The following is a 124448-nucleotide window of genomic DNA, read 5'->3' as shown; positions in this document are numbered from 1 at the left end:
CTATTTCTGAAATAAGAGTGTAGTACTTATCATGTGTGTGAGTGTGATTTAGATTCTTAATGTAGCTTTAAGAATGTTTAAGTCATATTGCTATGATGTTTGCAGTGTGGCAGTTTATAGTGATGTTTAACACTGGGGCATCATCCTGCAGACATGTAGCATCATGTCCCACCCAGTCACATTATCCTGACACCAGGCCGACCAGTCCTAACACTAACCTCTTAATGCTGAGTGCCAAGCAAGGCAGCTGTTAGTACCATTTTTAAAAGTCTTTGGTATAACTTGGCATCTCTTCCTCAAGTTTCATGATTCTAATCAGAACAGTATGCATGCTGCATGCCAAAGAAAAGACACTTTCATAACCTAGATTCAAAAAGCCAGTAAAAGATGGAACACAAGTCATTCAGCTTTTGTTGCCAGAGTGTGAATCTAGCAAGAATATGGTATAAAAGATGAAGCACACAATATCGGCCATAATTTACACACTTTAGAAATGATGGAATGATAGTGCAACAAGTTTCATAATTCAGGGGAAGATAGTGTGTACCATGTGAAATACAGGCCACAAAGGTGACCAACCTTTCTTGTAAAGGCAAGGCAATAATAGAGATCATGCAGTCATCTAGATTAATGATACTAGCATAACAGTGTTGAGGTTCTGCTCCACAGTTATTGCATACTTTTGAAAGAGGGCAAATAAAATGTGAGGTTGTATGCATCTGCAACAGTCAAAAATGGAGAAAATGTTTGCATGCCTCTTTGTTACTTTTTCATGTATTGCTCAATTGATGTAAGGAAAATTAATTTTGACAGACTAGACAATTCTAACTTCTGAAGTGTAATAAGTGAAGTAAAAAATATTTAAAAAATTAAAAAAGTTATCAGCTATTCTTTTTCTTCAAATGACCTATTAAGTCCAGTTTGTGAAAATGACAGTGGAGCTAGCCACTGCTGCTTGCTCGATGCACAAAACAAAGTAAGGCCAATCTGTATACTCTATAACCCAAATTACACCCATCATTCATACACCAAAATAAAGAAATTAAACATTATTTTAACTATGCTGAATATATATAACATAATTTTTAAATAACGAGGATAAACAGCAAAGAAAACCTGGGCAGTTCTTTTCTTTAAAACTCAAGCTCTGTGCAAAGTATAAAACTGTAGAGTGGAGCCTTAACACTTATCTGAACCTTATCACTTATCTGAACCTTAATGCTTATCTGAACCTTAACACTTATCTGAACACTTATCTTAACATTAACACTTATCTGAACCTTAACGCTTATCTGAACACTTATCTGAATGTTAACACTTATCTGAACCTTAACACTTACCTGAACCTTAACACTTATCTGAACCTTAACACTTATCTCAAAACGTTAACACTTATCTGAACGTTAACACTTATCTGAACCTTAACGCTTATCTAAACACTTATCTGAACCTTAACACTTATCTGAATGTTAACACTTATCTGAACCTTAACACTTATCTAAACCTTAACACTTATCTGAATGTTAACACTTATCTGAATGTTAATGCTTATCTGAACACTTATCTGAACCTTAACACTTATCTGAATGTTAAAACTTATCTGAACCTTAACACTTATCTGAACCTTAACACTTATCTGAACCTTAATACTTATCTGAACCTTAACACTTATCTGAACCTTAATACTTATCTGAATGTTAACACTTATCTGAACCTTAACACTTATCTGAACCTTAATACTTATCTGAATGTTAACACTTATCTGAACCTTAACACTTATCTGAACCTTAATACTTATCTGAATGTTAACACTTATCTGAACCTTAACACTTATCTGAACCTTAACACTTATCTAAACCTTAACACTTATCTGAATGTTAACACTTATCTGAACGTTAATGCTTATCTGAACACTTATCTGAACCTTAACACTTATCTGAATGTTAAAACTTATCTGAACCTTAATACTTATCTGAATGTTAACACTTATCTGAACCTTAACACTTATCTGAACCTTAACACTTATCTAAACCTTAACACTTATCTGAATGTTAACACTTATCTGAACGTTAATGCTTATCTGAACACTTATCTGAACCTTAACACTTATCTGAACCTTAATACTTATCTGAATGTTAACACTTATCTGAACCTTAACACTTATCTGAATGTTAACACTTATCTGAACCTTAACACTTATCTGAATGTTAACACTTATCTGAACCTTAACACTTATCTGAACCTTAATACTTATCTGAATGTTAACACTTATCTGAACCTTAACACTTATCTGAACCTTAACACTTATCTGAACCTTAATACTTATCTGAATATTTAAGCGATTGTTTTTCTCTTTTTCATGTCAACATGTATGATTTTCTCAGTGAAATTTAACACTAATTTTATGTGCAAAAGTAAGCAGCTTATGCTGATTATACTCTTGCTTATACAATATGCTCTGTGGAAATTAAAAGTCTTAAAACACTTAAGTAAAATCAAATTAAAATTAAAACTTGTATTCAGTGAAAGAACATTTTAAAATGTTAATTTCATTAATTTATAATAAAATTAAGAAAAATGTTGATAAAAAAGATTCACGTGCTTCAGTATAGTAGTGTCAGAAGAATTAACAAACTTTTTACCCTCTGACCTCTGTGGACCTGGTCTGTTTCACCCTGTTCAAACTGTAAAATTTATCAGTGCCATATCATTAAAAACTGTATTAATTTTCATATTCCTGTCTTTTAGCATAACACTGTTTACACTGCTGAAAAAATGCAATGTGCATTTTAAAAATAGCTTACTTTTCATTACTGTATTGCATTGGATGTGCTTGCATGAGACTTTGATACTAACAAAACTATGTTCTGCGGAAGAAATACATGATAATTATTCAAAAGGACTGTTTATACGCTTACAATTTATAATATGTCAGCCATACAGCCAAAATTAAATCATGTAGTAACAACACCTGTACAGTTATTATGTACCTCTAAAAGAGGGACAGGTGTATGGTAAAATTGTGTCCATTTGTAACAATGACAGTTGAGAGAACATATCTATGATACTTTCATGCACTGTAACTGAAATGTCTTGATATGTGGCATTAGGGAAACAAAGCGGTTATTAGAGCAAACAGCCGACTGAAATGGCTACTCCCATATGGTTAAGAAATGAATTTAAACTGGTTAAAAATACTCCAACTTGATCAGTTTATAACACAAGGAAAATTAATTATGCCTGAGCACAAAATACTATCTTCCGAAAATGCAAGAAATGATTAATATTTAAAAAAGTTATATTGGTGTTTTTCCAATTTACCTCTTAAGTCCAGGAAGTAAAAGTGATCGAGCAGAGCTAGCAGTCTTCTGAGTGATGCTTACCTGATGTTAGGCCAAGCAGTATACTCTATAACCCAAATTATACCATCAATCATATACCAAACTAAAGGGAATTAAAAGTTATTTTAACAACACCTAAAGTAAACAAAGTATATTTTAAATAAGGTAATGAGGTAAGGTAACATTTTAATGAGGTAAGGTAACCTGGGAATTTCATTTCTTTAAAAATCTAACCCAGTGCAAGTATGAAATTGTAGAGTGGGACCAAAACAAATAAATTTAAAAGATAATTTAACCAAAGTCAATAAAGTATGAAACATTGGTTACAATGACCTACTATGTCATGTGGGTGTTGTACTCATCAATATGCATCCACTCTCACAGATAAAACTGCACATACAGTAATATACGAAAAATTGCCAATAGCTGAAAGAACATCAAAAATATTTAGGAAATCAGATATATTTCAAATTTATACAAGCACAAGACAGATTATAATGTAAAAGTCAAAGGTCAGGCCATGTGTTTAACAACTTGTACAACTCTTTATACATGCATACACACACATGAAAAGGTCACAACAATATAAACAAAATTTTACTACATCTGTCTAGTAGAAAGAAAAAAAAATTGAAAAATAAGATGAAGCTGATTAAGAAACATTCAGTTGATAATACATGTATATATATATATATATATATATATATATATATATATATAGAAGCAATGCTCTTTCAAACTCAATTTTCTAACCTGAATTTGAAGAATCTTTTTGCCCAACAGGTCTACCCTGTAATTTCTCATCTGGACTTGGTCCATATTTTTCTGGACATGCAGCACCTAAAATTAATTATCTCTCATAAAAATGTTGACATTGTAAAGCTGAGTATGTTCATTTTTTTAAAAACTAGCTTTAACTTTTCCAAACTGAATCTGCTTTGAAAATGTGCAAATACGAGTATCAGAACAAGAGGGTAACATCTAGCCGTCATCAACGACACACCCCAACTGCTCACAGAGAGTGCCGTCAGATCTGGATACTGAGCATTATTACCCAACTTTCTTGAGTTTTTTCAAAGGCTTACTTGAACTCATGTGATTGGCTTTAAATTCAAAGAAAACACACTGACGTGATGACAATATATGTTTTGCCTTACTGAAATAAAGCCAAGTGTAATGCTTCATACAACTTTATATTCACTGAAATACCAGACAGTGTCAAATTGTTTCAATACATTATTTAGTGCAAAAACAATTTTGTGGCATCACATACAAATTAATGCTATAACAAGGTAATATGATGAATTATAACAAATAGCATGATGTTGTGTTATCCATCTAACAAGCCTCTCATAACAATCATAAACCACATCATGTTGTGCTACCCATCTAAAAAGTATCTCCTAAGGATCATAACAAACCACATGATATTGTGTTATCCATCTAACAAGCCTCTCATAAGAATTATAATAAACTACTAAACCACATAATGTTGTGTTATCCATCTAACAAGCCTCTCATAAGAATCATAAACCACATGATATTCTGTTATCTAACAAGTCTCTCATATGGATCATAACAAACCACATCATGTTGTGTTATCCATCTAACAAGCCTCTCATATCAATCATAAACCACATGATGGTGTGTTATCCATCTAACAAGCCTGTCACAAGAATCATAACAAACCACGTGATGTTGTGTTATCCATCTAACAAGCCTCTCATAAGAATTATAATAAACTACTAAACCACATAATGTTGTGTTATCCATCTAACAAGCCTCTCATAAGAATCATAAAACTACATGATATTGTATTATCTAACAAGCCTCTCATATGAATCATAACAAACCACATCATGTTGTGTTATCCATCTAACAAGCCTCTCATATCAATCATAAACAACATGATGGTGTGTTATCCATCTAACAAGCCTGTCACAAGAATCATAACAAACCATGTGATGTTGTGTTATCCATCTAACAAGCCTCTCATAAGAATCATAACAAACCACATGAAGCTGTGTTACCCATCTAGTAAGTCTCTCATATAAATTATTGCAAACCACATTATTTTGTGTTACCTATCTAGTAAGTGTCTCCTAAGAATCATAACAAACCACATGATGTTGTGTTATCCATCTAGCAAGTCTCTCATAAGAATCTTAACAAACCACTTCATGTTGTGTTACCCATCTAGTAAGTCTCTCATAAGAATCAATAATAAATTCAAATATTGCATAACTTTAGTACAAATGTTATAGTAGCAACCTAACTTTTTTATATTTGTTACAGCAGTATAAAATGATAATAAAAAAAAATCATGATAACTGGAATAGTTAGTACTGAAGGATTTCATCATCCACTCTACAGAGCTCGAGATAATAATTTAACTTGATTTGGATATTTTACTCCTTGATTTGCACATTTTACTCCTTGATTTGGATATTTTACTCCTTGATTTGCACATTTTACTCCTTGATTTGGATATTTTACTCCTTGATTTGGATATTTTACTCCTTGACTTGCACATTTTACACCTTGATTTGGATATTTTATTCCTTGATTTGCACATTTTATACCTTGATTTTGATATTTTACTCCTTGATTTGCACATTTTACTCCTTGATTTGGATATTTTACTCTTTGACTTGCACATTTTACACCTTGATTTGGATATTTTACTCCTTGATTTGCACATTTTATACCTTGATTTTGATATTTTACTCCTTGACTTGCACATTTTACACCTTGATCTGGATATTTTACTCCTTGACTTGCACATTTTACACCTTGATTTGGATATTTTACTCCTTGATTTGCACATTTTATACCTTGATTTTGATATTTTACTCCCTGATCTGGATCTTTTACTACTTATTTACATATTTTACTCCTCGATTTGCATATTTTACTATTTGATTGGGATATTTTTCTCCTTGATTTGGATATTTTAATCTCTGATTTGGATATTTTACTTCTTGATTGGTATATGTTACTCCTTGATTTGGATATTTTTCTCCTTGACTGGCATAAGTTACTCCTTGATTTGGATATTTTTCTCCCTGACTGGGATATTTTACTCCTTGATTGGCATATTTTACTCCTTGATTTGCATATTCCACTCCTTGATTGGGATATTTTACTCCTTGATTGGCATATGTTACTCCTTGCTTTGCATATTTTACTCCTTGCTTTGCATATTCCACTCCTTGATTGGGATATTTTACTCTTGATTTGCATATTCCACTCTTTGATTGGGATATTTTACTCCTTGATTGGCATATGTTACTCCTTGATTTGGATATTTTTCTCCTTGATTTGCATATTTTACTCCTCGATTTGCATATTCCTCTTCTTGATTAGGATATTTTACTCACTGATTTGGACAATTTACTCCTTGATTTGCATATTTTACTCCTTGATTTGGAACTAATTGCATTTATAAAATAAGATGGTGTTGTGTTGTGAAAACTGTAAAACACATACTTACACTACTAGACTGAGTCTTAATAATTAAGGATATTATCATGCTTTCCATATGCATCATATACCTTTGTGCCCAAGACTCATTTTGGGTGCATTTGATTATTTGGCTCTATTTGACCGAATGTTCTCACAAAGATCATATACATATATTTTATTATTTTTGTTGTTGTTTCAAACATGCATGAACATATGGAATTGGAACTCGCTGCATCATACAATACTCCCTTAATAACTTGCACCCTGATGACTCATAAACCAGCTTATAATGTGGGGTCAGGTGTGGACCCCATTTTTTAAACTAGAAAATATAAAAAATATTAGCCCTATATGTTGAACTTGAAGAAAATTGCAATCAGAATTGGTAAATGAAACATGATGTATCGCTCAATTTATTGTTGTAACAGTAGAGTGGACCTGGAAATTTTAATTAACATTATGAAAGTATCAACTTTTAACAAGAACTTATATATTTTGTTACATGTTCTTTCCAAACAACCTTCTTAGTACACCGTAAATAACGATATTCAATGAAATTTTGATCAATGAAAATGCCACTAATGCCTGCTGGAGGAATTACTTTAATAAATAAATATAAATTAAATAAATTTTTATCAAGAAAAATTTGTGCTTTAGTTCTATATAAATTTATTGTTCAATTTAAGTGTAATCATCATAAATGCAATGTACCCTCTTGTATTCAAACATAAAATGTGTCAATCGACCATAGCTATGTCTGTGAGGGTTTCGCTGAGAACTTAATTAAGTGCCAACCATGTTTGATATCTGACTTGTGGAAGTATTTGTTGTATGGTTGCAGTGAACTGAAAGCTGACTTCCTTTGTATTATCACGTTAATTGCATCTTTTGTATCAAATAAAGGTCTGAAGTTGAATAAAAGAAAAGTTAAAAGGCATGCAAATCCTACAGGTGCAAGATCAAGCGGCCTAGGTCATAAATCAATTGAACTCATTCCAACTGATCAATTGAACACAGTTATCAATATTATTGTGTACTCAATATAATTAAACTACCTTAAATTAACCTACTCACTCATAAATGTGATCAAATATAGCAAGGCCACCAAGTGAAATGAATATTTTGTCAAATAATGAGCCTTGTTTCAGACAGGATCATTGTGAAGAAGTGAGTTTCAGACAATTCCTAAACTGGCACTGAGATATCCTCAAGGATGAGGAGAAGAATCACTAATATTTGCAATGAAATGATGACATCAATATTTTACTATGTTGCTAGTATTTGGAATAAGGAATCTTGTTTCATGGTGTATCAACAGTTAGTCTGGTGCTTATTTCAGAGATTCCCTGCTTCAAACTTCACAGCCATTTATGAAGCAGGAAACCAGACTATACAACAACAACAAAAAGCAATGACATAATGCACAAATGTTCTCAAGTTCACATGTGAATTCTTTATGAAACCGGTTGGAATAATGTTAACGATCTTTCAGATGTTTGGCATCTTTGAAAATAAATGTAATTTATACAGAATAACAAACAACTTCATTAGAAAAAGCACTTTATTGACAAGTATTCTTGATGCAATAATAAAACAAGTTAATACCCATTAAACAGTACATTTACCCACCTAACCCCCCAGTCCCAGTTTGCTCGATATCCAGCAGGGATGGATCACTTATTTTTTTAGGTGCCTCTGTAACTTGCACCCTCGTTTATACTGCAGTCCAAGTTTTTGGACCCCATTGTGCGCTGGTTATCAAGGGAGAGGTGTCTTGATCAAACATACCATTATATAATATGGACTGTACTTATGGCAGGTGCAACATGCTAACAACTTTTGATTAAATAATGTCCTGAGGCAATTTTAGTAAATTTTGTCTGTATAAAGAAAACACATGCCGTTTTTCTAAAGCTCCGACTCTACTTGTTTTTTTGATGTAAAAAAATCTTCATTTTAGTTATTCATGTATTTTAACTAGCATTTAATTTATTGCCTCATCTGCAACAAAATAAAATATCTCAGTTTCTTCTCATAAACAAATAAGTAAAGTGAATATTAGTGTAAAGTCTGGATATAAGCACATATTTATAGAGAAAGCACACAGACCTTTGAATATTTTTCAGGGCTCCTACATATTTATAGAGAAAACACACAGACCTTTGAATATTTTTCAGGGCTCCTACATATTTATAGAGAAAGCACACAGACCTTTGAGTACTTTTTCAGGGATCATAAATATTTAGAGAAAGGACAGCAGACCTTTGAGTATTTTTTCAGGGCTCATACATATTTACAGAGAAAACACACAGATCTTTGAGTACTTTTCAGGGCTCATAAATATTTACTGAGAAAACAGACCTTTGGGTACTTTTTCAAGGCTCATAGATATTTACAGAGAAAACAGACATTCAAGTAATTTTTGGGGGCTCATACATATTTACAGAGAAAATACATAGACCTTTAAGTACTTTTTAGGGCACATAAATATCTTGTTGTGTGCAAATGTTTGTCAGAGCACACAGAAAGTGACCGATGGTACGCAGTTCTTTCCCATATGCCCTAACAAATATTTATCAACAGGAAAGATGGATGACTTATATCATCAGTTATTACACACCATACTTGCTTATCAGTCTGACTACAACCATCCATCGCATAATGCTCTAACACATCTGGGTCGATATTGTTTGTTCTACTGCACAGACCCATATCTGCTGGTACATTATGTAATGGCAGATCTAGGTCTGTAGTTTATAGTTGTGAGTATAGGATTAGTGTTAAATCCTGATTTGGAGCTCATAAAACTCTCAGCATGAGCTTTTTTTACTCAGTTACCATAGTTACCCATTTATAAGTCCAGTTGCAAACTGCACACACCCAGATCTGCCATCTCATAATGCACACTAAAAATAAGAGCACATAACCATCACTAATTTATTTAATGTTACTAATGGAAACCTTTGGTCATTATTAATTTTAAATGCTTTCATGCTATGTTGGCCTGCACAAAGTATGTGGTTAAGTCATTAATGTCAATTTTCAATTCAGAAAGAATTTTGTTGTTGTTTTGTTAAATGTTGCTCAGGAGAATGGTGGACTGGCATCATTTATATATTCTCAAGGATGAAATACCCGAGTGCTTCAATTATACTGGTGTGTGTGTGTGTGTGTCTGTTGGATTTTTAACATAGCTTTAACAATTTTTCAGTCATATCGCTACGATGTCTGCAGTGTGGCAGTTTATAGTAATGTCAAGCACTGGGGCATCATGCCACAGACATGTAGCATGATGTCCCACCCAGTCACATTATTTTGACACCAGGCTGACCAGTCCTAACACTAACCTCTTAATGCTGAGAGCCAAGCAAGGCAGCTGCTAGTACCATTGTTATAAGTCTTTGGTATGACTTAGCCGGGGTTCAAACCCATGACCTCCCACATCCGAGGCAGACGCTCTAACCACTAGGCCATCGGAGCGGTATCTTCTATTATACTGGTCCAAACTAGTAACAATACTGTAAAAAGAAATTATTAAAAGTTGTTTTTCAAATTTTTCTACTGACATCAATAATGATTGAAGAATGGCATCATTTGTAAAATCTGTTAAGTTCTTGATGCCATTAAATTGCAGTGGACCACATACCTTCAACAAGGGCAAATATCCTCTTAATCAATTGGACTATGATCAAAGAGCATGCATTCTGTGTCATGAGATTCTGAAAGACATGCAACTTGTTAGGAGTAATCAGTAGAAACAACAACAAAGACCTGAATCTTTATCCTTACAACTTAATGGCATACATCAACAACAACTTTAAAAAAAATCATTTCTTGCCTCTCTTTGGTGATCCTGATGTCATTCCCAAGCCACCCAATCCCTTGCCTCTCTCTGGTGAGCGTGATCTCATTCCCAAGCCACCCAATCCCTTGCCTCTCTCTGGTGAGTGTGATGTCATTCTCAAGCCACCCAAATGATCTGCCAGAGTTGAAACTTTCTGATGTGTGTCTGTAAATAAAGCCAGCATGGATCTGTATTGAATCTGTTTGACACCAATGTTCCTAATGCCATGATTCTCACTGTCAATTTACTTGTTATTCTATTTCTTAAGTTACCAAATTTTCTTGGATTTAGAGGGATAGTGTGATTGGTCTAAACTATTTACTATTTTTTTTACTCCTGAGTGTTGAAACAATCAGGTGGCCATATTGGATCTTAGATTGGCAACATTTTCACTTCAAACCAACAAGACATCATAAAAGTCTTGTGGTGAAAACCCTGATGTCCAATCATAAGACCTCCTCAGTAAGGCATTAATTATTCTTTTTAATAAGACCTCCTCAATAAGGCATTAATTATTCTTTTTAATAAGACCTCCTCAGTAAGGCATTAATTATTCTTTTTCCATAAGTTAGACCAATTTTCAGTAAAGTGAAATGAAATATCATGTGGTGATACTTGTTGTCTTGGAAATAATGCATTTAAAATGTCCAGACATGTGACCTGATGCAGCTAAGGCAAAACTCAAATGTTAATAAAGTACCCAGTGACCTCCAGTTCAGTTTCAGAAACTGCAGTTCAAAGCCCAACAAAGCTCAAAGGTTTTTGGCTAAATTTCTGAACTTACATAATCTTTGTATTTAATTTCACTTCCCAACATACGACATACTCAAATCAACAAAAAATGATGTCCAATATGTGTAAATGTTGCCTTTTATGCTTCCAATATGAATATTCATTTTTATACTTTTGCATTGACTGTTTAAACTTTTTTTACAGTCAGATTATCCAATCTGCATTCGGTGTGTATTCATTTACTGAACAACATGTCAAGATAATACAAACAAGAAAAATTTTTATCATTTCACATGAAAACCATAGGCAGATTTAAGCTGGAGTACCCTGTAATGTTAGCCTTGTTCCCTGACCAACTCCACTATAAAAAAAATCTGGACCTGGACCAAATCCAGACAAGCTAAAATCTGGAATTGACTGCTACGATCATATTTTCACATTTTTTAACTTGAAAGTAGTATTACTCTGTGTACAAATTATAAGTCTTGTTTCTGATATTGTATGATGAAATATTTAATGTCACATTAAACAATGAAAATTTCCACTTAAGAATTGTTCAGAAGCACTTATGATTGCAACTGAATCACTTATTACCTTGACTGACCTAAAGACATATATAACCAACTATTTTAATTTCTTGCCTCTCTCTGGTGGCCTTGTTCTCATTTCCATGTTGTCTAAGTCCCATTCCTGCGCAGAAACTTTAAGATTTGTGTCTGAAAATAAAGCAAGCCCAAAAGCATACAGTTTTTACTGAACCTGTTTAATCAAAATTACATGTGCATTTCAAGTATACACAAACACCATGCAAAGGTCCTACAACTTTATGTAATGAAAACAAGAATCCTATTGTTGTCAAAAGGACAATTTATATGCGACATTTTCTTTACATGTTTATGTTACAGCTCTGTAAACAACTAAATAACAGAAAAGTACGAAATCCAACAAGTTTTGCAAAATTCAACAAATAATTTATTTCCACAGAATGCAAAGTGAAAATTTAAAATGAACAAACAGTATTGTGAATTAAGTTCCAAATAGTCCTAAAAGTTCCATCACAAGTCCAAATGTATGAAGTTCAGCTGAATTCCATTGGTATTCAAAATAAATTCCAATATTGAATGTTTTGATCTGCCTGATGTCACAACCATGCCAATGTGACAACTGCCTGGAATGTGGTGATTTGGTGATGTATTAACAGTCGTTTGATGAATCATAATTATATAATCCAAAATGTCCTTGTCTGAATTCACTATAATTCCAAATTATTGTTCAAATCCAAGAATATTATTGAGCACTTTGAAGTTCCAGTGAATAATCAATAAGTAATTCCACCCGAATTAAAAACTGAACACAAGAATAAGACTGATTCTGCTTAAGACCAGAATGAGTTATTTTTCAAGTAAATAACATTATATAAAAAGCTAAAATACAACAATAGTTCAAGGATATATGTCAGTTTCCTTCCTAAAATATTCAAAATTGTCAACAAGTTTAGGAATTTCAAATTGTGTGTGTGTTGGATTTTTAATGTAGCTTTAAACAAAATTCAGTCATATCACTATGATGTCTGCAGTGTGGTAGTTTACAGTAATGTCTAGCACTGGGGCATCATGCCGCAGACATGTGGCATGATGTCCAACCCAGTCACATTATCCTGACACCAGGCCAACCAGTCCTAACACAAACCTCTGATCTGAGTGCCGAGTGGGGCAGCTGTTAGTACCATTTTTATAAGTCTTTCGTATGACTCGGTCAAGGTCGCGGGTTTGAAATGTAATCCGGCATACTTCTGCACATTTTTAAGCAACCATTCACAACTTATCTCTCTCCTTGTTGTGACTTGTGCCTATGGTTTATTTTGCTAAATACCATGATATGCAATGTGGGGTTTCTCCAGTGACGTTACATGGGAGTCACAGAAATGACAAAGCTGTAAATGACCTTGCGGGTAACATTCTGACATGTACATTAAGACTCAAATATTTTGCTAACTATTGATTGCATTACATCAAACTTTTTAGATATCGGACAAATCACCATACTGAACAATTCTCTCAGGTCAAATATTTATAGTACTGATGCAACTTAAGCAAATAATTTGCATACATGAGAGAGCCATTAGTCCTCCTGGATACTAAAATACTGATGTTAAGTTCATGGCCTGCTTCAAAGCTGAATTTTACTAAATACAAGTACTATCAAACTGACCTTCAGCAATGTCTTCTGGCCATCCATCCATAAGCCATCTGTCATCTCTTGGCACTATAAAGCCTGTTTCTTTCAAACTAATAAGTGCACGTTGTACTCTGTCTTTATCCACGTTTAAGTGGGAAGCCAGCTCAGATACTGTAGAAGGCTTTCCGAGTTCCAGGAGAGCCTCACCGACTCTATTACACATCATTTCTGAAACAACATTTAAATGTCTAATCAAATATTTTGCATGTACCATATATACACACCTATAAGTGAAGTGCAACTGCAAACAACATAGACTCTGATCTTTTGTTGCATAATGCACCTGCCCTTGCAGATTTGGATCTATACTGTTTTTTCTATCGATTACTCCTACCAAATGGCACAACCCCAGATAATATAAACATTGTGTATTCTTTTGGTACTGAATTAACTATTCTTTTCAATAAATACTTTAGTGATTATTGCAACAAATTAGGAACAAGATATTTCTTTGTTTGATTGTTAAAATGCTATGTATTCACAGGTGCTATAAACTATGGGTATGTGAGAAATGCATAGCAACGGGTGCTATAAATTATGGGTATGTGAGAAATGCATAGCAATGGGTGCTATAAACTATGGGTATGTGAGAAATGCATAGCAATGGGTGCTATAAACTATGGGTATGTGAGAAATGCATAGCAATGGGTGCTATAAACTATGGGTATGTGAGAAATGCATAGCAATGGGTGCTATAAACTATGGGTATGTGAGAAATGCATAGCAACTTCAAAGACAATGGTTGTCACATTACAATTATTTTATCTGTCTAGTAATAATTTACCAACTGTATCCAAAAGTCTATTTAATATGAAACTTGTGCTGACATCTAAACATTACGTTCATCAGAAAAGAAGAAGAAAAAAATACTGCAAAAAAGTATGTAAATGCATGCTGCCTGTTTTATTAAGGGTCATCATGAGCTGATCTTTTGAATTCTGCAAGCTTAATGTCTCATTAGTGACAACCTACCAGTGAAGACTGGTGTTGGTATATTCATTGGAAATCAAGTAATGTATTATGCAATAGTTTACACTCAACTTAGTCTGATCACAGTGACCTTGACCTTCAATCCTTACATGTCAAATGAATCAGCAGGCTTCTTGGCAACATCAAAGGCAGTATATCCAAGTTTTAGTGAAGGTGTATTTAGGAGACTATTTCCCTTTCTCCATTCATGATAACTTTAACTTTTGACTCCATGACTCCAACCCACAAATCAAACTTTCCTGACAACCTAAAGGGTAAAGTATTTGCAATATTTGGTGAAGGTACATCAAGCTAAACTCAATTGAGTTATTACATGATGCAATTGTCAGAAAGTGAACCTGAAATTGTGCTTTATGACACCCCCCAATCAAAAGAATTCTTTTTTTCTTATAAGGCAACCTACCTGCAAAGTTGTGATGCTATGTAAAGCAGAAATCAAGCTAAAGCATATTTAAAGCTGGATGGAAATGACCACAACAAAATACAATCTATTTTAACATGAATACACTAAAAGCTGGTCATTTAGCCTCTGAATTCAGTCATTGTCAATATCAGTACATTTTCCCACCACTCAGCCGCTTGCCGCCAAGCTATTGGGTCATGTTCTTCTGATATACTCTTACAATGACAACTTGTACATATGGGGGATTTTAGCCACTGAATTCTGTCATTGTAAGTATCAGCACAGCTAAAATGACCAAATCAACATTTTCCCTCTCTGCAGGTAGAAGCATGTCTGGCAAGCCCTTGAATTTGCCATCCAGCAATTGTGTGCGGATGGAGGACTCCTGCATAAGTAATTTTCTGCGTCCCAGACAAAAAAAAGTTGCATCCAAATATGCATGATTAAGCATTTCCAAGACCTCTATATGACCACAACAAAATACACTCTATCATAACATAAGTACACTAAAAACTAGATGGATATGACCACAACACAATCTACCATAACATGAGTACACTAAAAGCTAGATGGAAATGACCACAACACAATACACTCAACCTTAACATGAGTACACTAAAAGCTAGATGGAAATGACCACAACACAATACACTCAACCTTAACATGAGTACACTAAAAGCTAGATGGAAATGACCACAACACAATACACTCAACCTTAACATGAGTACACTAAAAGCTAGATGGATATGACCACAACACAATACACTCAACCTTAACATGAGTACACTAAAAGCTAGACTGATATGACCACAACACAATATACTCTACCTTAACATGAGTACACTAAAAGCTAGATGGATATGACCACAACACAATACACTCAACCTTAACATGAGTACACTAAAAGCTAGATGGATATGACCACAACACAATACACTCAACCTTAACATGAGTACACTAAAAGCTAGACTGATATGACCACAACACAATATACTCAACCTTAACATGAGTACACTAAAAGCTAGACTGATATGACCACAACACAATACACTAAACCTTAACATGAGTACACTAAAAGCTAGATGGATATGACCACAACACAATACACTCAACCTTAACATGAGTACACTAAAAGCTAGATGGATATGACCACAACACAATATACTCTACCTTAACATGAGTACACTAAAAGCTAGATGGATATGACCACAACACAATACACTCAACCTTAACATGAGTACACTAAAAGCTAGATGGATATGACCACAACACAATACACTCAACCTTAACATGAGTACACTAAAAGCTAGATGGATATGACCACAACACAATACACTCAACCTTAACATGAGTACACTAAAAGCTAGATGGATATGACCACAACACAATACACTCAACCTTAACATGAGTACACTAAAAGCTAGATGGATATGACCACAACACAATACACTCAACCTTAACATGAGTACACTAAAAGCTAGACTGATATGACCACAACACAATACACTCAACCTTAACATGAGTACACTAAAAGCTAGATGGATATGACCACAACACAATACACTCAACCTTAACATGAGTACACTAAAAGCTAGATGGATATGACCACAACACAATACACTCAACCTTAACATGAGTACACTAAAAGCTAGACTGGTATGACCACAACACAATATACTCAACCTTAACATGAGTACACTAAAAGCTAGATGGATATGACCACAACACAATACACTCAACCTTAACATGAGTACACTAAAAGCTAGACTGATATGACCACAACACAATATACTCAACCTTAACATGAGTACACTAAAAGCTAGATGGATATGACCACAAGACAATACACTCAACCTTAACATGAGTACACTAAAAGCTAGACTGATATGACCACAACACAATATACTCAACCTTAACATGAGTACACTAAAAGCTAGATGGATATGACCACAACACAATACACTCAACCTTAACATGAGTACACTAAAAGCTAGACTGATATGACCACAACACAATACACTCAACCTTAACATGAGTACACTAAAAGCTAGACTGATATGACCACAACACAATACACTCAACCTTAACATGAGTACACTAAAAGCTAGACTGATATGACCACAACACAATACACTCAACCTTAACATGAGTACACTAAAAGCTGGATGGAAATGACCACAACACAATACACTCAACCTTAACATGAGTACACTAAAAGCTAGATGGATATGACCACAACACAATACACTCAACCTTAACATGAGTACACTAAAAGCTAGACTGATATGACCACAACACAATATACTCAACCTTAACATGAGTACACTAAAAGCTAGATGGATATGACCACAACACAATACACTCAACCTTAACATGAGTACACTAAAAGCTAGATGGATATGACCACAACACAATACACTCAACCTTAACATGAGTACACTAAAAGCTAGACTGATATGACCACAACACAATACACTCAACCTTAACATGAGTACACTAAAAGCTGGATGGATATGACCACAACACAATACACTCAACCTTAACATGAGTACACTAAAAGCTAGATGGATATGACCACAACACAATACACTCAACCTTAACATGAGTACACTAAAAGCTAGATGGATATGACCACAACACAACACAATATACCATAACATGAGTACACTAAAAGCTAGATGGATATGACCACAACACAATACACTCAACCTTAACATGAGTACACTAAAAGCTAGACTGATATGACCACAACACAATATACTCAACCTTAACATGAGTACACTAAAAGCTAGATGGATATGACCACAACACAATACACTCAACCTTAACATGAGTACACTAAAAGCTAGATGGATATGACCACAACACAATACACTCAACCTTAACATGAGTACACTAAAAGCTAGATGGATATGACCACAACACAACACAATCTACCATAACATGAGTACACTAAAAGCTAGATGGATATGACCACAACACAATACACTCAACCTTAACATGAGTACACTAAAAGCTAGACTGATATGACCACAACACAATACACTCAACCTTAATATGAGTACACTAAAAGCTAGATGGATATGACCACAACACAATACACTCAACCTTAACATGAGTACACTAAAAGCTAGATGGATATGACCACAACACAATACACTCAACCTTAACATGAGTACACTAAAAGCTAGACTGATATGACCACAACACAATATACTCAACCTTAACATGAGTACACTAAAAGCTAGATGGATATGACCACAACACAATACACTCAACCTTAACATGAGTACACTAAAAGCTAGACTGATATGACCACAACACAATATACTCAACCTTAACATGAGTACACTAAAAGCTAGATGGATATGACCACAAGACAATACACTCAACCTTAACATGAGTACACTAAAAGCTAGACTGATATGACCACAACACAATATACTCAACCTTAACATGAGTACACTAAAAGCTAGATGGATATGACCACAACACAATACACTCAACCTTAACATGAGTACACTAAAAGCTAGACTGATATGACCACAACACAATACACTCAACCTTAACATGAGTACACTAAAAGCTAGACTGATATGACCACAACACAATACACTCAACCTTAACATGAGTACACTAAAAGCTAGATGGATATGACCACAACACAATACACTCAACCTTAACATGAGTACACTAAAAGCTGGATGGAAATGACCACAACACCATACACTCAACCTTAACATGAGTACACTAAAAGCTAGATGGATATGACCACAACACAATACACTCAACCTTAACATGAGTACACTAAAAGCTAGACTGATATGACCACAACACAATATACTCAACCTTAACATGAGTACACTAAAAGCTAGATGGATATGACCACAACACAATACACTCAACCTTAACATGAGTACACTAAAAGCTAGATGGATATGACCACAACACAATACACTCAACCTTAACATGAGTACACTAAAAGCTAGACTGATATGACCACAACACAATACACTCAACCTTAACATGAGTACACTAAAAGCTGGATGGAAATGACCACAACACAATACACTCAACCTTAACATGAGTACACTAAAAGCTAGATGGATATGACCACAACACAATACACTCAACCTTAACATGAGTACACTAAAAGCTAGACTGATATGACCACAACACAATATACTCTACCTTAACATGAGTACACTAAAAGCTAGATGGATATGACCACAACATAATACACTCAACCTTAACATGAGTACACTAAAAGCTAGACTGATATGACCACAACACAATACACTCAACCTTAACATGAGTACACTAAAAGCTAGATGGATATGACCACAACACAATACACTCAACCTTAACATGAGTACACTAAAAGCTAGATGGATATGACCACAACACAATACACTCAACCTTAACATGAGTACACTAAAAGCTAGATGGATATGACCACAACACAATACACTCAACCTTAACATGAGTACACTAAAAGCTAGATGGATATGACCACAACACAATATACTCAACCTTAACATGAGTACACTAAAAGCTAGACTGATATGACCACAACACAATACACTCAACCTTAACATGAGTACACTAAAAGCTGCATGGAAATGACCACAACACAATACACTCAACCTTAACATGAGTACACTAAAAGCTAGATGGATATGACCACAACACAATACACTCAACCTTAACATGAGTACACTAAAAGCTAGACTGATATGACCACAACACAATATACTCTACCTTAACATGAGTACACTAAAAGCTAGATGGATATGACCACAACATAATACACTCAACCTTAACATGAGTACACTAAAAGCTAGACTGATATGACCACAACACAATACACTCAACCTTAACATGAGTACACTAAAAGCTAGATGGATATGACCACAACATAATACACTCAACCTTAACATGAGTACACTAAAAGCTAGATGGATATGACCACAACACAATACACTCAACCTTAACATGAGTACACTAAAAGCTAGATGGAAATGACCACAACACAATACACTCAACCTTAACATGAGTACACTAAAAGCTAGATGGAAATGACCACAACACAATACACTCAACCTTAACATGAGTACACTAAAAGCTAGATGGATATGACCACAACACAATACACTCAACCTTAACATGAGTACACTAAAAGCTAGACTGATATGACCACAACACAATATACTCTACCTTAACATGAGTACACTAAAAGCTAGATGGATATGACCACAACACAATACACTCAACCTTAACATGAGTACACTAAAAGCTAGATGGATATGACCACAACACAATACACTCAACCTTAACATGAGTACACTAAAAGCTAGACTGATATGACCACAACACAATATACTCAACCTTAACATGAGTACACTAAAAGCTAGACTGATATGACCACAACACAATACACTCAACCTTAACATGAGTACACTAAAAGCTAGATGGATATGACCACAACACAATACACTCAACCTTAACATGAGTACACTAAAAGCTAGATGGATATGACCACAACACAATATACTCTACCTTAACATGAGTACACTAAAAGCTAGATGGATATGACCACAACACAATACACTCAACCTTAACATGAGTACACTAAAAGCTAGATGGATATGACCACAACACAATACACTCAACCTTAACATGAGTACACTAAAAGCTAGATGGATATGACCACAACACAATACACTCAACCTTAACATGAGTACACTAAAAGCTAGATGGATATGACCACAACACAATACACTCAACCTTAACATGAGTACACTAAAAGCTAGACTGATATGACCACAACACAATACACTCAACCTTAACATGAGTACACTAAAAGCTAGATGGATATGACCACAACACAATACACTCAACCTTAACATGAGTACACTAAAAGCTAGATGGATATGACCACAACACAATACACTCAACCTTAACATGAGTACACTAAAAGCTAGACTGGTATGACCACAACACAATATACTCAACCTTAACATGAGTACACTAAAAGCTAGATGGATATGACCACAACACAATACACTCAACCTTAACATGAGTACACTAAAAGCTAGACTGATATGACCACAACACAATATACTCAACCTTAACATGAGTACACTAAAAGCTAGATGGATATGACCACAAGACAATACACTCAACCTTAACATGAGTACACTAAAAGCTAGACTGATATGACCACAACACAATATACTCAACCTTAACATGAGTACACTAAAAGCTAGATGGATATGACCACAACACAATACACTCAACCTTAACATGAGTACACTAAAAGCTAGACTGATATGACCACAACACAATACACTCAACCTTAACATGAGTACACTAAAAGCTAGACTGATATGACCACAACACAATACACTCAACCTTAACATGAGTACACTAAAAGCTAGATGGATATGACCACAACACAATACACTCAACCTTAACATGAGTACACTAAAAGCTGGATGGAAATGACCACAACACAATACACTCAACCTTAACATGAGTACACTAAAAGCTAGATGGATATGACCACAACACAATACACTCAACCTTAACATGAGTACACTAAAAGCTAGACTGATATGACCACAACACAATATACTCAACCTTAACATGAGTACACTAAAAGCTAGATGGATATGACCACAACACAATACACTCAACCTTAACATGAGTACACTAAAAGCTAGATGGATATGACCACAACACAATACACTCAACCTTAACATGAGTACACTAAAAGCTAGACTGATATGACCACAACACAATACACTCAACCTTAACATGAGTACACTAAAAGCTGGATGGATATGACCACAACACAATACACTCAACCTTAACATGAGTACACTAAAAGCTAGATGGATATGACCACAACACAATACACTCAACCTTAACATGAGTACACTAAAAGCTAGATGGATATGACCACAACACAATACACTCAACCTTAACATGAGTACACTAAAAGCTAGATGGATATGACCACAACACAACACAATATACCATAACATGAGTACACTAAAAGCTAGATGGATATGACCACAACACAATACACTCAACCTTAACATGAGTACACTAAAAGCTAGACTGATATGACCACAACACAATATACTCAACCTTAACATGAGTACACTAAAAGCTAGATGGATATGACCACAACACAATACACTCAACCTTAACATGAGTACACTAAAAGCTAGATGGATATGACCACAACACAATACACTCAACCTTAACATGAGTACACTAAAAGCTAGATGGATATGACCACAACACAACACAATCTACCATAACATGAGTACACTAAAAGCTAGATGGATATGACCACAACACAATACACTCAACCTTAACATGAGTACACTAAAAGCTAGACTGATATGACCACAACACAATACACTCAACCTTAACATGAGTACACTAAAAGCTAGATGGATATGACCACAACACAATACACTCAACCTTAACATGAGTACACTAAAAGCTAGATGGATATGACCACAACACAATACACTCAACCTTAACATGAGTACACTAAAAGCTAGACTGATATGACCACAACACAATATACTCAACCTTAACATGAGTACACTAAAAGCTAGATGGATATGACCACAACACAATACACTCAACCTTAACATGAGTACACTAAAAGCTAGACTGATATGACCACAACACAATATACTCAACCTTAACATGAGTACACTAAAAGCTAGATGGATATGACCACAACACAATACACTCAACCTTAACATGAGTACACTAAAAGCTAGACTGATATGACCACAACACAATATACTCAACCTTAACATGAGTACACTAAAAGCTAGATGGATATGACCACAACACAATACACTCAACCTTAACATGAGTACACTAAAAGCTAGACTGATATGACCACAACACAATACACTCAACCTTAACATGAGTACACTAAAAGCTAGACTGATATGACCACAACACAATACACTCAACCTTAACATGAGTACACTAAAAGCTAGATGGATATGACCACAACACAATACACTCAACCTTAACATGAGTACACTAAAAGCTGGATGGAAATGACCACAACACAATACACTCAACCTTAACATGAGTACACTAAAAGCTAGATGGATATGACCACAACACAATACACTCAACCTTAACATGAGTACACTAAAAGCTAGACTGATATGACCACAACACAATATACTCAACCTTAACATGAGTACACTAAAAGCTAGATGGATATGACCACAACACAATACACTCAACCTTAACATGAGTACACTAAAAGCTAGATGGATATGACCACAACACAATACACTCAACCTTAACATGAGTACACTAAAAGCTAGACTGATATGACCACAACACAATACACTCAACCTTAACATGAGTACACTAAAAGCTGGATGGAAATGACCACAACACAATACACTCAACCTTAACATGAGTACACTAAAAGCTAGATGGATATGACCACAACACAATACACTCAACCTTAACATGAGTACACTAAAAGCTAGACTGATATGACCACAACACAATATACTCTACCTTAACATGAGTACACTAAAAGCTAGATGGATATGACCACAACATAATACACTCAACCTTAACATGAGTACACTAAAAGCTAGACTGATATGACCACAACACAATACACTCAACCTTAACATGAGTACACTAAAAGCTAGATGGATATGACCACAACACAATACACTCAACCTTAACATGAGTACACTAAAAGCTAGATGGATATGACCACAACACAATACACTCAACCTTAACATGAGTACACTAAAAGCTAGATGGATATGACCACAACACAATACACTCAACCTTAACATGAGTACACTAAAAGCTAGATGGATATGACCACAACACAATACACTCAACCTTAACATGAGTACACTAAAAGCTAGACTGATATGACCACAACACAATATACTCTACCTTAACATGAGTACACTAAAAGCTAGATGGATATGACCACAACATAATACACTCAACCTTAACATGAGTACACTAAAAGCTAGACTGATATGACCACAACACAATACACTCAACCTTAACATGAGTACACTAAAAGCTAGATGGATATGACCACAACATAATACACTCAACCTTAACATGAGTACACTAAAAGCTAGATGGATATGACCACAACACAATACACTCAACCTTAACATGAGTACACTAAAAGCTAGATGGATATGACCACAACACAATACACTCAACCTTAACATGAGTACACTAAAAGCTAGATGGATATGACCACAACACAATATACTCAACCTTAACATGAGTACACTAAAAGCTAGATGGATATGACCACAACACAATACACTCAACCTTAACATGAGTACACTAAAAGCTAGATGGATATGACCACAACATAATATACTCAACCTTAACATGAGTACACTAAAAGCTAGATGGATATGACCACAACACAATACACTCAACCTTAACATGAGTACACTAAAAGCTAGATGGATATGACCACAACACAATACACTCAACCTTAACATGAGTACGCTAAAAGCTAGATGGATATGACCACAACACAATACACTCAACCTTAACATGAGTACACTAAAAGCTAGATGGATATGACCACAACACAATATACTCAACCTTAACATGAGTACACTAAAAGCTAGATGGATATGACCACAACACAATACACTCAACCTTAACATGAGTACACTAAAAGCTAGATGGATATGACCACAACACAATACACTCTACTTTAACATGAGTACACTAAAAGCTAGATGGATATGACCACAACACAATACACTCAACCTTAACATGAGTACACTAAAAGCTAGATGGATATGACCACAACACAATACACTCAACCTTAACATGAGTACGCTAAAAGCTAGATGGATATGACCACAACACAATACACTCAACCTTAACATGAGTACACTAAAAGCTAGATGGATATGACCACAACACAATACACTCTACTTTAACATGAGTACACTAAAAGCTAGATGGATATGACCACAACATAATACACTCTACCTTAACATGAGTACGCTAAAAGCTAGATGGATATGACCACAACATAATACACTCTACCATAACATGAGTACGCTAAAAGCTAGATGGATATGACCACAACACAATACACTCTACCTTAACATGAGCACATTACCGGAGTTTTCCTGACTTCTTCTCCACCAGTTACACGGGCTGCCATGTATATCCTATCTTGCACTGAGAAATGGTGTAATAGAATTAGAGACAAGGTTTCAATATGTTCACTGTGGCAGCCATAGTTGAGGTTTGATCAGAACTATTTTAATTCAGAACCAACTAATCAGATCATTATTCTTCTGGCCCCTGTTCAGATGAACTTTGTTCTGGCCCATGTTCAGATGAACTTTGTTCTGGCCCGTGTTCAAATGAACCATGTTCTGTCTCGTGTTCAAATGAACCATGTTATGTCTTGTGTTCAGATTAACCATGTTCTGGAATGGTGTTCAGATGAAATGTGTTCTGGCCCATGTTCAGATGAACCATGTTCTGGCACGTGTTCAGATGAACCATGTTCTGGCTCATGTTCAGATGAACTGTGTTCTGGCCCGTGTTCAGATGAACCGTGTTCTGGCCCATGTTCAGGTGAACCGTGTTCTTGCTTGTGTTCAGATGAACTATGTTCTTGCCCATGTTCAGATGAACCACGTTCTGGCCCATGTTCAGATGAACCGTGTTCTGGCCCATGTTCAGATGAACAGTGTTCTGACCTGTGTTCAGATGAACCATGTTCTTGTCCGTGTTCAGATGAACCATGTTCTGGCCCATGTTCAGATGAACCATGTTCTTGCCCGTGTTCAGATGAACTGTGTTCTGGCCCATGTTCAGATAAACTGTGTTCTGGCTCATGTTCAGATGAACTGTGTTCTGGCCCGTGTTCCAATTTAAGAGTAGCAATAAAAAGATTTTTAAGATAACTGCCATATTGGCTACAGTGGATGCCAGATCAGAACATTTTCATTTAATACCAAGTAGATATCAACAGAAGTTTCCCAGTGAAAAACAAATGTTGATATGACCTTCCATCTAGGCAGAGTAGCGGTAAGGTTTTCAATATGGCTATCGTGGAAGCCATTGCTGATATCAAAATTTACTAAAGATCAACCGGACATCATACGAAGTCTTCTTGTCAAAATCCCATGCTGATATGACTTTCAATTCAGGAAAAGTAGCAGTAACAAGATTTCTACAAGAGCTGCTGTGGTGTCCATACTAAATGTCAGATCAGTGCCATTTTTATTTATAACCAATTGGATAATATAACGAATGTTTAAGTACAAACTCCATGTTGATATAGCCAGACATTCAGGTGGAGGAGCAACAATAAGTTTATCCACCTTGGTGGCCATATTTAATGTTCAGGTGGAACAATTTTCATTTAAGACCTACTAGACATTATAGGATGTCTTTCAGTCAAATCCAGTATCGTCAATAAGACCTTCCATTCTGAAGAAGTAACAATAACAAGATTTTAAAGATGGCTGCAATGGCAGACATACTTTTGGAACCAACTACACATCATAAAAAGTCTTTTGTTAAAACCCTATGTTGATATGACGATCCATTTAGGAGAGGTAGCCATAACAAGAGTTTCAAGACTGCCACTGTGGTGACCGTACTGGATGTCAGAGTGGAACCATTTTCCTTTAGGACCAGCCAGACAACACTTCTGGTAAAATCACCATGCCAATATGACTTTTCATTCATTAGGAAAAACAATAACAAGCTTTAAAGATGGCTACCAGGCAAGACTGGACATCAGGTCAGCACTATTTTCATTAGGGCCAACTCGACATTAGGTCTTCTAATGAAAACCCCATGCTGACATGGCCATCCATTCTGAAGAAGTAGTAAATATATGATTTCAAGACAGATGCTGTGGTGGCCATACTCTCTGTCTGAGCACCACCATTTTTAAGGGCTAACAAGACCTTGAGCTAAATGTGTTTCATGGCAATCCTCCAAGTAGTTTAGAGGAGTAACACTAAAGGATAGTCAAGTTTCATGGAATCCTCCAAGTAGTTTAGAGGAGTAACACTAAAGGATAGTCAAGTTTCATGGAATCCTCCAAGTAGTTTAGAGGAGTAACACTAAAGGATAGTCAAGTTTCATGGAATCCTCCAAGTAGTTTAGAGGAGTAACACTAAAGGATAGTCAAGTTTCATGGCAATCCTCCAAGTAGTTTAGAGGAGTAACACTAAAGGATAGTCTGTCATCAGATGATGAAAAACACACAACACACAATACCATAAGCTGTTCTGGTCAATGACCAACAGAACTAGAAAATAAGGGCTCTCTTTAGGAATTTAAAACGGAAGTCCAAATCGAAAAAGAAAAATACAACAAGGACAGTACACATAGAAAACTGAAAAGTAACTGAGTGTTAGGCAAAACAAATATGTGTTTCCATTTAACCAACTGTCCCTGTTATCTTCACTAACATTAGCACTTTTCACCCCAAGGGTGAAAAACAAAATATAATTTTTGTTTTAATTTCAAAAACAAATTCCCAAAATTGATTTGTTAATCTAATTGAGCCAGTTTTGCACTTGAAATGATTATTAGATTCCATATATACGTTTGTCTTTTTAAAATCTACCTGTCTACCCTAATTTTAAAACCAGTGCAAAAGGAAACAAAATTGGGGGCAGGAGGTCCTTATGGTCTTGTTTTTTGGACAGAAGGTGTGAACAATAATTTCCTGTTATGCTGAGTATAAAGTAAACAACAATAATTTCCTGTAATGCTGAGTATAAAGTAAACAACAATAATTTCCTGTTATGCTGAGTATAAAGTAAACAACAATAATTTCCTGTTATGCTGAATATAAAGTAAACAACAATAATTTCCTGTTATGCTGAGTATAAAGTAAACAACAATAATTTCCTGTTATGCTGAGCATAAAGTAAACAACAATAATCTCCTGTTATGCTGAGTATAAAGAAAACAACAATAATCTCCTGTAATGCTGAGTATAAAGTAAACAACAATATTTTCCTGTTATGCTGAGTATAAAGTAAACAACAATAATCTCCTGTAATGCTGAGTATAAAGTAAACAACAATATTTTCCTGTTATGCTGAGTATAAAGTAAACACTCATCAGTATGAACCATGAGCTCCTTTGTTTTGTTCGAGAACAAAGCATGCAATTATCAGCATGTCACATATCCAGTCTGGAAGAACATTTTTTAAGTATCTGTTTCATCATAGTAAATAAATCAACAGATTCAGTTACTGCAGTAAGAATCTTTGAATCTTAACTTCTGAGATTGAAAAATGACATCTATTATAAAAACTAAATCTTCTGACAGATTGAAAAATGACATCCATTATAAAAATTAAAAACATTTTCAAACTAATGAGTCTTTAGCATTTGTTCAAAAAAAGACTTATGGACATAAAATGTGAATGCTTTTAAAATGTAAAAGGGATTCCTTTATTTACAGTCAAACATGTCTTAAAGTGTAACTGTTCATTAAGAAATCTATACTATACTAAAGAATAAGACAAATATGATGGTCTGATGTTTTATGGGATAAAATCTGATAATACAAAACATGACCAATATCACAAAATATGGCGACAAGTCATTTAAGTTAACTGGGTTGGTTTATTATTGTAAAGTTTTGGCTACTTTACCCTGTATCTTGTTAGAAGTATATGTTTCAATGGCCATGAATTTTCCGATGTACCATTAAACCACACAAACATACACACACAGTCATAAGGGGCAAGTGATATGGATGAGTACCTGGGGCATCAAACCTGGGTGGGTGCAGGAAGCAGAGGGGGGTCACTATTTTGCAGTGTTTGTGGTGGTGAGGGGTTATGAGTAGGGAGTGCCAAAGGCAACACTCACCCAGGGCACCTTTGCATCCAGTGCAAACTTGTGATGGCCCTGAGTACACAGATGTACACCTGACATCACCCTTTACACAGTCTTTGCCCATTAGTACAAACAATAATGTATTTATGACAGTCAGTCTGTAACAGTTAAATATTATTACCATAGAAAAGTTTATCCTGTTTTTGAAAACAACGTGAAGACTGGAGTTATTTCAATCATTTGCAAAAAAAAGTTTTCTCAATGTCTCTTAAACAAACATACAAACCAAACGATGATTAATAGTAAATGCCCTAAAATGTTTGGGGTTTGGGAAGGTAGGGGAACTGAAAATTAGGAGTCTCTTGATTGGAATGACTGACAAAGATTTTTTTTTTAATACCTGAAATGTAATGTAGTAGTGTATGATATTATCAACACCATGAACACAACATATTCTATCTTACTAATTTAATAATTAGTTTCATTTTCTTTATCGATGCAATCAAAATACCCTCTCACTCTCCAATCCAATATTTCATTTGACCTAGCACAACATTTGTACGGGCTCGGCCAATGTGGATATGTGAGAAAGCTTGCCGGTAGCTTCTCGTGGGTCGGTGGTTCTTTCCGGGGGTTTCCCGGGTTCTTCCTCCACCATTAATACTGGCCGCCATGTATAGCCTGTCTTGTGCTGGAAAATGGTGTTAAATCCTAAAATAACAACAACAACAACAACAACATTTGTACAACACTCTGGTACTATTTACATTCTGAAGTTTAATTTTATTTTTTCCTTATGTTTCTTTAAAAGCAACATTAGTGACACCAGTTCACAAATAAAATGTTAGACGATATTACTTTCCATATAGGACACCATTCAAACTTGCTGGTGGTGGCCCGGTTACAGAGTGTGACACTGTACCATCTTTTCTGACAACTCTTTAAAGAAAAGCCTGCCTAGTAAAGATACTATTTAATTTTTGTGGAATATTCTGTAAAACTAGTAGACTGCTGATCAGATCCTTTAAAAGGCTGCATATATTTCAATGAACAAAACATTTGGGTTTTAAAAAGATGGGACATTAGTGTGCTATCCACAAGAAAATATATAAAAGAGATTAACAAACTATACCTTCACCTTCAGTATCCATTTTGTTTGGCTTAACTGGACCTGTAAATCAACAGAAAAGAATCGGGTTATCTAATGACATTGTGAATAGTACATTAAAAAATACATGAAATTCCACAATTCCATATTCATTCAGTGAAGTAATGCAATATTTGCCCACCTCAGACCCAAGCATACTTTTAGCAGAAGTTTTATTCCAAAACAACATAGCTACAAGTTTGGTACCTGTCTACATTTTACATGGAAATTCCTTTCACTGGTCTATTGATTTATCTTTTTTTATTATATATATATATATATATATATATATATATATATATATATATATATATATATATATAACTCTTACAACTAGGGTCTAATGGGGCATACGATTGTTCAATACATGTCATAACTATCAATACAAACTGTCACCAACCCTGTTAATTATTAAGCCACCAATCTTGTTAATTATTAGGCCTAGCATTTAAATAGTTTCAAATACGTCTATATGCTCTGTACTAAACTTGTGATCTGGGTCATTATAACTTAAAATCTGGGTAACTTTAAACTTTAAACAGATTAATTTGCTCTGAAACAAGCAAAATTAAAAGTCACATTAAGACTAAGCTAATACTGCCTGTATACTAAACATGAAGTTATTTAGTGGGTTTTTTTATATATGTTATGACCTATGTACAAAAGATTTTTTTCAAAATGCCACGGTCTTAATTATTTGTTATCGTCTTCTGGCAACTGTAGTCCTACCACGTAAGACCTCGGCCTTGATACTTATGTTTTGGGCGTCAAACTTAAATAGCTTGCACACTTACCACAAGCCAATGGAATCCAAAAAACAAAACTAAAACCACAAAAAACTCCAAAAGCTTGATGTTTCTTTTCTGGAACGAACGTTAGCTTTTCAGTCTAAAATGAGTCGAAGATCTGCTATTGTACTAAAATTTGTTGTTTCGTTGATAAAGCCATTGGTGAAAACATTAACAAACGAAAATGCTGTTCAAATTTTTAAAGATCGTTCCAGAAAATTATTCTAAACAAATTGGTCTTCTCACTTTTCACGAGGATATATACACGGCAGCAGTTAATTTAGCCATATTCTATTTACAAGGCGAACTTTTAAGAACCTATACTTTCGGTTTCTCTTCGTTTATTTAGAATGAAACTTCAAGAGTAGTCTGGTTCCCTGCTTAGTATGCTTCCTGCGTTGCCCTCCGCTATACTATACTATAGTACAGCGGAGGGCAACGCAGGGAGCATACTAAGCAGGGAACTATACTATAGTATAGCGGAGGGCAACGCAGGGAGCATACTAAGCAGGGAACCAGACTACTTAAAGAGTAGGAAGCAGGTCTCATTTGGGCCACCTCGGCTATTTATGCCAAAAAAAAAGAACAGTAGGATTGACCTCCACTAAACTCTGGCAATTTACTATCCAATTTTGGATCTTATCCCTACGCCAAGCAACTCTGAGGCCACGTCTATATATATAAAGAGCAGCAACTTAGTTTCAAACACATGACCAAACTAACTTTCATGACTTAATGAAGCCATTCTAATACTTTAATTTCAACCAAGCACAATTCTTCCAAAAAGAGGGTTCTAAGATTTACTTTCGTTGTCATATCTTCATTTTCGTACGTGCGTAGTTTTTCACGATGTAAAGCTCTTCAATTTCGAAGGTAAGTAAATCTTGCTTGTAGTTCGCAATCCCATAATGAGTGATACGTTTCGAAAAACACCGGAACTTGTTAAGTTGGGGTTGGAACTAAGACGCTGATATCGCAATGGGACCCTAAGACCTGCAGTGATTTTTGTTGTTGAAGGTTTTATAAGGCTCTAACATTGGTTCAAGTATAAAATAAGAAAAATAATAAAACTATATGCATTCTGGCCAAAAGTGATTTACTGTGTAGGTCAATTTTTTTTCTCTTATGAGCATTTTTAAAATATAAATACCAAATGTTGTGATATTAAAATGCACTTTTCTTACATTATTTTCACATATATCAAAAACATATATACATGTTGCCAGTATCTTATAAAATGGTCAACTTTTTACTTTCTTTTTCATGAATGAAAAGTTTGTGTGATATTAAAATTCTGAGACTATTATAAATTTTGGTACAAATATTATACTTATTATAAGAAAGTAGTTCTGACATCAATGACGTGCATTCCTTGATTGCACAATCCATAAACTACATTACTTGATTGAAGTCTTTAAATTGTATTGCCTTATTGCAGCATCTTCACATTGTATTACTTACCCATTTAATCTTATGTGTTCAATATAACTGTTCAATATATATTTCCATATCACACACCCAGATTCAAACTACTTTTGATGTCTTCTTGATGTCCATGCATTCATATTTTTAGATTAAGTGAATCAAACTTGTATAAATGCAGTTTCTTTGAGAATTTTCTTCATACAATAAAGCTTCAACTATTTAGAAAATGTAAGAAAGGGAGTATGTAATCATACAAAACTGCATTCATGCAAAGTACTAAGTCAGGGGAAATATCTCATTTGATACATTGTTTTACCTTATTACACCATCTATATAATGTATTTACCTTTTTGCACCATCCATACATTGTATTACCTTATTGGACCATCAGTACATTGTATTACCTTATTATACCATCTATACATTGTATTACCCTTTAGCACCATCCATACATTGTATTACCTGATTGCACCATCTATACAATGTATTATCTTCTTTCACCATCAATACATTGTATTACCTTATTGCACCATCAATACATTGTATTACCTTATTGCACCATCAATACATTGTATTACCTTATTGCACCATCAATACATTGTATTACCTTATTGCACCATCAATACATTGTATTACCTTATTACACCATCTATACATTGTATTACCTTATTACACCATATATACATTGTGTTACCTTATTACACCACATATACATTGTGTTACCTTATTACACCATCTATACACTGTGTTACCTTATTACACCATCTATACATTGTATTACCTTTTTCCACCATCCATACATTGTATTACCTTATTACACCATCTATACATTGTGTTACCTTATTACACCATATATACATTGTGTTACCTTATTACACCATCTATACATTGTATTACCTTATTACACCATCTATACATTGTGTTACCTTATTACACCATCTATAAATTGTGTTACCTTATTACACCATATATACATTGTATTACCTTTTTGCACCATCCATACATTGTATTACCTTATTACACCATCTATACATTGTGTTACCTTATTACACCATATATACATTGTATTACCTTTTCGCACCATCCATACATTGTATTACCTTATTGCACCATGAATGCATTGTATTACCTTATTACACCATCCATACACTATATTACCTTACTGCACCATCCATACATTGTATTACCTTATGGCACCATCTATACATTGTGTTACCTTATTACACCATATATACATTGTATTACCTTTTTGCACCATCCATACATTGTATTACCTTATTACACCATCTATACATTGTTACCTTATTACACCATATATACATTGTATTACCTTTTTGCACCATCCATACATTGTATTACCTTATTGCACCATCAATGCATTGTATTACCTTATTACACCATCCATACACTATATTACCTTACTGCACCATCCATACATTGTATTACCTTATTACACCATATATACATTGTATTACCTTACTGCACCATCCATACATTGTATTACCTTACTGCACCATCCATATACTGTATTACCTTATTGCACCATCAATGCATTGTATTACCTTATTACACCATCCATACATTGTATTACCTTATTACACCATCAATACATTGTATTACCTTATTACACCATCTATACATTGTGTTACCTTATTACACCATATATACATTGTATTACCTTTTTGCACCATCCATACATTGTATTACCTTATTGCACCATCAATGCACTGTATTACCTTATTACACCATCCATACACTATATTACCTTACTGCACCATCCATACATTGTATTACCTTATTACACCATCTATACATTGTATTGCCTTACTGCACCATCCATACACTATATTACCTTACTGCACCATCCATACATTGTATTACCTTATTACACCATATATACATTGTATTACCTTTTTGCACCATCCATACATTGTATTACCTTACTGCACCATCCATACATTGTATTACGTTATTGCACTATCCATACATTGTATTACCTTACTGCACCATCCATACATTGTATTACCTTTTTGCACCATCCATACATTGTATTACCTTACTGCACCATCCATACATTGTATTACCTTATTGCACCATCCATACATTGTATTACCTTATTGCACCATCTATACATTGTATTACCTTACTGCACCATCCATACATTTTATTACCTTATTACACCATATATACATTGTATTACCTTACTGCACCATCCATACACTATATTACCTTACTGCACCATCCATACATTGTATTACCTTATTACACCATATATACATTGTATTACCTTTTTGCACCATCCATACATTGTATTACCTTACTGCACCATCCATACATTGTATTACCTTATTACACCATCTATACATTGTATTACCTTACTGCACCATCCATACACTATATTACCTTACTGCACCATCCATACATTGTATTACCTTATGGCACCATATATGCATTGTGTTACCTTATTACACCATCTATACATTGTATTACCTTTTTGCACCATCCATACATTGTATTACCTTATTGTACCATCAATGCATTGTATTACCTTATTACACCATCCATACATTGTATTACCTTACTGCATCATCCATACTTTGTATTACCTTATTACACCATCTATACATTGTATTACCTTACTGCACCATCAATACAATGTATTACCTTACTGCACCATCCATACATTGTATTACCTTATTGCACCATCCATACATTGTATTACCTTATTGCACCATCTATATATTGTATTACCTTATTGCACCATCCATACATTGTATTACCTTATTGCATCATCAATACAATGTATTACCTTATTGCACCATCTATATATTGTATTACCTTATTGCACCATCTATATATTGTATTACCTTATTGCACCATCCATACATTGTATTACCTTATTGCATCATCAATACAATGTATTACCTTATTGCACCATCCATACATTGTATTACCTTATTGCACCATCTATATATTGTATTACCTTATTGCACCATCCATATTCTGTATTACCGTATTGCACCATCAATACAATGTATTACCTTTTTGCATCATCCATAAATTGTATTACCTTATTGCACCATCCATACATTGTATTTCCTTATTGCACCATCTATATATTGTATTACCTTATTGCACCATCCATACATTGTATTACCTTATTGCATCATCAACACAATGTATTACCTTATTGCACCATCTATATATTGTATTACCTTATTGCACCATCCATACATTGTATTACCTTATTTCACCATCAATACAATGTATTTACCTTATTACACCATCCATATAATGTATTTACCTTATTGCACCATGTATACAATGTATTTACCTTATTACACCATCCATATAATGTATTTACCTTATTGCACCATCTATACATTGTATTTACCTTATTGCACCATCCATACATTGTATTACCTTATTGCACCATCTATGCATTGTATTACCTTATAACACCATCTATACATTGTATTACCTTCTTTCACCATCAATACAATGTATTACCTTATTGCACCATCTATGCATTGTATTACCTTATTACACCATCTATACATTGTATTACCTTCTTTCACCATCCATACATTGCATTACCTTATTGCACCATCTATGCATTGTGTTACCTTATTACACCATATATACATTGTATTACCTTAAGCAGCAGAGAGGGTGAACAGACCATAGAATTCCGACAGAACAAATAAAACAAACAAATAAAATCATCTCGTAGAAAGGTCAAGATTTTACAAATGAACTTTTCCTTGAGATGTTTTATTTCTGTAATGACCGATTGTACTAATAAAACCTCAGTTCGAAATAGTAGCTGAACAAATAAAGTACTCTACGTGTTTATTTATTTCTTGTTTATTTTTTTGACGACCAACGTTGGTAGGTACCCTCTCTGCTGCTATTAATTTACCACCATACCAAGTTTGATGAATATTTTTCAACTCGTTCTCGCTGTCCTTTCTCCTCATCTGTTTCATCTTCATCTGTTTCATCTTTATTTGTTCTATGTTTCAAGTAATATTCAAGTTCTGATAGTGGTTTTTCTATTTTGGATTTATGTTCTTTCTGTGTTTATAATATATCATCAAACTTCTGTATCGATCTCCACCGCAATTTTTGCAAATCTGATATAATCCTCTAACGCCGTTGTTTTCAACACAACTTCGTGGACCAGCATGAGGGTTTTTCTTTATAAGATAATTATGTTTCTTGCAATATTCTCCACGGCATTTTTTATTACAATTGTTAGTGGTTCCTTGACGCAGCCACGCACAGTTGTTCATTATCTGTTTAATTAAATTTAATTTTATCATCACCCCTGCTACCCAAATATTTTATCAAGACCCACACGATATCTTGTTCTTGGATCATGTAAATTTATTGTTCTAAATCCATGTGGGGTAGCTTGCGCTCGTGAGAAGAAATTTTTGAATTTAATTATATCCATGTCACCACCACACCAAGTTTGATGAATATTTCGCAACGTGTGTGTGTCTACGCCATTAAACACAACTAAAATGTTGCAGTTGTCTCTGATCACCTTCGGAATTTGTGTATATCGTTGAGTAACATAGATCACGTCTGTATTTTTATGTCTCCCTCGGGAAAATATTCTGGCTGGATTTGATTGTTTATCTAGCATCACATCGTCGTATACAACTAAATTATTAATAAATCCGTCTATGGAATCTACGGATGGTGCTTCATCAATATCGGTTATAAACTCTATAACATCATTATCTTCATCCAGTAATCGCGCGTTTTCATTGAAATCTTTAAGTACATCATAACATCGTTGATCATCAACGGATGGTGCTACCAAATATAATTTATCCCATTTCAACCATCTCATTATCAGATTAAGTAATAATTGCGTCTTACCCGATCCAGATGGTCCTATGATAATCATTCTGATGGAGTTCGGTAGCGCAGGATGATGCTTAACTGGCTCTCGCTGCCGAGTTGCTGAGAAATCAATTATATCCATATATATTATAACATGAATCTATATTGTTTACGCTGTAGAGTTAAAACTCCAACCACTGATTTAGCTACAGTTATAACAAAAAATAAAAAAATAGCGTACGGTGGAAAATGTTCTATATGCGGTAGAAAGAAATTTTCGTTTTTACCTAATAAGCGCGGTGGTGATATTGCTAATTTGATGTCAAAGTTTCCAGGTGCTCCATGGGCTAAATACAGCGGAGAAAAACATCTACCAGGATATAATTATTGCGGTCCTGGTACTCGACTCGATATCAGGCTCGATAATCAGGATCAACCAAAACCAGGCGAGGAACCAATAAACGCTATTGATCGAGCTTGTCATGCTCATGATGTAGCTTATAAAAGTCAAAATCTACAAGATAGGCATATTGCAGATGTAAAATTAATTCATTCATTAAATTCTATAAAAAATAAAAATATTAGAGAATCATTAGCTAATTGGTTAGTAAGATCCTCGATGAAAGGTAAATTAGCGATTGGGGCTGGTAATTAATAATGGAATCAATTTATTATTCACCGAGAGGATACTGGAGAGGCAAAGCAGCAATTGGTAAACTCGCTGATGCAGCGGCGGTTAAACATTCTACTGCTAAAGCGTGGTTGTCCAGGCAGGCAATATGGCAAATTTATCTACCACGTCCTAAACAAATTCAGTACGCGTATTTCGATGTCAGTGTTCCTAATGAAGTTCATCAAGCTGATATTCTGTTTTTACCGCATGATACTGTGCGTGGGAAAACGTACAAATACGCGTTAACCGTAGTTGATGTTGCAAGTAGATATAAAGAAGCAGAGCCGCTATCAGCGAAAATATCATCTGAAGTAGCCGATGCGTTTGAACGAATTTATCAACGAGGACTCGGACCACAAGGTGGTCTGCGATGGCCACAGCTACTACAGGTTGATCCTGGCAAGGAATTTCTTGGTCCAGTATCATCGTTGATGAAACAACATAATACCAAAATACGACGAGGGCATACTGCAATTCATCGTGATCAAGCAATTGTTGAGCGATTTAATCGAACACTCGCTGAGCGGTTATTTGGATATCAATACGCGAGGGAATTTATTCAGGATAAAAGATCTCGCGAATGGGTTGCAAGATTACCAGGCGTGATAGCTGCATTAAATAATGAGATCACACGAACAACCAACATGAAACCCATTAGCGCGGTCACAAAAAAAAAATATACCAACACAACGAAAAGATGTTGGAAAACAAAAAATATTAGGTGATGTCACAGTCAGATATTTATATGAGCCTGGTGAACTTGAAGGTGGTAAAGCGAGAGCGACTGATCCTATTTGGAGTGTTACCACATACAAAATATCTACCGTGACAAGATCCACTGGAAGAAATGTAGGCGTTTCCAGACCTGCAATCTACAGATTAGATTCGGCCGCTCCTCAACGTGGATTTACACGTGAACAACTACAAATAATTCCCGCGGATACACAACTACCACCAAAATCACTCCGGTGATTTCGATCACTTAACTAGCACCAAGGGTGCCAGCACCCAAGGCGCTAGCGCCTCTACGTCGATTACACTCAAGACAGGTTAACATGGTATTTTCTCGTGTATGACCGCGACTATTATCTTTTCTATCTACGGTAAATTGTCTTGAATCATTATTCGAATACCGCCATAACATTATACAATTACAACTCGCGCAATGATTATTCTGCTGCTGTTTTAACTCAATAATAAATTCAACATCAAGATCAAAGTCACGTTTATTTTTTTTATCAGATTGTTTGTATCCGATTAATTTTTTTCTTATTATATCATCATCGATGATGTTAAATTTATCAACGATTTCAGGAATTATAATTCTACGTAATTGAGATATATTTCTGACCCTCGATACCGCCAAATAAACTAAATTTGACCACTCGATGCGATCGTCTACAATCCAAACTCGTGTGTCAGAAATAGTTAATCCCTGAGACGAGTGGATTGTCATAGCGTATCCCAACACCCATGGAGATTTGTCAGCGTTTATTGCATCTTCGACCACACTGATATCAACAGCGACAATATCATTTAATACGAGATTCTGTTTCCTTGACTCTGTCAAGGGTCCTGGAATATCGACATTAATATTCTGTTTTCGTGTATCTGATGGTCTATAACACAACGGTACGGGTAATTCTGAGTATTTTTCTTTATGTAGTTGAAATAACTGTTGTTGTAAAGCGTCTCTGATTATTTTTCTACTTGCTACGATCAAATCGGTGGGTCTACATAATTTCAAAAAATCACTCATTGATGTCTCTGAGATCACTCCACGTATTATTTCACACTGAATTTTGTTTGATTGTAATCTGATTAATTTTTTAAACTCCTTTAAATTTGCATCAAGAGCTCTATGATCATCATCTATTTCTTCGTAATAATCAACGAAATTTTTTAACCAATCATGTGGAGATGGTCCAACAAAGGGCGGCGGTTGACCATGATCGCCACACATTATTATGGCGGTATTTTTCGTCAACAACCAATCAAGAAACATTTTTAATGTATCCAATGAGACCGTACATATCTCATCCCAAATAATTATTTTAGGTATATATTTTTCTCCCATCCGTTCAGGAGTCCATGTATCCCCGCGCCACCGAAAGAAACTATGATACGTACACGATTGTACTTGCCGCTGTTTCATCTCACGTGCGAGTCTATGTGTGGGTGTCAGCACGATTATATCTGAATTTCTAAAAACATTAATCGTTCGAGTTGTTTTGCGGCATCCACCAGGTCCATTGAGATATACTGTCTTATATCTAGTTATTGGATCACTCAACGATGGTGCTTTCGACATTTCTGATATTTTATTACTCTCGCGATAAAAATCTCTCATTGGAACATCTGCTGATTCTGTGTAATTGTGTAATAGTTCCTTTTTTATTCTCCACGAACCCCATCGTTCATCATTACTTGTAAATTTCATAACAAGTTCTAAATATTTACTTGAAATATAAAACGAATCCGTTGCGACTCTGACTGCGGTCTCAGGAAATCTATTAATCATCGATAATAAATTTATAGAAACATAAGCCAACATGGAAGATCTTAGATGAGTATATTGTGGGGATACGTCATTTATGTAACTAACGATCGTACCCAATTTTGTTCCGTCGGATAAATAAACACTTTCTCGATTTACAAATATATTTTTCGCTGTTGTATCAGCGATTATAAAATCGTACTCGGCATCATCCAGAATTAATCGTGCGTGATGTCTTTTATAATCATATGCACCACCTTGAGTAAATTTACCTATAATTTTTCTACCGAGATCTTTTGCGGTTTTGAGTTTATTAGGAATATCATCTTCGGAAACATCCTTAAACTCGCTAATAACTTCAGAATCTGACATGGGCAACCAAACTTTGGTCTGTGCATGATATGATATAATTGCCTCACTGACCACCAACGATGTCAGTATCATACAATCTAGCATATATCGCAACAAAACTATAGGTGCCCAACGTTTTTCACAAAAATGTCTACCAAACCAAACATAACAAATCTTGTGAAGATTTTCGTTAAACTCGAATGATTCAATACAGGCGAATCCAGTCAGATCAAAATCAGGTAATGGTCCATTAATTGCCACTCGCGTCATCTCGTTTGTAGGGTGACCAAATCTTTCAAAGTACACAGAACAATCTCCGTATCCCAGAAAACTTCCTGGATAACATACAACCATATCAACCGAAATAACATCATTGTAATTGTATTTGGTATTCCATAATCCGCCATGTCCATATTCGACGCAACTTGCGCGTACGTCCTCGAGTAAATCAAATCGTGTTGGTTTCCATGAATTTCTCTCTCTGGCGAAATGAGCCGCAACAGATGGAACGGTAAAACAATTAGTTAGTAATTTGTCAGTATTTTCCGCGTGCTTGCACTGTAAAAACGTCGCAAGATTTTTCATCTCGTCATGGAGGGATTCTGTGCGATATATTTCACCGTTTGGTTTGACAAACTGATCAAATTCACCTTCTTCATTACTTTTAAATAACCATACCGATACAGGATCGGTTTTACTTATTTCGTTGATAAAATCAAACATATCTGCCCCCATATCTGTGGGATAAAATCTAACAGTTCGATCACGTGGAAATATTGTTACCGCGTTAGTCCATGCGTGCGCGTTATGATCGATAATATTTATTGGAGCTCCTTTCGATTTATATTTCGACTGGTACAGTACTTCTCCCGTTATTGTCGCCACAGTTATTGGAAATTTTAATATTTTTCCTAACTCAGCAACATCTTTTATTGTAGCACCGGTATCCTTAACTGAATCAGCCCACGAGTTTATTTTTTCACGCCTTAAATCAGTTAATCCATTTCCACGCATCGCGTTTGTAAAGTGTTCTATTACTCGTTCAGCTACACAATTTAACCTTGAAAATTTCATCGGCGCTAGTTTATCAACGTTGGGTTTTTTATTTATCTCATAAATTCCATAAATAACCGCCGTTACAGGATACGCTCGTTCATAATACGGTTTGTCAATACCCGTCAGTAGACCCGGTCTGGAATTTTTACTTAATATGATAGTTTTATTATTGCCAAGGACAGGATCATATTTGTCACGGATAATCCAACTACCTGTTTCTGTTAATACAATAAATTTTACTCTGAAGAAATATTTTTGATTGCCCTCGTATTCAGCGATGTAGTTAATGATAGTTGCCGCTCGCTTGTCGTTCATTGTGGCGTCCGTGACTTTGTCGACACTGACTTTGCCAGTGTTGCGTATGATCTTGAACGTTGACCATGTATGAGATGCACCATCCGTGTAAAATTCTTTCTTGGCGTCGTGAATTTTCGAGATCAAACTTTTATTTTTCGGATCAACCAAATCTCGCACTGGCAAGTCAGAAGATAATCTGTCAAGGTTGAATTTATATTTAACAGGCCTAGTTTGGGATAATCTCTCAAACTCGTTCATATAATTAAAACAAATATTTAAATAAAGAAAATTATATATATATATATATATATATATATATATATATATATATATATATATATATATATATATATATATATACAATGTCTCAATGTAGATGGTTGATGATCGGCTCAGTAAATCGATGCAACAAATCCTGTAGAAAGGAATTTTGTTGGATACACTCACAAAACATACGACGAGGAAGTCTAGGACCAATACCATGTCTGAGGTGTGGTATTGGAGTGCGAGGAAAAACAGAATTATGTGGAAAGTGCGGCGGAAAACGGTTCAGAGAACTTAAAAGATATTATGACAAAAAAAATAATAGCGGTGAAAACGCTATAAAATCCGTGAGGGATTATATATCAAGATTTCAGACAAACAATGATTTAAACGTATAATATTATTATAATGGAGCAAAATATATTTGTCCCACATCCTGTTATAACAAACTATGAATCAAATATTAATGGTATCATCAGACACTGCAAGTTGAAGAGACAAGTTGGTTATATTAATAATTTTGGTTATCTAATGTTCACATGCGAGGGGGGAAAGAAACATTATCTATGTCATAGATTTACGTATGAATGTCATAATGGGATGATCAATGACGGTCTTGTTATTGATCATATTGACGGGGATACTCAAAACAATAATTTATCCAATTTACAAGCTATCTCTCACAGCGAGAATAATACACGTGGAAATACAGGAAGATGTAAGACAATCGGAAAGAGGGTAGTAATTTCCACAAACATAGAAACTGGCAAAGAAATTATATTTCAGTCTATGAACGCGGCTGCGAAATATTTTGATATTCACTCGCAATCAGTACAAAGAGCGGCAGAAAATATATATAAAACCACCTTCTCGAAAAAATATAAACAGAAAATTACATTTCAGTATCAATAACTATCATCACCACATTATTAACTATCATCACCACATTGAATTAATTTTTTTAATTTATGTCACAGTAGGTCCTCCATACACTACTGAATTTTTGATTATATAAAAGGGAGATTACTTTGTAATATATAGTTTTCTTCGTAGATTTTGATTTTTTATGATCGTAATTAGTCAGTTTAACTAATTACATCGTAATTAATTACTCGTAGAAGTATTATTTATGTTTTTTAAATATTTCCCCATCATACAACATTACGAGAAATCATGATAATGTTATTGATCCGCAGGAAGCTGTGTGTAGAACAGAAACCGTTGTCATGGTAATCGATCTGCAGGTGTGTTCATGCCACTGCTATTATTGATTCTCAGTCTGCTTAGGAAAAATGCTGTTATAAATACAGAAACTGTTATTATTCAGAAACTGTTATTATTCAGAAACTGTTGTTATAAATACAGAAACTGTTATTATTCAGAAACTGTTGTTATAAATACAGAAACTGTTATTATTCAGAAACTGTTGTTATAAATACAGAAACTGTTATTATTCAGAAACCGCTGTTTAGTGTAAATATTGGTTCCTTAGCTATATAGCTAACTATATATTAACTTCCAAAACATATGTTCGTAACAAGGTTTGATAGCTCAATCAGTATGGTATTGGACGGTGACGCTCGCCGTCCAGGATCAAACCCCCATGGCTGACAATTTGTCGGTGGTGTACGCATAATTGCGATTTTTATAATAGTGGGGGGAACCGCAAACCCCCCCCCCCCCCCCCGCTCAGCAAAATCCCAACCACAATATTGACTTGTGGTTGATACATATTTTCGTATCACCCACTGGATTAATTATTGTGGGTGGGATTTTGCTGAGCGTATATGTTTGTACTGTCCTTAGTTAGTTATATGTTTGTGCCGTCCAATGCATAATCTGAGCTCGCTAATACACTCGATAGGGGCTCTTCATTCATTGTATATAACCATTTCACTGTATATATCCATTTCCTTAGTTAGTTATATGTTTGTGCCGTCCAATTCATAATCTGAGCTCGCTAATACACTCGATAGGGGCTCTTCATTCATTGTATATAACCATTTCATTGTATATAACCATTTCATTGTATATATCCATTTCATTGTATATAACCATTTCATTGTATATAACCATTTCATTGTATATATCCATTTCATTGTATATAACCATTTCATTGTATATGTTGTGCTGTCCCTGAAACATCCCGACAAACTCGCTAAACACTCGATAGGTGTTCTAGGGATATTTTTTTTTATTTTAAAGATTTATATATTATATAATGAACCATGAAAATATCAATGATGTAATTGTTGCTATTAAAAAATTGAAAAAAGATGGAATTAATATATCTGATGAACTTAATCCTGAAAAAATAGTTTCTGACTTTGAGATTTTACAGGAACGTAAAACCCAGGGGACACACACACTATCATCTGAATACAGGCTCATGAAACGGATTCAGGCGGCAATGTTTCAGTCGCTAGCTACCGTAGAAGATGATCATGTGAAGGAGTTCGTTCCTCTCTCTGCCGCCGTAGAAAGAATTAAATCGTTATTATCCCACGAGTATGAGGCAAAGAAAACGATTAGTACCCGTATAAGACTATTAAGAAAAATTATGTTAGATCGTGAAACGATCCAGAGTAACTTCGTTACTGGTGAAACGATCCAGAGTAACTTCGTTACTGGTGAAACGATCCAGAGTAACTTCGTTACTGGTGAAACGATCCAGAGTAACTTCGTTACTGGTGATAATGAAAATGAAAGTTTTGGTAACTGGGGTCCATGTCAACGCTGACCACGTGTATTGGTAGTCAAAATCAAGAAAATTCTAACCTTGTCAAATTGTTCCTAATAAATTTTATTTATTATAAATTAATTTTATTTATTAATAATATTATTTTTACTGAGGATTTATTTTTTTTTACTAAAATCAAGAAAAATGCACGAATTACTTGATTCTGACGGGGTAGTTGGTAGTCAAAATCAAAGAAAAATGCACGAATTACTTGATTTCTGACGGGGTAGTTGGTAGTCAAAATCAGGAAAATTGAGCAATTTCGTTGTATTTTAGTAAAAAAAATAAAAATCTCAGTAAAAATAATATTATTAATAAATAAAATTAATTTATAATAAATAAAATTTATTAGGAACAATTTGACAAGGTTAGAATTTCTTATTTCTGACGGGGTAGTTGGTAGTCAAAATCAAGTAATTCGTACATTTTTATGTTTCTGAGGGGATAGTTGGTAGTCAAAATCAAGTAATTCGTACATTTTTATGTTTCTGAGGGGGTAGTTGGTAGTCAAAATCAAGTAATTCGTACAATTTCAGTAAAAATCAGGAAAATTAATAAATCTTATTTTTTTTGTGATAGAAATTTTAATTTTTACTTTCATCGACCAGCTTTTTTAGTTGCCTAGGCCGATTAATTTGTACCAAACACAAATTTGTGCCAGTAATAATAAAATATTTTTTTATTTATTTTTTTAAGTTGATCGAATTTGAGTCTGATCTCTGTTACAAATGTTCTTCTAACTGTTAAGAAATCCTCGTGTGTAAAAACCCTCCATTACATGAAGATCTACGATAAAAGTCCTTAGGACAGAAATCCTTAAGATTTCACATACAGATTTATCACAAGCTCTTCTTCACGTATGTCAATTAAGCGATTAAGGTGGTCTGTGAGTTTAAAATTGATTCGTGTTAACATATTATTGTGACACCGTAAATACACGGGATTAGTTGGTTCTTGCACGATTAAACTTCCAGGGGGAACTTGTGGTGTGAACGTGTACAGGATGTATCCTTGTTGAGCCTGATTTGATCTTCCGAGATCTGTTTGATAGCTGCCATCGATTACGTCACAAACCAGATTGACCGCGACCGTCGGTGTTATATTAACGATTCCCGGAGATACGTGTCTTCCGCCGCCGTGTGGATCATTATCATGTCTAAGAACAACTGCTGGTGGAATTAATTTTCTCCATGCATCGAGTATTTTAGGAAAAAACTCATCAATGACATCATTGACAGATTTTCTTAACTCGGTTACACTATACCCGGGAAATTTAAAATTTGGTACATCGGCTTCTGTTAATTTATACTTTTCTAACCATTCATCTGCACCAACTTTTTTAAATGATTCTAAACTAAGCATCGCTTGAACTATTCGGTTATTAATATATTCCATATCTGATATAAGCTGATTTAATATTTCCACACACGTGATGATTTTTTCACGCGATGACGCTGATATGTCAAAAATATGTTCGCTAAAATATTGATTTAGTTGATCTAGTTGTTTTTTACATTCTTGATTGATTTCCTGAAAATATTCAATAATCTCACTTCGACGAAGACCAGGAACATGTCCTACTTCCCCCGGATTTCTAAAAGTCCATGCCTCATCATAACTGAAAAAGATAAAATGGCTAAACATTGATTTACTTTTTATAATACGTAGTTTTTCCCCGTATGATGGATTAATTTCATGATATGATTGCCTATCCGTGACATAATCAGACTTTTTCGGCTCTGGTGGTATCGGTGTTATCGGTGGTGATATTTCAGGCCAACCTAGTACGGATCTTATCGTGGATTGATAAATATCAACGGCATAATCAGGCGAGTTTATTTCAATCGTCGAGGACAGGGTGGGTTCATGAACATTAATTGATATTTTTGATTCTTTTCCCGTTATTGATTTTATTCTACGCGCAAATTCCTCACTGATCTCTTCAATCTCGTAACTGCCAGTTGGTATTCCAACAACAACCCAGTCAGGTGTTCCATCGGGTTTGTTGTTGTTAGCAAATACGAGCGAATTATTTGCTGGTGTACCATTAAATGATTTTGATCTGATATTTGGCCAGCTGTAATATACTCGTAATTGTGCTAGTGCTATTTCTTTTACTGGAATTGCAGTGGGAAAATTAACACTAAATTCAGGATTAATTGAACTTACCGAGATCATCGTTATCTTTGGCGGAGTTGTGTTGGTCACGATCTGCTGGAGTAATTCTGTCATTATTGATACTTGTATCTTTAATACCTTCGTCGTATATTTTGGTTATCATTGAAAATTCGAAATCAGATATAATTCCATCACTGAGACTTGCTGATAACAACGAGGATAATTTCGAGTATGCTACCGTCGCTGTATGTAATTTTATTTTGTAATCGGATAATTTTTCGTTCGTACAAGTACATATTTTTTTTGTGATGATATTAAGCACACCTGCAATAGTTGTTGCTGCTGAAATACAAATAGTTACAGCTACTGGTGCCATCGTTGTCAACGCTGATAATATTACACCGGTTCCAGCAACAACAGCGGATACTGAATAAACAATCACATCAACGATAACCAATCGTCGTCGATATTTTTTTACTTTTACTGTATATTGATCGACTTGATCTTTCAGCGCCGTCTGCCATTCACGCGCTTGATTGTACCTGTATTGTGCACCGTCCATATATACTTTTATGCAGTAACCAATTGAGGTGTTTCAGCTACAAATTCCAAACACCACCAGAAGGATGTTGCGGTTAATTTCTTATCAGCTGCTTCCAGAATAAATATTTCTTCGGTTCCGCTATTTAATATAACAGATACAACCCCGGAAAACCTGTCTGTGGAATGACGCCATGGAAACGTTGTAAATATTTCAAATTTTGCAGCACTAAACACAGATAGCCTGTACACGCCAGTGCTTGTTGCGGTATATTTGATAGTATTATTTTGTTTTGACCATGTTGCAAATCCCGATGATACCGTGCATACGATGTTTGTAATATGCCCGGGAGTTATTTCAGCTGAAATTTTAATCAAATTTGTTTTGTTGATAATCTTAGGAATTCCCGCTTCGACGTCTTGCTGTGTTTGTTTGATCGTGTCTAGGTTACTTTTGATATCAACGAGTTTCATGTCAATGGCGCGTGGAGTACCGAAGAATTTATCTATGGATTCATCGGTTTTTTGAAAATTTCTTCGAAATCTTCCAAAAGCGCCCACGTGAACATCATATTCGGCCCGTAACGTGGATAATTTACCGTCTACGGTGCCATAGTTGACGTCGACGTATTTTTTTGTTGCTGCGTCTTCGTCAGATGTTGGATCTCTTAAAACTACTATTTTATTTCCGTTCATGCTGAGTTCACCCATCATTGTGTCACCGGTGTTTCTCACGCGATTAGCAACACTTTTTGCAATTTCATCTCTGATGGTTTTAAGTGACATACTTGAATCTCTGATTCTACCACCGTCAGTAAACACGGGAATATTATCCGTAACTGCACCGAGTACTCGCCGGACTATATCATTCCATTTGATATTGCTGGTTTTTAGTTTACCATATCGATCCTGAAAAATAACAACTTCATCTGGGTCAACTCCAGCCAGGTTCATGATATCAGCGAGGTCATCCTTAGTCACATACTTCGACAGATCAACGTCGCCGGGCTTTTTCTTAACGCGTGAAGAAGATCTTCCGTAAATATCAACCATTATAATAAGACCCGTTGTTTAAAATGCTTTACGCGCAACAAATCGGTTGCTTGTATAATCGTGCACGACTTTATGTGGCGGCCTGGATGATTTTGATATAGCGTCGAGTACATTAATTACTTCACGGCCACATATTGGCGGATCTGTCATTGTTTGTGTGGGTAGCGTTGAATACCAAACTTTGGAACCTCTGGTTGTTGCGTGGAGTGGTGCGACATACTTGATAAATTCAACAGGTGGAGCTAACCCGTACGAATCAAAATAAACAATTCCACGCGGATCAACCGCGTATGATACCCAATGAGTACCGGGTCCGGAACGTTCATCGAGATTAATAATACCTGTTTCGAGTTTGTTTGGTTGTTTCGGTAATTGATCTCGCATAAAAACACCTCTAAAGGCGGATATTTTTAATTTTTTAGCGGCATTAAGTAAATCAAAATTTGATGCTGGAACGTCTAACGAAATGACCCTGGAAGCCTTAGGCCTCTCCCCCAACGAGATCCTGGCAATCTTAAGCCGCGCCCCTTTTTTTGTATCCTTGTCCTGTTGCTTTCTTTAGAGCCATTCCAGCAGCTGTTCCAACAGCACCTAGCGCGGCTGCTTTTGCTACGGCTGGAGCAGCAGCAGCTATTAATGCCGGAATGGCCGCAAGTAGTGGGAATATACCACCCGTTTTAACCATTTCTTTGATGGCGCTCGGGGAGAGATGGAATTGAACTCCAGTTTTTGATTCTAGGGCTTTATTGAAATGTTTAATCTGATTATTTGTCAACGATAATTTGTTTGGACCACCACTAATATGATCTCGTTTTAGTGATATTTTAGTTCCGCATTTGTTGGCGGTTTTTGATTGAAGCTTTTTTACCTGACCGGGGGTCAGAGTAACATTAACATGACTATACGACATTTTTATATAAATAATATTTTTCTAAATAATTAAAGATTTTCCACCGGTGCATCAACGACCCTCATTCGACCACTACCACCTTCAAGTAACATGGCCTTGTCGCTAAGTATGACCGCGATTGCTCTGTAGGTGCCTCGAATAAGAGGTGGACCAGCTATATCAGGAGGAGGGTTAGTAACACGAGCTCGAAAGTGTATATCAACGACAGATTGCTTGGATAAATCAAGATGTTCCAACGAAAAGTAATAAATCGGATATGAAGTTCTGAAATCTAATTGTGATATTTGCAACCCAGTATCTATATTTTGATCACGTCCCATGAATGACATTAAACGATGATATGCACGCGCTACATGATTTTGACCAAAATTTAACAATATATCCTCAGCCGGTTCTTGATGTCCATTTATCCGTAAGGAAACTTCATTAACTCCAAGGTTATCAAATATCATATGTGAACGTTCTTGATTATTTATCCTAGCATTATCTTGTAGTGCAATAAAAATATGTCGTGGTGCAGAAACACCTTGCTGTGATGCTATATGCCATGTAAATAAACCATTAACATTACTTTGAATAGCATCTGTGGTTACTGTTAACCATGATAGCAATGATTTACCGCCTTGATCCATAAAAGAGAGTAATTTTTGTTCTTCAGTAATAGATGGAGTCATTACTGGCATCCACAATGAAAGCTTCGATATATTTACTTTACCAGCGTCATCAACAGCAGCACCTCGCCAGATTGCATCATTATCATCACCTTTTCTTACAAGCACAACTGTGTGTTTAGCTCCAAAGATGACCTTTCTAACATTTCTGCAAAATCCAAAGATGTGAGACAGTGGAATTGCACATGAAAAATTTGTATTATTTCCTAACAACGCTGTTCGGCGTGTTGAAAATCCCAAGTTGAAAGTCGTGCTATCATCTTTTACAATATCAAAATCAGCAGCTGGTCTGGCTGCGTATTCAGGACCATCATCAACTGGTTGTGGATTAACCGCAGTACCTACTGGTGTCAGTATTTTAGCATACCTGATATGATCAGCGTTGTCAGTAATATCCTTAGCAAACATCATTGTTGGACCGGCTGATCTTGTAAAGTCGTCAGAATATCTCGCCAGACCAATTATTGTTGTAGCAACATCAACATCCTTCTGAATTGATTCAATATTTTTTCCATCAATCATGTATGTGGCGCTATCAAACAGTGCCATAATCCCGTTGTTGACAAAACCAACACGCAGATTGGCACCATATGCCGTATTATCCCCCTTTACAAGTTCACCTTCTACTTCAATAAACGCCTCAGCGGGCAAGAAATATCTACTTGTATCATGAACCTGTAATTCGATTCTCCCCGCCTGATTTGGTAGTCTTGCGTCATAAGAATAAAATTGATAATCACGTACCGACTCGTACTTAAGGACAGGTGCCTCCATATCAAAAGCTGGGTCTGATTCGCGCCTGAACATTTTTATTATAGTTACCATTTTTCCAAATGATGATCATTGTCGATGAAGACCACTTCCTGCTATTAAATTTGCTGTTATATTTTTTTCTGCTTCTTCAGATATCGCCGCTAGTTTTTGATTTGCAGCCTGATTTATTATTTTACTTACGTCTGCGGGCATCACCTCAGTACTTGCCAGTTTCACCGGTGATTGTTGTTTTCGTCGCAATAATCGTGCTGATCTTTCTTTGATCGCCGAGAATGCCTTACCAGCAACATTGACAATTGCACCAGGAGCTTTATCACGAACAATATCAATAGCCTTCATCGATAATTGTTTTGCAACAGGTGCTACTTTTGGAGCTATCCTTGTAAATAATCCCTGAATAACATCACCAAGTCCATTTCCGTAAATAACACTATAGATTGGTAATCGTGAGTTTACCGCTCTAACCTGTGTGGGTTTACGATGATTATTATGCACAATCATCTTATTTTATTTACCATTTATCTAACAACTAGTCATCAACGAGCTCATCAATAAGTTCTCGGTAAACGCCGATATCCATGATACCACCTTGAAATAGTCGCCGACAAATATCAGCTGCTTCATTGGTTATTTCTGGTGAATTATTTCCGGCACGTTTTCCTCCTATGAGAACTTCTAACCGTGACACGTCATTGATGATATTATCAGGACATAAACCAGATCCTGTTCTAGGTTCATCTTGAGGTGTTTTAAATACTGGTGGTTGCATTACCGGAGTAAGTACTTCAGTGGTGGCCGGGGGTGATCCAGGTGGTGAATCTGTCGGTGTAAATGTCATTTTCGGTGCAGAAATTTTACGTAAAGGTGAAGGAATTTTCTTCGAGGAGTATGATTTAAGTGACTCTTTAGCCTTTTTAATTTCCGACTTCAACCTTTGCTGCTGCGAAGAAGATTGCTGTTGTTCTATTTGTTGCAGAGGTGGAGGAAGCTGATACTGGGAGGACTCTCCTTGTCCTAGTTGTTCCCGTCTCCCTCTAAGTCTTTCTACTTCTTCATTAAGTCTTTCAAATTCTGAACCTCTAGCTTGTTTTTTATTGTAATATACGCGATATATCCATTTAATGAAATCATCATCATTTGTTTTTCCATAAAAGGGTTTTAAAAAATTAGATTTATTAGATATATTATCTAATATCATCTTAGGTAAGTTCTCTCTTTCAGTTTTTCTAATTTCCTCAACAACTCCTTCGTTAAATCTTGCAATTAATTTTAAGTTCTCTCCTCCTGATTTGGATTTAGATGCAAGTTTTTCTCTCACATCGGCGACTTCAGTACGAAGTTCTCCAATACCCTCAAGTATTTCCTCACCAACAGGTGGAGGTTGAGCTGCAGCTATGTCAGTTGGAAGGTCTCGTAAAATCTTCTTTGCCTGTTTAGTTCTTCTTGCTATTTTTTCTGATACCGGAAGAAGATCTTCTTTGATGACAGTTGTAACTTGTTCAGTAGCTGCAGTGACGGGTTTAAATAGTTTTTTAGTTCCTTCTTCAAACTCAAATTTTGCTTCTTGCTGCGCTTGTAGATTTTTTTCTAAATGAGTCTTTGACAGGAAGAAATTTTTTAATTGCTTCTAATCGTTCTCGAGCTGTTCTTGCAGTATGAGATTCTGGATGTATCATTTTATTATAACATAATAATTTAATTAATATCAGCAGAAGAGGAGCAGCAGAGAGGGTACCTACCAACGTTGGTCGTCAAAAAAATAAACAAGAAATAAATAAACACGTAGAGTACTTTATTTTTTCAGCTACTATTTCGAACTGAGGTTTTATTAGTACAATCGGTCATTACAGAAATAAAACATCTCAAGGAAAAGTTCATTTGTAAAATCTTGACCTTTCTACGAGATGATTTTATTTGTTTGTTTTATTTGTTTTGTCGGAATTCTATGGTCTGTTCACCCTCTCTGCTGCTCCTTATTATACCATCTATACATTGTATTACCTTATTACACCATCTATACATTGTATTACCTTATTACACCATCTATGCATTGTGTTACCTTATTACACCATCTATACATTGTATTACCTTATTATACCATCCATACATTGTATTACCTTATTGCACCATCCATACATTGTATTACCTTATTGCACCATCCATACATTGTATTACCTTATTGCACCATCTATGCATTGTATTACCTTATTGCACCATCTATACATTGTATTACCTTATTATACCATCCATACATTGTATTACCTTATTGCACCATCTATGCATTGTATTACCTTATTGCACCATCTATACATTGTATTACCTTATTGCACCATCTATGCATTGTGTTACCTTATTACACCATCTATACATTGTATTACCTTATTATACCATCCATACATTGTATTACCTTATTGCACTATCTATGCATTGTGTTACCTTATTACACCATCTATACATTGTATTACCTTATTATACCATCTATACATTGTATTACCTTATTGCACCATCTATGCATTGTGTTACCTTATTACACCATCTATACATTGTATTACCTTATTGCACCATCTATACATTGTATTACCTTATTATACCATCCATACATTGTATTACCTTATTGCACCATCTATGCATTGTGTTACCTTATTGCACCATCTATGCATTGTATTACCTTATTGCACCATCTATACATTGTATTACCTTATTATACCATCCATACATTGTATTACCTTATTGCACCATCTATGCATTGTGTTACCTTATTACACCATCTATACATTGTATTACCTTATTATACCATCTATACATTGTATTACCTTATTACACTATCTATACATTGTATTACCTTATTACACCATCTATACATATTATTACCTTATAACACTATACATACATTGTATTACCTTATTACACCATCTATACATTGTATTACCTTATTACACTATACATACATTGTATTACCTTATTACACCATCTATACATTGTATTACCTTATTACACTATCTATACATTGTATTACCTTATTGCACCATCTATACATATTATTACCTTATTACACTATCTATACATTGTATTACCTTATTACACTATACATACATTGTATTACCTTATTACACCATCTATACATTGTATTACCTTATTACACCATCTATACATTGTATTACCTTATTACACTATCTATACATTATATTACCTTCTTTCACCATCAATACAATGTATTTACCTTATTGCACCATCTATACATTGTATTACCTTATTGCACCATCTATACATATTATTACCTTATTACACTATACATACATTGTATTACCTTATTACACCATCCATACACATTATTACCTTATTACACCATCTATACATTTTATTACCTTATTGCACCATCAAAATATTGTAATACCTTATTGCACCATGAACATATTGTATTACCTTCTTGCACCATCTATACATTTTATTACCTTATTGCACCATCCATACATTTTATTGCATCATCAAAATATTGTATTAACTTATTGTACCATCAATATATTTTATTGCCAGATTGCACCCTCCATAGGGGCCCTGAGTGGCCGAGTGGTCTCCGTTACAGATCACTGCCATCTCACCTCTGTCTGCGTGGGTTCGAGTCTTAGATTCAGCCAATGTGGGTATGTGAGAAAGCTTGCCAGTAGCTTCTCGTGGGTCGGTGGTTCTTTCCGGGGTTTTCCTGGGTTCTTCCTCCACCATTAATACTGGCCGCTATGTATAGCCTATCATGTGCTGAAAAATGGCATTAAACCCTACGACAACAACAACATCCATACATTTATTTAACTTATTGTACCAGTTATACATTTTATTGCCTTATTGCACCTTCTATAACATTGTATTGCCTTATTACACCTTCTATAACATTCTATTGCTTTATTGCACCTTCTATAACATTCTATTGCCTTACTGCATCATCAAAATATTGTATTAATTTATTGCTTCATCAAAACATTGTATTACCTTCTTGCACCTTCCATTAACATTTCATTGCCTTATGGCACCTTCTATAACATTTTATTGCCTTATTGCACCTTCTATAACATTGTATTGCCTTATTGCACCTTCTATAACATTCTATTGCTTTATTGCACCTTCTATAACATTCTATTGCCTTACTGCATCATCAAAATATTGTATTAATTTATTGCTTCATCAAAACATTGTATTACCTTCTTGCACCTTCCATTAACATTTCATTGCCTTATGGCACCTTCTATAACATTTTATTGCCTTATTACACCTTCTATAACATTTTATTGCCTTATTACACCTTCTATAACATTGTATTGCCTTATTGCACCTTCTATAGCATTTTATTGCCTTATTGCACCTTCCATAACATTGTATTGCCTTATTGCACCTTCTATAACATTTTATTGCCCAATTGCACCTTCTATAGCATTGTATTGCCTTATTGCATACAGCTGTTCAATCTGTAATTCAGTATCACACACCAAGATTTAAATTACTTTGACATACACATGTATATATTTTTAGGTTTCTTCTTTGATGCACGCATGCTTATATTTTTAGGTTTGTTCTTTGACGTATGCATTTAGATATTTTTAGGTATAGAGAATCAAACTGTTATAAATCCCAATTCGTTTTGACTGACATTCATCCCGTAAAGCTACAGATATTTTGAAAACGTGAAAGACAGGGTATTAATAGATACAACTCTGCATTCCTGTTTTGTTCTGAGTCAGGAAAAGAACTTGTTTAATAAGAAATAAATTAAATTGATGGCTTTAGATTTGTTATTTTGACTACAGGGGTTTAAAAGAGGCAAATACACAATAAAGTATATAATAGAATAGAGGGCTTCAAATAAATAAATAAATACACAATAAATGAAATAACAGATCCATAGAGGGCTTAAAAGAGACATATATGCAATAAATGAAATAACAGATCCATAAAAGGGTTTAAAAGAGACAAATACACAATAAATGAAATAACAGATCCAGAGGAGTTTAAAAGAGACAAATAAACAAGAACGGAAATAACTGAGTAGAAGAGTTTTACAAGAAACAAATATACATGAATGGAAATAATAGAATAGAGGGGCTGAAAGGAAACCAATACACAAGAAAGGAAATATTAGATCCATACAATATTGCAGAGGTGATGATAGCTATTTTTAGCCCATTATATACATCTGTTTTAATTCATTCAGAAACAAATTTAAACAACCACAATGTAAAGCGCCTCTTACACAAGTGTACGTGATTTGTTTACAAATCAAAAGTGCTAGCGTCTGCATCCATTGTTTGTTTACAAAAGAAAGTAGTTCCATTATGCACGTGAATGCTATATGTGTATTGGCGCACAAGTTCAGTATTGGGTAATACTAAACAATTCTGACAATGTAAAGTTAACGGAGAAAAAAATGAGAATATAATAATACAACATTGATCAAACTATAATTTATGTATGTGACTAACTGCACACACTCTCCCTTTTAATCATGTACACATATTAAGCCTTCTAATAACATTTAACCAGGGGAATATAAAATTATATATAATTATTAATAAAACTTACATATTTGAGTCTCCAACTTAAACAGTGAGAGTCCAAATGCCTTCAAAGAAAATTATATCTTGAAATAGAGGTTGAAACATTACCCTGTTGGCTTGACATGCATAATTGTGGAAAGAAATATCATGATGCGAATATGTTTGTTAAAAACAAATGTGTGCTGGTTGAAAAATGAAGTTCATTATTATGTAGTATACAAAACACCACTCCATCACCTCTAATATGTTCTACAAATTGTTTTCCTAAACTGAAAAATTGCCAAATCTTTAAAATTTGGAAGAACAATATTAAGAAATATAAATTTATTTCAAGAAGCAAGTATATGTACTGCTTTCTACAAACACACAGATATATATATAAATATAAATAAATAATATATATATATATATATATATATATATATATATATATATATATATATATATATATATATATATATATATATATAAACACTCACAAAACCACTATAATTAGAAAATAATTAAAAAAATAGTTAAGTTACAAAATACTACATCTTTATTTTTGTTTTTCTGATTCCAGTTGCATATGAAAAGGCAGCTGGTGATATCTGGCTGCTCTCCAAATTTTGCATTATATACAGACCCTGTCTGTGCATGTAACTGCTTCGATGTGACTATATAACTCCCATGTTACAAACAGTTCATCTGAATATGCAGAAGCCTCAATGTGTCTAGATATTCTACTTGTTACACACAGTTGATTGTATTACCTATATTCCCTGTCGGAGTACTTAACTGACTCTGTGTATCCCCACCATTAAAACAGTACCACATGTCACATAATTCCTTGCATGCCGAAATATGTCCCTATATCCTGTGTTACAGTCCCATATGTTACATAAATCACTGTCTGGGTATGCAGCTACCTCAATGTATCTACATATCCACAGTTTTACATAAGTACCTGTCTGACCATGTAACTCTGACTATGTAACAGTCTCATTGCATCTACATATTCTCCATGTTACATACAGTCCGGATCTGAGCATGTGATTACCTCACTGTGCCTAATATCCAGTGCTACATACAGTTTTGTCTGAGCATGTAATTGGCTCAGTGTGTGCGCATATTGACAGTGTTATATACAGTCGTTATTTGAGCATGTAATTGCCTCAGTGTCTGCACGTCCAGTGTTACATAGTCTCTTTCTGAGCATGTAATTGCCTCAGTGTGTCTACATATCCAGTGTTACATACAGACTGTTTCTGAGCATGTAATTGCCTCATTGTGTCTACATATTCAGTGTTATATCACAGTGTTATACACAGTCTCTTTCTGATAATATAACTACTTCACTGTGTTAACATATCGATCTAGCAATATTTTAGTCTTTCTGTATGCTGAAGTTGTTGGTATCCTTCCTCTCCTTATGTTTTTCAATTTACCAATTCATCTCATCTATATTTTGGGTTAAATTTGTCTTCATTTATACATTTTTGTTTCTACCTGTCTTCATTTATACATTTTTGTTTCTACCTGTCTTCATTTATACATTTTTATTTCTGCCTGTCTTCTCTATGCATGTCTTGCTATATATAGATCTGTAATAACGATACATCTTTCTTATTTGCCTCTCAGTCTGTGAGGATTCCAATGGTCAATAGGCAAAGTTCAAAGTTCATATTTTAATATAAAAGTTTTAAGCATGACATTATTTGTCCAATTATTCATCCAAAAATCTCAACAAAGCTGACAAATATTGTATGCATTTTAAGTGCATCAAACTAAAATATATATACACCATAAAACTAGATAAAGTTTACTAAGGGCAAATAGCTTTAAAAATATAGTGCAAACTTAATTTGATATTATTGGCTTAGTTATTTATTTATTCATCATTATTGTGATTCACAAGACATTAGATAATGAGTAACAGCACTATATATATATATATATATATATATATATATATATATATATATATATATATATATATATATTCTTTCTTTTCTTCTTTCTCTTATAATGTAAATCAATCTGGTGGCCTAGTGGTTAGAGCATCCACATTGGATGTGGGAGGTTGTGGATTCAAACTACAGCCAAGACTTATAAATATGGTAGTAAGAGCTGCCTTGTTATGCACTCAGTATTAAGAGGTTAGTGTTAAGACTAGTCAGCCTGGTGTCAGGATAATGTAACTGGGTGGGACATCATGCCAGGTGTCTGTGTCATGATACCCCAGTGCTAGACATCACTATAAACTTCCACACTGCAGACATTGTAAAAACACACACTGATAATATAAGATATCGAAGACAATACAACTTTGTTTTGAAGGTTTAGAAAAAAAACATATATATGTCTCTGACATGTACCATTAAATCATTAATCACAAATCTATGACTTGTATCATTAAGTCATTAATCACAAGTCTCTGACTTGTATCATAAAGCCAGTAATTACATGTCTCTGACTGGATCATTAAGCCATTGATTACATGTCTCTCACTTGTATGATGAAGCAGCAGAGGGGCTGTACAGACCGAAACTTTTTGCACAATAAACCCCTCCAGGAAACTATTCCTCGATAGAGGGCTTATTTCGACGAAATAAACCCTTCTATTCAGAATACAGGACAAAAAAAAATGTCCCCCGAAAACTCGAAGAGTTTCCAGGGACAAACTCGTTGAGTTTGCACTGACAACTTGGGTTACTTCAATAAATCTGAAACAGTTTCCGTGGCGGGGTCGTTATTGAAAAATCCATGGGTCGGGTCCATCCCCTCTGCTGCTCTGGGAAATGAGTTTCCAAGGAAAAACATTTTTATGTTAGCGGAATTAAATCATTGACAAATAAATAATGGCAAATATTGGAGAAGCACATACGACTAGATTAGCTCGAGAACGTCTCGAAGCAATTCAGAAATTTCTTCCTGTCCGTGATAGTGTCAGACAAAAATTACAACTAAGACAGCAAGCACGGGAAGGCTTTGCAGAGACTACGGAGGAATTATTTAAACCCGTGACCAAAGCTACTGAAAAATCCGCAGCTGTTACCAAAGAGGCTTTAATAGAGCAAAGGAAAATTTTACAGGATATTTCAGCTGGACTTAAACCCCCGCCTCCACCCGATGAAGTTGTTGTGTCAGTACCTGCTGGTAAGCGAGTAACAGGGAGAATTACTGACCCCGCCAAAAGATTTACGCCGGATTATATTGAACTTCTTAAAAATGTACCAGAAGAGAAATTACCTGAGACAATACTGTTAGGATTGATTAGAAGAGATGTGTCTTTAAACCCAGAACACGGTTCTATGACAGATGATAATTTTATCAAATATTCGTATCGTATACGTGAAAATAAAAAACAAATCAGCAGGGACGATACAAAATACGATAGACTTGTAGATGCTATACGTAAACTTGAAATTCCACCATCGCAACCTCAAGAAGAAAAATCACCGTTGCAACACACAGAACGACAACAATATCCTTCACGGCGAAGAGCAATAGATCCTGACCTAACTCCGTTAAGTGAATACGAGGCTGCATCTGAAGGAAGTCCGCGGGGCCAAAAATTCAAACAAACTAGGTCGCCGATAATTAGCTTAACAACATCTTCTGAAAGTTTGCCTCAAGACATTTTATCCCCAAGAATTGTACCATCAACAGGGGAGGGTTTAGGATCCGGTTTTATTGCCTGCCCTAATAATATCATCGATGATGTATCACGGTTGGAAGTTCTCATCGGAGGAAGACGTGCCGGAAACAATTCTCCGGAAATTATAAATGAAGCCGCAGATATCTGTCAGAGACTATTTCAGCGTGGCATCATGGATATCAGCATCTACCGGGGGCTCATTGATGAACTCGCAGACGGTTACCACAGCGACTAATAATTAAATTTGCTAGCAAATTCAGTTAGATAAACAATAATTAAATAAAATGATACTACACGATTCTTTTCGCAGACCAAGAAGTGTCAGAGTAGTAAACTCACGATTACCAGTATACGAGGTTGTTTACGGAGATGGAGTCGGTGATGTTGTTAGGGATTTAGTCACAAGAATCGCTCCGAAAGCTGGACCGTTAGCAAAACAATTCGCGATGAAAGCCGCTGATGTTGTCAAGGATAAAGCCATTGGCACTGTTGGTAGTCTTGCCGGGAAAGCATTTCAATCAATCAAGGATCGACTAGCACAGCTGATACGAAAAAAAAACCCAGTCGAGAGGTTGGTGCCAGTAAAACTACCATCCACTGAAGCTATGCCGGCAAATGTTAGTAGCGTAGTAAATAAGGCCGTAAATCAGAAATTAGCTGAGATCGCAACAGCAGGAATTACCTCCAAAGCGTTGCAAGATAGTGTAACTGCTAATTTGATAGCTGGTAGTGGTTTCCGGTGACGATAACATTTTAATTAGATCATCACAAATAATAATAATGTTTGCACGAAAATCCAATGACGCGTTTGATATGTCCAAACCAGTACTTAAAGATGATTCTGTACGTGATTTTCAATATTATTCTTATGAAGCACGTGATCCTAACCAACGCGGAAGAATTGAACTACAGGTCCAGGATACAAGTAGATACTTCTTGCCCGCTGAGGCCTTCATCGAAGTTGAAGGTAGGCTTTTAAAGAATGATAACACTAACTACGGAATCGGCGACCGAGTTGGATTTGTTAACAACGGCATCATGGCGTTATTTAAATCCGCTATTTACATGATAGATGGAAAAGAAATTGAAACAATTCATGATAACGTCGACGTTGCCACAACAATTCTCGGGTTGGCGAGATACTCGGATGATTACACCAGATCAGCCGGACCATCAATGATGTTTGCAAAGGATATAACCGACAGCCCCGAGAACAGGAATGTAACAATGAATAATGCCGGTGACGCAGTTGCATCGATGAACGAAAATTTTAATTTGGGTTTTGCAACACGTAGATCGATGTTAAGTGGAGATGAAGAGTTCTCAGGTGTGATTCCATTGTCTCACATCTTTGGATTCTGCAGAGATGTCCACAAGGTCATATTCGGTGCCAAACACACAGTTGTACTTGTGCGAAAACCTGATGATAATGACGCTATCTGGCGAGATGCTGCTGTTGCCCCTGGTCAGGTAATACTAACTAAACTGTGGTTGTGGATGCCAGTGTTGTCTCCGTCAATCACCGAAGAACAACGACTGTTGTCTTTCATGGACACGGGCGGTAAATCACTGCTATCCTGGAAAACAACAACCACAGACGTTATTCAGGGTGATAATGGTGGGTTGTTTACATGGCATATATCATCGCAACAAGGAGTATCAGCACCACGACATATTTTCATTGCATTTCAATACCGTGCTAGAACAGATAGCCAGGAAAGAAATCCAATGGTATTTGATACACTTGGAGTTTCTGAAGTTTCGTTGAGAATAAATGGGCATCAGGAGCCATCTGAGGATATATTAATAGATTTCGAACATCATCGTGTCGCACGCGCGTATCATCGTCTGATGTCATTTATGGGGCGCGACCTTAATGTAGACACTGGCCTGCAAATATCACAGCGAGACTTTATGAGTTTATATCCGATTTATTACTTTTCGCTGGAACATCTTGATCTGGTTAAACAATCTGTTGTCGACCTACATTTCCGAGCTCGTGTAGGTGTTCCTGCTGGTGGTTACAGAGCGATTGCTGTCATACTCTCCGATAAAGCAATGCTGCTTGAAGGTGTTGGCGGACGAATGAGGGTCATCGACGCTCCAATCGAGAATATGTAACGCAATTAAAATCAAACTTAGGATATAATGTCATACAGTCATGTTAATGTCACCTTGACTTCCGGTCAAACGAAGAAATTGCAATCAAAGAACGCAAGCACGTGCGGGACATCAATAACACTAAAACGAGATCAGATTACTGGTGGTCCAAACAAATTGTCGTTGACTAATACTCAGCTTAAACATTTTAATAAGGCACTAACAGCAAAAACCGGTGTCCGACTTGATTTCTCTGCTGCAGCTATCAAGGACATGACTAAAACCGGTGGAATATTTCCTCTTCTCGCAGCAATACCGGCGTTGATTGCCGCGGCAGCACCAGCCGTAGCAAAAGCCGCAGCACTCGGTGCAGTTGGAACTGCAGCTGGAATGGCACTAAAAAAGGCAACGGGAAAAGGATACAAGAAAAAAAAGGGACGCGGTCTAAGACTACCAGGAACTCCACCATCATGGTATCCAAAAAAATTCTAACGCCGTTGAGCAATTTTGATTTACTCGATGCTGTTAAAAAATTGCGTGTAAAACATTTCAGAGGCGTATTTATGCGAGATCAATTACCGCAACGACCGAATAATCCAGAAACTGGCATTATCAATCTCGACAACAAAGATGGTCCGGGAACTCACTGGGTTGCTTACGCGATCGATCCACGTGGAATTATCTATTTTGATTCGTACGGTTTAGCACCGCCAGTTGAGTTTCTCAAGTATGTCAGCAGATTTTCTAATGTTCCAGTGTGGCAGTCGACGTTACCAACACAAACATTAATTGATCCGCCCATTTGTGGGAGGGAGGTTTTAAATGTTCTTGATGCAATCTCAAGAAATCCAGCAACTCCTCCTCATAAAGTAGTGTATGAATATACCGCATCGAGAAATGCTAGCATTTGAAAAACAGCAATAAGAATAATGGTGGATATTTACGGAAGACCTTTCACACGAGGAGGTAAACCAAGCACAGATGCTGATCTCTCAAAATATGCGACCAAAGATGAAGTCGATAATCTTTTGAATATAGCTGGAGTTGACCCAGATGAAGTTGCTATTTTCCAAGACAGGCAAGGAAAACTAAGAACGAGCAACATTAAGTGGAATGATATAATTCGCAGAGTTCTTGGAGCTACCAAGGATAACTTCGTTGCATTTAGTGATGGCGGCCGGATCAAGGACTCGAATATATCAATCGCAAGCATCAAAGACAGTATTGATAAAGGTGTTGATAAATGTGTGAAAAAAGCCGGTGACACGATGACAGGCGAACTCAGCATGAGCGGCAACAAAATAACCGCGTTAGCGAATCCCGAATCCGACCAGGATGCGTCAAACAAACAATACGTGGACATCGTCAACGGTAAACTAAATACGCTGCGTGCAGAGCATGATGTTCACGTGGGCGCGTTTACAAGATTTCGAAGAAACTTCGTAAAAACTGATGAGGTCGTGGATAAGTTCTTTGGGACTCCTCCAGTCGTCGATGTAAAACTCGCTGATGTAAAGACCGACATTAACACGATCAAACAAACACAGCAGGATATCGTATCGGGTATTCCTGATATCGTTAACAAAACCAGTTTGATTAAAGTTCCCACTGGAGTTACTCCGGGGCATATCACCAACATCGTATTCACGGTATCATCGGGATTCGCAACATGGTCACGACAAAATAACACTATCAAATATACAGCAACAGCCACCGGTGTTTACAGGTTGTCTGTGTTTTCAGCCGCTAAATTTGAAATCTTCACAACATATCCTTGGAGACATTCCACCGATAAGTATTCCGGGGTTTGCACTGTAATACTAAACAGCGGAACCGAGGAAACATTTATGCTTGAAGCCGAGGACGATAGTTTAACAGCAACATCTTACTGGTTTTGTTTGGAATTCGTCGCTGCAACGCCTCAATTGGTTACCGCGTAATTGAATAATGTCAACGACGCCAGATGCTCAACAATATCGATACAATCAAGTCCGTGAGTGGCAATCTGAGTTAAAAACTGTCATCGAAGTAACTAGTCAAAAAGTAAAAAAATACAAGCGCCGCATAACAGTGCTGGATATTATGGTTTATTCAGTATCTGCCGTTGTTGCATCTGCCGGAGCAATACTATCAGCGGTCACTCCGGTAACTGCAGCAGTCGCCGCCACGATCTGTGTTTCCGCGGCCACAACAACAGCTGTAGTTTTCGGCATCATAGCAAAAAAAATATCATCATGTGCTAACACAAAATTACACGATTACACGACAAAATTAAATACAGCCACGACCGCATATCAGAAATTATCATCGCTGATATCATCATCGTTAGACGTGCAAAGTAGCGACGCTACGATATCAGATTCTGAATTCAAACTAATGTCAGATGCGTACAATGACTATTTGAAAACTAAACAAATAAATAATGTCAATAGAACTGCTTCAACAAATAGTCACAAACACAACACCGGTAAGGACCACAATGATCTCAGTGTCCTCGACGACACCAGAATTCGGTATTAATTTTCGAACTCCAATTCCAGTGAGTGAAATCGCGTTAGCAAAGCTCAGTGTGTATCACAGCTGGCCCAATGTTAGGTCGGCATCATTTGGTGGTCTGCAGCCAAATAATTCATTCGTGTTCGGGAAAAGCAAAGCCGACTCCGGCGAACAGGGTGAACTTGACTGGAATACAATTACACTTCCCACTGGGAGTTATCAGATCGAAGAAATCAATAATGAGATACAACGCCAAATAAAACGAATCACCGGCAAGGAAGCCAAAATATCTATAACAGCTCATGAACCAACGCTGTCTGCGGTCATTGAAATCTCAACGCCAGGATACGCCGTGGATATTTATAACAGCTCAATCCGAACATTATTAGGATGGCCAAAGGCCCCCGAGGTTAAACCTCGTCCACCAAAACCTGAAAAATCGGATTTTATGACCTATAAAGAAGCACTACACGACCTCGAGTACAATTATTATTTACTCCTTGCAGATCAATTACTAGCAAGAAAAAGTACTTTAATGCCCGATACTTGGAGTATAGAAGCTCCACGTGTTAAGGGGGGGCAGGAGCTCCGTGTTTACCGTCTAGATGATATAGAATCTGAATTATTTATTCCGATCAATCTAGTACATAAACAACAGCTACAACTCCTGCGAGTATATTTCCAAGATTATATTTCTGATTTAACAAGTCCGCGTGATAATATTATCACAACCATAGAAAAACTAAACAAACTCGCATCGGCCATGGAAACTATAAATCTAAGAATAATTCAGGCTTTACTGGATCTTAAAGACTATATCGATGATAATTATAGACAGATAGCCAGAGCAGATTTTGCAATTAAATATGGTATTCAAGTGAATGATATTTCAGATTTTAAATTTCCTGGATATAACGTGCCCGAGCTGAGAAAATCAGTCTCTGATCTCATCGATCAATCTTTCGAAGATATTCTTGCCGCGTACGAACGAATAAAACCACAACCTGTTATTCTCAAGCACGACAACAGTACAGCATCCGATGGCAGACACATCTCACCCGGGATCGTAAATATCACAGATGTTATTGCGGTCAATCTTGTATGTGACGTCATCGATGGCAGTTACAGCGCATCAGATACTACGACGGCACAACAGGGGTTTATCCTGTATACGTTCACACCAAGAGACCCCCCTGGTTTTCTGATTGTGCAAGAACCAATCAATCCGGTCTATCTACGGTGTCATAACCCGTGGTTGTCAACGATAAATTTCAAACTCACCGACCAGAGGGGGAATTTGTTGGACCTGCGTGACGAGACTGTTAGTATAAACTTACTGGTGAAGTCCTAAGTCAAGGGATCCATAATATTTATAATAGTTTTTTTTTTCTGCACTGATCCATTTTCGTCATTTTATCGTGCAAATACCCTATCAAAACCAGCATAAGTTATCGTTGAAAGTGCTAGCACGCATTTAAAAAAAAACGGTTGTGTATAATGTATCAACCCGAGTACATTCATGCACGAGTTCATATTCATGATAAGCAAATTCTTTACGAGGCAATAAAAACCGCATTTCAAATACAGACATTCCCAGAACAGTATTTCCCCGTTAAAATAGTTATTGACGTGTATGGTGACGAAGACTTCTTGTTAACTCCGTCACAATTAGGGGCCCCGAGTGGCCGAGTGGTCTAAAGCGCTCTTCGTTACGGATCACTGCCATCTCACCTCTGTCTGCGGCGGTTCGAGTCTAAGATTCAGCCAATATGGGCATGTGAGAAAGCTTGCCAGTAGCTTCTCGTGGGTCGGTGGTTCTTTCCGGGGTTTTCCGGGTTCTTCCTCCACCATTAATACTGGCCGCCATGTATAGCCTATCGTGCTGAAAAATGGCGTTAAACCCCACAACAACACAACACCGTCACAATTAACAGAGCTACAGCAAAATCATATGATCATAGTTTGGTGTCAACGAGAACAGATTATGAACTATTCTCATTCCTGTATTGATGTTGAAACGCTTAAGCAAATCCTGAAAATCTGAAAGCGCCCTTCACTTGAGAAACTCTTTGAGTTTCCAAGGGCAAAAAAAATAATACACTTTTTTTTTTACCCGTGGAAATGTGCTTTACACTCCAAGCGGGGGGGGGGCGCTAGCGTTCTCAGGTTCTACTTTCACTTTGTGCTGTGAGTCACACGCTATGCGGTTTATACTTCCTTGTCGGCCTCGTAGTCAGAAACACTAGTATTTTTGTCAGAAATGCAAGGCATTTCTGTGTCTAGATTCTTTATATAACCTTTTAACCGTCTCACCCTGGTGCTAATTAATTTTCGAGTCTCATACTCTTGTGACAATCCAAGACGAATCTTCTCAACTGCACGGCACAGTGGAATAAATTCAGATACCTGATTTTCAGTTATCCCGGCAAGTGATCTGTAAACACGATCTTGCAAACCCTTAATGAACCTATAACGAGCAGGGAGATTGTTCTTTCCCAAGCGTGATAGCTCATTCAAGGATTCAAAATCTGACATAATTGTTTCAGTGTCTAGTAAAATATTAAAACCTCGCTGTTGTAATTCTTTAATTTCAACAAGTATGGTATTTATATTTTCGTGATTCATATTATTATATATTTTTATATTTTTAATAGAAACACTTTGCATAAGAAACGCTAGCTTTCCAAAACAAAACGAGACAGTCGGAAACATTTATCCCCTGCAAGGGCCTAGATCGTCAAATAACGTTCTAGAACCCCACGAGGACTGCTTCCGACATGACAATACAACATGTAACACGAAACACTTTATTCCCTGCAAGAGCCTCTAGATCGTCAAATAATGTTCTATAGGCTCAAGAGGACGTGTTTAGTGAATTGACAAGGACAAACATATAACACGTAACTTATCCTAAGGACGGACCCCTCTGACTGCCAAGTGACTCAGAGGCACATTTATTTACAAGACGAGACAGCCCTGGCTTCTAGGATCGAGTTCTCTAGCAGGCCCGGCAAACATTTATTTGACAACACAAACAACCTTTACCTCTGATTCGAGTATCACAGCAAGCAAAGGTACAATGAACATGTAATCTTATCCTAAGAGACGGTACAGAACAGACAACCTTTACCTCTGATTCGAGTATCACAGCAAGCAAAGGTACAATGAACATGTAATCTTATCCTAAGAGACGGTACAGAACAGACAACCTTTAACCTCTGATTCGAGTATGACAGCAAGTAAAGGCACAATGAACATGTAATCTTATCCTAACTTATCCTAAGACCTTATCCTATGACGACACAAACATACACAGGTGGGTCATTTTCTACGGTCAGCAGCAGAGCAAAACCATCCATTGAATCGACCATTGGATGGTGCACAAAAGACACCCGCCATTGGCGGATTAAATTTATGGTTTTGCTTGCGCGTGCTGACTTTCGATCGACCCAAAGGTCTTAGGGAGCGATTTCGTATATAACCCAACTGTTACTTGCGAGTTGGAAATTCGCTCTAGCAGTGGGCGGGACTTGTTTAAAATATTTTAATTGTATGTTTTCTTAAGCGCGGTCATATAACAAGCACAGAAGAGCAAAACAGTCGGATATATTCAGTAAAACGAGGATATTGTTTGTAAAAAAATATATATTCTACGGTAAATAAATGATTACATGTTATGAACTCGATAAAATATTTTATCAAGGTGGCTTTCTTAGGGGGAGCAAATCCTCTGACCAGCAACGACAACTCTGCAAAGCGTTACACACTCTCGGAGGAGTTATCGTCGTTTGTGTCAACGATAAGAGTTATATAACAGAATGAAATCTTCTGTTTGAGCTTCTTTGAAAATGCTGTTTTGTAGATCCCATCTGCGACATGCTGTACAGAAGGTGGACAAATACCGAAATACCTACCGGCTGCGCTCATTGATTGAAATATTATTTCTTCACGAGTCTCAACATTCACAGATTTCACTGCTCTTCTTATAGCTGTTTTACATTTAACTCTTCCTCGTATGGTATTCTTGCTCTGAGTGATCGCTTGAAGGTTTTCAATACTGTTATCAAGTCTGTTCCCGTTAATATGATCAATGACAAGGCCTTTAGGGATCTCTCCGTTAAAAACCTCATAGACGAAACGATGACATAAATACCTCCCTTTCCTAACAGTAAATCTTAAATAACCAGCATTATCAACTGTACCAACTTGTTTCCTCAGCCTGTAGTTTCTCACTATGCCATCTCGGTTTGCCTCATAATTTGGAATAGTTGGATGTCGGACGAATTCTTGATTCATTATACTATAAGCAAATAATTGTCTAATTCATAATTTGTCTGAAAACTTATTTATGTAATCACGCTCGCATTTGAGAGCGTTATCACAGTCTGGATTTTTTTTATCATAATACCGTTTTAGTTCTCGATAGCGTTTTCCACCACACGCTGAACATAATTGCGTTTTTCCTCGTACTCCAATGCCGCATCTGATACACGGTATCGGTCCTAGACTCCCACCGCGGACCTGTTGAGCATGTTGTCCACAGTATTCGCCTCTGCAGGGTTTGCTACACGGCGCTGATGAATTTAGTTTGATCCACTTGCATTGGTTCATCATATAATATATTTGTCTATTTAAATATTTGTCTTAATTATAATAATGGGTTTTGAAAGACTATCCAGAATAAAACCCATATCAGGTTCTAGATTCGATCTTGACCGGTTAACCGCTGATCCACGACGAAGAGAGTTAGCAGAGGTAATTGGTGTTATCAAGAATGCCAAAGAAGAGTTTCGTCGTGATGGTGCCGCACACACGTGGTCTTCGTATAAAATTATCCTCGGAAACGCGAGCATTTCTCGTGACCGTATCATTGATGCTACCATGAACGATACAATCGCGCGTAACATAATTGGGTATCTCGACGATAGAAGATATTTCGTACAGATAAAATTTATTGTTGGAGTCGGCGAGGGAACGTGGATTATCAGAGACAAACTAGACCCTGTTCTTGATGCCAGAGGCGTTCGTGGAAAAACCGTTCTGTTAAGTAAAGACTCAAAACCGGGAGTACTTGTTGGGATTGATATACCATATTATGCCAGAGCGTATCCTGTGACCGCAGTTGTTTATGGAATTTATCCGATGAAGAAACCACGCGTTGATAAACTCAAACCGATGAAGGTGTCGGTGTTGAATTGTGTAGCTGAGCGAGTAATGGAACATTTTAAAAATGCAATGCGAGGAAACGGCCTAACACCGCTAAGACAAACTAAAATAACAGCGTGGGCGACACGAGTAGCGGATAAAGGAGCGTCAATAAATGATGTTTCTGAGCTAGAGCGATTACTAAAATTTCCTATAACGGTTTCATCGTTAACCGGTGAGGTATTGTATGAGTGTAAATACAATTCCCGTGGAACACCAATAACTATTATCGATCATAACAGTCACGCCTGGACTGACTCGGTTAGGATATTTCCGCAAGACCGTGTTGTGAAGTATTATCCGGAATTGCAAAGCAATTCTGGGAGCATGTTTGATTTTATTTATCAGATAAGTAAAACCGATCCAGTGTCTGTGTGGTTATTCAGAAGTAGCGAAGATGGAGAATATGATCAGTTTGTGAGACCCAACGGGGAAATATACAGAACAATGGCGTTACAGCAGGAAATGAAAAAATTCGCAGAAAAATATCATGCTGGCAACACTGATACGTTACTGACACACTGTTTTACTGTCCCGGGTGTTGTCGCGCATGTAGCCCGGGAACGAAATTCATGGAGACCAACTCCGAAAAGTTTTCTTGCTGATATCCAGCAGAGCTGTGTCGAATACGGACACGGCGGTTTGTGGAATACTCAGCATGATCACCGCGGTATGATATCCGTGGACATGACGGCGTGTTATCCAGGAAGTTTCCTTGGGCGTGGAGAATGCAGCGAATATTTTAAACGGTTTGGCCACGCTGGCAATACCATGACAAGAGTAGCTGTCAACGGTGTTTTACCCGATTTTGACTTGACCGGATTTGCTTGTGTGTCGTCGTTTAAATTCGCTAAGGATTTACATCCTGTGTGTTATGTTTGGGTTGGCAGACATTTCGTTGAGAAGCGATGGGCACCGATAGTGTTATTGCGATACATGCTTGACAGTCGAATACTGTTGTCGCTGACGGTCAGCGAAGCGATTATATGTTATTGTCGTCAAACCGAAGTTTGGTTGCCAACTCCAACGCCGGTTACGTTAGAAGAAGTCATCGAAGATTGGTCACGAGAATATCCAGAAACTTCTATCGACGCTATCATCAAGAAAGCTCCTGAAGTACTTAAAAGCAAACTCAGAAATGATGAAAGCACAGCAAAAGATCTAGGACGAAGAATAATAGGGAAATTCACTCAAGGTGGAGCGTATGATCATAAACAACATCACAGTCGATTAATCATGGACAAGACTGAATTGGATCTTATTGTCGCTGATGCAGCCACGAACAACATGTTCTGTAACCGCAAAGATGTGTTTCTGTCAAACGGGGAAAAACTAGGGACTGTTTTTAGTTATATTGACGGAGAATCATCTCAGTACATACATTTGAGATCTTCGATGCTGGCTTATGTATCCATAAATTTGTTGTCGATGATCAATAGATTCCCTGTTGCCGCAGTGAGAGTTGCAACGGATTCATTTTATATTGATAAAAAACACTCAGCGCTGTTGGATAATGTTATATCGGATGATCCATCGTGGGGCTCGTGGAGAATAAAGAATGAAATGTTACACGGATATTGTAAATCGGCTGATGTTGAAATCGAGGATGAGTATCGCAGCGCAGAAATATCTTCGATGGTTTCGTCGGGGGCAACTTCGTTGTTGCCGCCGGTGTACGATCCTGTTACAAGACACAAAACAGTTTATCTGAACGGTCCTGGTGGTTCTGGTAAAACAACTCGAGCGATTGAATTATTTAGAAACTCTGACATGATTGTGCTAACACCCACACACAGACTTGCCAGGGAGATGAGACAACGGGATGTTAACGCGTGCACGTATCACAGTTTTTTCAAATACAGCGGCGGCACGTGGACACCTGAACGAATGGGAACGAAATATATTCCCGAGAAAATCATCTGGGATGAGATAGACACTGTGCCGTTGGATACATTAAAACAGTTTCTGGATTGGCTGCTAAAGAAAAATACCGCAGTGGTGATGTGCGGCGATCATGGTCAACCACCCCCATTTACAGGTGAATCTCCACACGAGTGGCTGAAAACTTTTGTAGATTATTATGAGGAAATAACTAACGATGTTAGAGCACTCGATGAAACGCTGAAAGAGTTTAAGGCACTGATCAGGCTACAAACCAATAAAGTCCAGTGTGAGATAATGCGTGAAATAATTCCAGAGACTTCGCTGAGCGACTTTTGGGAAACGTGGAAACCAGGTGATTTAATTGTGGCAAGTAGAAAGATAGTCAGGGACACACTTCAGCAGCGGTTATTTCAGTTACATCAGAAGAAATTTCCCATGTTGCCAGTGCCGTTGTGTTATAGACCAGCTGATACGCGATTGCAGAATATTGATGTTGATATTCCAGGGCGCCTGACTGCGTCGGGTCCGGAGAAACAGAATTTAGTATTAAATGATATTGTCACAGTTGATGTTGATGCTGTTGAACAGGCACTGAAAATGAGCAAATCCCCGTGGACGCTAGGATACGCTATGACCATCCACAGTTCGCAGGGACTAACTATTTCAGATACAACAGTTTGGATTGTTGATGATCGCATCGAGTGGTCAAATTTAGTTTATTTAGCCGTGTCAAGAGTAAGAAGGATAGGTCAGTTACGAAGAATTGTATTAGATGATGTTGTCAACGACAGCTCAATCGCTGATGACACAATAAGAAAGAAATTAGCCGGTTACAAACAGAGCGACAAAAAAAATGGTAGAGAGTTTGATCCCAAACAAAGTTTGGATGTTGAATTTGTAATACAATTACAACAACAGCAGAATAATCACTGTGCGAGTTGTAATTGTTTATTGCTGTGGCAGTATTCGAAAAACGACCCAAGGCAATTCACCGTAGATAGAATAGATAGCAGTCGCGGTCATACACGTGAAAATGTGATGTTGACCTGTCTTGAGTGTAACCGACGCAGAGGTGTTGCTGCAGTTATTTAAATGATTGAATCACTTCAGTGCGGATCACTTTAGTGATCGGGGTGGTAATTGTGTATCCTCGGGAATCACCTGAAGTTGCTCGCGTTTAAATCCGCGTTGAGGAGCAGTCGAATCTAATCTGTAGATTGCGTTTCTCCCAGTTGATCTGGTTATGCTGGATATCTTATGTGTAGTAACACTCCATGTGGGATCGGTTGCTCTTTTTTTTCCTCCTTCTAGTTCGCCTGGTTCGTATAAATACCTAACGGTGACATTACCCAGCAGTGGGGACGCTAGCGTCCCTGGCTGCGTTGAAACATTTTGTTGCTGTTGTCCGCGTTCACTGACGCGGGGTATATATTTTTTTGTGATTGCATTTACAGGTCTCATGTTTGTTGTTCTGGTAATTTCATTATTCAGTGCGGCTATCACGTTTGGCAATCTTGCAACCCATTCACGAGATCTCGTATCGTAAATGAATTCCCTCGCGTACTGGTATCCGAATAATCTCTCAGCGAGTGTTCTATTAAATCGCTCAACAATTGCCTGATCCCGATGAATTTCAGTATGTCCTCGTCGTATGGTAACGTTATGCTGCTTTGTCAGTGATGACACCGCGCCCTGAAATTCCTTGCCAGGATCAACTTGTAATAATCGTGGCCAGTTTAGAGGTCCTCGTTGATAAATTCGTTTAAACGCAGAGGCGACTTCGGACGCTGTTTTAGTCGCTAACGGTTCTGCTTCTTTGTATCTACTGGCAACATCAACTACTGTTAGCGCGTATTTGTATATTTTTCTACGGACAGTATCATGAGGCAGGAATAGTATGTCAGCCTGATGAACTTCATTGGGCACACTAACATCAAAATGTGCAAAGTTGATTTGTCGAGGTGGTGGTAAGTAGATTTGCCATATTGCTTGTTTTGATAGCCAATTTTTGGCAACCTCGCGTGTTACTGATGCCGCGTTGGCGAGTTTATTAATTGCTGAGTTACCTCTCCAGTATCCGATTGGGGAATAATAAATCGCTTGCATTTTTATTTAATTATCCAGCGCCTAATACTAATTTAGATTTCATCGCTGATCTTACTAACCAATTAGCGAGTGACTCCTTAAATGATTTATTTTTTATGGCGCTTAGTGCATGAATTAATTTCACATCCGCGATATGCCTGTCTTGTAGATCTTTACTTCGATAAGCAACATCATGTATGTGACACGCTGCGTCGATAGCGTTTATCGGATACTCTCCCGGTTTTGGTTTAGATTGTTCATCAAGTCTGATATCTAGTCGGGTCCCTGGACCGCAGTAATTGTATCCTGGGAGATGTTTTTCTCCGGGATACTTTGCCCAGGGAGTTCCGGGGAGCTTTCCAAGTTTGGCTGCAATGTCACCTCCGCTAAATTCTCGCTTTTTTTTTGAAATCTAAATTTTTTTGTGCCACATCGCGTACACTTACCAGAAAGTGCTTGTCTGTTATTTTTTGTTGTAATGGTTGTTAGATCATTCGTAGGGGTTCGTGCCTTACACTTCACACAATATAGATCCATAATTATTATTCTTTATATACAAATGGAAATTACAGATTTTTCTGCGACAAAAAAGAAAGAGCCAGTTAAGCATAATTCAGTGCTACCAAACTCTATCCGCGCGATTATAATTGGGCCATCCGGTTCAGGTAAAACACAGCTGTTGCTGAACTTGATAATGAAGTGGATGAAATGGGATAAACTGTATTTGATAGCTCCATCTGTAGATGATCAACGATGCTATAACGTTATAAAAGATTTTAATGAGAGTGCAAGCGCGCTGAGTAAAGACGGTGAGGATGTTGTTGAATTTATCACTGATATCGAAGAAGCCCCCAGCGTCGAGGATCTTGATGAATCAATTAACAACCTAGTAGTGTATGATGATGTTATGTTGGACAAGCAAAAAAATCCCGCAAGAATATTTTCCCGGGGACGTCACAAAAACACTGATGTGATTTATGTTACTCAGCGTTATACACAAATTCCTAAAGTAATCAGGGATAATTGTAATCTTCTTGCGATATTCAATGGAGTTGATACACATACACTGAGAAATATTCATCAAACCTGGTGTGGTGGCGATATGGATTTAAATAAATTTAAAAATTTCTTCAGTCATGCTCAAAGAAAACCTCACGGATTTGTGACAATAAATTTACACGATCCCAGAACAAGATACCGTATTGGACTTGATACACTATTTGCAACATAAAAATGTTTTTCCTTGGAAACTCATTTCCCAGAGGAGCAGAGGGGATGGACCCGACCCATGGATTTTTCAATAACGACCCCGCCACGGAAACTGTTTCAGATTTATTGAAGTAACCCAAGTTGTCAGTGCAAACTCAACGAGTTTGTCCCTGGAAACTCTTCGAGTTTTCGGGGGACATTTTTTTTTGTCCTGTATTCTGAATAGAAGGGTTTATTTCGTCGAAATAAGCCCTCTATCGAGGAATAGTTTCCTGGAGGGGTTTATTGTGCAAAAAGTTTCGGTCTGTACAGCCCCTCTGCTGCTGATGAAGTCATTAATTACATGTCTCTGACTTCTTTAATTAAGCCATTAATTAAAAGTCTCTGACTTATATCATTAAGCCATTAATTACATGTCTCTGACTTGTATCATGAAGTCATTAATTACAAATCTCTGACTTGTATCATTAAGTCATTAATCAATCTACTTTTTTTATGGTGTAACTTTCCCATCAGACTTCATTGTGACAAATGAGGAAAATAAATGCATCTTATAACATGAAAAATCATTAGTGCAGAACACTACAATTATTTTCATCATTCAAAAGGACAGAACTAGAAAAAACAGGTCTTTAAGCATTATTTGAACATGTTCATATTCAAAATAATAATTATAATAATCACTAATAATAATCACTTGATAATACTATATTTTAATTTTTTATTTATTAGTCAACAAGCACCAGTCTGATGGAAACTATTCAAGGTTTTGAAAATTCACACCTTTCTTATCATTTACCAACATTTCTTTATTTAGACATTATCATTTTTTTTCCTTGCCTTAGTTCTTTCTTACTCGATGCCATTCTGGATCTTCGGACGTGAAATTCGATCTCAGTATTACATACGACCATTCACAATGTCGTTTATTTCTGTGCTTGTAATAAAAATAAGACTACGAAATACAAATGTGATACATGATACTTTACATTTTAATGATAATGTACATATCATTGTGCATATAGCATAAGGCAAATTACATACACGTCCGCCCTGTATATCGAATTCAAAATAAATATACCGTGAACATAGTTGTCAGCTAAGTACATAAGCAGATAGCCGTGTCTATAGCCAATACCAGAATGGTACACGTACAAGTTGATTTGTTAGAACCAGTCGCAACTATAAGAATGTCTCGAATTCGACCAATCAAAAGGTGCCTAGTTTTGTTCACCTTTGACCCTTTTCTGGAAGAAGATTTCAGCGGTACCAAGCGCCTGATATACTTGAATCGTCAAGCTGAACGTATTTTTGATGTCAGACTATTTTTTCTTAACAACATACTCAGATTAAAATGAATATTTTACCAAAGAAAAGGTATTATAGTCTTGAACATTTTACTTGCGTAGTTTTAAACTGTATTTGATTGATTCTTTGAGTGAAATTTGTGTTATTATTCTTTTAGTTACAGCTTTTATAAGTCGTCATCTATTTTCGAGGGTAAATTTTCAAGGACGTAATTTTCAATCTAGGTCTTCATTACTGTGGTAATCAGATTTATTTATGCTATATAGGATAATTAAAAGAGTTTTAACATGATTTAAAATAAGAAATATTTCATATACTTTGCGCTAGATATCCGAGTACAAAAAGATAGTCTGAGAGAGGCTTTGGCTTTCCACCAGACTCAATATTCACAAGCAACTCTTATGAAGCCGCTAAGAAGAATGGCACAAATATAGTCCATACAGCGAAATCAGCCCACTACACTACTAAGACCATGGAAAGTTCCAGCTGCAAAGAGCTGTTCGAGATTACTAACAAGCTAATGTCAAGGAACAAATCTACACCACCTCCAACTACCTTCTCTCCAGTCGACCTTCTGGACATGTTTGCAGATTTCTTCTGTGACAAAGTATAAACCATTAGAGATAAGCTTGACACCACAATTTCAATTGACTCGTTGTCACCATACAGTTGGGATACAGAATTTGAGTGGCAACCATTAGCAGCATTTGAACCTGTCTCTATGGATTTTGTACGTAGAATCCTGATGAAGAGTGCATTAAAGTCATGTGAACTTGATCGAATTCCAACATCACTGCTGATTGAGTGCTTAGATCCAGTATTGCCTTCATTAACTTATATTATTAATACCTCTCTCTCATCCGGGGCAATTCCCATAATTTTTCAAAACTGCCATTGTAAAGCCTCTGCTGAAGAAACCATTACTAGACCATAACGATTTAAAGAACTACTGCCCAGTTTCTAATCTCCCATTCATATAAAAAATCTTAGAAAAGGTTGTTCTATCCCAGCTTGTATCTCATCTGAATTCAAACAGTCTCTTTAGCAATGTACAATCTGCATATCGCCCTTGCCACAGTACTAAAAATACTCTTCTTAAAATAGTTAATGACAGTCTCTCTGCGTTGGATAGCGGAAAGATTACAATCCTCCCCCTCCTTGATTTGTCTGCAGCATTTGACACAATAGACCATGATATATTACATCACCGTCTCCAGCATATATTTGGCATTCATGATACAGCCTTACTGTGGTTCAAGTCCTACTTGGTCAACAGGACACAATATGTATCTGCAAATGGAATACACTCCAGCCCAGTTGATCTATGTTGTGGTGTTCCACAGGGGTCTGTTCTTGGACCTGTTCTCTTCATTCTGTACACTCAGCTGCTCTCAAGTGTCATAGATCATCATCCAGCATCTCACCAATTGTACGCTGATGACATCCAGATATACAAATCTAGCCACCCAACTGAAGTTGATGCTAGCATCCAAGGTGTAGAGAGGTACATTTCTGATGTGAAATCATGGATGACATGTAACAAGCTGCAGATGAATGATCTGCATCCTTTAGCTCAAACAATAAATATCAGCAACACCAACATTAAATTTACACAATCAGTACAAAACCTAGGTGTTACTCTGGACAGTACTCTCACATTGCACCAACATGTCATGAACATATGCAAGGCTGCATATCTTGAGCTGAGATGCATCAACTCAATTTGCAAATATCTTTCAATCTATGCCACTAAAACACTTGTGTGTTCATTAGTATTTTCAAGACTGGACTATTGTAACTCAATTCTGTCTGGTTCATCTCAATATCTACTCCAGAAACTTCAAAAAGTTCAAAACACAGCTGCTCGGATCATACTTAGAGTACCACGATCAGAGCACACCTCCCTGCTGCTCTGTACCCTACACTGGCTATACATTTGATCCAGAATTAAATACAAAATTTGTTCTCTGTGCTACGTTTCACTCTCGGACTCTAGTCCAACATACCTATCTGACATCACCCATGTGTACACACCAGCAAGATACTTATGCTCCTCTTCTGGCAATCGTATACTCATTATTCTAACTATGAAAACAAAGTCATATGGACAGCGTTCTTTTGCATACCAGGGTCCAGCAACGTGGAATGAATGGCCCACTGAACTTAGACACAAAGACAGTTATCCCATTCAAGAGGGCTCTCAAAACTCACTTATTTCGACTGCAAGATCAAACTTAAAGACCTAATAATGTTTCCTACCTTAAATATTCTCAGCATGATGTTTTTTTTATGTTTTCTAATTTCATGGTGTTTGTGTTTGTAATCAGATCATTATATATGTTTTTTATCTTATAGGTGTTGTCTAATGTTTAAAAACGCTTAGAGCTTCTAGAAATTAGGGGCTATACAAAGTCCTCATTATTATCATTATTATTATCATTATTATTATTATTATCTACCAGCTTATTTTGATCTTTTTGGTCTTGATTGCTGCCACAGCTGAAAAAATATATTTTATTATAATACAAATTTGCGAGGTCAGCTTGCTTATAGTTGGAATTACACGAGTTTTCAAAATGGTCAGCTTAATAGCAATATATATGTATTCATAATGCAGTACAATCAATTTTATTGCACAATATATCCCAGTACGGTCTTGGATGGCAAATTACACCCTTATTACTCCATGCTTGTACTGGGAAAAAGTCTGAGAGGACATCCAAATCAGTAACCTAGTTTTCAGAAAATGGCAAAAGAATTGAAAGAGAAAACAAACTGACCATAGTTGGGCAGTCTATAGTTTCATTGAGACTCTCAAAATGGTGGCAATTTCTGCTCAGTGGAAAGAGTAACTATTTTTGGTCCAAGACGATGTTATTTTTGTTGTAAAAATAATTTTAAAATTGAATCTGTATGCCCATGAAATTTAGTGAGTGCATGAAAATAATACTTTCATTGGCTGTGAGCAGTAAGGAAACCTATAACACTACATATTGTAATATTTGTGAAACTAAAGCTCAGTCTGATCATGTAAATGACTGAGTCCTTGATATGTGGCCATAATCAAGCACTTACCACAAGTAAGTGACATTTTGCAATTTAGTAATGTGAAACTCTGAGAATATCTAGTTATTAAAAATATTTTATCAACTGAATGTGGCAAGATTTTAAATTGTTGGACATTTAGATTTTTCATCGTGATAATATGTCTGTTGTTCTACATGTAATTTATGACATAGTCTGATATTCATAACACAAGATTGCTGCCACATTGTCATTAATGACAATAAACTATTGTTAATTGTATCTTTATTAATTAAAAGTTTTTTTATTTTATTGCAATCACATTTGTTCAAGATTACTGGGGCCTGGTCAAGTATACTGTATGGGGTCTATTCAAGCATAATATTTGGGGTATATTCATACATACTATATGAGATCTATTCATACATACTATATAGGATCTATTCATACATACTATATGGGATCTATTCATACATAATATATGGGATCTATTCATACATACTATATGGAGTCTATTCAGGTATAATATATGGGGTCTATTCAAGCATACTATAGTGGGTCTATTCATACATACTATATGTACTATATGTAGTCTATTCAGGTACAATATATGGGGTCTATTCATACATACTATATGGGATCTATTCAAGTATAATATATGGGGTCTATTCATACATATTATATGGGGTATATTCAAGTATACTATGTGGGGTCTATTCAAGCATAAAATATGGGTTCTGTTTACACATACTATATGGGATATATTCAAGCATAAAATATGGGTTCTGTTTACACATACTATATGGGGTATATTCAAGTATAATATATGGGGTCTATTGATACATACTATATGGGGTATATTCAAGTATATTATGGGGGTTTCTATTCAAGCATAAAATATTGGGTCTGTTTACACATACTATATGGAGTATATTCAAGTATAATATATGGGGTCTATTGATACATACTATATGGGGTATATTCAAGTATACTATGGGGGTTTCTATTCAAGCATAAAATATTGGGTCTATTTACACATACTATATGGAGTATATTCAAGTATAATATATGGGGTCTATTTATACATACCATATGGGGTCTATTCATAGCTACTGTTCTGATGTACAACTGCTCCCCCATCTCTGTTCTAAAAAAAGAAAATCTCCCTTATTAAAATGGCAGAGGGCATGTGAAAATTGGGGATAAATTATTGGAGGAATCATTCTACTACACAATGAACCTATATTTAGTGATATTGTTACTTGTTACTGAGCAATCTAGACAAAAATTAAGGTAGCCACTATTCATTTTTAGACTTTGTCGTCATTTTTATGGACAGAGTATTCAGGTGACCATTTCTTGACCATTTAAATCTGGATTTGGAAGATTCCTCCCACTTATGGGGAAGTTTTACCCCAAATTTTTGAAGCTGTAGAATAGACCCAGCAGTTTAAACTGCCCACTGGCCAGTTACATTATAATAACCTTATTGATGTCATAATGATTCAGTGATGTATCATAATTGCCCGCAGGCCTGTTACATTATAATAACCTTATTGATGTCATAATGATTCAATGATGTATCGTAACTGTGGTTGTTATAACATCATAATCAGGTTGATGTCAGTGATTCATTGATGTGTCATTACTGTGGTTGTTATAACATCATAATCAGGTTGATGTCAGTGATTCAATGATGTGTCATTACTGTGGTTGTTATAACATCATAATAACCTTGTTAATATCAGTGATTCATTGATGTGTCATTACTGTGGTTGTTATTTCATCATAACCTTGTTGATGTCAGTGATTCATTGATGTGTCATTACTGTGGTTGTTATAACATCATAATAACCTTGTTAATATCAGTGATTCATTGATGTGTCATTACTGTGGTTGTTATTTCATCATAACGGTGTTGATGTCGGTGATATAACGGTGTTGATGTCGGTGATTCATTGATGTGTCATTACTGTGGTTGTTATAACATCTCAACCTTACTGATGCAGAGATCTCGGAAACACTTAATTATGCGTATTTGGATGCCAATTTTTTATCTGGGATGCAGAAAATTACTGAGGCAGGAGTCCTCCGTACGCACTCAGAGTCATAAAGATTTACAGTGATTGAATTTAGAGTCAGAAAGACCCCGAGATGTACCTGCAGTCATTTATAAAAGTACATCAAATAAACAACTTTAGCTTTCATTATTGTGTTCATTTCTGAATGTATCGGAATAAGTAGTGCACGTGACCTCAGAATCAAGACATGTTGAGGCTTAGACAAAATGCCATTTGGAAAAGTATTTTGGGGTTAAACGGCAAACTTGCGAAGATTGTAACGAGATTCAGAAGAGTGCTAAAGCTGCTAGAATTGATAGTTCGGATAGGACATTAGCTATGTGTAAGAAAGTGTGTGATGCCTAGCTTAGTGTTTGGAATAAGTCCTTACTTAGATTGAAAAATTCGGTATCACTCTGATGGACGAACAAGAGCTATTTAAGAGGTACATTGATTGACCATGCTTTTTTAAAAATTCCCCTTGCCTTAGCCTGGTTATTTCTAGTGTTGTAGTGAAATGTATTCATCAAGACATCATTAGCTAGGCCTAGTTTTGATATTAGTTATGTTGACAAACTCTTGCCCATTCACAAGCATTGTATTTTGATAGCTGATTGACCATTAACCCTTTTCCGAGTAAGGTAGCAAATATCATTTTCCTGCATGATATCCTTTGATGATAAAACATACAAACATGTGTTTTAAGATCAGAATCGGTAATCTGGATATATGTTAACTGCCCCTTGTACACTGTTTCATCACAGAATTAGTTTGAAACTAAGTGAACCAGTAGGCCTAACGGGATATAATGTCAGACTTCACTAAGTCTGGGATGTACCAGTTTATTAGATTGTCTGTTTTCGTAAATCATCAGGCAAATATTTTCAGGAAAATATACAAATCATTGAAAGCAAAGCCAAGGTATTATTTTATTAAAGATTTAACTTTAAAATGCAAATTATGTAGGTCAGAAACATATGGGACAATGCTATGTTGTGGAATTAGCGAGATGTGCTTTAAGGTCTAAGCTGTTTTCTGACTTGACACGTATTTGAGAAAATACGGGGGAAAAATGGCAAATCAGATACTACTTAACCATTGCCTAAAATTACTACAAGGAAGTAGAAAAATAAATAAACCATAAATTTGCAATCCTGTCAATGGACTGTTGTAATGAAGCTATATTAAAGTGAGTGATTATATTACAAAAACCTCTCCATCTAAAACTAGATGCACATTACGTCTGTTGATTCTGTAGGAAAGAAGGAACTGCAACTTTTGATGGTGGGACTCCTATTTTTACCAAAATGGGAGTCCTGGACTCCTAGTTTTAAAATCCTAGCTAGACCTCAGTTGATGTCAGTGATCCATTGATGTGTCATTACTGTGGTTGTTATAACATAATTTGTTGATGTCAGTGATTCTCTCGTGGGTCAGTGGTTCTTCCCGGGGTTTTCCAGGGTTCTTCCTCCACCATTAATACTGGCCGTAATGCATAGCCTATCGTGTGCTAAGAAATGGCGTTAAAACCCCACAACAACAACGTCAGTGATTCAATGATATGTCATTACCGTGGTTGTTATAATATACAAATAACCATATTAATATCAAAATTATTCAGTGTTGTGTCATTTCTGTTGCTGTTTTAATATAATAACTTATTAATGTCAGTGATTCAATCATGTGTCATTACTGTGGTTGTTATAATATAATAATAATATTGATGTCACAACAATTCAGTGATGTGTTATCACTAATAGCAAAGCAAGTAGTTTCAGGTTATGGAAGCTGATTTTTCCATTTTATTTTCTTCAGAATTTGCAGGACTATTACAAATTACAATTAAAAAGTTTATCTTGTATATTTTTGTAATGTGGTTGAATGTTATCATCAGTAAATCAATATACCATCAAAGTCAATATGATTATAATTTATTTGATACTAATGTATGCTTCATTTCATTCAGTTTCAATATATCAGTTGCATTTTGTGTGATAAGTTATTCTATCAACTTTAAAATAATTATTCCCTCTTGTAAGAAATGACTATTCTGTATATTTTCTGGTAGAGATGATATTTTGTCATTGATATTTGGGATGATATTTAATCAGTGATATACACAGTATATCATTGTTTTTTCAGTTGGCATGTCAGGAACAAGAAAAATATTGAGCGAGTTCGTCGAGATGAAGAGAAGGCTGCAGAAGAAGAAAAAGAACGACAGAGAAAAATTGCATTAGCGGTAGGCTAAGGAATATGCACTAAATTTATGTTCACAGGGATTGTACTATCATTAATAAATATTCAGCCTCAGTATTTTATTTCCAGTTTTCAAAAAATGTCGCCATTTTCATAATACAGTACTACCCATTTATCTCAATATCACTTTTGCCCTGTAGTTGGTTTGCTTTAATGAAGATTGTATGCATTATTTAAGTCACCACTAAATGCAAACCTTTGAGGACCAAACAAATGCTGGCTTGTTATTGCAGTGGCAACAGCAAATAATTGGAGTAGAACATTGATTTAGACTGTTTTTGTTCAGATGGGTGTTTTTTTAATTCATTTGCTTAGTATTTAAACAGAACAATCAGTGCTTCAGAGGAAATCATTTTTTTCTCTTAAGTTTCAGCAAAACTATGTTTTGGGTACATTTAACATAATAAAAATAAGTCACTGGTCATTCCTGTTCCTGTCTTTGGAAGTTAATCGATTGTAGCTAATCTGTTAGCATGACTATCTGAGTGTATCAGAGCTTTTACAGTACCTAGGGCAGGCTTACAGTACCTAGGACACGTTGTCTGCATAATCAGATTATGATGTTAAAAAGTGCTGTTAAGATGCATTTGTCAATATGAACAAATGGTTTGTAACAATGCATAGCTCCCAGTGTATTATATCCATGCTTGTGGCTTCCTTTCATGGTGCCTTTGAATTTCTCCACCACAAACTCAAGATAGTATATACAAGTTTAAGCAGCCAAAAAATATGTTGACACAAAAAAATCACCAGATGGCATATTTTGTCACCAATAAGTAATTTTTTCTCTCGCAGTTTGCAACATTGGCAAATCCCAGTACCATCCCTGGTTCGTTGATATTATTATTGGATCAACCTGTGATTTGGAATGAGCATCCTGTGATTTGGAATGAGCATCCTGTGATTTGGAATGAGCATCCTGTGATTTGGAATGGGCATCCTGTGATTTGGAATGAGCATCCTGTTATCTTCACTCCTGTTATCTTCACAAAGTTTACTTAGTCTTCATGTTTCTATATTCTGCATATTTTTAGTTTTGATTGCATAATCTTTAATAACCAAAAATACATATCAAAATTTGGTGTCCCACAAAATCTCATTATTTACTGGCCACCATGAACTTACAGCCTTCTCATTATTTACCAACCATTCTGTGAATCTTTAACCTTCTTATTCTCTACTGGCAGGGGCCCAGAGTGGCCGAGTGGTCTAAAGTGCTCTCCATTACAGATCACTGCCATCTCACCTCTGTCTGCATGTGTTCTAGTCCAGGATTCGGCCAATATGGGTATGTGAGAAAGCATCCCAGTAGCTTCTCATGAGTCGGTGGTTCTTTCTGGGGTTTCCCGGGTTCTTTCTCCACCATTAATACTGGCCGCCATATATTGCCTATAGTGTGCTGAAAAATGGCATTAAACAACAACAACAACAATCTACTGGCAACTCTGAATCTACAGCATTCTTGTTATCAACAAGCTGCTATTAATCTACAGCCTTATTATCTACTGGCCAGTCTGAATCTACAGCCCACTTATTATCAAGCAGCTGCTGTGAATCAACAGCCTTCCCATTAAGAACCAACTGTTATGAATCTACAGCCAGTCTGAATCTACAGCCTTGTGTCTGCATCCATCTTTTTCTACATAAAATTTTGGGCAATCAACAAAATATTTTACTTAAATGTCAAACAACACATTTTTCCACCACTGATCTGTGCTTTGTGAATATTTTAATGTCTGCTTGCATTGTCAAGATTAAATTCACAAAACCAGTCCAAGAAAAAAAAAGTACCAGTAAAGTTGTCCTTTTGTAAATTGCCTCAATCGACAGTTCTCTGTGTGAATGTTCCTGATGATTTTTAATTATGTTGTGAATATTCACTAAAATATTTAACAAAATATTTTTAAAAATACTTTTGCTACAGGAGCAGGAGGCAAGAACAGAATTCTTACGAACACAGACAAGAAAGAGAAAGTTAGAATGCCATGTGGAAACAGATGGTTTAGGAGACAAAGCATTGACCTCCACCAGCACAGAAAACTCCAGTATTTATACAGCATCAGGTCATATTAACTTCTTTCAGGAAGATGAGGCAGGGGTATGGTTTGTATTTGTTTTTCTTGATTTTAATAGCACTTTTAACACATTATTGCAGAGGAAGTGTGAGCTAAATGTCTTTCCCAAGATGACAACTAGGCAGATGATCATGGATGGCTTGGATACCGCTCCGGTGGCCTAGTAGTTAGAGCGTCCACCTCGGATGCGGGAGGTCGTGGGTTCGATCCCCAGCCGAGTCATACCAAAGACTTACAAAAATGGTACTAACAGCTGCCTCGCTTGGCGCTCAGCATTAAGAGGTTGGTGTTAGGACTGGTCGGCCCTGTGTCAAGATAATGTGACTGGGTGGGACATCATGCTACATGTCTGCGGCATGATGCCCCAGTGCTAGACATCACTATAAACTGCCACATTGCAGACATAGTAGCGATATGACTGAAAAATTGTTAAAGCTATGTTAAAAATCCAAATCACGCACACACACACATGGATGGCTTGGCCTGGTATTGAACCCACAACCCTTGAAATTATGTGTCCAGTATGCTACCAACTACATGTGTCCAGTATGCTGCCAAATTCATTTGCCAAATATTGTCAAGGTCACAAGTGGCCACTACAGTAAATATCACTCTCTCTCTCTCTCTCCTCTCTTTCTCTCTCTCTCTCTCTCCTCTCTTTCTCTCTCTCTCTCTCTCCTCTCTCTCTCTCTCTCTCTCTCTCTCTCTCTCTCTCTCTCTCTCTCTCTCTACCTACCTACCTATCTACCTGTCTATCTATCTATCTATCTATCTATCTATCTATCTATCTATAACATGGCACTTGGAGTCCATAACTTCCAACAGTGTTTACATGAACTGGGGTGTAGCAAAAATGATTGAAAAATTTATGAATATGTGCTTGCATGTCTCGGCATGGGTGGGGTTGAATGAACATATAGTAATAATTATAGTGGTATTTTGTGCAATTTTATCAAAAAGTGATGTTTTGCAAAGGAAATAAATATAAAATTGTTTCCTTATGTTGTGTTCTTTTAACCCATATTGTCCTATATTTGATAGACCAAATCAAGTACAACAGTTTTTATGTAAATGTTTCAGATGCAGTCATAGATATTGAAAATATCTTAAATTTACTAAACAGGATCATTATTTGCTATTAAATAGTTTCTCATTTAAACCTCTCTTTTAAAACAATATTTCTTCTTTGGTGAAATTTTATTTAAACAAGTTTCTTTTTGAATCTTAAAAATTATCCTTAAAAGTTGTTGTAATTTTCTTTCCATTTTTTTAGCTCTACCGTCATCTGTTGTTCATTGCCAGTCATTGTCCACCATCTGACATTTATCCATCTGTTAGTACAAGTTTGCAATTGCTACTCCTTCTGTTCAGTTTTGAGGATTGCAATGAAACTTTACACCTGTTCAGATGCCCAGTATGGCTGTCATAGTACTCAACTTGAAAATATTATTTTGGTTTCTAAATGGATGATATCACCATGGGGTGTTTGCCCAACAAATATCTACTTATGATGAAAATTTAACCAGTTAGACATCCAGTATGGCCACCATGGCAGCCATCTTGAAAATCCTGCTTCTGCTACTCCTCCTGAAAGGAAAGTAATTTGACATGTGGTTTTCTCTGGAAGACTTCATATGGCTGCCACAATAAACAGTCTCTAATTCTGTTGAATGGATTTTCATATCAACGTGGAGTTTTAACCAAACATCTTCTAATGTTCTGGTTAGTCCTAAATGAAATGGTTCCATTTAGTCACCCAATATGGCCACCACCAAAGCCAGCTTTAAATCTTGATATTGTTTCTTCTGCTGAATGGATGGTAATATCAACATCAGGTTTATATTGAAATGTATTTTCTAATGTCTAGTTGGGCCCAAACGAAAATTGTGCTGATCTGACAGCCAGTATGACCACCAGATCTGACAGCAAATATGACCACCAGATCTGACAGCAAGTATGACCTCCAGATCTGACAGCCAGTATGACCACCAGATCTGACAGTCAGTATGACCACCAGATCTGACAGCAAGTATGACCTCCAGATCTGACAGCCAGTATGACCACCAGATCTGACAGCAAGTATGACCACCAGATCTTACAGCCAGTATGACCACCAGATCTGACAGCCAGTATGACCTCCAGATCTTACAGCTAGTATGACCACCAGATCTGACAGCCAATATGACTGCCTGATCTGACAGCCAGTATGACCTCCAGATCTGACAGCTGATATGCCCACCAGAGCAACCATTTTGAAAATAATAATTTTGTTACTTCTCCAGAATGAAAATGTTTCCATGGAGACATCCAGTATGGCTACCATAGTGGCTGTCTTGAAAATCTTTTGACCTGAATGGACATCCATATCAGCTTAGGGTTGTTGCTAAAAGACTTTTTGTGATATCTAGTTGTTCCTAAATGAAAATGGTGCAGATCTGTTATCCATTATGTTAGCCATCATGATGTCCATCTTGTAAATCTTGTTATTGCTACTCCTCACAAATGGAAAGTTATATCAATCTAACCTGCAACTGATTCTTCAGAATGGAAGGTCATATCAATGTAGGATTTTAACAGAAGTTTTCAAATGGTGTCTAGTTTGTTATGTTGAATATATTGCTGAGCTTACTTCCATATGTCTGCCACATGGACTACTTTGAAAATCTTTTGTTTAAGAATATCAGAGATGCTTTTCAGCACTCAGCAGTTAAAAAGAAAAAAAATGGTCTTGAATTCCTTCAAATCCTTTTCAGATAGCAGAATGCCAGTCCCTTCAAGACACTTTGTGACTGAAGTGTACGTTGCATGCACTACTACGGTTTATTAATAATCTAAGCATTGATGCAATTCATTCCAACAGCATCTTTTCAAAACTTTTATTTTAATGTAATAATTTATATTCTTCATTTTTATTGCAATGTATTTCTCATCCAGATCAAGATGTCAGGCAAAAATGCTGAAAATGCTGCAGAGAAAAAAGCAGAGAAGGAAAAATGGGAGAAAGATATCGGCCTTCTCACGTACCTGGGTCAGAGTTCTGTTGAATCACAGAGTAAGTTAACTTGCAATCAATTTATCAGGATAAAATGGCATTTAAAAAATGCAGAAAATTAACCATTCAGATTTCTTTAAGACTTGATTGCTTTCTTTCATGCCCCACCACAAATATAACAGGTACTGTTACTATTGTCAATCTATGTCCATTCATCACAAATTGATTAATAAATACATGAAGGAATGCATATCAATTGTATGTGAACACTCAAACTGTACATACTTTCTTAGAGTTCTTGCTACAAACATTTTTTTTGCTCATGATAAATATTTAAATTAATAAATATAAAAACTTAATTCTGATTGTCAAAAGTCAATGACTTGTACAGGTTCTAGAGTGTGCTGAATTGTTTGATGTCAGAATTAAGTTAAAGTGATTCTGCTAGAAATTGAATTGATTATTGGAGTTATTTCCCTTTTCAAAGCAAAAGTTGTTTCCCTGGCCAAGCAAGCTATCCAATTGAAAGCTTTCACTGCAGATTTAGTTTGTCAACATGACGCGTTACTCCATTACTACTGTACACAATTGGTTGGATATCCAGAAAATTGTTTTGAGAAAGGAAACTTTTATATATATATATATGCCAAGCATTATGCTTTTGGCGTAATCATTACACTTTTTTTCACTAAATTACGCCTTAAACTTATTTGGATTACTCATTTTTGGTTTGTCCCCCTCCCCAAAAAAATAATTTGTTTTCTTATTTTTATTAACATTCCATTAATCTTTCAGACCCTATTTTAGAAAAGACAGTTTCAACGTAACTATGACATAAGAGTACGCTTGTCCGTAGCCTTGCATGCACTTTCCTAACAGTATTATGCTCTATTTATAGTAACTGCCCTATTTCCAAGAAACATGCTGGTTTTACTTTCAAACTTGTGACCTTGGTTTCTATTTATAGCAGCTCTATGGCTTTTTAGGAGAGAACAGACTGGTTTTCTAATTTTTAATCTTTGCTTGCAGATTCTTTGTTCTAATTCATATCTGATACAGAACAAGTCTGTATGTATTTGGTGCTAAAAGTCAAGTCAGATTTATTCTAGTAGATGTATGTGCTAGAGCAGAAATGTTTTTAAAATAATTTCACAGATGGATTAAAAAAAGACAAAAAACTGATTCAAAGATGAATACATTAATGACTCAATACAGTGTTCCATTCTAGGGCAGTTTCATGCCCACTGCAGGCTGTGTGGAAAGGATTGTAATATTGGTCATGATGGTGAAACAAAGAAACCTTAATTTAGCTCGTTTTACTAACTCCAATACTAAGGTAATTTGTAAGTTATTTTTTAAAGCAGAACTAATAAATATAGAGGTGTTATTTACCGAGTTCTTAATAGAACACAGACTGCCCCTAGCAGTAGAAGACTATGTTAGTCCTTTGTTTAAAATGGATGTTTCCTGATTCCAAAATTGCAGAAAATAAGCATGTGGAAGAACAAAATCATCTAATATTATTGTTAGGTGTTTAGCAGAAGATAATTCACTTAAAATTACATGAAAATTGGGCCGTTTAATATTGCAACAGACAGGAGTAGTGATTATGATGACAAAAAATTGTCCTATAGTCTATGTAAGAGACTTTGACAACAAAAAGGGCAAAGTCAGAGTGCTCTTCCTTCATTACCAGAATTAACAGTAGATTCCACTAGAGAAAACATTTTGTATTTGCTTGATAATGCTTTGAATAAACTAAGTTGGCAGAACTGTATGGGGTTTTCAGCTGATAATGCATCAGAGATGACTAGAATTCATAAAGGAGTTGCATTTTTTCTCAGGTTGTCCCTGTCATATGAAGCACCTTGCTGCAGGAAAGGCAGCTGGTAAATTAGAAGGGAAAACCCTGAAGTATCAAGTTGGCATTCTACCTGACAGTGTACTTAATGCAGACAGAGTTGATGTGCAATGGCACCTTATTTCCCAGCTAAAAGATCCAATAACTGGAAGATATATATTTCCTCTTCTTTGTCAGGTTATGAAAGGAATATTGGTTCTTTACCATTCTGATGCTAACTGTGAGAGATTGTTCAGTATTGTTAACAAAACTAAAACTAAATTCAGATCCAGGCTTTGTAACGCAGCACTTTGATCTCTACTGGTGTGCAAAACATCTATTATCTCGGCTGGTACAAAGTGTTTTGAAATGCAGTATGAGAGACTGTTGCTTTTTAAAGCTCAAAGTGTTATGTATGAAACTTTGAAGCAGTAATTGATGTTAAAAGACCAGAAGGGGTAAATAAATCTGGTTACACCAGTGTATCACCAATACATTGGTTACACAAGTGATGGGGTGGCCGAGTGGTCTAAAGCACTCACTGTTAGGGATCGCTGTTGTCTCACCTCTGACCGTTTGGGTTTGAGTCTCGGGCTCAACCAGTGTCAGTACATGAGAAAGCTTGCCAGTTGCTTCTTGTGGATCAGTGGTTCTTTCCAGGGTTTTCTGGGTTCTTCCTCCACCAATGATACTGGCTGCCATATATATAGCCTATCTTGTGCTGCAAAGTGGTGTTGTACCCTACAACAATAACAACACCACAAGTGTATCACTTGGTCATACCATTGTATCACTGATACATTGGCCTACTAATTTGCAGTTGCAGTAAAGTTTATTTTGGAATGGTTGAAAAATAAAAATCACACAGAACAATAATGCTGTATAGTTAATAATAAAGATGAATCAAAATCATGCAGATATAAGAGGGACCCTCTTATTTGTGTAACATATTCCAGCTACTACTTTACTTTGTGTTAAGATGACCGTTGATGACTCATTACATAAACTTTTATCAAGATAGTTTGAAATATTACTGAGACTTTTAAATATGGAATCAAATTATATCTAAATTAAATCCAAAACTTACTAACATACATAAATTTAGTTGTCAGTTTCATGTAACTAAACTTGTTGCATAACCAAAATATACTACTCAGCATCGAGGTGTGGATTGTTGCAACATTGTTTTGTCAGAGTTAGCATAGGTGAGACAGGGAACAGCATTAAGCATCACCTTTGGGTAAAGTTGATCTGTATGGCCATAAGTCCCTGACCCTTTATGGACTTGTTTTCATACTGGACCATACATATTCGTTAAGCATCAGTCTATACACACTATGAACCTTCCTGAAACTGCCCTTAAAATATCAAAGTTTTCTGTATGGTCACAAATTGTAAACCAATAGAGGGATTCGTGTCATATTTGGACTGTAGAATCGGTATGGATTGCTTTTTTAATTCCCTATATCTCCCATCCTCACTCTTTACCCAAGGCAAGGTCAAAATCGTTTAAAAGTCATGATTAAGTTTTTGATTGAAGTTTGTCTGTTCATAAGTATCTGGGAGGAATAGTTGTTGTATTTTAATTAGTAAGTACTGCCCTTTTAACACTTTCCTTTGACCCCCAAACAACTGTAATTTTGGAGGTGATTCAAACACAGATAACAGTTGTTCTTGTATGTATTGGTGAAAAGTGATTAGTTTAAATAATAAAGTACTGTTACAAGTCACCAGGGGTCTTTACTTGACCAAGCAGTTGTCAAAGCCTGGCACAATTCCTGCTAGAAGTCATAAGTTTACCTCAAACTTCCAAAGATTTCCATACAACTTCAGTTGTAAATTAGAAAGCCCAACATGTCCATTCTATACATAAAATTTACTCTAATCAATGCAAGACCACAGATCTCACAACCTGCCAAATATCTATCAACCGCACATCTGCATGGTTTCTCGTCCTTAGGTTTCTGTACCGCCAGCAGTTCACACCATAGAAACTATACAACTATCCCCCAACACAGGGAACTGTTTTAACTATGCCACCTTAGACCAGTCAATCCATGGTTTCCAGGCACATTTCACCAGGCAAACTGCATCACATGTGCCACCATGGCAACATAAACGGTAACTGTTAAGTCCCTTCTTATTGATTCTGTTGTGTAATTTACCGGTTTCCTACCATAAACACTGCCATTGCATTCACACCACCAACGTACACCACTAGATTTTAATAGGGACTATAAAATTCCAGGGACACTCATTTGGTTTTGACCTGAATTCACTAAAAGTAAACCATGGCATCATGGAAACTCACCAACACTTCAATCTGTGATTTTTGCTCCTAGTAATTGGCTAATTATTTTGGGATAAGGAATATTTCCATTGCACTGAATTCCAGTAATGAGATAGGTAATCACAAAAATCTTAGAATTCCTTAAAACGGGATGCTATAACCAAATGCGCATACTCCAAATTTATTGCAGTACTTTCAGAAAAATTAATATCCTATGACTTAACTCATTACTATGGGTGACTTAGTATAGCTTGGTCGTTGCTGTGGGTGATTTAGTATAGTGTGGTCATTACTATCAGTGACTTAGTTTAGTGTGGTCATTGCTGTGGGTGACTTAACATAGTGTGGTCATTACTATGGGTAATTTAGTATAGTGTGATTATTACTATGGGTGACCTAGTATGGTGTAGTCATTACTATGGGTGACTTAGTATAGTATGGTCATTACTATTGGTGACTTAGTATAGTGTGGTCATTATTGGGTGACTTAGTATAGTGTGGTCATTGGTTGACAGAGTTTGACTGTGAAGCACGCCAGCGAAAAAAATAAAAAATTAAGGGGGTTATGTGGAGGCTATTAACTCTTTGCATATACTGCAAATAACACATCGACATACGTCAACTTGGTTCTGACCAGGTTTCACTCTGGGAATCCAGCAGAGAAGTTTGAACACCAGGACCATACAGTCCTTAGTGTAGTGATGAACACTAATGGCACTTGCATATCCTTCAAACCCATTTGAACCCTATTGAATTTATATTTGAATTGCAGCTATTGCAATATTGTGAAACAATATTAAAACTTCTAAAGGGTGGGGGGTATTTTTGGCATGTGGAAATTGGAGTCCGGGTTTGTGAATTTTTTGTCACCAGCCCAGATCCTGTGTATAAAAAAAATTCTTTGATCACTGGGTCAGGGGATAAGCTATCTTCCTACTTGGGAGGAGGGTGGCATAAACTGGTTATTTAGTCTGTGTGTTTGTGTGAGGGATAGACTGGTTTTTAAACTCTGTGTGATGGGATGGACTGGCTTTTTAGTGTGTAGAGGAAGGTAGACTGGTTTTGTGTTGTGTGTGGGTGATTAGACTAGCTCTATACTGTGTGTGGGTGATTAGACTGGTTTAATACTGTGTGTGGGTGATTAGACTGGTTTTATACTGTGTGTGGGTGATTAGACTGGCTTTATACTGTGTGTGGTGGGTTAGACTGGCTTGCTTCCAAGATCAGTTAGCTTTATGCAGTTATATGGTGCAGATTTAGAAGTCACAAGACATGTCAGGATAGCAGTTTTCCTGGTAGCTTACTTAGCTCATAAGTTTTAAAATGCCTATCAAAATTCATACCTTTCATTTTAGCACATGTGATCTATAAATAAACAGTAAATAAGTGTAAAACTTGTATATGTATTACCTAATTACATGTTTACAGTTGTAAATGCCTTTTATAGTAACAAATATTGTAACACATCATTTTCTTCTATACGTATGATAATGCTGGAATAATTTTGGAGATCTTTCTTTTTAAGCCATCTTATTTTCATTTGTGGTTTACTGGAATTCAAGCAGTGAATTTTCAATATACCACATTTATTCAGTCGTAAGTTGAGTAAAACTGTAAACTGTACAGACCCAGATCTGCCATTGCATAATGCACCAGCAGATCTGAGTTTATGCAGTTTGTTAAGATTAACATTGACCATGATCTGGTGGCACATTATGCAGTGGCAGGTCAGATCAGAGTCAATATTATTTGCAGTCGGACTTGAAATAGAAGCAAAAAAGAATGGTAGGCTTTAGTGGGGGTAGCATTATTTAGGCGTTTTTCACTTTGATGTATTTCTATTTATTTTCTACTTCAGGCAAGCCTCCATGGTATCTGGATAAAAAGAAAAAGAAACTGGGAGAGGAGGATCTGGCCAAGTCTTTACTGTAAGTTAATTGTTTGATTTTGAGTCAATTTCTAGATTATCCAATTTTCAAGGCATTAAATGGCCAATAAAGTAACATTTCCAGTTTTCAAAGGATTGATTTGGCAACAAAGAAACATTTCCAGTTGTCAAGTGATTGAATGGGTAACGAAGTAACATTTCCAATTTTCGAAGGATTCATTTGGTAACAAAGTAACATTTCCAATTTCCAAGGGATTGAATGGGTAACAAAGTAACATTTCCAATTTTCAAGGGATTGAATGGGTAACAAAGTAACATTTACAATTTTCAAGGGATTGAATGGGTAACAAAGATTTCCAATTTTCTAGGGATTGAATGGGTAACAAAGTAACATTTCCAATTTTCAAGGGATTAATTGGGTAACAAAGTAACATTCCCAATTTTCAAGGGATTGTATGGGTAACAAAGTAACATTTCCAATTTTCAAGGGATTGAATGGGTAACAAAGAAACATTTCCAATTTTCAAGGGATTGAATGGCTATCAAAGTGACCTTTCCAGTTTTCAAGGGATTGAATGGATAACAAAGTAACATTTCCAATTTTCAAGGGATTGAATGGGTAACAAAGTAGATTTCCAATTTTCAAGGGATTGAACTGGTAACAAAGAAACATTTCCAATTGTCAAGTGATTGAATGGGTAGCGAAGTAACATTTCCAATTTTTGAAGGATTCAGTTGGTAACAAAGTAACATTTCCAATTTTCGAAGGATTCAATTGGTAACAAAGTAACATTTCCAGTTTTGAAGAGATTGAATGGGTAACAAAGTAACATTTCCAATTTTCAAGGGATTGAATGGGTAACAAAGTAGATTTCCAATTTTCAAGGGATTGAATGGGTAACAAAGTAACATTTCCAGTTTTCAAGGGATTGAATGGGTAACAAAGTAACATTTCCAATTTTCAAGGGATTGAATGGGTAACAAAGTAGATTTCCAATTTTCAAGGGATTGAATGGGTAACAAAGTAACATTTCCAGTTTTCAAGGGATTGAATGGGTAACAAAGTAACATTTCCAATTTTCAAGGGATTGAATGGGTAACAAAGTAGATTTTCAATTTTCAAGGGATTGAATGGGTAACAAAGTAACATTTCCAATTTTCAAGGGATTGAATGGGTAACAAAGTAACATTTCCAATTTTCAAGGGATTGAATGGATAACAAAGTAACATTTCCAATTTTCAAGGGATTGAATGGATAACAAAGTAACATTTCCAAATTTCGAAGGATTCAATTGATAACAAAGTAACATTTCCAATTTTCAAGGGATTGAATGGGTAACAAAGTAACATTTCCAATTTTCAATGGATTAAATGGGTAACAAAGTAACATTTCCAATTTTCAAATGGTTGAATGGGTAACAAGTATTTTTCTAATTTTATGAGTGTAAATTGTGACCCCACTATGGCATACTCCATTATAGCATAGATTTGGATAAAACATGATTTTGGCATGGCTCCCAAAATTTTATAATTTTTTATTTTTTGGGTGCATGGAAAAATATATTTAGTTTTTAAAAATACAAAAAATAACTTGTAAAAAGCTTACTATTATTTAGCGGAAGAGATTCTATATGAATTCTAATATAAGAAGATTGTGTTGTGGCTCCAGAAATTTTGTATACATGTATTTTTCTCGTGTACAAAAAATATTTTTTCTTCTTAAAAGTATGAAAAATAATGTGTAGAAAGTTTACTCAGGGATCATGCTGGGCTTCACCAATAATTGCATAACTTTTTCCCCATATTGGCGACAAAATATACCATCTGGCAATATTTAATTGCAAGAACTTTGTTGGCTGTTTAAACTTGCATATATACAATGTTCTGTTTGAAGTAGAGGAATTCAAATGCACCATGAAAGGAAGCTGCAAACTTAAAATGCACTGGAATCTATTATTACATAAACAAATCCTTTGTTCATACTGACAGACCGGCTAACAGTGCATTGTGATATCATAATCTGGTTATGCTGACATCTGGCCAGCTGTATGCTGTGATACACTCAAATAAGTCATGGTACTGGACTAGCTACATTTGACCAATCCTTGAAGGCTGGAAAAGGAATGAATACAACCAACCAAATGTTGGCTAATTATTATTTTTTATGTACCCAGAAAAATAGTTTTGCTGAAACTTCATTCTGTATAAATACTAAGCAAAGAAAAAGAAAAATTCAGTCTCATTCAGTGTTTTACAATTATTTGTGTTGCTGCCAGAATAACAAACAGGCATTTGTTTGGTCTTCCAAAGTTGTTCTTTTGTGGTAATTTCAGTAACTTATGCACCCTTCATAAAAGCAAACAACTATAATCTTCAATAAAATAATAATAAAAGCAGCTTTTGTCAAAAGAAGTCAGCACCAAACTTAAATAAATGCAATAGCATCTGATTGTTGCATTTTCCAAAGTTGACTGGAATACTTTTATTGTGCCATTAAAGTTTCCTTTTTGCAGGAGAAACATTTATGCTTATGATCACTATAAACAGAAGCATAAAACACAAAGTAAATTTCCATTCTTTTGAAACTTTAGATATCTGTCCATCAAGTTAGTTTTTAATTTGTTCTCATGTTTGCATTTCCCTCTGAATAGTTTCATTCCTGGGTAGCCTCAGCAAGGTGATAGCTGTCTCCAGCTGACCAAAATCTTGGCCAATTTAAGTACAAGTGCCTGCAGCATGAAAACATCTATCACCACGTGCTACTGGCTTCAATATCATAGTGAAATGTTTGGTTACACGTTTTGTTGACAGTTGGATACAAACCAAACAAGGACTACCATTTTTTGTTAGTTTTGTTTTCAAATGGGACATGTGAATTTTATAATGTGATATATACTCGGAATTCATGGATTTTTCATATACATGTACAATACTTAATGCATTATGGACTGTACTACACAAATCTAAGTTATCGATTTACAAATGTATTTTAGACCAGTTTTGTCTTTATTTAATCAAATTCTTTTTGTGTTCACTTTTATTACTGCCCTCCCCCACATCATCTATTTCAGTATGTGCATTACTTTCTATGGCTAACTGATGTTGTTGGTTATAGCATGGTTCATTCCATAACATTATCAGCTTCTGTGGACCCCGATCAGTGTGTTATAGCATTGTCACGCTATCTTTAAATGTTAAATACCAACTTGTTTCCCCTTGTTGAATAATAGAAATACAATTTCCACTGTTGATGCTGGCATTAATATCAGCATGTTTGGAGTGATGATTTTATAGAGATTTTACAAGAAAGATGCAACATTTAGAAGAATTTTCCTCTCTTTCTCTGTAGTAGAACAGGAGAAATATGCAATGGACCATTTATAAGGGATTTCTAATTTTCTTTTTTTAACTCCAGTAAAAACAAGTATTTAATTTAAAATTAGAATGTAAAGTAAAACACTTGGTTTGAAGTGTGCAATCCAGAATTATTTTCATATATTGAACTTGCAATAAGTTACTGCAGAGATCTTTTCTCTATCATGATCTACATCTCATCATAAATTTTAATTATGTTGTTAATATTAATTCTGTCAGCAATTTAAAAAAGGTTTGAATGTTAGCTTGCATAACAGTAACCTCTTAAATATTTGTTATCTTAACAATACACATAAGCATAGTTACATTGCCTTCATAATTAGACAGAACAATTAATGCATCTTTAAATGTTTTATGTAGATTAATTCATTTTAAGAAGACCGCTTCAGTGGTCTACTGGTTAGAGCGTATGCCTTGGATGCAGGAGGTCGTGGGGTCAATACCTAGCTGAGTCATACCAAAGACTTACAAAAATGGTATTAACAGCTGCCTCGCTTGGCGCTCAGCATTAAGAGGTTAGTGTTAGGACTGGTCAACCTGGTGTCAGGATAATGTGACTGGGTGGTACATCATGCTACATATCTGTGACATGATACCCCAGTGCTAGCCATCACTATAAACTGCCACACTGCAGACATAGCGATATGACTGAAAATTGTTAATGCTACGTTAAAAGTCGAAATCACACACACACACACACACACACACACACACACACACACACACACACACACACACACACACACACACACACTCATTTTAAGAAGAGTGGTCTGAGGTCTGTATCTACATACATCTTTATCATTATTTCTGTAATGATACAAGCAAAGAGCTTGGCTTAGAATTGAAAACAAGTCCCAGATACTGGTGAGTCATTTCCTGAATTGGCATGATATGCTCATTTTGGCTTTTTGTGTGATCTCCTTGTTTGCAATACTAGTCTCCTGGTTTGCAATACTAGTCTCCTTGTTTACAATACTAGACTCCTGGTTTGCAATACTAGTCTCCTTGTTTACAATACTAGACTTCTTGTTTGCAATACTAGTCTCCTGGTTTGCAATACTAATCTTGTTTGCAATACTAGTCTCCTTGTTTGCAATTCTAGTCTCCTGGTTTGCAATACTAGTCTCCTGGTTTGTTAGTCAGCCAGTATGAAATGAGACTAAGTCATTAGGGAGTTTACAAGATGATGCCTTTTTGCCAAGACTAAGGAAAGTTTTCTATCGACTCAGTTTTATTCCATACTAGGTCTTTGAAATAGCATGTTGACTGATTTGCCCACTGTTACCACTCTGGTGGCCTTTGTGGTTAGAGTATCCACCTCTGATATGGGAGGTCGATGGTTTGAACCCTGACCGAGTCATACCAAAGAGTTATAAATATGCTGCTTACAGCTGCCTCACTTGGCGCTCAGCTTTCAGAGATTAGTGTTAGGACTGGTAGGCCTGGTGTCAGGATAATGTGACTGGGTGGGACATCATGCTACATGTCTGCTGCATGATGCCCCAGTGCCAGACATCACTAAATACTGCCACACTGCAGACATCATGGTGATATGACTGAAAAATTGTTAATGCTACATTAAAAATCCAAATCACGCACACACATTTGCCCAGTATTAACTACCAACTCAGTTTTATTCCATACTAGATCATTAAAATAGTCCTTAGATTCATGTCTGCCACTTTGGGTACCTCTATCTTATTCTCATGAATGGAAGCACTAGTTAATGCCTTTACCTTATTCACATGAATAGAAGCACTAGTTAATGCCTTTACCTTATTCTCATGGATGGAAGCACTAGTTAATGCCTTTACCTTATTCACATGAATGGAAGCACTAGTTAATGCCTTTACCTTATTCACATGAATAGAAGCACTAGTTAATGCCTTTACCTTATTCTCATGAATGGAAGTACTAGTTAATGTCTTTACCTTATTCTCATGAATGGAAGCACTAGTTAATGCCTTTACCTTATTCTCATGGATGGAAGCACTAGTTAATGCCTTTACCTTATTCACATGAATAGAAGCACTAGTTAATGCCTTTACCTTATTCTCATGGATGGAAGCACTAGTTAATGCCTTTACCTTATTCACATGAATGGAAGCACTAGTTAATGCCTTTACCTTATTCACATGAATAGAAGCACTAGTTAATGCCTTTACCTTATTCTCATGAATGGAAGTACTAGTTAATGTCTTTACCTTATTCTCATGAATGGAAGCACTAGTTAATGCCTTTACCTTATTCTCATGGATGGAAGCACTAGTTAATGCCTTTACCTTATTCTCATGGATGGAAGCACTAGTTAATGCCTTTACCTTATTCACATGAATGGAAGCACTAGTTAATGCCTTTACCTTATTCTCATGGATGGAAGCACTAGTTAATGCCTTTACCTTATTCTCATGGATGGAAGCACTAGTTAATGCCTTTACCTTATTCACATGAATGGAATCACTAGTTAATGCCTTTACCCTATTCTCATGGATGGAAACACTAGTTAATGCCTTTACCATATTCTCATGGATGGAAGCACTAGTTAATGCCTTTACCTTATTCTCATGGATGGAAGCACTAGTTAATGCCTTTACCTTATTCTCATGAATGGAAGCACTAGGTAATGCCTTTACCTTATTCTCATGAATGGAAACACTAGTTAATGCCTTTACCTTATTCTCATGGATGGAAGCACTAGTTAATGCCTTTACCTTATTCACATGGATGGAAGCACTAGTTAATGCCTTTACCTTATTCTCATGGATGGAAGCACTAGTTAATGCCTTTACCTTATTCACATGGATGGAAGCACTAGTTAATGCCTTTACCTTATTCTCATGGATGGAAGCACTAGTTAATGCCTTTACCTGAGTCGAGCAAGAGTGTTTGGATTCCTCTGCACTAATCACATGGAAATGTGTTTGGATGCTTATTGTAAATATCAGCCATTTTGAGCTGGTTTTCATAGTGCCACCTTAGTGGAAAACCCTCTGTTAGATACTGCAGGTATTGAGGTAAATGACCATCACATCATATCACATGGTAAATGACCATTACATCATATCACATGGTAAATGACCATTATGTCATATCACATGGTAAATGACCATTATGTCATATCACATGGTAAATGACCATTACATCATATCACATAGTTGCTATTTAAGATCTTGTCTTTATCTGCAGTTTAAGTAACTGCGTCAGATTCTCCACTCACCAGAATGGATGCTATGGATTTCATTCAGTACTTTGATAAGAACTGTGTCTTTGAAAGCTTCAATAAGTCAGTTATAGGCTCTGATGTTGATGTAGGCAACACTAATTTTTGATAATTTATCAGATGTAGATGATTTAAGGAAATAGACATAGACAAAGAACAGTCAGCAACAGTTGGTCGCACCACTTCACAGTCTTGGCAGTGAAAGTGTTCTCTCAAGCTTTTGAAGCATCTAACAAAATTATTCAGTGAAAATTAATTATACAGCTTGAAAGATAATGTGTATCAGGAAGGTAAAATGGTTAAAATTTATGTTGAACTTAACATAAACTAAACTGCAGTAAATTTAACAGGCAGGCCTATGCATATCAAGACTATTAGGTAAAAAGTGTTCTGTTTATAACACACTGTGCTGTGTGGCATTGATACATGTATATCATTTGCCAACAAAGCATCAAACTGGTTGAGGCAAAGGGATATGATGTTGACTGATTTACCCAATGATAACTACCAACTCAATTTTATTCTATATGGGGTCTTTCAAATAGCATGTTGACTAATTGTCCCAATGTTAACTACCAACTCAGTCTTATTCTGTATGGGGTCTTTCAAATAGCATGTCGACTGATTGTCCCTATGTTAACTACCAACTCAGTCTTATTCTATATGGGGTCTTTCAAATAGCATGTTGACTAATTGTCCCAATGTTAACTACCAACTCAGTCTTATTCTATATGGGGTCTTTCAAATAGCATGTTGACTAATTGTCCCTATGTTAACTACCAACTCAGTCTTATTCTGTATGGGATCTTTCAAATAGCATGTTGACTAATTGTCCCTATGTTAATTCCAACTCAGTCTTATTCTGTATGGGGTCTTTCAAATAGCATGTTGACTAATTGTCCCAATGTTAATTCCAACTCAGTCTTATTCTATATGGGGTCTTTCAAATAGCATGTTGACTAATTGTCCCTATGTTAACTAGCAACTCAGTCTTATTCTGTATGGGGTCTTTCAAATAGCATGTTGACTAATTGTCCCAATGTTAACTACCAACTCAGTCTTATTCTGTATGGGGTCTTTCAAATAGCATGTTGACTAATTGTCCCAATGTTAACTACCAACTCAGTCTTATTCTGTATGGGGTCTTTCAAATAGCATGTTGACTAATTGTCCCAATGTTAACTACCAACTCAGTCTTATTCTATATGGGGTCTTTCAAATAGCATGTTGACTAATTATCCCAATGTTAATTCCAACTCAGTCTTATTCTGTATGGGGTCTTTCAAAGAGCATGTTGACTAATTGTCCCAATGTTAACTACCAACTCACTCTTATTCTGTATGGGGTCTTTCAAATAGCATGTTGACTGATTGTCCCTATGTTAACTACCAACTCAGTCTTATTCTGTATGGGGTCTTTCAAATAGCATGTTAACTAATTGTCCCTATGTTAATTCCAACTCAGTCTTATTCTATATGGGGTCTTTCAAATAGCATGTTGACTGATTGTCCCTATGTTAACTAGCAACTCAGTCTTATTCTGTATGGGGTCTTTCAAATAGCATGTTGACTAATTGTCCCAATGTTAACTACCAACTCAGTCTTATTCTATATGGGGTCTTTCAAATAGCATGTTGACTAATTGTCCCTATGTTAATTCCAACTCAGTCTTATTCTATATGGGGTCTTTCAAATAGCATGTTGACTAATTGTCCCAATGTTAACTACCAACTCAGTCTTATTCTGTATGGGGTCTTTCAAATAGCATGTTGACTAATTGTCCCAATGTTAACTACCAACTCAGTCTTATTCTGTATGGAGTCTTTCAAAAAGGATGTTGACTAATTGCCCCTATGTTAACTAGCAACTCAGTCTTATTCTGTATGGGGTCTTTCAAATAGCATGTTGACTAATTGTCCCTATGTTAACTAGCAACTCAGTCTTATTCTGTATGGGATCTTTCAAATAGCATGTTGACTAATTGTCCCTATGTTAATTCCAACTCAGTCTTATTCTGTATGGGGTCTTTCAAATAGCATGTTGACTAATTGTCCCAATGTTAATTCCAACTCAGTCTTATTCTATATGGGGTCTTTCAAATAGCATGTTGACTAATTGTCCCTATGTTAACTAGCAACTCAGTCTTATTCTGTATGGGGTCTTTCAAATAGCATGTTGACTAATTGTCCCTATGTTAACTAGCAACTCAGTCTTATTCTGTATGGGGTCTTTCAAATAGCATGTTGACTAATTGTCCCAATGTTAACTACCAACTCAGTCTTATTCTGTATGGGGTCTTTCAAATAGCATGTTGACTAATTGTCCCAATGTTAACTACCAACTCAGTCTTATTCTGTATGGGGTCTTTCAAATAGCATGTTGACTAATTGTCCCAATGTTAACTACCAACTCAGTCTTATTCTATATGGGGTCTTTCAAATAGCATGTTGACTAATTATCCCAATGTTAATTCCAACTCAGTCTTATTCTGTATGGGGTCTTTCAAAGAGCATGTTGACTAATTGTCCCAATGTTAACTACCAACTCACTCTTATTCTGTATGGGGTCTTTCAAATAGCATGTTGACTGATTGTCCCTATGTTAACTACCAACTCAGTCTTATTCTGTATGGGGTCTTTCAAATAGCATGTTAACTAATTGTCCCTATGTTAATTCCAACTCAGTCTTATTCTATATGGGGTCTTTCAAATAGCATGTTGACTGATTGTCCCTATGTTAACTAGCAACTCAGTCTTATTCTGTATGGGGTCTTTCAAATAGCATGTTGACTAATTGTCCCAATGTTAACTACCAACTCAGTCTTATTCTATATGGGGTCTTTCAAATAGCATGTTGACTAATTGTCCCTATGTTAATTCCAACTCAGTCTTATTCTATATGGGGTCTTTCAAATAGCATGTTGACTAATTGTCCCAATGTTAACTACCAACTCAGTCTTATTCTGTATGGGGTCTTTCAAATAGCATGTTGACTAATTGTCCCAATGTTAACTACCAACTCAGTCTTATTCTGTATGGAGTCTTTCAAAAAGGATGTTGACTAATTGCCCCTATGTTAACTAGCAACTCAGTCTTATTCTGTATGGGGTCTTTCAAATAGCATGTTGACTAATTGTCCCTATGTTAACTAGCAACTCAGTCTTATTCTGTATGGGGTCTTTCAAAAAGCATGTTGACTAATTGTCCCTATGTTAACTAGCAAGTCAGTCTTATTCTGTATGGGGTCTTTCAAATAGCATGTTGACTAATTGTCCCTATGTTAACTACCAACTCAGTCTTATTCTGTATGGGGTCTTTCAAATAGCATGTTGACTAATTGTCCCTATGTTAACTACCAACTCAGTCTTATTCTGTATGGAGTCTTTCAAATAGCATGTTGACTAACTGTCCCTATGTTAACTACCATCTCAGTATAATCCCATACTAAGTTTTTAATATACCAGGTTGACTAATTTGCCCTGTGTTAACCACCTCTTGTCACCTTATATTTATATGATTTTATTGTGAGGGCAGAGTTGAGGAATGCTGTGCCAGTGTAATAACCTGAATGATTTTATTTGTGATATCACATAACACTGTAATAACCTGAATGACTTTATTTGTGATATCACATAACACCGTAATAACCTGAATGACTTTATTTGTGATATCACATAACACTGTAATAACCTGAATGACTTTATTTGTGATATCACATAACACTGTAATAACCTGAATGACTTTATTTGTGATATCACATAACACTGTAATAACCTGAATGACTTTATTTGTGATATCACATAATACTGACCAGATATGGCCTCATATCACATCTCTTTGTGACAAACTTTGACCAATAAAAATTAAAGAAATTTGTCAGAGTTGGAGTTAATTAGCTTGACCTATTTTTAGAAACATTTTGGAACAAACAGTGATCCATCTTCAATTTTATGTTTTCTTCCAGTGTAACAAATAAAGATGAGAAGCTGAAGTATGCCCTGGATCCTATCCACAAAATGCATTCTTATTTAGAAAAGAAATTGCACAAAGATAAAGACAAGGTAAGATTATGTTTAGAAACACAGATTTGATGACTGATGGAATACTACCTTAATATTTTAAGGACTGTTCCATTAAAACATACAGGGTACCCAGGATGAGACCTTATTATTTTAAGGACTGTTCTATTTAAACATTCAGGTACCTAGGATTCTAGCTTATTATTTTAAGGACTGTTCCATTGAAACATACATGGTACTCAGAGAAGGCACTTTTTAAAATATACACAGTACCCATGGAAGGCATGTTTAAAACTTACATGGTACCCAGGGAAGACACTTTTTAAAACATACATGGTACCAAGAGAAGGCACCTTTTAAAATGTATGCAGTACCAAGGGAAGACACTTTTTTAAAACAGACATGGTACCCAGGGAAGGCACTTTTTAAAACAGACATGGTACCCAGGGAAGGCACTTTTTAAAACAGACATGGTACCCAGGAAAGGCATATTTTAGAACATACATGGTACCCAATGAAGGCATATTTTAAGTCATACGTGTTACCCAGAGACAGTACTTATAACATGCATGGTACCCAGGGAAGGCACTTTTTAAAACTTTGTGGTACCCAGGGAAGGCACTTTTTAAAACATGCATAGTACCCAGGGAAGGCACTTTTTAAAATATTCATTGTACCCAGGGAAGGCACTTTTTAAAACAAACATGGTACCCAGGTAAGGCACTTTTTAAAACAGACTTGGTACCAAGGAAAGGCACTTTTTAGAACATACATGGTACCCACTGAAGGCATATTTTAAGTCATACATGTTACCCAGGGACAGTACTTAATATAACATGCACATTTTAAAATGTATGTAGTACCAAGGGAAGGTACTTTTTAAAACATACATGGTAATCAGGGAAGGCACTTTTTAAAATATATATGTTATCCTTGGGAAGGCATTTTTTAAAACATTCATGGTACCCTGGGAAGGCACTTTTTAAAACATACATGTCAAATTATTCTGATTACTCAAGCTGCATTTATTGTGACTACCATATTTACCATATTTGTTGGGACAGCATAAATTAATTTTTAAAGTAATTTTTTTGTGCACTGTTTGTTCTGGGACACATCGTGTTTTTGAGTCATAATTTGTGGGAAACCATTTAAATCATTCATAAATTACATGTCGAAAAATGCACTCTAACTGAAATTTTATTTAAAAAAATATAAAACTGTGAATTTGACATAAAACTCTTTAATCCACTGCAACATCATCTCGTCAACACAACCCTTCTCCTGCACACATATGATCCATTCTTTTGGTGCATGAATATTTCTTTTAGCTTTCTCATGCCATGAAAAATTATCATCAGAGGGCAGCACATCACCTGAAGTGGAAACTGCAAGGACTAAAGTCAGATTTTTTCAAATCTGCACTAGTCTTACTAGTTCTCACACTTTTGATGGCCATCTTATTTTCAGTCTGTCCAGGAATTAGATCTAGGTACACTAGAATTTTATCCAAGTTAATGATGATATTGTCAGTGAAATCATCATCTTCTCTTCTGGCCTTCACAAATTCATCAAATTATTTTATTTTCTCCAAATCTTAAGGGCAATGCTGGGTCATTGATTTATGTGCACAAAGCACTATAATGTGTCAATTTAAAAATTGTTCCATAGTTTAAATTTTTTCAAACTTTCCATGATTACCAATGAAAAGGAACCATTTAGCTACCTTATCTCAGCTGTCTTTTTATATTAATAAAACAAAACAAAAACAAAAGCGGCACACAAAGAATCCAAAGTCGGCTTGCTTTGTAATAATATAACATTTGTGTTGATATCCTCCTCCTCCCCCCCGGCTTCAAAGTAGTCAAAATCAGCTTTCAAGGTTGGCTTCCTTTGTAATAAAAATAACATTTTTCTTTGATGTCCTGTCAGTAAGTTCAAGTAATGAGTTTACTGCTCGCTGCCAGTTGTGTTTATGCACCACCCATAACTTGCTTTAATGATACTTTTTGTAACCTATGCAAGCAAAACGATTGTCACTTGTACAATTTAGGGAGTGCCAACTTCAGACGTTTTATCTCTTAAAGAAATGTGGCATAAGTGGTTAGATCATCCACCTCAGATGCAAGGAGGTTGCAGGTTTGAACCATTGCTGAATCATACTAAAGACTTATAAAATTGATACAGCTGCCTTACTTGGCAATAGGCATTAACAGGGTAGTGTTAGAACTTGGGGTTGGTCTGTTGTCAGGATAATGTGACTGGGTGGGACATCATGCTGCATGTCTGTGGCATGATGCCTCAGTTCTAGACATCATTATAAACTGCCACACTGCAGACATCATATATGATATGACTAACATTCTAAAAAATCCCAAAACACACACACACTTTTAAAGATTGATAAGTTGCAATTTTCAGGTTCAGAAAATGATGATAACTACATAAACACATTTACTACTTAAAACCATAAAATGTAGGTTGCTGAGTTATTATATGTGTGTATCTGTTTGCTTACAGCTCAAGGTAGGCAAACAATGCCATTAATACTTCTGTCACCACACAGTAATGAGAGTAAGAATATCCTTGATGTGAATTACCATGGATATGGATTATCTTATCTTAATTGGAATGACACTTGCAATCCTTTGTTAATCATGGGAGTGTCATGAGTGGTTACCTTTCAGTGTTTTTGAATGTTTGATTTCATAGTGAAAATCACTTGACAGAATTGTACATGCTGCCAGATTTCCAATTAGTTTAAGTGGTTGTTAAGACAGAGGTTGCAAGATTTCTGGTTAGTTTAAGTGTTTGTTAAGACAAAGGTTGTCAGATTTCTGGTTAATTTAATTGTTTGTTAAGACAGAGGTTGCCAGATTTCTGGTTAGTTTAAATGGTTGTTAAGACAGGTTGCCATATTTCTGATTACTTTCAATAAATGGTTGTTAAGACAGAGGTTGCCAGGTTTCTGGTTCATTTAAATGATTGTTAAGGCAGAGGTCAGGTTTCTGGTTAGTTTAAATGATTGTTAGGGCAGAGGTTGTCAGATTTCTGGTTAGTTTAAATGATTGTTAAGACAGGTTGTCAGATTTCTGGTTAGTTTAAATGATTGTTAAGGCAGAGGTTGTCAGATTTCTGGTTAGTTTAAATGGTTGCTATGAGAGAGGAACTAATCCTTACATTAAGCTGCCTTGTACCATATAAGGTATCAAACAATTTTTCAACTTTGGATTATACAAAAATAGTATGGAATCTTTCATTTTCTTATTTCAGTAGCGTTCAACCTGAAATTATACAAAACTAGTATGGAATCACTTTCATATTCATATTTCAGTACTTTTCAACCTGGGATTGTACAAAACTCGAGTTGAATTAAGAAATCCATACCTTAATTTAGGATCTGACAGCTATTATAGCATTCTCTCACATAATGTTTTTTAAATATTGTTTACCAAATAATCCAGACCATTTCATAGTATTGGCAACATGTATGGTTTCATACAGCTGGATTATCGAAGTTTAACTTTGTCTCAATCCTATTTCTAATACTGTACCCCCAACTCTTTGATACCATACATGGTATGTATGTATGTATGTATGTATGTATGTAGTGTTTAATTGCACCTTAGCACATAAGTGACTATATGTTACTAACTAAAGGTAAAGTTTGAAAAATGTATAAGGATGCTGTATATGAAAGAAATATATAAAATACAGGATAAAATGCAGTATAAAAATATTATTGGACCTTAACGATCAATTTCAGGGATAAATTATTTCACAGGGTCCCCTTTTTCTGAATAAATTTAACATATTGATTAATTTTCATGTAATTTTTTTAATGCTTTGACAAAACTTTAGTCAATCTTGGAATTAATCTAAAATATTCAGATATAAAAACTACAGTAGGCTCTTGTCTTAAGTCCTGTGTCAGTCATTCACATGAAAGTGATTGGACTAACTTGTCAGACAAAGGGATATTATCAAACTTTTCATCTCTAAGCACCTATGTTCAGTCCTTTGTCAGTCATTCACATGAAAATCATTAGACTAACCTGTCAGACAAAGGGATATTATCAAACTTTTCATCTCTGAGCACCTGTTTTCAGTTATGTGTCAGTCATTCTCATGAAAATCATTGGACTAATGTGTCAGACAAAGGGATATTATCAAACCATTCATCTCTGAGTACCTGTATTCAGTCCTTTGTCAGTCATTCACATGAAAATCATTGGACTAACCTTTCAGACATTCACATGAAAATCATTGGACTAACCTATCAGACAAAGGGATACTATCAAACTGCTCATCTCTGAGCACCTGTATTTAGTCCTTTGTCAGTCATTCACATGAAAATCATTGGACTAAGGTATCAGTCATTCTCATGAAAATCATTGGACTAACCTGTCAGACAAAGGGATGTTATCAAACCATTCATCTCTGAGCACCTGTGTTCAGATCTTTGTCAGTCATTCATATGAAAATCATTGGACTAACCTGTCAGACAAAGAGATATTATCAAACCGCTCATCTCTGAGCACCTGTGTTTAGTCCTTTGTCAGTCATTCACATGAAAATCATTGAACTAACCTGTCAGACAAAGAGATATTCAGACTGCTCCTCAGTGTACATTCTTTTGAAGCATGGCTACCTCAAGCTGATTTCTGATGCTTTTCTGCAGAAATACTTTAACATATTGTTTATCTCAGTTTTTTAGAAATTTGCAAACAAAAGGCCTTTGTTTTTTGCTTGTACCAGTAGACATACCATCCGTGTTTGTAACTTATCATTTGTTTCCAACAAACATCAACAACAACATGACTCAAATGACAAAGTAAAATTATCCAGGATCGGTCAGTTTGTGTGGTGATGTTGTGTATGGTACTATCTTTGGGAGCTAATTGGGATGTTATTGTTACTAACCAGCAATACAGTACACTCACACCTTATATCCCTTCATTATAGCATGGTTCTTGTTATAAGGCAGATATGGTCATGTGTCCCATTTCATTAAGTGATAGTAAAATTCTATGTACTTCTTGATAAACTTATCTCACTGTATAGCCTGTATACTGTATGTCTGATATGGGCAGTATTGTAATGAAGGCGTACTGTATAGGTAATATACTCTATGACTGATATGGGCAGTATTGTAATGAATAGATAATATACTCAGTGACTGATATGGGCAGCATTTGTAATGAAGGAGTAATATAATGCCAGTATACTCTGGCTGCAAAGGGCAGCATTATAACAAAGGAGTACTGGTTAGACAGTATACTCAATGCTTTCTATATACAGCATAATAACAAAGGAGTACTGTTCAGACAGTATACTCTATGCTTCTCATATACAGCATTATAACAAAGGAGTACTGATTAAACAGTATACTCTATGCTTCCTATATGCAGCATAATAACATATGAGTACTGTTTAGACAGTATATTCTATGCTTCCTATATGCAGCATTATAACAAAGGAGTACTGGTTAGACAGTATTCTGTATGCTTCCTATAAACAGCATTATAACATATGAGTACTGTTTAGACAGTATATTCTATGCTTCCTATATACAAAATAATAAAGGAATACTGTTTACACATATACTCTATGATGCCTTTACACAACATTATAACAAAGGAGTACTGGGTGGACAGTATATTTTATGATTCCTATGGACAGCATTATAATGATGGAGTACTTTATTTTGTTCAAAGACATTGTGTATATGCACTGTTCTGGAATCAATGAGAGTCACATGCTAGAGACTAGACTGTGCTTATTTAGTGAATAAATTATTAAGCATGAATAAAAATATTTCAGAATACTAAATGTCTGGATCATTTAATTTGCAAATATATCTAGGTTTGGATGCATTGTTAATTTTTTTGTCTTTTTTCAGCAGAAACACAAAAAACACAAACATAAGCATGAAAAACACAAGGACTCAGAGAGAGAGAGAGAGAAGGAACACTCAAGCACATCCAAAACCATAGAACAACTTAGAGCTGAACGATTGAAAAGGGAACAGTCAGAGAGGGAAAGGGAGAGAATGCTGAGAGAAAATGGAAAAGTTGGAGGGTCATCAGGAGAAGGTCACATGGAAGAGATATCCGAAAGAGAAAGACGCTATAATTCTCAGTTTAATCCAGATTTTGTCCGCCAACCAAGACAGAAAAATGCTGACTATAGAAAGTATTTGGATACATAATGTTTTCACATGCTGAGATAAACGGAAAAACCTGGGAGATACATTATAATCAAAAGATCAGTTGGCCAAATAAGGATAATACATTTTGCAGGGACAGATGTGATAGCCCACAATGGTTCAGTGTTATTTAGACTTCATTAGGCAACTGGTTATAAACTGTAGTACTGTACATGTATGATCCTACTTAAAAACTGGCCATCAGAGTAAGTTTGAAATAGCTCTGCAATTTTTCAAACTAAGATTGGGATTGAGTCAGGCATTTCCCTTGATGTGACATATTTGGATTGAGACTTGATTGCTTCCTTGCAGTGACATGCTAGGATGGAAATGCAAGCACTAAATTTAATGTGACATTTTGGGATTGAGACATGAGTGGTTCATTATGTATTATGTGTTGAGATCGAGACATGAGTGGTTCATTATGTATTATGTGTTGAGATCAAGACATGAGTGGTTCATTATGTATTATGTGTTGGGACTGAGACATGAGCACTTCTCTTGATGTGAGATCAGGATTCAGACACAAACACTTCCATCAGTGTGACATGCTGGGATTGAGGCACAAGTACTTCTTTCAGTGTGACATGTTCAAATTGAGACACAAGTACACACCTGAATGTTTCATGTTGGGATTGAGACCTGTGCACTTAACTCATTGTGACTTGTCAGGGTTGAAATGCAAGTACTTTCCTCAATGTGACATGTTGGAGTTGAGACACAAATTCGTAGAAATCAGATATTTGTATGCAAGTTTTGAGCAAAGATATGATCACTGTGCAAATGGAATTTTCATATGCCCAAACAGATAGGAAGAAAATTTATTGTTTAATTCAGAATGAGTTTTTTGCAAGAAACCTTTGATTTACAATCTCAACAATGATTTATACAGTGCAACCCTGCTATAATACACCCCACTATAACGTGAATTCGGATATAACGCGGTTGTGGCATGGCTCCCGAAATTTCGTACATTCATTTGCACATGAATAATTATTTTTTGTTCAAAGTACATAAAATAGTGAATAAAAAATTTAGTATCATTATGAGGAAGAGATTGCGTATGAGTTAGAATTTAATATGATCGTGGCGTGGTTCCTGAAATTTTAAATACATATATGTGTATATTTCTCATACCGGGAAAAATTATATTTTTTAAGTACAAGAAATAGTGTGTAAAACATTTATTATCATTTTAGGGAAGAGTTCACATATTAATTTAATATAATACGATCATGGCGTAGCTTCTAAAATTGAACAATATCGCCAGGTTCTTGAAGTGTTATGCCAAAATAAACATTTACAGGCATGTTATCAGTAAATAATGTCCGCTTTATTAGCTGGAAATTGAAATGGTATGAAATTGTGCATGTGTTCAGCTTTAATTTTTTTTATAAAAGTGACTCGTGACCATTGCATGCCTTCTGCACTTAGTTCTTGGGTTTTACATGTGTATGGGGTTTACTTATGAACTCGGTATTGATTTCCTATTTTTTTCTAAACATATTTTACCGTTATGGTAATGCAAGTTCACAAACACAATTAGTTCTCTGCACTTTGTGCATAAAAGAAAATATTATCATTTTGGGGAAGATATTGTGCATGAATTCGAGTATAATACGATATATAATACGATCGTGGCATTTTTCCTGAAATTTTAAATACATGTACGTGTATTTTTCTCGTACCTGGAAAAATACTTTTGAAAAGTATGAGAAATAGTGTGTAAAACATTTATTATCATTTTATGGAAGAGTTCGAGTATGCATTTGAATATAATATGATCGTGGCTTGGCTTCTGAAATTTAACCAATTTCACCAGATTCTTGAAGTGTTATGCCAAAATAAACATTATCAGAAATGTTACTTGTTACTGATCCATGAGTAAAGCCAGTAAGTCGTCTTAAGTGATTGTCTTCAATTAATTCTGTATACCATTGTTGCTCAAACAATAGCTGACATGTGTTTCTTTAACTGCATACACAAACAAGCAGCAGACAATGTGGTGATTGATAAAAGATTCTCACAATTTAATAAACATCAAAAAACGAAAGCCGCCAACATGTTTGCTGGGCTTGGCGGTGTTATCAGATGCAGTTAGTTGACCAATAAATAATGTCCACTTTATTAGCTGGAATTTGGAAGGGTATGAAATTGTACATGCATTCATCTTTACGTTTGTTTTTTTTAAAGTGACTCGTGATCATTGCAGGCTTGCTGCACTTAGTTCTCGGGTTTTACATAAAATATTTTACTGTTATGGAAAAGCAAGTTCACAAACACAAATCATTCTCTGCACTTTACGCCATGATTAGTATAGTAGTTTTCACACGTTTCTTTCGATATTCACAAAATCTGAACTAAAAGTTATATGCACACTGAAAGCATGTGTTGATTGGTAATTATTCTTGTTATAGTCATTCAAACGAATAGGCATACAAGCGTGAATTATTGGAAATTTGCAATGGATAAATGTACACGGAAACACATATGAGAAAATTTTAGCAGTATGAAATTTGTACAGACACCGTTCATAGATCCTGGAACATAATGAACCGTACACGTGCTTCGTTTTTCTTAACCTAATTTTGCTGTTAGTTTTTCCCATTGAATTCAGACACATAATGATGTGTGACAAAATTATTGAATAGTTCAAATATGTATGCAAATTTTGTGATGGAATTACATATTTTATTGGTTAAGTTCAAGCCCCGACAGTACGCTATCAGACGGCAAGTAAACGGTGTTGATACTCTGTTTATGCTATATATTAGATGTTGAATTCAGATACAATAATCAGGGAAAAAATATTGAATCTTGTAAATCTGTGTGCAATTTTTCAATGGAATTACATGCATTATAGATGAACTGAATGCTACAACGGCACGATAGTAAACGGTGTTGATACCTTATTTATCATTTACATTAGACATGAATACACGTATATGTGCCAATGAGTTGCTCTCTCAAAGAAGTAAAATACTATAAAACCCCGCATTAGCACGACCCCAATATTAACACGATCCAATTTTGTGGACCCCAATTATCGTGTTATAGTGGGGTTCCACTGTACATTTAAAACAAAGTGTTATAACAAGTTTCAAAGATATGTCACCGGGATATTTCCAGGACCTATGATAAATGTGGAAGGGTTTATTGTGTAACCTATGTCAGACTGTATTTATATATGTTTGGTTGAGTTTTGCATATAGGTCACTGAATCAAGGAATTTATGTTCCATTAATGTTTCTAGTTGTATTTTGTCATGCATATTGTAACCTCAGTTTGTTTTTATGAGAGTATGACCAAACTTTGCCAAAACAAACAAACAGTAAAAGCATAAATCAGCAGTTTGAGAGAAACAAATACATGCTTTCACAAATACACAAGAATCTTTGTGCATCCAATATTTCCATTCTGTTAAATATACAGATATTGGTGAAAGCACAATGTATCAGCTGTTGCCACGGAAATATCAAATTCTTTTCGCTGTGCTTAAGATTATTATTGAAGCTAATTGGTTAGATTCCCATTTTTTGTTTTATTTGTCTGATTTTTTATGAAAGAACAATAGACGAAACTTTTATGGTACAAAATACCATTTCACACTAAGGAACAAAAAGGACAAAAAAAGTATGTGTGTGTATATATATATATATATATATATATATATATATATATATATATATATATATATATATATATATATATTGAAAGCAGAGCATTTTTCTCTCATTCTTCAAATTATTCTATCACAGAGGGCACCTCACCACTGCCTCTTGCATTGAGAGTACTGTAATTGCTTGAAGTAAACTGAATAAATGAGAACTGGTTTACATAAGACTGGATGTGGTTATTAATAGTTGAGAGAATGAAGATGAAACTTAGATAACATTATAACAGTTTTACATTGGAGTACTCTCTAGATGAGCTTGTACGAAACTGACAATATGGTATACAAGTAAACAAGATGAATTTTAAAATTTGTTTCTTATTATAAACAAATGGTTCAGTCTGTGTTTAGGATAACAAGGATGTTTAATTTTTAGCTGACCAGGCTGTTTAACCATAAGCATTTTTGATGGCCCTGGCATGTGTTGTCAATTATCCGTCAGCATTTTCATTTCAAATTTATAAGCCATGTGGCCAATTCAGTTCAACTTAGATGAAATGTTTGTTACAGTATGGTCTGCCAGTATTGTGCTCTTGGTAGCAATGGTTCAGCTTCCAACACAACCTAGGTAGAAAACTTTTTTTATTCCCTTTTTTGTCCGGAACAGCTCAATTTTGATTAAAAACTTGTTAGGAATGTTTCTAGATGGTCTATCAAAGTTATATCCTTGATGGTTCCCCTAGCAATGGTGTGGCTTTTAACTTAGCTTTCAACTTGGTGAACCTTTTTCAGCTTCTTTAGAATGGCTGAACCAGTTGCAATCAAACTCGGTAGGGGTTCTTAGGACGTGCTCTGTTGTCCCTCACTGTTTCAAACAAAGGAGTAGACATCTTTACTTCGTTCCAGCCAGCCAGCCATTCTTGACACTTTTTCTTCCACTCCATAACTTTAACACTGATTGTTATTAAGGAATGAATCATGGTATAATTGTAAAAGTAACAACTCCAGCACGGTCAAGATGACGGTTTACCTGGAAATCTGATGAAACTGTTGACCAAGTGTAGAACTTTCATTGCAGCATCAATACATGTCATTTGATTGCAACACATTTTATATATTGTAAAAGCTTATAAAATTATCTATAATGGGCATGTTTTCTTTTTATATTTGATGCTATATTAATGGAATTATTACTCCATAATCATCGAAAAATACCGATTTCACACGTCATTGGAAAAATCATTGATCATGCCGCGATCGCATATGCGGGTTATTAAAACTTCATGAATATTCATGACAATTTTCAATCCAATCAGAGGAGATGTAAACAATTCGGTCAGTGTTGTAGCATGTTCCTATGATATTCCTACACAAAGAAATAATCCCTCAAACTTTACGCAGATTTGACCATAAGTTTGACAATTTAAATAAATGCAAAATATATCAACAAAATCGTCATATTCCAAGCTTTATTTTGATACCATATTTATATATCGGAAATGTTTTTAAACCACCCACAACGAGCATCGAATTTGTAAAATATTTGAATCTCCCAGTGTCGACATTATCTGCCATATTTGAATTTTCTAACAGCTGATGATGATGTCAACTTTTCCACAACCGATGTTCCAAAACTAACCTTATTATTAATTACGTACAAATTGGTGTGCCAGAAGAACATGGTAAGATGATATTTTTATAGTTTTTATCATATTAATGCTTGTTGTACGGTTTAGACAGTATGCAGTCGCAAAATGAACACGCAAAGCATAGATTTTCGTCCGCTATAAATAGCCTAAAGTTCGATGCTGTAAATATCTCAACTGACAAACTTTAATCGGTTTTAAAATATGTTCAACCTGATATTCATTATGCATTTGTTTAAATTTTGTAATGGGACACTGTTTGATAAAATTATGAAAATAAAATCGCATCACTATCAGACAAATGCAAAGTTTCGGTATGATTTTTTATTTTTATTTTTAACTTTGACAAATGTAGCAAATTAATTACATGCACACTTCATATGGGATCTTAAATTCAAAATGCATTGATAATGTTTGATAGGATCAATAATGTTTTCAAAATAGAAAAAAAGATACAAAGTCTGAAAGTGATAATTTATTTTGCAGGTATATGATACTGAAACATTCTAAGTGAAAGATGGCTGCATTCCCTGGTCCATTCTGCAGGGAGCTAAATATAACATCACAAGACTTAGAAGATGAAACTAACTTGAATCCTATTCAGGAACTAACAAATGGACTTGTACTTGAAATAAATTCATACATTGAACACCGTGGCAAAAACTTATATGCCTTTTTCAATATTATTTCAAAGTTGAACTCCAACTTTGAATGTGTGAATGTGAAATCTCTTAAAACAAAAGTTAGTAGAGTATGTGAACAGAAAAAAAACTTGTTGCCAAAAAGAAAGTTTCTGGATTTAAAAATGTAAAGGAGCTAATGAATGCCACATTCAGCCCATATTTAATCACGAAAAAAACTGAACAAACAGTATTTTGTGATGAAGCTGTTACAAAGGAAACTATTCAGCAGATTGAAAATGACAATTTAAGCGAAAATAAATTTTGCACTAAGAAAAAGCCCACTGATGTTCAGGCAAGTGGTAATCTTGTTGACAGTGATGACAATGATAATGATGATGAAACTCTGAAAAAAGAAACTAACTTAAGTATTCAGATAAGAAACAGTTGAAACAGTGATAAAACTTAAGAAGAAAATTGCCGAAAATACTGAGAAGTTAGAAAACATTAAAAATAGGATTGGTCACTATTCTGTGCGGAATGTAAATAAAAGAGATGAGACCTCAAAGAAACACTTGCATGCATTGCGTGGCTTGAAACGATTAGTCGGCAGGCAAGAGAACCAAATATAGATGATGACTGAAAAATTGAAAGAAAGTGAACTAAAGCTTGAAACTGACTAATGAGAACCAAGCATCAGCTGACAAAATTACTGTATTGACAGAGCAAGTAAGAGTTATTTCTGGGAAAAGAAATAGTGAGAAATCAAAGATCTTGTCCCTTCAGAAAAGCAACAGTTATTTAAGAACTGAAATTAAAAGTCTCCACTTGAAATTGAAACAGAGAGACTCTTTAGTACTTGATGATGCTGAAAGATGTAATGCCAAATGTGACAACTGTGAAATGATTAGATCTCAAATACTAGACAAGGAGAACAAAGTAGCAGAACTTGAAGATGTTGATGAAATTATAAATGAAAGTATAAAGACCAAAAATGAAGATGGAAGCTATAGCCACGAGGTTCGTCTTTGTGTAATTGAACTGGTTGGGTTAGAAGTTGCTGTTGAGAAAGTGTCTCCAGTAATTCAGTCTGTGTTAAGACATATCTTAGGAAAAAGTTTAGACAGATCAGATTTGCCAAACACAACAACCACTCAAGCAATAGTTGATGAAGGACATTACATAGCAAAAACATTTATTTCAGAAAAACTTAATAAAGCTGAAAACTGGGGCTTATGTAGGGATGGCACAACACGGAAAAAGCAGAAAATTGTAGACACTTCTATAACACTTGACAGTGGTGATGTGATCAGTTTAGGGTTTGATCGAGTTTATAAAGAGAATGCAATTTCCATAAATAATGTTACGAAGAACCACCTGAAAGAGCTCGGTAAACTTATGCAAACTTGGTCAAGGAAGAAACAGAAGATGAAGCAACATTTGTGGCCCGGTCTTTACAGAAATTATCTTACACAATGAGCGATAGAGCAAGCAATGAAAAATTGACCAGTAAGTTGTTAGAAGAATGGCGTGATGATGTTCTGAAAGACTTTGATGGGGACAAGGGTATTGTTCGTCATTTCTACTGTATGGCTCATGTGCTTCTTGGCTTCCATAGCTACACCAAACCCGGCATTAAAAAATTAGAAACTGAACTAGTCGATTCAGTGGGACCGGTTGGACGTGATGCTCTACCGGTGTTCCAGTATTGGAGTAAAAAAGAAACTGTCATTGAGCGGGTTGTTTGTACAACATCAGAAGTGTTTGGACCAGCTGGTGACCACAATGGAATATGGGACAGGTGGGATGCACACTGCATGGCAAATGGTATTAAGTCAGTAATAGGAAATTACAGAGATAACAGGTTTAGTGCAGTATTTGAAACTTCAGCTGAAGTATTTATTCATAGACAGGACTTTATGAAAGTTATTGAAACATTAGACAGTCCCAATCTGAAGCTAAAATCTGTATTAATGGATTTTGAAGTCTGACATAGTCTGTACATTTTTACAGTGTTTTGGTCTATTTTTCATGAAATTGACAGGGCCGTACTGGAATCTCATCACCACAGGCAAAGTAATTTATCTAGACCTTTCACAACATATTCTGGAAATGAAACAATTTTTACAACAGTGTATGGAAACACCCACTCATCTTCTAAACCAAAATGAACATTGGTCACCAAACGACCCCTTAGATATTGGAAAGGTCAATCATCATCAAAGATCAGCTGACTGTCTGTTTTCAATAAAAAAAGAGACCAGAGATTTGTTGTTGAAGACCATCGTAACTGTTGCCTCGGCTATGGTTGCAGTAATCGACAAACAGCTGATAAACTTTCTTGATGGTGGAAAATTCCATGTCTATGCTGAAATGATCAGTGAAACGGAAGAACAGAGAACAAATTTTGTTCATCTTACCAATTTTGGATGTGAGCATCACTTTGGTGATCTGGACAGCAGTCAGAGGAGGCGACCTAGTGCATTAATGCACCACCATACATCTGTACAGTTGTTGAAACGGAACAGAATTCCCATGATGAAGTGGCGAAGTAAAATGAAGCCTGATAATCGTCACAACATTCTGCTTTCGGCAAGAAAAGGTGGTCGGGAAATGCAACAAGACCACATATCAAATGAAAAAAATGTTGTGTCTGAAATTCACAAAGAAAGGCCAAAAAAGGAAAGGATCTGCTACTGAAAGGGGGAAAAATAATCAGCGCAAAGTTTCAGACGATTCTCATGACCCAATGTTTAAAGGATTAAAACACGTGTTCAGAGAAAATGAGTATGTGGCAATTGCATATCAGGACTCCTGGTATTGTTGAAAAAGTAAAGGATGATCAAACAGCATGTGTGAATTTCATGTCACCATGCAGAAAGGAAGGGTACTTTCAGTGGCCTTGTAGGGTAGACACACAAATTGTTGACAAGCAGTTTATTCTGACAAACAAGTTCATTCCCGATTGCCTAAATTCAGGTCGACAATGGTTCATCAAAGAGTTCAATGAAATTGGAAAGAAGTATGAAAACTTTAAATGTGCATACTTTTAATAAAAGCATGGCCTCTGGCTGGAATATAAAATGTATATATTGTGCATGGATACTGGTTTTATATGTGTTTACAGTACATTTTATTGTCAATTCTTCATTTTTTTTCTTCTTCTATACAAGGAATGAGTGATATTGTTTAACATCACAGTATGCTTTAAATTAGGTCTTGCAACATTGTTTCAATCGCAATTATGAATAAACATTGCATTTTTGTTGGTTTCGAAGTTGTTTTACTTACATATGAACTCTTGATAATGTGATATATTTGTATTAAGTTAACTGTCATAAAAGTTGTGAAATTTTTATATGATTTTCAGTTGTAAATGAAAATATTGAAGTCCGACAACATATTTAATGAGAGTAATACATTCAGCAGGAAAAATGCAATCAGAATATCAAATTTCATAATAATATCTCAACAAATAAGAAAGTTATAACATTTTTATAGAAATCAAATTTTACTTCGGTTCCGCGACTGCCACATAATCTGGATACATTTACATAAGACACAAATTCTAGAAATTTGTAAATATTTTGGAACTTAAAAGTTACATAACTTTTTTTCTAATAGAGATATTTTAAAACAATAAACTGTTTTGGAATGATGTTAAACAGATCTACATGAAGAAATGAAGTGTTTGCAGTTATTTCACTATCACAAAATTGACTGGGGTTGCTAGTAAAAGAAGGTGGATAGTGTACCACAGTGAGCCCCGTATCTTGAAGGTCATGGTACAGTATTTTACTTTTTTTCTGTTTTATAACTTTAATACCATATGAAATTAAATGTTTAAATTTTGTATACATATACACCATCACTAGAAAAACTTTCCACTTTGAAAGTCTTGTTATCAAGGTGATGGTCATGGTCATGGCTCAATACTCTTTTTTTTTTCATCACACTTACCCTTCTGCTGTACAATTTTCAGGGTGCATGAGTTGAAAGGATGAAACTTAGTACACCTTCGCTGGATTCACCCAAAAATTGTAATAGTTAAGGAGTTCACCGGTTGTGCTGCTTACAATTAGGAGAGTAGTTTAACCTCCTTATGGGGAATCCAATATTCTCTCCTCAAAGGTTACCTGTGGTGTAGGTTGGATGCTCAACATTCTCTCTGAGGAGCCCCAAGTGGCCGAGTGGTCTACAGCGCTCTCCATTACAGATCACTGCCATCTCACCTTTGTCTGCGTGGGTTCGAGTCTCGGATTCAGCCAATGTGGGTATGTGAGAAAGCTCGCCAGTAGCTTCTCATGGGTCAGTGGTTCTTTCCGGGGTTTTCCCGGGTTCTTCCTCCACCATTAATACTGGCCGCCATGTATAGCCTATCGTGTGCTGAAAAATGGCGTTAAACCCTACAACAACAACAACATTCTCTCTGCTCCCTACTACCCCTCTCCTAATGTTAATGAGATCAGGAAATATATTCGAAGGAGCACCCAGCCTCCCCACAATGTGAGCATCCTTTGGCTGGTGTTCTGCTCAGCTTTAAACTGGTGCCACCTATAGGTGGCAAGGGGAGGTAATGGAGAAGAGTTATTGCACTTTAAATATAGACAGAAAGATGAATTTTCATCGTTGGGAGGACTGGATTGGAGAGGTAGTAGGGCTTATATTCCTTACATTAATGTGATTGAGTAAGTATTCTAGGGTGAACATAATTGACTAAAATGCTTGCTTTTTTAAAGTTGTGTTTGTGATGGCTCCTTTAATGACAGCGTGGCCTCCATAGAAACAACATGGGAAACTATTTTCAATTTCTTTTTCAGAACAACTGAGCCAGTTTTGCTCAAACTTGATAGGAATGTTTTTTAGGATCTGTTTTATCAAAATTATATCTGGGCAAACCCCACCCCCAGCATTTGTGTCACTTCTTAGCAAGAGAGTGGTGAATATATTTCTCTCTAAAAATCTGATTTTGATCCAACATGGTAGGAATGTTTGTCATGATCTATTAAAATTTGGTCCAGGGTCTTCTAGCAGTGGTATGGCCTCCTTAGCAACTGAACGAGAAACCTATTTTTGATTTCTTTCCTTAAAAAGCTGAGAATATTTTGATTAAACTTGGTAAGAGAGATTCTTCAGATAAGCTTTATTAAAATTGTCCTTTATGGTTCCATAGCAGATGTATGGCATCCAAAAGAACTATGTTTTTAAAACCTATGTTCAACCACTCCAGAATGGTTGATCAATTATTGATGTGGCTCGCCTTGCAGTGGTGTGGCTTCCTGAGCAAGTAGGTGGTCAAATCTATTTTCACCTTATCTAGAACAGCTGAAACAATTTTTATCCAAGTTGTTAAAAATGTTTCTGTCAGATACATTACCTGATCACATTAGCATTAGAAAATAATGAATGGTACCTCGCAAATCCTCGCCTTCCTGCAAAGATACATCCAAATGTGATATAGACCAAGAAGAGAAGCTTTCTCAACTTGCTTCCTCATTCCCAGCTTCATGGCTACTGGTATACTGGAGATTTGTGCAGAGTAAGTTTTTCACTGCAGTATAAGTAACATGATACGTAGACACACATATTTGTGCACACACACACACAAATATCAAATTATGAATTGTGTATAAATACAAATTATGCCATTTGGAAAAAAAGCAACTAACTGCATCCAGCCATCTTTCTTGTTTATCCACATTGGATCTTGCTAGGAGTGTTGATAAGAGTTGTGAGAGCATACAAAATCAACTTAAGGGCAATATAGCATACAAAATCAACTTAAGGGCAATATAGCATACAAAATCAACTTAAGGGCAATATAGCATACAAAATCAACTTAAGGGCAATATAGCATACAAAATCAACTTAAGGGCAATATAGCATACAAAATCAACTTAAGGGCAATATAGCATACAAAATCAACTTAAGGGCAATATAGCATACAAAATCAACTTAAGGGCAATATAGCATACAAAATCAACTTAAGGGCAATATAGCATACAAAATCAACTTAAGGGCAATATAGCATACAAAATCAACTTAAGGGCAATATAGCATACAAAATCAACTTAAGGGCAATATAGCATACAAAATCAACTTAAGGTCAATATAGCATGCAAAATCAACTTAAGGGCAATATAGCATACAAAATCAACTTAAACTAAATATAAAATACAAAATCAACTTAAGGGCAATATAATTTAATCTAAGCATTATTTTCAGTTGAATGTTTCCACATTGCACAAACCTGTGCATAAAAATGGTATGGCATCGATCATATATTCAAGTCACAGTCTTACATGGGAATTCATTATTGATTCATTTCCTGACAGAACAAACATGTTTTAGGATAGATGGATCGGAAAATTTTGCCAATACCCGATGACATCAGGTTTCTCCACTCCCATTTCGTCCATTCCCCCCACCCCTTCTCTCTCCCTCACCCCCACCCCATTTTTGTCAACCATAAAACAACAGGTTTGTTTTATTTTATTACTGTGTGGGTTGGGGGAACCCAGCAAAATCACATTCTTATCTTATTATATGCAAGGTACCTTTGGAAGAACACAGATGAAAATTCATATGCTTATTTGTATTGACCGGTTAGATTTTGCACCTGTAATAGGAATCTTGCAATGTTTTACAAATTAAGAGAGTTGCAACACGATGGCTAAGCATCAACGCTGATAAAAAAAATCTATCAACGCTGATAAAATTCTGTCGTACACCAACAGAAATGACTTGAAGAACTTATGTGATACTTTGA

The 124448-nt window shown here is 35.8% G+C and overlaps 2 protein-coding genes and 2 pseudogenes across 3 annotated transcripts in view; 3 read left to right on the top strand and 1 right to left on the bottom strand.

The window, feature by feature from the left end:
• The window catches only part of LOC149775129 (uncharacterized), a 68064-nt gene extending 37217 nt beyond the window's left edge, over nt 1–30847 (bottom strand). The window contains exons 1-6 of the mRNA XM_089942967.1: nt 30795–30847; nt 30051–30089; nt 13594–13788; nt 12024–12098; nt 10645–10815; nt 4095–4181 (exon numbers count right to left, since the gene is read on the bottom strand). Of these exons, the coding sequence (XP_089799093.1) occupies nt 4095–4181; nt 10645–10815; nt 12024–12098; nt 13594–13788; nt 30051–30069 (547 nt within the window). The 5' untranslated portion in view covers nt 30070–30089; nt 30795–30847. The remainder of the gene's footprint in view (nt 1–4094; nt 4182–10644; nt 10816–12023; nt 12099–13593; nt 13789–30050; nt 30090–30794) is intronic.
• A 45647-nt stretch (nt 30848–76494) lies between these two features.
• Nucleotides 76495–113703, top strand: LOC149775128 (leukocyte receptor cluster member 1 homolog). 2 transcript variants are annotated; one of them, XM_089942992.1, is made up of 7 exons: nt 76495–76618; nt 83776–83875; nt 85817–85990; nt 88902–89019; nt 94948–95017; nt 105538–105634; nt 111498–113703. In XM_089942992.1, exons 1-7 carry the CDS (start codon nt 76596–76598, stop codon nt 111801–111803), a joined length of 888 nt encoding a protein of 295 aa, XP_089799118.1. In that variant the 5' UTR covers nt 76495–76595; the 3' UTR covers nt 111804–113703. The 2 variants fall into 2 exon arrangements, with proteins under 2 accessions (XP_089799118.1, XP_089799117.1); XM_089942991.1 differs by having other exon boundaries at nt 111495–113703.
• A 1805-nt stretch (nt 113704–115508) lies between these two features.
• On the top strand, nt 115509–118311 carry LOC149775127 (uncharacterized; annotated as a pseudogene).
• Nucleotides 118312–118366: 55 nt separating this feature from the next.
• On the top strand, nt 118367–120896 carry LOC149775126 (uncharacterized; annotated as a pseudogene).
• The last annotated feature ends 3552 nt before the right edge of the window (nt 120897–124448 follow it).

The sequence above is a fragment of the Sinohyriopsis cumingii genome, chromosome 19, assembly GCF_028554795.1.
Source record: "Sinohyriopsis cumingii isolate HCF-2022 chromosome 19, ASM2855479v2, whole genome shotgun sequence".
NCBI lineage: Eukaryota > Metazoa > Mollusca > Bivalvia > Unionida > Unionidae > Sinohyriopsis > Sinohyriopsis cumingii.
Note: the sequence above shows the minus strand (reverse complement) of the source record. Positions and strands in the feature narration are given on the sequence as shown.

Coding starts and splice junctions, on each gene's coding strand:
- LOC149775128 (XM_089942991.1), top strand. CDS start 76,596: ATGAATATTTTACCAAAGAAAAG. Junction 83,876..85,816: donor AGAGAAAAATTGCATTAGCG/GTAGGCTAAGGA, acceptor CTTTTGCTACAG/GAGCAGGAGGCAAGAACAGA. Junction 85,991..88,901: donor TTCAGGAAGATGAGGCAGGG/GTATGGTTTGTA, acceptor TTTCTCATCCAG/ATCAAGATGTCAGGCAAAAA.